The 144,179-nt window shown below is 44.0% G+C and overlaps 1 protein-coding gene across 2 annotated transcripts; it reads left to right on the top strand.

Annotated features, from left to right (window-relative positions):
* Positions 1–37,726: 37,726 nt before the first annotated feature.
* On the top strand, positions 37,727–133,717 carry SPMIP7 (sperm microtubule inner protein 7). Of its 2 annotated transcripts, XM_088445625.1 has the most exons (9): positions 37,727–38,443; positions 57,880–57,959; positions 59,036–59,106; positions 71,709–71,847; positions 79,619–79,686; positions 80,806–80,847; positions 112,196–112,303; positions 130,413–130,520; positions 133,210–133,717. In XM_088445625.1, the coding sequence occupies exons 1-9, from the start codon at positions 38,026–38,028 to the stop codon at positions 133,328–133,330; spliced, it is 1,155 nt and encodes a 384-aa protein (XP_088301751.1). In that variant the 5' UTR covers positions 37,727–38,025; the 3' UTR covers positions 133,331–133,717. The 2 variants fall into 2 exon arrangements, with proteins under 2 accessions (XP_088301751.1, XP_088301752.1); XM_088445626.1 differs by lacking the exon at positions 112,196–112,303.
* The last annotated feature ends 10,462 nt before the right edge of the window (positions 133,718–144,179 follow it).

The raw sequence follows: 144,179 nt of genomic DNA, 5'->3' as shown, positions 1-144,179 counted from the left end.
TGTAAACTTCACTGGTACAGGGAGCATATGTAACTGCTCAACCATCCCTATAAATTCTGTCCTTGTGCTGGACCAAATAATAAAAACATCATCAATGATATGCATATAGGTTACTAGTTTATCCCTATATTTACTGTAGATGTATTTCTCCTCATAGGCCACCATATACAAATTGGCATAGGAGGGTGCGATATTAGAACCCATAGCGGTTCCAGATACCTGGGCATAATAATCAGGGCCATACATGAAATAATTTTTCTCAAGAATCAACTGTATCAAAGACATCAAAATTTCAATCGGAGGCACTCTCTGCTTCGCTTGAACCAAAAATTCTCAAACCGTGTTTATACCACCTTTGTGCGGAATGATGGTATACAGTGATTGGACATCCATAGTGGCCAACCAAATATCAAAAGAGATGGGTAACACCATTCTCACTTTCTGAAGAAAATCAGAGGTGTCTTTACTATAGCTGGAAACCTTATTCACAAGAGGCTGGAGGAATTGGTCAACATAGACCACCAATGGTTGAAGTAATGAGCCCCTCGCCAAAATTATTGGATGGCCAGGAGGATCCTCCAACCTCTTGTGAATCTTCGGCAATGTATAAAGGACAGGAGTAATGGGACAGTCCACCTTTAAATTTTCTGCGGTCTTTTGATCTATCCAATCTGCCAAGAGACCCATATTGATGGTCTCATCAATCATTCGCTTAATGAAAACAGACAGGTTATAATCCAACTTAACATAAGTATCGAAATCTGCAAGTTGATGCTGTATCTCACTATCATACTATATCCAATCTTGTACCACCACTGCCCCGCCCTTGTCAGCGGGGTGAATGGTTATGGTCTCATTTTTTCTTAGTGCAGTCAAGCCCTTTCTCTGATCCAGGGTCATATTGAAATATCTTGGTTTACACTCGTATTCTCGCTGCATCTCCAACTCTGTCATTCTACCGAATGTTTTAATACTGTGATTATATGACACTGGATCAAATACACTCAGCCTGCTGTACTTGATAACTTCATCTAGCTGTGTGCGAGCATTTGCATAATATTCATAATAATCATAATTTCCTATTAAAACGATAATTCTCAACAACTCTATCAAATGAATTATGTGTGGTCATGGGTATAAATGATAAACCTAATGCCAACACTTATCTTTCCACTTCGTTCATATCATATGATGACAGGTTAAAAACTAGGTTTGATTCCACGACTGTCTGCCTCATTTTCTTGTTCCACCGACCCCGCCTCTGGTGATTCCTAACCCTCCACCTCTTTGGAAATGGGGATATGTAGGGGATCTTAGGTCTAAAAAATTGGATCAATCTCTTAATCCGTCAGTACCATCAGATGTCTCACCCTCTGATGAGGAAGGGGCGGTTGAGTGATCTATAGGGTAAGCTGGTTTATATCAGCGTGTTCTGAAAGGTCTTCGTCCACTGTACTAACACCAACCAATCATCTATACACCATATGCGTTATATAGTCAGAATTTACAGTTTCTCATTTTTTTCTCTTAATTTGTAACAATTCCTGTTGGTAAGACTCAACCTGACACAGAATCTTCTCTAACCATGGTTCAATTTTGTCATTTGTGAGTTTCTTCAAATTTAGCCCTTTAAAGGTCTCAATATCCAACCTCACAAAAGGGGAGCTAAAAACCACAAAATTGAAAAATCTGATATCTTCATGGTGTAATCAGAAATAGTAGACATTGGTCAGTCATAGTCACATTTTATAATCCAGTATTCATAACGATGGGTGCTGTAAAGAATTCAGGAGTTCAGAATCCAGACATAGAAACGACGTATATTACTGCACTCACATCCAGACATGGAAAATCCATGGGGTGCTCCACTAGGGAGATTTACAAAAACTCCAATTATATATCCAAGTTTAGACTATTCATAGTCACAAAGGGCACTCACCGCAATTGATGAAAAAGATAGATGCTTTAATAAGAATAATACATCTCACCAAATCAGTGTATTCTGTTGACGTTTCGACCCCACCGGGTCTTTATCAAGACAGGTCACCTTATATCATCCATCCAGCATGCTGACCACAAGCATACTAAACTGACTACCAGAGCTTCCTTATACATGGTCATCAATTAAACTTAACAGGTTAATCAACCAATCAACACTTACTATTACAGAGCTTCCAGGTCTGTTTACATGAATCCAGTTACCACGTAAGACACCTGGTCATGGGGAGGGAACTGAAGTGAAGTGTACACCAAATCAATAGAGTCACCCATATAATATAATGATGATCATTTCGAATGCTTCATATTGTTGATCTGTGGAACACGGTTTAGTTTCTTCTGGGTATTTTTGGGGGATATTTTTCTATATTTTTCTATTTTTTAAATGTCTTCTATTTTTTGATTTACCTTGTAATGTTTGTTATATATGGGGTCAATGTTGTTTTTCTACACTGGATATTTTATTAGGAGCCCTGCTGGTATTCTAAATGGGGTTTTCTGATTGATGTCTCATATTTATCTTTTTTATATATTTGGAATATGTGACAGAGCATACAGGCTGGATTGGCATCCATATTACCCCATATGTGTTTATCATGTGCGCTATGTCATGACATAACGTGGTTTCCATGGTAACTACATAAGCTTGCCTGACTTCCGGTTTGGTGACATGCAAGGGATGTGAAGGTGTTAATACACTACTGATCCGGTTACCGCTAGAGGAAGGATCCTTGTCTGGATCTGTGAGACCTATTCAGTGAGGTGCCTTGGTTGGCGTGTGCTGTATGGAGTATATGGATGACTATATTGATTTGGTGTACACTTCATCGCGCTTCCTGGATGGTGACACACATGGAAGTGCTTTGTTAATACTGAGTGTGGCGCCTTGATTGGTGTGCACTGATGATGGAAAGTGTCAGCGGTTGCTTTGGTCAGCGTGTATTTCATTGGACTTCCTGGTTGGTGACACGCATGGAAGTGCTGGTTGAATAGACGATGATGACTCATTACTAATAGCAGGCGATCACTGGTTGAGATGTGGGAGTTCCCTCCCCATGACCAGGTGTCTAACGTGGGTAATTGGATTCATGTAAACAGACATGGATGCTCAGTAATAGTAAGTGTTGATTGGTTGATTAATCTGTTAAGTTTAATTGATGACCATGTATAAGGAAGCTCTGGTAGTCAGTTTAGTATGCTTTTGGTCAGCATGCTGGATGGATGATATAAGGTGACCTGTCATGATAAAGACCCGGTGGGGTCGAAACGTCAACTGAATACACTGATTTGGTGAGATGTATTATTCTTATTAAAGCATCTATCTTTTTCATCAATTGCGGTGAGTGCCCTTTGTGACTATGAATAGTCTAAACTTGGATATATAATTGGAGTTTTGCTAAGTCTCACTAGTGGAGCACCCCGTGGATTTTCCATGTCTGGATGTGAGTGCGGTAATATACGTGGTTTCTATATATATATATATATATATATTTATATATATAGAAATCCAATGAGCCGGCACTCTGCAGGTAGCTGGAACCTGCCAATAACTTGCTTGGGTGCTCACCTGAGGCTAATCCACCTCTGATGCAATGTAGTAAATAAAGGTGGCACTTCAAGTCTTGTCTCATTTGGTGACATAATAATCAGGTGCTTTATTCAACATTTCAGGGTCCAGGCCCCTTCCTCAGGACACACACAAGTGACAATAAACAAAGCCTACTTAAATACCAAACTAATTAAGGACTCACCTGCCTCCTCTCCCGCTGGCCTCTTGCATGCAGCGCCCCACTTCTGGTCTCAGACACACCGTCACACCCGAAATGAAGACATCCCCACCTGACCAGCGGGGGAGGAAACACAGTCAGACAAACAAACTTCATGTGTACACATCTCCATGGTTACCGCTGTTACCAGCGGAATCTACATGAGGCATAACAAACAAGTCTAGAAAACATGGCACATCCACATGGTTACAATACAGTGTATAAAAGTATAAGCTGGAGTGACACACAACATAGTACATATGTAAGTGACAATTAAATATCAGTGTAATATATTTTTTTGACATAAAAAAAAGGACGACCCAAAAGGCTACTAAGTAACCCAAACAGGCCTCCATAGGCATAAAATTTATTCAAAATTCCTCTACAAATATTAAAAATGTATAAAACAATGGGGAAGCAATCGGGAAGCCGACTGCCTAAATACCGGCAGCCGGCTTCCCGACTGTCATATCCTGGCAAGGGTGAAATGCCGGGTGTCTAGATGTAGACACCCGCATATCCCCAATGCCGGGTGACCGGCGCCCAGCATCCCGATCGTAGTGATGCCGGGCGCCGCGAGCGGACAGCCGCGCGGGAGAGGGTTAGGTTTAGGGCTCCCATGGGGGACTTAGAGTTAGGCACCCCCCTGGGAGGGTTAGGGTTAGGCTAGGGGAGGGAGGCTTAGGGTTAAGCACCCCCGGGGGGACTTAGGGTTAGGCATCCCCCCAGGGGACTTAGGTTTAGGCAGTGGGGAAGGGGGTGGTTAGGGTTAGGCACTTAGAGGGGGGATTAGGGTTAGGCACTTGGGGGGGAAGGTAGGGTTAGGCACCCCTAAGGAGGGTTAGGGTTAGGGGGGTTAGGTTAGTAGATACTCACCTATCCACGATCGGGATTTCCAGCGCTGTCGGGCTTCCGCTGCTCGGAACTCTGCTGATGTCGGCCTGCCGCTGATGGGAATCGAACCGCCGGCCATGCGACCGGCGGTATTTCATACCCATTCCAAACAATGATACGTGAAAGCAAATATTTTGAAAAATCAATAACGTGTTACTGATATACAGCCAATAGGCAGATACGCCTGTCAACCACAGACAGTGGCAGCCCCCCAATATGTAGGTGGGGAATATATATATTTACACCAGTTACTCAATCTGAACATACATCAAATCGTCTAAATGCTAACCAAATCCATTCTAAGCTGTTAGACTCTCAAATTCTAAATAGATGCTAGCTCATGAACATCTCAACAATGATCTAAATGAATATTTATTATACCTTACAAGAAGCAACTCAAATTTAAGACTTCATTCAGGCCTCTTGGGCTCACTGTATCAAGACAAAAAATCCACCTACATTCTAACTGTAGGAGTTTGCGTGATCTATCTCCTCTGTGCAATGTGAGTGGTACATGATCAATAATGCGATAGCACAACATGGTCATATTATGTCTGCCTTCTGCAAAATGTCTGGCCACTGCTTGTTCACTTGTGCCAGACGCTAACGCAGCTCTAATGGCCACCCTATGCTGCGCCATTCTCTCCTTGAATTGTCTATCTGTCTTGCCCACGTAATGTAAACCACATGGGCAAGACAGCAGGTATACAACAAATTTGGTGGAACAAGTCAAAGAATGCTTTATAGAAAACAATTTGCCTGTGTAGGGATGGGCAAATCTGTCACCAGGTATCAAGTAGTTGCACGTAACACACCCCGTAAATCTAAAGCAACCACCCTTCTTCTTCTTCATAGCTGGGCTGACACTCCAATGAGTGATGTCCATTTTAACAACTAGATCCTTGATGTTAGGACCCCTGGTAAAACCAAAGTGTTGTTACAGGCCAAAAAGAAGGCCTTGGGACACAATCGGACAACACTCCTACAGGAGAGTAAGCACAAACATAAACAGACCAATAATGTGTTACCTTGGGTAAATAGATAAAGGAGCCACTTGACAAGCAAAAATGCCAAAAGTTGGTGGCCTGTAGTCAGAGCCGTAACTAGAGTTTTAGATGCCCTGTGCCAGAAAGAGCATTGGCGCCCCCCTCATTTTTCAAAGGGACATAATGCACCCGAAAAAGGGCCATGGCTTCATGGGAAAGGGCCAGGGAAGAGATATGAGAGGCCAGGAGATGCTGGGGATGAAATATGATGAAGCTACAAGGAAGAATGATGATAAACAGAAATATGACTGGCCCAAACATCGCCCCCTGACCTGTGGTGCCCTGTGCAATGGCACTGGCCGAACTACCCTAGCTACGGCCCTGTCTGTAGTTAATTCAGATCTAGAGCAGGCAGGTGAGTCCTTGAATTACTTTGGTATTTAAGTAGGTTTTGTTTATTGTCACTTGTTTGTGTCCTGAGGAAGGGGCCTGGACATCGAAACGTTGAATAAAGCACCTGTTTATTATTTCACCGATTGAAACAAGACTTGGAGTGCCACCTTTATTTACTTCATTATATATATATATATTTATATATATATATATATATATATATGAACAAAGACCGCACACTTAATCCTGGTGCAAGACTTCCAAGGGGTGCTCCAATAAAGACCATGGGTTCAAAAATATAAAGTTTCAAAAAAAGGGCACTCAACAATCTTCAAATTTTAATGCCATGGGGGTTTTAATCCACAGAGAAGCCAATACTTCTATTGATCTTGTCAACATTTCGGTCCATAGAGACCTTTCTCAAGACACATATCCTCTCAACAGACCCAAATCCTTCACCACACAGCTCAATACTGCACTGCAACAGGAGCCAGCTTATATACCCTGTAACATTAATTAAGAGCCCCGTCTCCCCCGCTGGGAACAGAAGGGTATCCACAGACCGGAGATGGCCTCAAACCCCTGGTAATCAGCAATAAGAGCACACAACTAATCTTGCCCAATGGTAGATCAAACAAGCAGGACATCACAGCAGAGGCGCTACATATATCTGTAGTGCACAACAAATAGCGGGCTGAAACACTTAATAATAGCCCCACCGGAACATCCATGCATTCCAACATGTGGAATTCACGAGTCACGGATGTAGTAGCAGTCCAGGTCATCTAGTGTTAAACTAGGACATCAGAGCACAACCATGCCAGATGTCCACTGCGTTCCAGTCACTGGAACGCATGGCTCATAGATGTTAAACTGAGTCTACCAATAGGGTATATAGGGAAAGAAGTCTAGGGGAAAGGCTCCTAAAGTGCAGAACTGCATGCAGTGTCTGCATCAATAACATCAGTAACACTATTCTGTGTCACTCTATAGATTGATCTCATTATTTGATTACTTAAAGTCTATTCTGTTTTCTGTGTTTGTGAAGTGCTTGTGTACTTAGTTGGTATGTCTCAGGAATTAGGATTTGTCCCTGATGAAGCTCCGTTTGACCTTGCCCAAAGTACCTTTGTATCTCTCACCGACGATGATGCCGACAAGGTCTTGTTTGACCATCAGGAGTTTGCTACGTTACCAGATGAATCAAGCTCTGATTTATATTTCAAGCTCACGCAGAGGTAACCCGCTATACACCACCTGAGAGTGCTGTATAGTAACAAAAGCAAAAATGACAGCTTTTCGGAATAGATGAACTCCTCTGGTAATTAGGTAGAACTCCATGTGAGTTCTAAACCTAATTACCTCCATCAATACATTAGTTATGATGAATAGGCCCTTTAAATACTTATTTTCTTTACACTTCTATTACTTTACTGATATTTGTTCCAATTTAAGTTATTTTCAGAGCAATATATAATTTTAATGATTATCAATAAAAGTTATGTTTTAATAGATTATTTACTTGAACAGTGCACCATGGTACTACCCTGTTTCCTTTTTTTGGTATTGTACATTACGGAAGTAGATAGCTCCACTATTACATCACACAATGACATTATAAGTCACATGCATGTACACGCCCATGATTATGAAACACCCTCTTTCTGCATCCACTTCAGGACACCTCCAAGTCTTAACCGTGAAATGCCCATGTATCACCAGTGCTGTCTCTAGTCATAGTGATGTCGTATATAACTGCATACACCATCACACGCCTACTATAGGTTTGCGCGTGTGCAATAAGGGTTTCCTAGACTTTTTGCACATGTGCAGTAGCTAAAAATCGCTCAACTGCACAAACATTGGCACTGCGTCCACCTCTGAGTAAGGCCCACTAACCCTGCAGTCAGGGCCGGCCCAAGCCTAAATTTTTTGGTAAGCGAATATAGATTTTGGCACCCCTTACATGATAATTGTGCGATTTAAATTTAGCTTAAATATTTGTCCCGTACTCCAGGCACACCTGATATTTATAATTGTATAGTTTGTAGTAATCTACTTCTATATGGAATAAAAATAGATGTATTTTTTTTCATTTTATGAAGATTTCCAATAAGGTCAGATGTAGCCTTTGCCATTATGGGTGACAGACAGGTAAAGCTGAGAAAATGTGAACATTTTACTTCATGTAAGGTGAGGATAAATGATGTGGGGTCTGGCACTACATTCACCCTAAACCTAACACCTCCTCCCCGGTGCCTAAACCTAGCCTCCTCCCCTAGTGCCTAAACCTAACCTCCCCCTCCCCGCACCCTAACACACCCTCCCCGGTGCCTAAGCCTAACCTCCTCCCCTAGTGACTATACCTAACCTCCCCCTCCCCACACACCCTAATCCTAGCCCTCCCTCTCCGGGGCCTAACCATAACCCTTCCCCTAGTGCCTAACCCTAACCCCTCTAGCTAACGCTACCCTACCACTGCACCTTTACTACACTACTTACCTTTGGGATGCCGATGGTCGGGATACTGGTGCCGGGATCCCAACCTGTCGGGAGTTCGGCGCCGGTATTAAGACCGTCGGCATCCCGCTTGCCAGGATGCCAACTACACACACACATATATATATATATATATATATATAAAACACACACATACTGTACATAGATAGAAATCAGGAGGCATTCAAGTCTTTTAAAATAAATTGATACACACACATACATATACACATGTAAATACACACACACACACATACAGTCAGGTCCATAAATATTGGGACATTGACAACATTTTCATATTTTGGCCTCTATTCACCACCACAATGGCTTTGAAATGAAACAAACAAGATGTGATTTAACTGCAGACTTTCAGATTTAATTTGAGGGTAATTACATCAAATCAGGTGAACGGTGTAGGAATTACAACGGTTTCAATATGTGCCTCCCACTTTTTAAGGGGCCAAAAGTAATGGGACAAACTAAACAATCCTAAATCTAACTTTCACTTTTTAATACTTTGTTGCAAATCCTTTGCAGGCAATTACAGCCTGAAGTCTGGAATGCATAGACATCACCAGACGCTGGGTTTCAGTGAAGCAAGCCATCATTAGGCTGAAAAAGTCAAAACAAACCCATCAGAGAGATAGCAAAAACATTAGGTGTGGCCAAATCAACTGTTTGGAACATTCTTAAAAAGAAAGAACGCACCGGAGAGCTAGGCAACACCAAAAGACCCGGAAGACCACGGAAAACAACTGTGGTGGATGACTGAAGAATTATTTCCCTGGTGAAGAAAAACCCCTTCACAACAGTTGGCCAAATCAAGAACACTCTCCAGGAGGTAGGTGTATATGTGTCAAAGTCAACAATTAAGAGAAGACTTCACAAGAGTGAATATAGAGGGTTCACCACAAGATGCAAACCATTGGTGAGCCACAAAAACAGGAAGACCAGATTAGAGTTTGCCAAACAAAATCTAAAAAAGCCATTACAGTTCTGGAACAACATCCTATGGACAGATGAGACAAAGATCAACTTGTACCAGGGTGATGGGAAGAGAAGAGTACGGAGAAGGAAAAGAACTGCTCATGATCCAAAACATACCACCTCATCAGTGAAGCATGGTGGTGGTAGTGTCATGGCGTGGGCGTGTATGGCTGCCAATGGAACTGCTTCTCTTGTATTTATTGATGATGTGACTGCTGACAAAAGCAGCAGAATGAATTCTGAAGCGTTTCGGGCAATATTATATTCTCATATTCAGTCAAATGCTTCAGAACTCATTGGATAGCGCTTCACAGTGCAGATGGACAATGACCCGAAGCATACTGCAAAAGCAACCAAAGAGTTTTTTAAGGCTAAAAAGTGGAATGCTATGCAATGGCCAAGTCAATCCCCTGACCTGAATTCGATTGAGCATGCATTTCACTAGATGAAGACAAAACTGAAGGGAAAATGCCCCAAGGACAAGCAGGAACTGAAGACATTTGCAGTAGAGGCCTGGCAGAGCATCACCAGGGATGAAACCCAGCGTCTGGTGATGTCTATGCATTCCAGACTTCAGGCTGTAATTGCCTGCAAAGGATTTGCAACAAAGTATTAAAAAGTGAAAGTTAGATTTAGGATTGTTTAGTTTGTCCCATTACTTTTGGCCCCTTAAAAAGTGGGAGGCACATATAGAAACCGTTGTAATTCCTACACCGTTCACCTGATTTGGATGTAATTACACTCAAATTAAATCTGAAAGTCTGCAGTTAAATCACATCTTGTTTGTTTCATTTCAAAGCCATTGTGGTGGTGAATAGAGGCCAAAATATGAAAATTCTGTCAATGTCCCAATATTTATGCACCTGACTGTACATACACACAAATACATACAGTGCATATACAATATATATATATATATATATATATATATATACATACATAAGTGCCAGACATTACACACCGACCTGTGGGAAGGTACTTTGGTTGTGCATGCTTTGGCTGGTGGCAGCAGCTCAGCCTCTGCACTCCACCCGCAGGGCTGTCTTTTCTCATCATGTATGTGCCCAAAACTCAGTTGCCGAGGGAGGCAGGTTGGGGCACTGGGGGATGATCCAGCGACCAAAGCTTCTGGGGAACACATGGCCCTGGGATGTTTTAGCACTACATGGGGGCTTCGGATTGCATGCAGAGACTATTTGGCTGGCCTGACTCCCAGTCCTTTCCAAGCGCAGACTGTGGCTCCCATACCAGCCTTCATAAAATGCACTTCCGCCCTAGTGCGATGTACCTACGATGTTTCCTCATCGGGATTCTAAAATGGTGGAGATGCTGGCATCGGGATTCTGACTGCTGGGAGCCCAAGCACCGGCATCCCGAACCCAACCCATCTGGAATATACTTGAATTTCTAGGTAAATTGTCACTAATTAATATCTGCAAAATCCAGAGTGACTTAAGGTCTGACTATATATTAACTCCTAGATACATGGTATGCTGTTTAGGCACTGTTTGTTTGTTTGCTTTAGAATTGAATTACCTGCATTTGGTGTGGGGTGGGGTGAAATCAGTTACTACAGATGTATGCTTCACTATACACTATATTTGGTAGGGAATAGGCTGCATGTTTTTATTTCAAAATAGTATTACATGTACAGCATAATTTAAAGAGTTAGTCTGGATGTAAACAGGAGGAACACAGGAGGATCACATTCAAAGAGAAATTTCTACAAGAGAAACAAGTTGAAATGATCTTCTGAGCTTCTGGACACCCTGAAATTCTGCCACCAACTTTCATTATAACCTGGTCACACCTTTAGCAACACCCTGCTTCAACATTGCAAGCAACTGCCACCTTGATTATTGCACTTTTTTGTATGTATGTATGTATGTATGTATGTATGTTTTTCTACTATGCACTGTTTAAATCATTCCTGTATCACTGTCAATTTATCTACCATTGTTTCACACCCATACGGTTTTATGGAAAATGTTATCTTAATTTTATAGTCCTGCAACTCTATCAGCTCTAAACACCATTTGTGTGCAATATACTATTGTAGTTGTTCTGTCACTGCTGCCGACACCTGAGACTCCTGGAAGAAGTCAGGCTTAGTGGGCACTGTAAACTGAGGTGGTTTTAGGAATGACCTTTTCATGAAATCTCAGTAACACGGAATAAAAGTAAATAGAATTTATTCGTAGGCAAAATATATAGCAACATTTCACATAAAGTCTCAACAACACAGAAGCTCAGATATGCAGTAGTCAATATAGCAGTAAACCCCCATATGTAAATAAAGTCTCTGATACTAATGCGGTAGGGAACCACGAGTCCAATATGAAGCTAAGACCTCAGGATGGCATAAAGGACGTTACTAGGGTTGAGCCCTGTAGTGTGATGAAAATCCGGAGGATTGAGCCCTGCAAGGTAGTGAAGGTCCGGAACAGGGTTGAGCCCTGAGACGTGGTGAAAATCCGAGACCGGGTTGAGCCCTGTGATGTGAAGCAGGGTTGAGCCCTGTGATGCAGTGAAGATCCGTGACAGGGTTGAGCCCTGCAATGCAGTGAAGATCAGGAGCAGGATTGTGGCCTGTGATGTAGAAAGATCCGGAGCAGGGTGGAGCCCTGTGATGTAGTGAAGATCCGGGACAGGGTTGAGCCCTGCGATGTGGTGAAGGTCCGGAGCAGGGTTGAGGCCTGCAGCGTGACGAGAATCCAGAACGAGGTTGAGCCCTGTGATATAGTGAGGGTACGAGCAGGGTTGAGCCCTGTGGTGTGACGGGGATCCGGAGCGGGGTTGAGCCCCGTGATGCACGAAGGGTCCGGCGACTAAACTGTAATGGTGCAGTTGACAACTGTAGTAAAGGTAAGTTCAATGTCCATGGAAGTAGAAGACAACAGGCAGAGTAAATAATCCAGCAGGGGATGCAACCACAGCAATGGAGCAGAATAACAATATTTAGGCAAAGGCAATGCTAAGCTCTGTAGTGCAGCTGGTATCAGAAGTTTAACCGGAACACGGGCAGAGATATAGCAAAGTCCACAGCAAACCACAGGCACAGCAGGGATCTGGCAAGAGTCCAAGAGAGATCTGAAAGTAACATTGCACAGACACTGAGACACAGTTAGTAACAGGCTTTATACTAGACAAGGGGTTCCCAACCACGGTCCTCAAGGCACACTAACCATACAGGTTTGAGGGATAGCCATACTAGAGCCCAAGTGACTTAAGTAGTACCTCAGTTATTTTGATTTAACCATCTGTGCACAATCACGGATATCACTAAAACCAGGACTGTTAGTGTGCCTTGAGGACTGAGGTTGGGTATCACTGTACTAGAGGTCTGTAATCCATAGGAAGTTCAGAACATGTGACCCAAATGGAATCAGGTTTGAAATAATAAGCAATCAGAAATCCCACAACCTGACAACACATTTGAGACAGATGATCATTTTAACTCTCTATCCCCTGTATGTGGAGAACACCGGCAACCAGGATAGCACCTCCAATGACCACAATGGAACTTTGGCAAATGTAGTTTATCTTTATGTACTGAAATAGTCACAGTCCTGACATGTTCCTTAACATTTACCAGCACTGTTGTTCCTCTTATCTGCATTTTAGATAATTTAACTGTACTGTTTCTATATCTCATGCTTGTCCCTAGTACTGCTTTTTTTCCTCACCACAAATCCCTAATCTATACCATATCCATCTTTTCTTTAACTCCCCCCCAATCAACAGCTACAAAAATGGATTTTCTACAACCAGTTCCCATACCTTTCCTCCCTCCATAGTCTCCTCTTCTTCTCCTCCCCCTCTCTCCCCTCCTCTGTATCCCTTCATCCCATCTAGTACTCTCCACTGCATCACCCATTACTCCATTATCAATCACTTCTCTTCCACCATGGTCCTTCTACAAAACCACTAAGAACTGAATTCACCCAGTAGCGCACGCAGGAGGGGTTTCCGAGTACCCAGAAACCCCCCCTGAACAAACCAATTTTTTTTTTCAGTGGGCCACCCTTGGAGCTGCCCAGCCGCTGCCTGGTATGCTGTCAGAGCTTCTGAATCAGGTGGCTTTCATACTCCCTGATGCGGAAGCGCTGAAAGCTGAACCTGCAGTTGCCGGGCAGTGCACAGTGATCACCAGGGCATGGACGGAGGCCATCAGGGACTGACTGGAGACCCAGACAGAGAGGGGGCCCACTCGCTCCGATGCTGCCGATCCCCACGCCCGCTATGCAAAGCATAAGCATCAGGTAAGTGTGGGGTTTGGGCTGGCTGTCTGGGGGTAGGCTGGCTATTGGGCTTGGGCTGGCTGTGTTGGGCAGGGGATGGCTATCTGGGGATGGCTGAGGCATGCTGGCTGGGGTGACAACTGTATCTGGTGCAGGGGCTGCCTGGCTGGGGATAGCTGGCTGGGCCTGGGACAGGCTGGCTGGGGTGGCTATCTGGTGCAGGGGCTGTCTGACTGGGGCAGGGTACTGTCTGGCTTGGGCAGGGTACTGTCTGGCTGGAACAGGGGCTGTCTGGGGCTGGTTGTTTGGGGCTGGGGCTGACCGGGATATATGGAACCCCCCCTAAAAATCCTGCATTTGCCCCTGCCACCCATCTCTCCAAACCACCTCTCCTTTTCTCCACCCACACAACACTAAACCACCATGTCCCCACATTCACCTCATCCCCCTTCTCTAAATCAATCTCACCTACATGCTAAAGCAACCCTAATAATCTCACTCTCATCTCTCCATTTAACTCAGCCCCTCTCACCTGTGCCCTCTGGAATGCCAGATCTGTCTATAATAAACAGGTCCCCATCCATGACCACTTCATCTCCAACTCCCTGAATCTCCTAGCCATCACCAATTCCTGCATTTCCCCCTCTGACAACACTTCTCTTGCAGCTATCTCCTTTGGGAGTCTCACTTTCTCTCATACACTCCTGCCCGAGGGTTACCATGGTCATGGTGTTGAGGTCCTTCTATCCTCTGGTCACTCCTACCAACACTTACCTTCTGAATGCAAAAAGTAGAAAACGGAACCCCTAATAATTGGCGCAAACCTGAACCTGCTCACAACAGAATCACCACTGAGGAACTTCACCAAATTCCAATAGTAATATGCAAATACAAACAAATAGTAGGATTCAGTGTCCCATGTGCTATGAAATAGATAAGTCCCTTATAGTAGAAATCAGAGGAGGACCAGCTGATTGTGATATATATCCTCCTTTCTATATTCTCCAGTTAATGTGTGGTATCATAAAAAAAGATAAAAACATACATGTGTAGAGCTGTTTCTCTTCAATTATTCACAATAGTCTAAATACACCCTTTGTGTACAATAGGCTGGAAGATGGTGGAGGCAAATGGATGTACCCTAACTCACACTAAATGGTGTGACTTAAACATGTAAAGGTATCTTTTTCACCATGTGTTGTTCAAACCAACATTTCGTATTTAGATGTAAGGCAGAAACTAGAGTATAGGCGTACCCCACTCACTGAGTGATTAGGCAGACAACAGGCACGTAAAGGTTTCTTTAAGTCTAGGCAGAAGCCGCGTACCCTACTCACGGTAAGTGTGGATTCATTGAAGCATATCTAGGTTTCTTTCAAAGCCTCAGCTGGTCATCGCCATTGCACTTTCAGTCATAAAAAAAGTGTTTTTTAGACTAAGGTGGGTATTCAATTTGGATGTGAAAAGTCGGAATCGGTGATAAATTATCGCCGATGATGTCATTTTTGCATGTTTCAATTATCCCCGTATTCAGTTTCAAAGACTTTTCGCAGGTTCGAAAAGTCTTTGAAAAAAATTGGGGATAACTTTTCACCATGTTTTACATGGTGAAAAAAAGTGCAGAATTGGGGTTTAGGGGTGCAGGCTTAAAAAAATAGCCTGCACCCCTGGGAATGTAATTTAAAAATAAACTGTGTCAAAAAAAAGTAAAAAAAAAAATTAGGGACACCCCAAAAAATGAATAAAAATTTTGGGGTGAAAAAAAAAGTGGAAACAGTGTTTAAAAATAGGGAAATAGGTTCAGGACTATTCTGCAAGTATGCGGCAGGTGTTTTCTAGAATAGGCTATTAGCGGCAGGTGCATTTTTTGCAGAATTTAAAAAAAAATGACTTTAGGGACTTAAAAATATGCTAGTACCCATTTTCATGTACCCCAAATTTGATGGGACCACTTAAAAAAATGAAAAAAATAACCTAAGTGCTCTTCTGCATCACTTCTTCAATGTCGAGAAAAAACACCAGCTGCGGCTATTTAAAAACCTGACTTTCTTTTGCAGGCAAAAAACGGGGGTACCCATAGTGATCCCCCATGTCTGGACATCTTTAGGGGGTCCTACAATTATTTCCCGAAAATTCACGTTTTTTTTGTAGATCCAAATTCCCCGGGTACCGTTTTTGCTGATTTTAAATTGAATACGGTGATAAAGCGGGCACGCGCCCGATACTTTATCCCAGGAAAAACTCTGATGTGGAGCGAAAAGTCCAGCACGGACTTTTCATTCCCTAATTGAATACGGCCTATGACCCAATACAATTGTATCTCCAAAAGAATTGGTTTATTAAAAAAAAGTGCCACACACAATTGAGACAATAAAAACATATACAGTTCAAAAATAGGCCCTTTTATATACAAGAATCCAGCGTAGCAGTATATATATTATATATACATATATAAATATATATATATATATAAAACATCCACGTGGCGGCACTCCGTGATAAAAAAAACTTCAAAGACCACTGCTAGAAATGCAACGTTTCAGCGCTTTAATGTGCGCTTTTATTAGAATTAGGATGGCTCAGCATCGTTCTGCAATACGGGCAGCCCTGATTGCAGGTACAAGCGAGCAACCAGTAGCAAGGCACTTTGCTTTGACTAAACATACTCTTGCCTCCCTTTGCTACAGAATTATTGATCACGTACCTCCACTCATTAGAGGAGGGGATCGTGCTTGTAAACTGTTGCAGTGTGAATCAGATTGGATTATGCGCTTAGACGCGCTGTCACCCCGCGGCCGTAATGAGTCGTTAGACTTGCATTGTTTCATTTAATGTATGTATGTTTTTCATCTCTTTTATTATGCATGATATATTGAAGTTAGCTAATTTGTGCCCGAGAGGGTTAATAGCTATATACCAATCAGCTGTTATGTTTTTTGTAGATTTATAGGATATTGAATATTAGATCCTTATGGGACTATTTTATATGATTATAGTTCTTCTTTATCAACAGGCGATTAATAGTGCATGCACTGATTAGTTTTTAATTCAAGCAGTATTTGGTCCGTTTGTTATATATTAAGTAAAGTTGTTTTTTTATGTGTTGGTAGGTTGCTATGGCAACCGATCACTTTGGTGGGGGAAATGATGTCACAACCTGGCTCTCGGACTTCTGCTTTCGGAACCAGGAAGTGATGTTGTCGGGGCACTTGCAGTCTAGTTGCTAAATAAATGTGGTAAGTGTTATTTATGCTTGTACCTTATGCTTGGCAAAAGTGCATATTAAAGCGCTAAAACGTTGCATTTCTAGCAATGGTCTTTGAAGTTTTTTTATCACGGAGTGCCGCCACATGGATGTTGTATTTGGTCCATCCTGAGCCCAGGGCTGACTGCGGAGGGCACCCGGCTATCTATGACATGTTCTCAGTGAGTGCCGGATTATGGATATACAGTCAGGTCCATAAATATTGGGACATTGACAGAATTTTCATATTTTGGCCTCTATTCACCACCACAATGGCTTTGAAATGAAACAAACAAGATGTGCTTTAACTGCAGACTTTCAGATTTAATTTGAGGGTAATTACATCAAATCAGGTGAACGGTGTAGGAATTACAACGGTTTCTATATGTGCCTCCCACTTTTTAAGGGGCCAAAAGTAATGGGACAAACTAAACAGTCCTAAATCTAACTTTCACTTTTTAATACTTTGTTGCAAAACTTTTGCAGGCAATCACAGCCTGAAGTCTGGAATGCATAGACATCACCAGACGCTGGGTTTCATCCCTGGTGATGCTCTGCCAGGCCTCTACTGCAAATGTCTTCAGTTCCTGCTTGTTCTTGGGGCATTTTCCCTTCACTTTTGTCTTCATCAAGTGAAATGCATGCTCAATTGGATTCAGGTCAGGGGATTGACTTGGCCATTGCATAACATTCCACTTTTTAGCCTTAAAAAACTCTTTGGTTGCTGTTGCAGTATGCTTCGGGTCATTGACCATCTGCACTGTGAAGCGCCTTCAAATGAGTTCTGAAGCATTTGACTGAATATGAGCATATAATATTGCCCGAAACACTTCAGAATTCATTCTGCTGCTTTTGTTAGCAGTCACATCATCAATAAATACAAGGGAACCAGTTCCATTGGCAGCCATACACGCCCACGCCATGACACTACCACCACCATGCTTCACTGATGAGGTGGTATGTTTTGGATCATGAGCAGTTCCTTTCCTTCTTCATACTCTTCTCTTCCCATCACTCTGGTACAAGTTGATCTTTGTCTCATCTGTCCTTAGGATGTTGTTCCAGAACTGTAATGGCTTTTTTAGATGTTGTTTGGCAAACTCTATTCTGGTTTTCCTGTTTTTGTGGCTCACCAATGGTTTACATCTTGTGGTGAGCCCTCTATATTCACTCTTATGATTGTTGACTTTGACACATATACACCTACCTCCTGGAGAATGTTCTTGATTTGGCCAACTGTTGTGAAGGGGTTTTTCTTCACCAGGGAAATAATTCTTCTGTCATCTACCACAGTTGTTTTCCATGGTCTTCCGGGTCTTTTGGTGTTGCTGAGCTCTCCGATGCGTTCTTTCTTTTTAAGAATGTTCCAAATAGTTTATTTGGCCACACCTAATGTTTGTGCTATCTCTCTGATGGGTTTGTTTTGATTTTTTAGCCTAATGATGGCTTGCTTCACTGATAGTGACAGCTCTTTGGATCTCATATTGAGAGTCGACAGCAAGTGATTCCAAATGCAAATGTCACACCTAGAATCAACTCCAGACCTTTTACCTGCTTAATTGATAATGAAATAACTAGGGAATAGCCCACACCTGTCCATAAAATAGCTTTTGAGTTGATCGTCCCATTACTTTTGGACCCTTAAAAAGTGGGAGGCACATATAGAAACTGTTGTAATTCCTACACCGTTCACCTGATTTGGATGTAATTACCCTCAAATTAAATCTGAAAGTCTGCAGTTAAAGCACATCTTGTTTGTTACATTTCAAAGCCATTGTGGTGGTGAATAGAGGCCAAAATATGAAAATTCTGTCAATGTCCCAATATTTATGGACCTGACTGTATATATATATATATATATATGTATATATGTGTGTGTGTAAATTCAAGAGTTATTTTTAGCAAAGGCATAAAATAGATCTCAAAAAAAGACAACGTATCATACCTAAAAGTTGAAGTTAAAACTCTGGCTGTTCACACTCTTAGCTGGTAAATGCGTTTCGGCCCTAAGTGGCTTTTATCAAGACTGTAAGCGCTCACGGGCAGGCCCTCTTCTCTTATGTGCTTCTCCTTATACTATTATTTACTGCTAACTCCCCACAACAGCAGCTAATGTAACACTTTGTTGCTGACGCCCTGCTGCTTATTCAAGTGTTATGCAGCAATGTGTATAAACCATGTCCTTGTCCTACATTGTTTGTACTGTAATGTAATAACTGTTTTTTTTTTCTTGGGTGCTCATTTGTTTATGTACTATGTAAGGCGCTGTGGAACCCTTGTGGTGCCATATAAATAAAGGATAATAATTATTATATTTTCTATTGTGCTCTTATGAAGGTGATAATGGGCCTAATTCAGAGTTGTACGCTATTTGCATCGCTGCTGTGTTTTTGTATACAGCAGCGATGCCGCAGGAGGCGTTGGAAGGCTAAATACGCCCACTACCGACATTGCAGATCCGAGTGCTGCATCCAAAGAGCATCAGATCACCATCGGGCTGCCATGGACTATCTGAGTAAGTTTGTGACTGTAGATAGCAGCAGTCTTATTACTATAGTATTGGCATATGTGGGATTCAGATGTATTCCACTATTCAGAAGCGCTGCTGATTAGTATCATATTCTGTTAGATTTTTGCTTCTGGGCTCAAATACCTACAAGTAATCTTCCTCCAAACAGAAGCATATGACTCCCTTATGGTAAGTATGGGATGCATTTTGTACTTCCATGCCCTACTGTAATTTGGCCAGGGTTTAAATTAGGGGTGTGCACCGGCCACTTTTCGAGTTTTGTGTTTTGGATCTGGATCTTTCTTCGTGTTTTGGATCTGGATTGGTTTTGCCAAAACCACCCTTCCGTGTTTTGGGTTCTGGGTTTTGTGTTTTGGATCTGTATTTTTTTGAAAAAAAACATAAAAACAGCTAAAATCACAGAATTTGTGTTTTTTTCTGCTCCTATGCTATTATTAACCTCAATAACATTAATTTCCACTCATTTCCAGTCTATTCTGAACACCTCACACCTCACAATAGTGTTTTTATGTCCAAAAGGTTGCACCGAGGTAGCTGGATGACTATGCTAAGAGACACGAGTGGGCGGCACAAACACGTGGCCCATCTAGGAGTGACACTGCAGTGGCAGACAGGATGGCAGTTTGAAAAACTAGGCCGCAAACAGTACATATAGCAAAGAAAAAAAAGAGGTGCAAGATGGAATTGTCCTTGGGTCCTCCCACCCACCCTTATGTTGTATAAACAGAACATGCACACTTTAACAAAAAAATAATTTCAGCGCCAGGGTCTGCCACATGACTGTGGCTGAAATGATTGGTTCATGTGGGCCCCCACAAAACAAGCTGGCAAGTCCCTGCACAAACTGGCTCTACTGAGGCAAGATGTCGTCCTCATCCTCCTCATTCACAGATTCCTCACCCTCTTCAGTGTTGTGTACATCCTCATCCTCACAGAGTATTAATTCGTCCCCGCTGGAATCCACCACCACAGGTCCCTCTGTACGTTATGGAGGCTGGTCTCCCTGGAAGAGTTGATAATTCATTTTTATGAACATCATCTTCTCCACATTTTGTGGAAGCAACCTCCTACGCCTTTCGCTGACAAGGTTCCCGGCTGCACTAAACACTCTTTCGGAGTACACACTGGAGGGGGGGCAACTCAGGTAAAATAGAGCCAGTTTGTACAGGGGCCTCCAAATTGCCTCTTTTTCCTGCCAGTACATGTACGGACTGTCTGACATGCCTACTTGGATGCTGTCATCGATGTAATCCTTTAACAGACAGACGCACGCTTGTCGCTGCTGCTTTGAGGATGCAGGTGTGGCTACAGCCCACACAATTCACAAAGACAGAAAAAAAAAGAAGAATTTTTTATTTTTTGTGGAGCGCACTTTAAGGGTTACACCACCCTTTAACAGACAGACGCACGCTTGTCGCTGCTGCTTTGAGGATGCAGGTGCGGCTACAGCCCACACAATTCACAAAGACAGAATAAAAAAGAAGAATTTTTTTATTGTTTGTGGAGCGCACTTTGAGGGTTACACCACCCTTTAACAGACAGGCGCACGCTTGTCATTGCTGCTTTGAGGATGCAGGTGTGGCTACAGCCCACACAATTCACAAAGACAGAAAAAAAAAGAAGAATTTTTTATTTTTTGTGGAGCGCACTTTAAGGGTTACACCACCCTTTAACAGACAGACGCACGCTTGTCGCTGCTGCTTTGAGGATGCAGGTGCGGCTACAGCCCACACAATTCACAAAGACAGAATAAAAAAGAAGAATTTTTTTATTGTTTGTGGAGCGCACTTTGAGGGTTACACCACCCTTTAACAGACAGGCGCACGCTTGTCATTGCTGCTTTGAGGATGCAGGTGCGGCTACAGCCCACACAATTCACAAAGACAGAAAAAAAAAGAAGAATTTTTTTATTGTTTGTGGAGCGCACTTTGAGGGTTACACCACCCTTTAACAGACAGATGCACGCTTGTCGCTGCTGCTTTGAGGTTGCAGGTGCGGCTACAGCCCACACAATTCACAATGACAGAATAAAAAAGAATAATTTTTTTATTGTTTGTGGAGCGCACTTTGAGGGTTACACCACCCTTTAACAGACAGACAAACGCTTGTCGCTGCTGCTTTGAGGACAGTATCATATGCAGTTACAGTAGACTTGTCAGAAATTGTTGGCACGTCTTTCAGTCCGGACCAGATGTCCAAACCGGCCCTTGACTTATGACACAGGCGCACACTTGGCTACAACGCACACAAGTCAAAAACACAGAATAAAAATTGTTTTTTATTCTTTGGAGCACTTTGGGGGTTACACCACCCTTTAACAGACTTATGGGACACAGGCGCATGCTTAGCGCTGCTGCTTTGTTGATGCACGTGCAGCTACAGTGCACACAATTCACAAAGACAGAAAAAAAAAGAATTTTTTATTTTTTGTGGAGCGCACTTTGAGGGTTACACCACCCTTTAACAGACAGACGCACGCTTGTCGCTGCTGCTTTGAGGATGCAGGTGCGGCTACTGCGCATACATTTCACACACAAACACAGAAATAAAGATTATTTTATTTTGGTTGGAGCGCACTTTGGGGGTTACACCACCCATTAACAGACGCACGCTTGTCGCTGCTGCTTTGAGGATCCAGGTGCGGCTACTGCGCATGCATTTCACACACAAACACAGAAAAAAAGAAGATTATTTTATTTTGGTTGGAGCGCACTTTGGTGGTTACACCACCCTTTAACAGACAGATGCACGCTTGTCGCTGCTGCTTTGAGGATGCAGGTGGAATCTAGATGGGATTTGGAACCGGGGACACACTACCTCCATCAATTGTCTAAATCCCACTGCACTAATGGCGGATACCGGACGCATGTCTAACACCAACATAGCAGTCAAGGCCTCAGTTATACATTTTGCTTCAGGATGACTGCTGTCGTACTTCATCCTCCTCGCTAAGGACTGTTGGAGGGTCAATTGTTTAGTAAAAGTAGTGGTGTTCCTACTTCCTCTCTGGGATGATGAACAACTCCCAGCAGCAGCAACAGTACTAGGAGGAAATGGTTCTTGATCTTTCCCTATTTTATTTTTATCAGAGAAAGTTTGGTCCACCATTTATGTTATATTGATATATACGTTTGGCTAAGGCGCACACAAACACAGAAAATTATTTTTTATTTTTGTTGAAGACTACTGCACTTTGTGGGTTACACCACCCTTTAAGAAATGAGCCAGCCGGCCCTTTACTTATGGGACACAGGGGCACTCTTGGCGCTGCTCCTTTGTTGATGCACGTGCAGCCACAGTGCACACAATTCACAAACAGAAAATATTTTTTTATTTTGTTTGGAGTGCCCTTTGGGGGTTACAGCACCCTTTAATGGACAAGCCAGCTGACCCTTTACTTATGGGACACAGGCACATGCTTGGCGCTGCTCCTTTGTTGATGCACGTGCAGCCACAGTGCACACAATTCACAAACACAAAAAATATTTTTTTATTTTGTTTGGAGTGCACTTTGGGGGTTACAGCACCCTTTAACGGTCAAGCCAGCCGGCCCTTTACCTATGACACAGGTGCACGCTTGGCGCTACTTTGTTGATGCACGTGCGGCTACTGTGCACACAATTCACAAACACAAAAAAATATATTTTTTTATTTTGCTTGGAGTGCCCTTTGGGGGTTACAGCACCCTTTAACGGTCAAGCCAGCCGGCCCTTTACTTATGACACAGGCGCACACTTGGCACTACTTTGTTGATGCACGTGCGGCTACTGCGCACACAATTCACAAACACAAAAAAAATATATATATATTTTTTTGTGCACTTTGGGGGTTACAGCAGTCTTTAATGGTCAAGCCAGCCGGTCCTTTACCTATGACACAGGCGCACGCTTGGCGCTACTTTGTTGATGCACGTGCGGCTACTGTGCACACAATTCACAAACACAAAAAAAAATATTGTTTTATTTTGTTTGGAGTGCCCTTTGGGGGTTACAGCACCCTTTCATGGACAAGCCAGCCGGCCCTTTACTTATGGGACACAGGCGCACGCTTGGCGCTGCTCCTTTGTTGATGCACGTGCAGCCACAGTGCACACAATTCACAAACACAGAAAATATTTTTTTATTTTGTTTGGAGTGCACTTTGGGGGTTACAGCACCCTTTAACGGTCAAGCCAGCCAGCCCTTTACCTATGACACAGGCGCATGCTTGGCGCTACTTTGTTGATGCACGTGCGGCTACTGCGCACACAATTCACAAACACAAAAAAATATATTTTTTTATTTTGTTTGGAGTGCCTTTTGGGGGTTACAGCACCCTTTAACGGACAAGCCAGCTGGCCTTTTACTTATGGGACACAGGCGCACGCTTGGCACTACTTTGTTGATGCACGTGCGGCTACTGCGCACACAATTCACAAACACAGAAATTTATTTTTTTTTGCACTTGGGGGGAGCACCCCTGATGGACAGAGCACCCCCTGGACAACACTATAGCACCACTTTAGGACTTGTACACTGCACAGGACTTTGGAGTGGACACAGCCCCTATGGACAACTGACTGCACAACACAGTCCAGCCAGCCCCTATGGACTTTGGAGGAGTGGACACAGCCCCTATGGACAACAGCAGCACAGCACAACACAGCCAGCCCCTATGGACTTTGGAGGAGTGGACACAGCCCTTATGGACAACAGCAGCACAGCACAACACAGCCAGCCCCTATGGACTTTGGAGGAGTGGACACAGCCCCTATGGACAACAGCAGCACAGCACAACACTACACAGCCCAGCCAGCTCTAACTCCCACCCTCCCTCTTCACTGTCCACAGCCGAGTGAGAAAATGGCGCCGACGCGGGTACCTTAAATAGAATCCAAAACCTGCGAGACCCGGAAGGCGGGATGATGGTGTTTTGCCTCGATTTCAGATCCGAGTCAGGTGGGAAAAGTCGAGCCTGACTCGGATCGTCATCGGATCGGGGGGGTTCGGATTTCAGAAATCCGAACCCGCTCACCCCTAGTTTAAATGCACCCTCCAAACCTGTGCCCCTTAGCACAAGAGGTTGTAAATACAACATTTGTCTTAATATGGAAATGGAAGAAAAAAAATTTTTGCGCAGTAAAATAAGAGTAGTTTGCTAGCAAAAAATATGCAAATTGCATGTGTTGAAGCCTACATGAACCTCACACTGGGCGCAAAAGTGCATCAATAGAGGACAATGAGAACTGCCCCAAATGCGAAACAGATGAAGGCTAACTAGGATGCGCCTTATATGCCACTTTTCTCACATTTCACTAAATAGCAAGAAAAGTGGCATAGCCTCACTATTTAGCTTGTGGATAATTGGTTTGGGTTAATTTGTGCTGCTGGAACATAGCCATAATTCCCATTATTTTGCAGTTGGGAACATTGGTTATAGGTATATCCATAGATATTTCAGGATTTATAGAGCTTTATAACTGGAGAACAAAATTTTCCATAGACCAACTTTTCATTAATATATCTTTCTTTGATTGTACATTAGAATAATGTATTTTTTTCCTCTGACTTTGCTGGCAGCTGGCATTTGTTAATAGAGCAATTGAGAATCATGGTGACATATGGAACTAGATCCACTTAATTAAAGTAATGTGAAGTAAAACTAATTTAATGTCACATTAATAGAAATTTAGAATTTATGGAGCCTACCAAAGTGACATTAATGCGGGTTGATATAAATGATCTAATAAGCAGCTATTTTCCAAGGTCATCTAACTTGAAGCAGAATAAAATAAACACATTTATTTATTTGTATTTGATAGTGAATCACCTGATATTTTGTCACCTAATCACTTTCCATCTGCAGACTTTATATGTCCATCAAATGTGGTGGTGCAAACACCACACAACATATAGAATTAAAGTGAAGGGGCGGGGGCTTAGACAGCACATCCTAATTTTAAACATAATAAGATGAAGAAAATATATGTGCACGCTCCGAGCACTAAGAATACAAATAGTCAGAACAGTTATGATAAACTCTGCAATTAACATGGAGTATAAATGAGGTTCTTAGCAGATGTTTGGCAAAAAAATAAATAATCATCCACCAAGTGAGATGGGTCCCTAACATTTCTAATACTAACACATTATATCAATTTATCAGGAATTACTATAGTAGTGTCCATTCTAATATGTAGACACCAATGCAGGAACCTCAGATGCCTGGGTACTAATTAGGGATGAGCGGGTTCGGATTTCTGAAATCCGGGCCCCCCCGATCCGAGCCGGGAACAAAGTCCGGCTCAGGTTTTCCCGCCTGTCTCGGAACTGAAATCAAGGCAAAATGTCATCATTCCGCCTTCCGGAACTCGTGGGTTTTTCTATTCTATAAAAGGTCTCCGCGTCAGCACCATTTCTCACTCCGGCTGTGGACAGTGAAGAGGGTTGGAGTTAGGGCTGGCTGGGCTGTGTTGTGTTGCTGTTGTCCATAGGAGCTGGCTGGGCTGTTTTGTGCTGCTGTTGTCCATAGGGGCTGGCTGGACTGTGTTGTGCTGCTGTTGTCCATAGGGGCTGGCTGGGCTGTGTTGTGCAGTCAGTTGTCCATAGGGGCTGTGTCCACTCCAAAAGTTTATAGGGGCTGGCTGGGCTGTGTTGTGCAGTGTCCCATAAAGGCTGTAGTCCTAAAGGGGTGCTGTAGTGTTGTCCAGGGGGTGATCTGTCCATCAGGGGTGCTCCACCCAAGTGCAAAAAAAAACATTTATTTCTGTGTTTGTGAATTGTGTGCACTGTAGCTGCACGTGCATCAACAAAGGAGCAGCACCAAGCGTGCGCCTGTGTCAGAAGTAAAGGGCCGGCTCATCTCTTAAAGGGTGTTGTAACCCCCAAAGTGCACTTAAAAAAAAAAAAAAAATCTTATTTTCTGTGTTGTGAATTGTGTGTGCTGTAGCCCCACGTGCATCAACAAAGGAGCAGTGCCAAGCATGCGTCTCTGTCATAAGTCTGTTAAAAGGTAGTGTAACCCCCAAAGTGCACTCCAAAAAAAATAAAATTTTCTTCTTTTCTGTGTTGTGAATTGTGTGCACTGTAGCTGCACGTGCATCAACAAAGGAGCAGCGCCAAGCATGCGCCTGTGTCATAAGTAAAGGGCCGGCTGGCTCGTCTGTTAAAGGGTGGTGTAACCCCAAAAGTGCGCTCCACAAAAAATAAACAATTATTTTTTTCTGTGTTTGTGTGAAATGTATGCGCAGTAGCCACACGTGCATCAACAAAGGAGCAGCACCAAGCGTGCGCCTGTGTCATAAGTCTGTTAAAGGGTGGTGTAACTCCAAAAGTGCGCTCCACAAAATTTTTTTAATTCTTCTTTTCTGTGTTTGTGTGCGGCTTAGCCGCACGTATATCAATATAACATAAATGGAGGACAAAACTTTGTCCGATAAAAATAAAATAGGGAAAGATCAAAAACCACTTCCTCCTAGTGCTGAAGCTGCTGCCACTAGTCATGACATAGACGATAAAATGCCATCAACGTCGTCTGCCAAGGTCGATGCCCAATGTCATAGTAGAGGGCATATAAAATCCCAAATGACAAAGTTCAGGAAAATGACCTTAAAAAAAACATTGAAATCATCTGAGGAGAAATGTAAACTTGCTAAAATGTCATTTACGACATGGAGTGGCAATGAACGGCTAAGGTCTTTCCCTATGTTCATGACTAGTGGTTCAGATTCACATGACGATGGAAGCCCTCCTCCCGCAACAAAAATCAAACGAGTTAAGCTGGCAAAAGCACAGCAAAGAACTGTGCGTTCCAAAAAGATATCACAAATCCTCAAGGAGAGTCCAAGTGTGGTGGCGGTTGCGATGCCTGACCTTCCCAACACTGGACAGGAAGAGGTGGCTCTTTCCACCATTTGCTTGCCCTCTGCAAGTGCTGGAAGGAGCACCCACAGTCCACTTGCTGATATGCAAATTGAAGATGTCACTGTTGAAGTACAACAGGATGAGGATACTGGTGTAGCTGGCGCTGAGGAGGAAGTTGGCGAAGAGGATTCTGATGGTGATGTGGTTTGTTTAAATCAGGCTCCGGGGGAGACAGTTGTTGTCCATGAGATGAAAAAGCCCATCACGGTCATGCCTGGGCAGAAGACCAAACATTCCACCTATTTGGTCTGGCAATATTTCTATCCAAATCCGGACAACAACTGTCTTGCCATATGTACCATATGTAAAAGTGAAATAAGTAGGGGTAGGGACGTTAACCACCTGGGAACATCCTCCCTTATACATCACCTGCAGCGCGTTCATAAAAAGTTACTGTCAAGTTCAGAAACTTTGGCTAAGACCATAAGCAGTCCAGGGACACCTAAATCCCTTTGTCCTGTTGTATCCAAGAGCCTGCAAACCACACCGTCAACTTCCTCCTCATCAATTTCCTCCTTAGTCAGGATCGGAAGTAGTCCTGCAGGCCATGTCACTGGCATGACTGACTCTCCTAATCGGGATTCCTCAGGAAGATCCTGCATTGCTACGCCTACTGCTGCCGCTGCTGCTGCTGGGAGTCGTTCATCATCCCACAGAGGAAGTAGGAACACAACTACTTTTACTAAACAATTGACCCTCCAACAGTCCTTAGCGAGGAGGATGAAGTACGACAGCAGTCATCCTGAAACAAAACGGATAACTGAGGCCTTGACTGCTATGTTGGTGTTAGACGTGCATCCGTTATCCGCCATTAGTGCAGTGGAATTTAGACAATTGATGGAGGTAGTGTGTCCCCGGTACCAAATCCCATCTAGATTCCACTTCACTAGGTAGTCGATACTGAGACTGTACAGAAACGTCAGAAAAAGTGTCCTCAGTGTCCTAAAAAATGCAGTTGTACCCAATGTCCACTTAACCACGAACATGTGGACAAGTGGAACAGGGCAGACTAAGGACTATATGACTGTGACAGCCCACTGGGTAGATGTATCACCTTACGCAGCAACAACAGCAGCATCACCAGTAGCAGCATCTCAGAAACGCCAGCTTGTTCCAAGGCAGGCTACGCTGTGTATCACCGGTTTCAGTAAGAGGCACACTGCCGACAACCTCTTAGAGAAACTGAGGGAAATTATCGCCCAGTGGCTTACCCCACTTAGACTCTTCTGGGGATTTGTGATATCTGACAACGCCACCAATATTGTGCGGGCATTACATCTGGGAAAATTCCAGCACGTCCCATGTTTTGCTCACACAATAAATTTGGTGGTGCAAAATTTTTCTGAAAAATGACAGGGGCATGCAGGAGACTCTTTGGGTGGCCCAAAAAATTTCTGCCCACTTTCGCCATTCAGCAACTGCGTGCTGAAGACTGGAGCACCAGCAAACACTCTTGAACCTGCCCCACCATCACCTGAAGCAAGAGGTGTGACACCGTGGAACTCAACCCTCCATATGCTTCAGAGGATGGAGGAGCAGCAAAAGGCCATTCAAGCTTATACATCCACCTATGACATAGGCAAAGGAGGGGGTATGCACCTGACTCAAGTGCAGTGGAGAATGATTTCTGTATTGTGCAAGGTTCTCCAGCCCTTCGAACTTGCCACATGTGAAGTCAGTTCAGACACTGCTAGCTTGAGTCAGGTCATTCCCCTTATCAGGCTTTTGCAGAAGCAGCTTGAGAAAGTGAAGGAGAAGCTAAGACGGAGCGATTCCGCTCGGAATGTGGGACTTGTGGATGAAGCCCTTCATTCGCTTTGCCAGGATTCCAGGGTGGTCAATCTGTTGAAATCAGACCACTACATTTTGGCCACCGTGATCGATCTTAGGTTTAAAGCCTATGTGGTGTCTCTCTTTCCGGCCAACACAAGCCTGCAGAGGTGCAAAGACCTGCTGGTGAAAACACTTTCAGCTGAAGCGGAACGTGACACGTCAACAGCTCCTTCTTCATTTTCTCCCACAACTGGGGCTGCCAGGAAACAACTTAGGTATTCTAAGCAACCCGCTGGCAGTAATGCAGGGCAGGCAGGACCAAGTTTGGACATCTGGTCCGGACTGAAGGTCCTGGCAACAATCTCTGACATGTTTACTGTCACTGCATATGATACTGTCACCATTGACAGAATGGTGGAGGATTACATCTGTGACAGCATCCAAGTAGGCATGTCAGACAGTCCGTACCTGTACTGGCAGGAAAAAGAGGCAATTTGGAGGCCCCTGTACAAACTGGCTCTATTTTACCTGAGTTGCTCCCCCTCCAGTGTGTACTCCGAAAGAGTGTTTCTTGCAGCCGGGAACCTTGTCAGCGAAAGGCGTAGGAGGTTGTTTCCACAAAATGTGGAAAAGATGATGTTCATCAAAATGAATTATCAACTCTTCCAGGGAGACCAGCCTCCAGAACATAAAGAGGGACCTCTGGTGGTGGATTCCAGTGGGGACGAATTAATACTCTGTGAGGATGAGGATGTACACAACACTGAAGAGGGTGAGGAATCGGTGGATGAGGATGACAACTTGCCTCCGTAGAGCCAGTTTGTGCAAGGACAGATTACTTGCCAGCTTGTTTTGTGGGGGCCCAAACGAACCAATCATTTCAGCCACAGTCGTGTGGCAGACCCTGGCGCTGAAATGATTGGTTTGTTAAAGTGTGCATGTCCTGTTTATACAGCATAAGGGTGGGTGGGAGGGCCCAAGGACAATTCCATCTTGCACCTCTTTTTTTTCTTTGCATTATGTACTGTTTGGGCCTAGTTTTTCAAACTGCCATCCTGTCTGCCACTGCAGTGTCACTCCTAGATGGGCCACGTGTTTGCATAGTCATCCAGCTACCTCGATGCAACCTTTTGGCCTAAAAACAATATTGTGAGGTGTGAGGTGTTCAGAATAGACTGGAAACTAGTGGAAATTAATGTTATTGAGGTTAATAATAGCATAGGAACAGAAAAACCCACAAATTCTGTGATTTTAGCTGTTTTTATGCTTTTTTCCAAAAAAATACAGATCCAAAACACAAAACCCAGAACCCAAAACACGGAAGGGTGGTTTTGGCAAAACCAATCCAGATCCAAAACACGAAGAAAGATCCAGATCCAAAACCAAAACACGAAAAGTGGCCGGTGCACACCCCTAGTACTAATACCAAGCAGTCTTTACCTTCAAGTCTACTTTATATACACAAATACAGAGGAAAGAGGGGGGTTTGGACTGCAGAACTTAATTCTAAACATAATAAAAGGTGTTACCATGCTGCGACTAAATGCAGGTGCACACTCTAAGCAGTATAGAAATGCCATGCCAAATTGGCAGCAAAACAAAAATTAGACCTGTTCCTTTGGACAAAGTTTGGTTTCCAGGGACTTATCCTTCAATTTATCCTGGTTTTCAATAATTTTTTTTCAGTCAGAGTGCTTAATAACAGTTCTACATTTATTTAATTTCCAGTATATAAGTATGAGACAGGTTACACGCTCCCCATTTAATTTAATTTTATCGTTGAAACCCCCTGGCTGAGAGCCCATTCTACAGGCTAATATGGCTGCTATTTCCCAAGCTTGGTATACCAAAGACCCACTCTTCATAGCAAACATGGTACTGTAGCCACATTTTATTGCAATGGTGATGACTATACAGTCCAGTTATCTAAGGCTGGGTACACACCTGGGCTACTTGTCTGCAGACCAAGGGATCTGCAGACAGTGCTGTCAATTGGTAAGACACTGCACACTTACAAATCTGATGCTCAATATGTCTGCGCTGACATCACAACTGGGCAGGCATTTAAACTTGCCCACCTATTTCAGATGTCATTGTCGCGGTCCCTGCAGCAAGTGTACAGGCCTGCTGATATATCTACAAGATATGCTGAGCCGATGTGATATGTCTGTGAACGATGTCATTACTGTGCCCACCAGGGCCAGATTATAGGTGGGCGGTTGCCCAGGGCCCACCACATTGCTGCAAACATTCAAAGCCACTCTGGACCCTCTCTGGCTGGCTTGCGGCAGCAGACAGACAGCAGTGACAGCACAGTCACTGATGGACCCCTTCCTGACATAATGCTGCGATTCGCGGGTGTATGGGTTGGGGACAGAGCCTAATGCCGTGAATTGCCCATCCCCATTAGAAGCCTGATGCCACAAAAGGTTGTGTGTGACTGTGTGTGCATTCTCTGTCCCTTCCTTCTCTCGCTTTCTGCCTTCCTTCCTATGCTCCATCCCTTCCTCTCTCTCTTCCCCTCCCTTTCTATCTCTCTCACTCCCTTTCTCTCCCCCCTCCCTTTCTATCTCTTTCTCTCCTCCCCCCTCACTCTCCCTCTCTGATCCCTCCTCTCTCCATCTCTCCTCCCTCTCTTTCTCGCTCTCTAATTTGCTCTCCCTCCCCCTCTCTCTTTGTCTCCTTATCTCTCTCTCTCACCCTTTCTCTAGCTCCTCCCTCCTTCTCTCTCTCTAACCCCCCACTCAAAATCTTGCTTGCCCCTGGCAGTGTGCCAGATTATGTCCACTCTGCTGGTGGGAGTCGGTTCCCAGCAGTGTTGTGGACATGAAGTAGTATGCTGCGACCTTGTTGGTCAGTGGAGAGTCCAGAGACAAGAGGCATAGTAGTTGCTGTGTGGGGGCATGGCAATTTTATTGGTAGGGCCCCCACAACTTAGTTGCCCTGGGACCACACAACAAGCCCTGGTGCCCACTACTGCAGGCCTTACCTATATAGCAATGCAGCCACAGTGGCACATTGGCTGCAGCAGTCTCCTCTCACTGACAATGTGTCGCTGTGGCTTCACTGCTATACAAGTGAGGCCAGAGATAATGGGCAGAGCAGTGGAAGGTGTAACAGGTGGGGTAGATCGCACTGATTGCCCCGTCCCCTGGTGCTGTGCCCACCAGATTGTTTTGGAAGGGTATTTGGCCCATCACAGCTTTCAATGGCCCTGCATGAAAGCATTGGCCACGCACAGACATACTGTATGGAAAAATCATGCAGAAATAAACATTACAAGCTGAGGGCCCCCAGCCTGGCTCAACTCAAGGTAATGACCCTGACAGTATACTTTTTCCAGCCTGTTCTCTGTGTCTTGATATATAAGGGGCAGAGGGTGACCTGCCTGCGACCCGTTATTACCCAGCTTATCATCCGCCCAAGAAGTCAACACAGAGGCAAAGTTTTGGGTCCAATTCCGGTCACAGCTTTATTTTACCTTATTAACATATTGCACGGCACCGAAAGTAGCAGCGGGCAAGTTCAACTCCATCGTCCCCACCCCTGGTTTCTCCAAGTCATTTTAAGGCGTGCCCCGCCTACCCAGTAGGCACTGCATCAATGCCCCCTAGGGACCCAGCCCCCTGGGGCATATCACACTTGCCTGGCACGCAGCCCACGGGCCCAACCGTCCAAAGCTGGAGCTGGGCGTGCGGCCATTCACAGAGGATGAATCTGCTAACCTCTGCCGGCTCCCCCCATTCACTATGCCTTGCGCACTGCTTATTTACCAATGCCCGCCAACTGTGACAAATGCAATACAATCATTTGAAGTTCAACATCTCTTCCCACACCAAATAAAACACCCCTCCACGCACTGAAAACAAACCCCCGGTTACAAGAAGCACTTTGACCCCTGCAAGAGAAACACAGCTCCATTTATTTATACATCAGTTTGCTCAACATGTTATTTATTTTTTTATATTATAAATTATATTTTTTATATATACGTATACCTGTCCCCCCTTCGCTCTCACGCTGACACTTAGGGTGGGTGGGAATCGCTTCCTGTGCTGCTCCACCTGCAAGTAACTGAGCCACCCCCTGCTTTAACCCTAACCAGCCTGCCCGGCCCCGGCCACTGCTGACTGGCCACCTCGTGACCCCAGGGGGTAAATTTACTAAGACTTGAGTCTGATCAAGTTTGTTTTTTTAAACTCGATTTGCATCTTTGAAACTCGGGTGATTTTCCCATTTTTAAACTTGCAAATTTACTAAGAAGTGAATTTAGCTGAAAGTGAGTTGGCCGATGGTGAAGCAGATCGATATTTTTCCCCCAAGTAGCAAGCTTAGATGAGATTACTCACTCGAAATTGCAGTGTTTTCTCTCTGCAAAACTCTCCCGAGCAAGCAGTCTACACATATCAGTGAGACATATGAAGGTTGCTTGTGTGGTCTACCTGTTAAACAAGGGATAAATATTTTAAAAAATTGACCTAGGGTCCCCCCTAAAAGCACAACCAGCCCCGGACTGCTCAACCAGTCCTGGTTTCTAAAATTACGGGGAACAAAAGTTGTAGGGTTCCCCCGTAACTTAGGTACTAGCACCTGGCTGTAGGGCAAGTGCTGGTTTTAAATATAGGGGGAAAAATGCATAGAGGTCCCCCTATATTTAAAACAAGCACCGGACCCAAACCGACCTGGGTGTAATGCCACAGCCAGAAGACCCTATTACCGGGTCTCCAGGGCCAAAGCATTAACACCCCAAGCCGGGGATCTCATGGGAGATGGGGACCCCCCTAAGAAGGGGTCCCCCCTCTCCCAAAACCCCGGGCTTAGGCTGAAGGGACTCTTCCCTGCACCCCTGGAGCGGTAAGTATGGGGGTAATAATGTGGTATATAGTTCAAAACTATTGTAATTTAGAATGGAACTACAGGTGCCAGCTTGCCTGCCCTCTGGCACTTGTGGAACTACAAGTGCTAGCAGGCGGCCGGCACCCGTACCCCCACTGTAAATTAAATAGTTAAAAAAATAGTATACACAATTGGTGTACTTGGAATAAAGTTCTGATACTCACCTCCATCCTCACGCTGCTCTCCATAGCATCCCCAGACTTGGCAAAATAACAAACCGACTGCCCCGAAGCCATACGGACAAGTATTGGTATGTGTTGTCACACATACCAATACATCGCGAATGCCAGCCGACGGGCCTCTTCGTGAAATCCCATGGCCTTCCAGACAATCAAAGGCCACTTTACATATAGCGGCCACTCATTGGCTGGTTACACGTGTGCCGCACCCCTCCCCCTTATCCTTCTCTGCCGCCATTTTCAAGCACCTCCGATCCTGATAGTGTAGGAGGAATAGATGAGTAATCGGAGGACATTTACTGTAGATTAAACAGTGGGACTGCCAGAAATGGGAAGCTCCGCTCCAGTCCTACTACAACTTCTCCTTCAGCAGAAGCCCAGGGATCAGTGAACCCAATGTACCTGCAGGTAGTCGGTACCTACCACATTGGTAGATGGTACAACAAGCCAAGTGACCGGGATCTACAAAACACAGGCCCCTGTTCCCTGGATTTGGAGAAGCCACTACTTGAGAAGCATTAAGTTGCTCAGCAGTCTCTCTCACAGCTGTACTTTCCCCAGTCCAAGCAGGTAAGGCTGACTCTGTAACTGATCACTAATTATATTACTGAAGGGGGCTCACTGTTTAGCGGGTGGAGGTGGATGACTTATAGTACTGGTATTTCTGTATGTATTGTATATAGTTTGTAGTTAATGTTTTTACATGACTGCAGTGTAAGCTGAGTAAAATAAAGTTATACAGTGCATCCGGAAAGTATTTACAGCGCTTCACTTTTTCCACATTTTGTTATGTTACAGCCTAATTCCAAAATGGAATAATTAAATTTTTGTCCTCAAAATTCTACACACAATACCCCATAATGACAACGTGTAAAAACTTTTTTTTTAAGATTTTTGCAAATTTAAAAAGAAAAACTAAGAAATAACATGTACATAAGTATTCACAGCCTTTGCTCTATACTTTGTTGATGCACCTTTGGCAGCAATTACAGCCTCAAGTCTTTTTGAATATGATGCCACAAGCTTGGCACACCTATTGTTTGGCAGTTTCACCCATTCCTCTTTGCAGCACCTCTCAAGCTCCATAAGGTTTGATGGGAAGCGTTGGTGCACAGCCTTTTTCAGATCTCTCCAGAGATGTTCAATTGGATTCAAGTCTTGGCTCTGGCTGGGCCACTCAAGAACATTCACAGAGTTGTCCTGAAGCCACTCCTTTGATATCTTAGCTGTGGCTTAGGGTCGTTGTCCTGCTGAAAGATGAACCGTCGCCCCAGTCTGAGGTCAAGAGCGCTCTGGAGCAGGTTTTCACCCAGGATGTCTCTGTACATTGCTGTATTCATCATTCCCTCTATCCTGACTAGTCTCCCAGTTCCTGCCACTGAAAAACATCCCTATAGCATGATGCTGCCGCCACCATGCTTCACTGTAGGGATGGTATTGGCCTGGTGATGAGCGATGCCTGGTTTCCTCCAAACATAACGCCTGGCATTCACGCCGAAGAGTTTAATCTTTGTCTCATCAGACCAGAGAATTTTGTTTCTCATGGTCTGAGAGTCCTTCAGGTGCATTTTGGCAAACTCCAGGCAGGCTGCCATGTGTTTCTTACTAAGCAGTGGCTTCCGTCTGGCCACTCTACCATATAGGCCTGAATGGTGGATTGCTGCAGAGATAGTTGTCCTTATGGAAAGTTCTCCTCTCTCCACAGAGGAATGCTGTAGTTCTGACAGAGTGACCATCGGATTCTTGGTCACCTCCCTGACTAGGGCCCTTCTCCCCTGATCGCTCAGTTTAGATGGCCGGCTAACTCTAGGAAGAGTCCTGGTGGTTCCGAACTTCTTCCATTTACGAATGATGGATGCCACTGTGCTCATTGGGACCTTCAAAGCAGCAGATATTTTTCTGTACCCTTCACAAGACTTGTACCTCAAGACAATCCTGTCTCGGAGGTCTACAGACAATTCCTTGGACTTCATGCTTGGTTTGTGCTCTGACATGCACTGTCAAGTGTGGTACCTTTAATAGACAGGAGTGTGCCTTTCAAAACCATGTCCAATCAACTGAATTTACCACAGGTGGACTCCAATTAAGCTGTAGGAACACCTTAAGGATGATCAGTGGAAACAGGATGCACCTGAGCTCAAGGCAAAGGCTGTGATTACTTATGTACATGCAATTTCTTAGTGTTTGTTTTTTTACATTAAATTTGCAAAAATCACAAAATTTTTTTTTACACGTTATTATTAAGGGTTATTGTGTGTAGAATTTTGAGGACAAAAAATCATTTATTCCATTTTGGAATAACGCTGTAACATAACAAAATGTGGAAAAAGTGAATCGCTGTGAATACTTTCTGGATGCACTGTTTCTATAGAGTCTGCGGCCCCTTGTTGTGTGCCAATAGAACTGATAGTATTGTTTAGAAAAAAAAAGAAAATCATAAGACTAATACCACTTTCACACAGAAAAATGCCAAAAAATGCCAAAATCATGGCTTTTACCCGGCATTTGATGCACGGGTTTCTTTGTCGGTCCCAGTCTGTACCCCCCTTCACACAGAAAAGCAAATTCCGGGTCAAGCATATGGACCCGTTAATTTGCAGATCAACCCGGGTATTTCTTCTGTGTGATGGGGTCAACCCGGGTCGAAATTCACGGGACTTCGACCCTGGTAAAAAAATATCCCGGGACTTTGACCCTGGTAAAAAAAATTCATGTGACTTTGACCTTGGTAAAAACCATGGTTGAAGTCCCGGAAATCTCGACCCGCAAATTTGGACCCTGGAATTTGCTTTTCTGTATGAAAGGGGTATAATACCGAGGTTTTGAAACTAGGTAAATTAGAAGAAAACATTGTATTATATGTAGATATGCTATTTTATCAGACAAATAATAAGCTATTTTAAGGGTCATCATCATGAAGTACTGTAACAGAAAAATGTGGAAGCTATTTTAAGTTTACAAGTTAATTGAGCAAAATCACTAAAGTTTCTTTTATATTTTCCTAAATTGTATTGCATATTAAATATTTACAGTATGTAAATGAACGTACAATGAATTTGCTTTTACTATAAGAACAGATCCTGTAATAAATGAATCCAGTGTACAGAACAAAAAAATAACAATTTACCCTATGAGATCGGTAACAGCATTAATATAAAGCACATAATACAAAATCAGCACCAATATAAGTACATTAGTGCAATACACAACATTCATTTTACAGATGATTTTGCGGTGCAGCCATGAACAACGTATAATGTAAATATACGCTCCTCCTGGGGATAATTGTAGACATGCAGTATGTACAGTAGCAACAGAACTAAATAGAGGTACTGTATGACATAGCTGTTTATACAGTACTGTAGATGGGCTAAGCAGCAAACCCCATTCCTGTATATTCCCAAGGACTGCCTCTGGGTGACGACGGCATACAGTGGGAGTTGCACGTTCTGCCACTGTTACAGGTTTCCTAGCAACCGGGACGCGCTGGCACTGACAGCGGGGAGGAGTGCCCACCGCGCGTATAATTATTATACCCCCGCCACGCGTTTCATTACAAAAGTTAGAGAAGTGGATCCGTAGCAATAGTGGGTGATCTGTGTAAAACCATCTGTATCTCATTCCACCAACTCCATTAAGCCTTGGAAGATCTCACACGCCGAAACGGAGTCACCCACCGATTTGTGCTGCCAATCACGAGTGGAGTAGAGAGCAGGCACCGTTTGCTCAGTTTCCAGAAACATGACTCAGACAGCCCTGAGACATCGCCCGGCAGTGTCGCCTTCTGCGCCTAGTTATTTGCACCCCCTGCGGGACGATGTGACAGTGGTAGATCCATGCTCAGGCTTTGTGAGCTCCGGGGCAGATGCGGATATGAGGCCGGGTACAGGGAAATCCATCCCGTGTCTGGTAGATGACAGTGAGGTGAGGCCACAGGAGACTGTACCTGCGCAGCGCAGGAGTCATCTTCTGCATAAACTGAGGTGTGTAACAGCGCCACCTGGCGGAGCCGTAATACGACAGGCCCAGTACAGGCCCAATGATGTGTCATTTAATGGGAACTACGAAGCTGCTGATCTCAGAGATCTTATCCATAAAACGGGCACACGGTGGAATTCTGTGGCAAGATCGGATGCTGCACTCAGAGCAACGCTGGGAGGTACAGTACATTCACATCAATGGCTCAACAAAATGTCAAGTGCTGTTATTTCATTTGTAATAGAGGTATCAACACTGTGTGAACATTTGAGTTGTCTGTGATTGCTGAGAGAGGAGATATTTGAGAGAACATCTTTTTGCTTCTCCAAGTGCCAGTTTTAAAGCATTGTGGGCACTATTTAGCAAGCAAAAACTAGTATCCACATGATTTAATTATGCCAGACATGTAGCAAAGGGCAGTGGCGTAACTAGGGTATTTGGAGCCCAGGGCAAATTTGAAAAGGGAGCACCCCACCCACCCCCGATATGTGCGCACTTAAAAATGGGGCGTGTCAACATGACACACCCCTTTATTTTCACGCTGAACATTCCTATCCATATGCACCTTAACCCCAGTAGTGCCCCTTATACAGTACCCCCAGTATGCAGTTGTGGTCCCTCTTATGCAGGCCTATAGTAGTGCCCCTTATACAGTATCCCCAGTAGTGGTCCCCCTTTTCCAGCCCCCAATTAGTTCCCCTTATTCTGTGCCCCCAGTAGTGGTCCCCCCAAATGCAGTGCCCCATGTAGTGTTCCCCCTTATGCAGTGCCCCCAGTAGCAGTCCCCACAATACAGTGAGCCCAGTAGTGGTATCCCCTTATGCAGTGCCCTTTATATAGTGCCCCCAGTAGTAGTCCCCCCCATGCAGTGCCCTTTATATAGTGCCCCCAGAAGTAGTCCCCCCATGCAGTTTTCCCAGTAGTGGTCCCCCTTATGCAGGCACCCAGTAGTGATCCCCCCTATCCAGTGCCCCCTGTAGTGGTCCCCCCAGTGCAGTGCCCCTAGCAGTAAGCCCCTTACATAGTGCCCCCAGCAGTAGTTCCCCCCCATGCAGTGCCCCCAGTAGTGGTCCCCCTGATGCAGGCCCCCAGTAGTGATCCCCCCTATCCAGTGCCCCCTGTAGTGGTCCTTCCTATTATTGCCCCAAGTAGTGGTCCCCCAGTGCAGTGCCCCTAGTAGTAGGCCCCTTTTATAATGCCCCCAGTAGTAGTAGTTCCCCCCCCAAGTAGTAGTCCTCAGTAGAGGTTCCCCCTCCCGATTAAGTACCCCCAATAGTAGCCCCCCCAGTAGAGGTCCTCATAGTAATGGTGCCCCCAGTAGTAGCCACCCCCAGTAGGGGTTCCCCCTAGTAGTAGCCACCCCCCTCCCCTGTTGTGCCCCCAGTAGTGAAGACAGGTTTAAAAAAAATATATGTACAAATATACTTAAATGAATTCACGCTGCTGCTGCTCCGGACCGCAACATCGCTCCCGCCGCCACCAACCACCAGTCCTCCCGGGCTGGCGCGCTCAGCATTATGGGAGAGACGTCATGATGTCATGACGTCTGTCCCATTACCCACTGCAGGAGCCCGACGGAAGCCCGGCTCTTGTAGTGGGTGCTGCAGCAGTCAATGAGAGTCTATCTGACTCTCACTGGCTGCTGTTTAACACACGCATCGCAGCCAGTGCTGGCGGCAATGCGTGTGTTTTAGGCACAGCCTGAGCCCGCCTCCTGGCGCTATTGGGCAAGCGCTCAGGGGGAGGGAACGGGCTCAGCTGTGCAGCACAGGACCGGCACTGGAAGCCTAGTGCCGGTCCTGTGTAAATGTGTAGCGCTGACCGCACTCACTGCAGTCGGCGCTACACTGGCTAACTAGGGCTGGCCGGTACCGTGGCCGGCGGCGCCCCCCCCGCGCAACCGGTACCGCGGCGCCCAGGGCACGCACCCTGCTCGCCCTGCCCTAATTACGCCACTGGCAAAGGGTCAACAGTAGTGTCGGTTGCTCAGCAGGGGCTGCAGCGTAGACCAAAAATAGCAGGGGGGGATAAAACATAACCCTATCTGTACCTTTAAACTTGCTTTTAATATTACCCGGTGTACGCCGGGAAGGTAAGAGCCGTGTATGGGCTATTTCACAAACACCGATTCTGACCAGTCGGCAAAAAAACGGCCATTTTATTGCTGTGTACTAATTTTAGTGAACTACGTAAATAGATGGGTCCTTTTAGATGGCACGGTCACGGGACAGTCGCCGTGTTACAGCCGGGAATATCCACTGACAAGGACGGCTGTCGTCCACGTTTCAGTGTTAAAGATTGGAAAAAAAAATCATACACAAGGCAAAACCATCACAAAACCGTTGAGTGTGAAAGGGACATGCCTGTTTTTTGCCGACCACTCAAAACCGGTGTGTGTGAAATAGTCCTATCATAGCCGCTACAGCCGGGACACAGCAATCAGCACCATGCTCCTATATCTTCAGACTCCCATTGGCTAGTTACTCAGGATTCTGGGGGGTAGGCAGATACAGGAGGGAGGCGTGATTGCTGTGTCCCGGCTGCAGCGGCTGTGATCACAGCCAAATTTAGACCTCATGGGGCCCTCGGCAAGGTACCAGTTTGGGGCCCTCCTTAAAACAATCTATAGCACGATATTTTCATTAAAACAAAATCACTGCAACTCATTATTTACCTTGAGTTATGCTGGTTATAAAGTGGGTACACACTGGAAGATGTGTAACGGGACGATATCATCCCCAGGGTACACATCAGAACGATGTAATGAACAATGGAACAATCATTAGTTCCATCCTTTATTAACATGAATGGGACCACATGCGATATCATCAGGTTTAATGTGCAGCACTTCAAACCTGACAACGTACCATGCGACCGCGGGAGCGCACATATGGTGCATTTACAGTGCACAATATGTCGTTACAATGTAGCCAAATCCCAGTGTATTCCGGGCATTACACTAGACCAACTTTCCTCCAACCATCCAACTGACCAACCATCCAACTTGTCTTTCTAACTAAAAGGGTGCCCTGCACACCTAACCACAGGGTGACAGTCGAGGAGTGTCAGGTACTAAGGGCCTTATTCAATTTCGGGCGAAAAGTCAGAGTTCGGACTTTTCGCCATCATCGCCGTTTTTTGCAGGGAGAAAGTATCGGGCGCGTGCCCGCTTATCCGCATATTCAATTAGGATCTGGTGAAAACGGGGCCCGGCGGAAGGGTAAGTATCGTAAAGTCCTGTCCCTTTTTAGGAAATCAGCCTGTCACCCCCCCAAAAGATGGTCTGACATGGGGGATCACGATGGGGTATCCCCGATTTGGTCTGCTGAAGGTTTTTTTTGGGGGGAAAAATAACTAGTCCCATCAAATTTGGGGTACATGAAAATGGGTGCAAGCATATTTTTAAGTCCCTAAAATAAACTTTTTTAATTCCTCAAAAATGCACCTGCCGCAACCACCCACATTCTAGAAAACACCTGCCGCATACATGGGTCCCCCCCCTGAGGCTAGTTCGCTAGTTTTTAAGTTTGTTCCCCAACATTTGTTTTTCGCCCCTAAAATGAAAGTACCTTTTTTGGGGTGTCCTGAGGAATTTTTTTGTAACACAGATTACATTAAGGGGACATTCCCAAGGCTTCAGGCTATTTATTTTTATTCTGCACCCCAAAACCCCAATTCTGCATTTTTTTTCGCCACCTAAATAGTGGTGAAAACTTATCCCCGTTTTTTTACAGACTTTTCTCACCTGCGAAAAGTCTTTGAAATTGAATATGGGGATAAGTCAAACTGGCGAAAATGACATCATCGGCGATAAATTATCGCAGATAACAGACTTTTCGCATCTAATTCAATATGGCCCTATATGGTGGATTGTCAAGGATTGCTAACTGTACTGAACAGACAAATCCTTGACTGTCATTCTGTAGCCATGCAAGTTTCTACTGCAAAAAAACCTAATCATCTGAAGAGCTGATTGAACTAGAGGAGTGGATTTTAGACAGCGCTGATGAGAACTTCAAATAGTAAACTAAAATGTTAGTGAAAAATAACCAAACCAGAATAGCTCATCTACAGCATATAACAATTTAATATTACTAATCAGAAAAAAAAACAGAAAAATTCAGTAATTGAATAAACAGCAATTATATAACCAATGAATGTCATTCAGAATTAAACAAAGTCTAAGATAAAATATAGTCCAGTTCAAGCTAAGGAACATGCAATTCCAGGCAGCAACAGATACAGTACTTCAGATAACAGCAGCAACTTTATATGCGGAGGTGGGGGGGAGGGATGGGGCAATCCCGGGAGGGTAGTGGGGGGAGGGCTGATCGCTGGGGAAGGGGGGGGGCAAATCTCATGGGGAGAGGCTGCCAGATAAGAAGTGAGGCACTGAGGAGAGACGCACGTTGAAGGGGATCTAGGGCTGATATAGTAGAAGCTGCACCAATCTCCTCCCACTCAGCTGCCTGGGCTGACAGGTACATAAAGAAGTGTGGGAGGGCGGGGCAGCACCGTGTGATGTCATGACGCTGCACGGTGCTCTTCTGGGACATGTTTCACATAGGCACAGGCAGTAACGGAGTCTTGGCCAAACGCCAGTATCAGCGATGTTACTGGCCTGGGCCCCATTATGGAGACTCTGTGAAACATTAAAATAAAATTAAAATAAGAAGCTTATGTGATAGTCAAGACCGGATTTCTGCCTGGCTCTAGGCGGGTGCATAGGTTGCCTATCGGTAAATCCGTCCCTGGCTGTGATACATGGCGCTGATCCATGGAAAGCTGCCCGGCAATATTGAAAACAAGTTTAGAGTTAGGGTTATGTTTTATCCGGCCCCCCCCTCTGCTATTTTTGGTCTACACTGCAGCCTCCACTGAACCACCGACACTGCCTAACAGAAAATCATCTAGTTATCTTCTCCAATAATGCCCGACTCCTACAACATTGCATTGTAGAGAACAAGACATTGTACAGCGTTTAACATTTTTGCTATTCAGGTAGCAGAGAAACGTTAGTAAAATCCTTATAGGCTTACCTTATATATCTTAGAATGGCGTTATATGAGGAAAATACTTAGCTAAAAACTGCAGGGGCAGATGGCTCTTGTCTAATGCCAATGTTCCCGGCATGTAATTACAAGTAGGGCCGTAACTAGGGATGTCCGACCAATGCCACTACACAGAGCGCAGGGCACTGTAGGTAGCACTGTCGCTGCCCCATGGCCCTTGCTTCTGGCTATCATGGTGCCTGGATTAGCACCCTGCAGCCAGTAACGCTGTGGCAGGACTGCCCGGAGCGTTGGACGCTTAATATTTGTTGCTGTTTAAACTACAGTATACTTCTGTAAAAATCCACAACTCACTAGTCTACGTAAAATAGAACATATACTTTGGTTTTCACTGCTGTTTAAACTGTGACAAAGTCAGGTACATTATGCTGATGGGCCATAAAAGTTGTGACAGCTGGTGATTATTTCTCAGTGCTTAATATATTATATGCAATGAAGTGCAGTAGGATGGGAAGAATAAGACAATATGTCAGGATGTGTTACCTCTAATTTATCACTATGTCTGCATTTGCCTATGCCTGTGGCTTATATACTGTATCCTGAGTTCCAGTTATAGTTATTCTGTGATACAATTCTATTTCTTTTCCCATAGTGTTTCCTTCTGTCTCCAGTCATCAAAAGATTTTCATTTTTATATGAGTGCTCCCAATCCCTTCCCCCAGGTACAAACATGTTCAATCTTAAATGATGACTAGTGTGACCTATCTATGCGGCCTTATTAGTAACAAAAAAAACTGCTTTGGTGTATACCCTTAAATATAGGTTATTAAACCAGTATTAGTCCATCAAAATACGCTTTTATTTTGTCGTATAGTAAACATATGCCATATAAAATTATCACAATACAAAAAATAGTAACTAAAACACCTACATATTCAATAACAATCAAATGACAAATTCCTTTAAAATAACAATGTAGCAGCAATTGAATTAGTTGTAGCCATAAACAGTATCAGATCAAGTACTATAAAACGTTACTTAGAAGCACAGTTCACGCAACAGCATGTACTGTAGCTGGGTAGCCCATGTCTCTTATAAATCTACAGACCACAAGAATTGGAAAGAAGAATTATACAGTACCTACATCAGGCTCCTGAGTTGATAGCTGCTGTTAATAATAACCAGATTTAAAAAAAAAAAAACAAAAGCAATGGTTAGCCGGGGTTTTCCTTGCATTCCTCAGGCTGGAAGCCAGCTGTGTGTAACCGGCAAATTGAAGATAAGCGCTGTGCAGCTTCCACCGGTTATTGGCTCCTTTACACGTATATATAAGCCAGTCGCCGTAGCAATGACTCCTGTGTCTGACCTCCATGTTTCCCGGCAGAGTAGCAGGTCAGGCGGCACTCTCACTCCTTATAAGGCAGGCCACATGTAGGAGAACACAGCGGGCAAAAAGCCAGCAATAGACAGCTGTTATGGATAGAGGTACCTCCACAAATTAGTCCCGCAACAGCCTTTATGGCTGGATAACTTGGCTAGCTGCAGCCGTGTAGCAGCCTTGAGGACTGGTAAATCTTGACAAGTTGTGGCCAGTGGGCCATAGAACAAGATACGGCCTTTGAGCTGTGCAGCAGCCTTGTGGGCTGGTAAACCTTGTCAAGTTGTGGCCTGTGAGCCGTAGAACAAGATGCGACCTTTGGGCCGTGAAGCAGCCTTGAGGGCTGGTGAGCCTTGGCTAGTTGTGGCCTGTGACCCTTTGAACAAGATGAGGCCTTTGGGCCGTGAAGCAGCCTTGAGGGCTGGTAAGCCTTGGCTAGTTGTGGCCTGTGGGCCATAGAACAAGATTCGGCCTTTGGGCCGTGAAACAGCCTTGAGGGCTGGTAAGCCTTGGCTAGTTTTGGCTGATATGTGGCTGGTGCCGATGGGTTGATACAAGCGGTGGTGTGCTGGATTGTGTACTCTGGGCACTGGTGTGCGGCCTGTGCCGCCGGGTTAACACAAGCGGCGGTATGCTGGACTGCGTACTCTGAACACTGGAGTGCGGACTGTGCTGCCGGGTTGACACAAGCAGCGGTACGCTGGATTCTGTACTCTGAACGCTGGAGTGCTGCCTGTGCCGCCGGGTTGACACAAGCAGCTGGTCGCTTGATTGCGCACTCTGGACACAGGAGTGCGGTCCGTGCTGCCTGGATGACACAACGGCAGGAAGTTAGTATGCGGACTGTGCCGCCTGGATGACACAAACGGCAGGATAACAAAGCTGACAGGAGAACTGGGTACTCGACTCAAACAGGAGACAAAGCCAGAACCGGAAACGCGTGAAACACTATCAATGGCACCAGAGCAGCCTTTGCACCCACAGGAAATAGCCATAGGAGCCAATCCAGATCGGACCAGGGATGATCGACAACTGGTAGGAGTGCAGCGAACGATTGCCCGGCGTTCGCGTCGCCCTGCATTCGCAGTGCGGCGGCTTGTGACAACAGCAGTGTAAGCCCAGCAGTAATTTCAAAGACAGCAGTCTCACTCCTTTCCGGGCAGGCTCTGTGAAGAGCACGGTAACCAAAAAACTGTCAGTGGGCGGCAGGCTGAACCCAGCAATTTTTCTAGATGGCAGCAACGCGTTTCGGCCACAGCTGTAGCCTTTTTCAAACTGATTGCCCTCATTCAAAGTTGCTTGTCTTAAATAGCTGGACACAGCCATTGGTTGATTTGTTCTTTTGGGTAACCCTTTTCAGACCTGTACGTTTTTAACAGGGCAAGCTGCATATGCAGAACCCTTATAATTTGCAGGTTACTTATCCTGGCCACAAATAAAATTAATTCGGACATTATAATCATATAAAAAGGAAATAATAGTTATAACCTTATAGTAATACTATTATATGTTTATATAGTTAATAGTTGCCAGATTAAACATTTGCTGTATACCATTAATATAAAAGACATCCTTATAAATACAAAAAAGCACAAGGGTATAAAAGAAAAAAAAAGTTATTTTTTTCAATAAATATAAATTAAAACTTGAAACATTGCAATTCTTATTGGCAAATATTAGATATTAGGGACATAGAATGCAGGCGCACACTCTAGATACTAAGAACAATGATAGACAAAAAAATCCTGGTAAACTCTACAATTAACATGGAGTATAAGTGAGGTTCTTAGTACATGTTTGGCCAAAAATGATTGCCCATCCACCACGTCAGGGTGAACCCCATAAGATGGGTCCCTAACATCCCTAATACTAATACATTACATTAAATTTAACCAGGACTTACCTGTAATTGTGCTTATTCTAATATGTAGACAGAAATGCAGGAACCTGGGCTGGTGATTAAAAACACCTGAGGGCAGATGGGTGGGGTGCAAATTCCAAATAGAAGGAGTCTCAACTTCCAAGTGTACAAAAAATCTGTTTAAAATTAGGGTGTGCAGTCCAAGCCCCCCCCCCCCTTCCCCTTTCTACTATATTTGTGTATTTTTTGTACACAATTGATGGGTCTCCTTAGTTTTTATTGTCTGGCGATCATCGGACAATGTTACGCTGCCCTACGGAAAACATGTGTATTCCGTATACAGGAGGAAGGCACTATGGCCCTCATTCAGAGGCACTCACAAGAAGCGAGCGCTTGTTCTGAATGAGGGCGGATGCTTCTATTTTTAAGTTTGGCCTCCTGGTCGCTAGCTAAGCTGTGCGTTACCACCCACAGCTTAGCGACCGACCAGGGTGATGGTCGCGATGGTCAAGACCTAAGGTTGAGTCTTGGCAGCCGCAAGCCCCAGGGAGCTTCCTGCTCTAATTGAGCAGGAAGCTCCCCACTGACATCACTGCTGATGTCAGTGCAGCCGCCAAGGAACGCCTCCATTTGTGAAACCACCCCCCCGCCCCGCCTACAAAACGGGCAGAGCTGTCGATCAACATCGACAGCCGGCCCTTTTGTAGTGAGCTCTGGAGTGGGAGAGTTTCTCTCTTGCTCTGGGGCTTGCGCACGCGCAGTGCGGCCACTGCGCGTGCGCAGGGCCTAACCATCGACCCGGTTGCGAGCGCTCAGTGCTTGCGACCAGGTCTGAATGAGACCCTATGTGCCCTCTCACCCCCATAATGACACCGCTACAACTACCCTTTTTGTGTAATCTGTTAAGTGGACTCCACTAACACAGCATGAATAGTGAGTACAACATCTGCACAGTTTCACGGAGAAACCAATTAATGTTATATCAGCAGAGGGAACTGGTCTGTGTTTTTTAATACTTTCAATTTCACTTGTTCCTAAGTATTGGGCCAAGTCTAGTAATCTGAGATATTTTACATTTTTACAATTTATTCCCAATACCAATGTGAATGCATTGATATTTGTCTGACCGTTAACAAGGTACTTGTCGGTAGGGTAAGGTAGTCGTTAATACGGATGGAAGAATCACCATAGTTCTCACTGAAGGGGCTATTAAACGCCTTACAGCGTTTGCATTTTATGTGTGTCATTTTTTCTGAATATATCCCTGCAGATCCTTTTTATTAATTTTATTTAGTTTATTTTAATATTTTTTTTTATTTATTTATGTATTCTATTTTATTTATTTATTTATTTTTCCTATCTTTATCTTATTTGACCCCATTATATTCATATAAAATTTATACACAGCGCTGTCTAATCTACTGTAATATATTGTACTGTTATTCTCATATTCATTATTACACTTTTTAAGAATAAAACTGGTATGTAGTCAAGATTTTTTTGCAGTATATGTTGGAACCCATATTTGAATGAAGGATTTCCACTTTTTCAAATAACATGACCCACTAGTACTGTTTATCTGATGCTCACCTGTGATCTGATTCAGAGGTGGATACAGTTTAGATTTTTATCGCAAATGGCTGATACTTTTTATACTGCATATGTGTCTGAACAGCACTGTGCATGTGCCGCGATGCACTTGCAATGATGGTTGTACTGTAGATTAGGATGCAGTGTGTGTGATAGACAGTGACTGTTTGGGGGATGTGTGTGGCGACTCACACTTTTTTTGGCTATTTGGGTTGAAAAAAAGTTTATGTATTAGAATGAGTAAAAAGACTAATGGTATTTTCTGAAAATACAGAGTCTTCTGAAAAAAAACAAGGAATAATTTGTGAGGGTACATGCATGTGGGCAGCGTCTGAAGCTGAGCCGAGCACTAGTGCCCAGCAGCGCTGCCCGGCCCAATAAGATACAATACTACTATACAAATCTTAATCCCGCGAATCCCGGTAATTTTGGCCTCAAATTGCCGATTCCGGAATTGGCTTCCCTAGTTTAATAAGTGGGTGCTGAAATCTGTAGAGCAGAAAATAATACACATGTAAACACTTAGGGGTCTATTCCTCAATACTAAAACATATTTTGTGATAATTATATTTTAACTCACATCGAGTTCAGCCTCAATATCAGAGGCATTCATCATGCCACCTCTACATAAGTATCTCTTCCGAAAAGCTGCTCTTTTTGTAGAGACAGCTTTTCGGAAGTACTAGATACTTCTCTGCTTTCTTTGCATCACGGTGGCCCTGGCTCCTGTGTTTCTCCATGTCTATGGGGGCCCAGGACTGTCACTTTTCCTCAGTGTCCCCGCACTCTACCCACAACCTATGCCTTCCTCAGTCTCCCCGCTCGACCACCCCAGTTGTGCAGAGATCTGTCCCCTGGCGGCAATTCCAGCTTCCCCCATCCTCCCATCCTCTGTCCCCATCATCGCACTGCCTCCTCCGGGTCTGCCCGGTTGTCATATAGAAGCTGCAGACACAGGACTACCCAGCTGGAAGCTAGCAACTGTGGGATCTGTCCCCCCGGTGGTGTGTTCAGCTCCCCCCCGCTGCCTGCTCCATCCAGGATCTGCCAGCGGTGGCTCCACCCCCCGCACCCTGTGTCACCGCACCAAGTGAACCCCCTTGGCCGCATTTGGCCGGCTTTCATATATATGCTACTGCCGGTGGTCTTCCCGGCTGGAGGGTAGCACAGTCAGGGGACCTTTTGCCCGTCGGCGGGTCTGGACCCCCTCCTCCACATCCTCTGTTCCCTCCTACCCCATTCTGTCTGGCTGTTGCAGCCGCTGGTCTGCCTGCCCCCCCACCGGGTCTGGTCAGCTGGGGGCATAGATTTTGTGGATGCGGCCGGCAGTGTCTGCACTGGCTGCGGCTCTGTGCTGTGTGCTAGGTGCAGTTTGGAGCTGGTTAGAGGGAACAGCAGATTCTGGCCACTGAGTTGGGGGCAGTGAAGAGACATCGGAATGGGATCCCTTTCCCGCACAAGCTGCAGTGTAAAAGCCCGCTTATAATGCATTTCGGGAACTGTACGCCATCTGTGGTTGGTGTACAGTTACACAGTTAATTTAAAAAATATATGATTTTCGGAAGTTGATGAATAGCATAATTTTTACATCTCTATACTAAAGTATGGGGCATGTGTAAATCATCGTGGCAGTACTGTAACCAAGAGATATCTGTGATATCTCCTACGTTACAAGATTGATTAATGAGGCTAACACTTAAAAATTACATATTTATGTAAAAATGGTGTTAAAATTGTTATTTATAGGATCATGAATGGACCCCTTAGTTACTTATAGTCACAATAACCTACACACTGGGAATTGTAGTACACAGTAGAAATAAAAGTTTGGCTTTCAGAGTAGAAAAGTAAATACAATGCACAACAGTCCCCGCTACTAGCAGTCCCCTACCCAGCACAGCCTCATGCACACAAATGCAGGCCTGTGTCCATCACATCAGTCTCATACATGCAGTATATGGTCACCGTATGCTACTTATGTCTTGTCTTCTTACTACAGTATTATGTCCACAAAATACTGTCCTGTGACCCTAATTCAGATTAAGGGGCCTATTCATCAACACTAAAATAATGTTTCTACTTCAGGGTCCATAGGGTATCCACAGGATACCTTGGGGTATAGGTGTGACGTCAGTCATCGGGCACCATAGAGTTAAGCTTTCAGCCTCCCAGGATGCACTAGGGTCCCCCTCCTATACCCCGCCCCCGAGCCAAGGCACCTCAGTTTAGTTTGATGCCCGGCCGGAGTCGGGTGCACCTGTTGGAGTGGGGGCTAAGAAGAGCCCCTGAAGTTTTCATCATGCAGCTGTGACTGCACATATGGATGTACAGCATGGACAGTCAGTCCTGACGTCCATGCTGTCTTCCCTACACCCCCGACGCCGGTACCGATCCGGGGATGCTGGTGAGCATCTGGGGTCACAGCTAGCGGTGACCCCAGATGTTCCGGACCATGGCCGGAATCAAGGGGGACAGCGAGGTAAGCAGCGGGGTCCCGCGGTGGGTCCCCGCTGTTACATGGTCCAGAGTCCCCAGGCAGGGGGCTCCCTGGGGACTGGCTGCAGCGTGGAGCCAGGTATATAACCTGCACTTCCACTACCCCCCTGGGACAGCGGACCGCAGCAGAGCGGTAGCGCTGCGGCCTCCCGGGGGTTAAATGCATGCCAGGGGAGCGCGCCTTCCCTGTCTCACAGCCGGCGCCTCCCCCGCTGCACACAGCCCTCTCTGCAACACGCCGACTGGCCCTGTGGCAGCGCTCCTCCCCCAGGCCAGCCTCCTCTCTGCTCCTCGGTCCTCGGCGGCCATCTTCGTGAACGCATGGTGAACGCTGCTGGAAGCCTGGACGGAGGCATCGTGGGCTGGGTCCCCCCGCATACCTCTCCTCCACTGTGTTCAGGTCTGTGTATGCAGCGCTGTGTCCAATTGGTGGTACCCCGCAGTCTCCCTATTTCCCCTCTCCCGGTTTCTCAGGAGCCGGCATGGGTTAACTCCCTGACGAGTTCTGTATAGCACTTGTCGGATATGTTGCAGGGGGAGGCTGTGATGCGGCCACATAAACGGCCGGTGGCGTCTCTGTCGGCTCCTTATGAGGATGACGAAGGGACGTCTGATGATGGGGAGAATCTGGATCCTTACGATCAGGAACCTCTCCATACTAAGGACGCAGATGCTAGGTCCAAGGTGTATATTCCTGGACTTATTCGGGCAGTCCGCACAGCCTTGGTGATTGAGGACGAAGTTCCCCCAGCGGCTAAATCCAAGTATGCCTTTTTTAAGGATGTGAAGGGTGACGCCACAGTCTTTCCTCTTTCGGGTCAGTTGGTGGACCATTTAGAGGAGGCGTGGAAACAGTCTGGCAAGCGATACCAGCCGCAGAGGCGCCTGGCGGTGGCTTATGCGTTCGCGGATAATTATTTTGCTAAGTGGGAATCCCCTCCACAGGTGGATTCTCATGTGACACGTCTTGTCCGTAGTGCCACATTACCAATGCCATCCATGTCCTCCCTTAAGGATGCTATGGACCGCAAGGTGGAGATCTGCCTGAAGTCCGCTTATTCCCTTGCGGGGGGGGGCAGCGCGGCCGGCTATGGCCATTTGCTGGGTTGCCAGAGCTATGGAGCGCTGGGTGGATTCGTTGGAGGCGTCCTTAGATTCCGACTGTCCGGCTGAACAGGCGGAGTTCATTGGTTATCTCCGTGATTTGGCCACTTATATCAACGAGGCGGCCTTAGACATTAGTACCCTGGTGTCTCGAATTTCTTCGGCAGCGGTGGCTGCTCGTCGCACCTTGTGGTTGCGATCCTGGAAGGCGGACGCTGATTCCAAAAAGGGTTTGGAGGCGTTGCCCTTTAACGGAGAAGTTCTCTTCGGTCCAGATCTGGACAAGATTGTGGCCACGCTGGCGGCAGCCAAATCGGCATGTCTCCCGTCGGCCGCTGTTCCTTCTGGTTCAGGACCATCGTCCTTTCGGTCTTATAGGGCCCAGGGCAGGCCCAAACCACAGTCTTTTCCCCGACAGGCTGGTCCCAAGAAATCGGCCAAGCCCCGGAAGCAGGCATGGAGTACCAGACGTCCGGCCCCTAAGCCAGATAACAAGCCTGCGGCCTGATGGTCCGGGCCTCCCTTTGGGGGATCCCAAAGTGGGAGGCCGCCTGCTGCAGTTCGCCCGGTGTTGGTCGGTCACCACGACAGACACTTGGGTTCTCGAGGTGGTCTCCCACGGGTACGCCCTCTCTTTCTGGCACAGACCCCCGGCTCGATTTTTCACCACGGGTCTACCATCAGACCGGAACAAGGCCACGGAGCTGCGGAAGGTCTTGCACACTATGCTCCAGGCTGGAGTTATAGTGCCTGTTCCATTCTCCTACAGAGGGGCCAGGGTTTCTATTCTAATCTCTTTTTGGTGCAGAAACCCAATGGGTCGTATCGTCCGATTCTCAACCTCAAAGCTCTCAACAAGTCTTTGCGGGTGCCGAAGTTTCGGATGGAGACCCTACGGTCCATCATTCTCGCGCTGGAACCTGGGGACTACATGGTGTCATTGGACATACAGGACGCTTACCTGCATGTCCCTATTCTTTTGCGCCATCAACAGTTCCTCAGGTTTGCAATCCGCAGTGACCACTTTCAGTTTCGGGCGTTGCCTTTTGGCCTGGCGACAGAACCGCGTGTGTTCATCAAGGTGATGGCGGTCATGGCGGCTTCTCTGCGGCTGCAGGGAGTCCGCATGTTGCCGTACTTGGACGACCTTTTATTAGTGGCAGGATCTCCGCAGCTCCTTCTGTGCCACTTGGACTTGACCATTGCGCTACTGCAACGGCACGGCTGGTTAATAAACTGGCAGAAGTCCACGCTAATCCCGTCTCGGAGGATTCTGCACCTCGGAGCCTTATTCGACTCGGGACAGCAAAGGATCTTTGTGACGGGGGAAAAGATCTCTGCTTTACAGTCTACACAGCTGCCGGGTGTCTCTACACTCGGCGATGAGGTTACTGGGCTCCATGGTGTCGGTGTTCGACATGGTGGAATATGCCCAGTTTCACTCCAGACCTCTGCAGCACCTGATCCTGTCCAAGTGGAACGGGCTGCCTCAGTCTCTAAAGTCCCAGACGATAGTGCTCACCCCCGGAGGTTCGCCTGTCTCTTGCCTGGTGGTTTCAGGCGACCCATCTCAGCAAGGGTACCAAATTGGGTCCTGTTGACAACGGACGCCAGTCTTCGGGGCTGGGGAGCAGTTTCAGGTCCACACTTGTTCCAGGGCAGGTGGACTCCGACAGAAGCGGAGCTTCCAATAAATTTCTTGGAACTCCGTGCGGTCTTCAATGCCCTCCAGCAGGCACATCGGGTTCTCCAGGGTCGCCCAGTGCAGGTCCAGTCGGACAACGCTACCACCGTGGCCTACATAAACTGGCAAGGAGGAACCCGAAGTCGGGCGGCTCTCGTAGAGGTGTCTCGGATCCTGGTATGGGCGGAGCGCAATCTTCCGGCCATATCAGCGGTCTTCATCCCGGGAGTGCTAAATTGGGAGGCGGACTTTCTCAGTCGCCAGGATGTTCATCCGGGGGAATGGTCCCTGCACCCGGACGTTTTTCAACTACTGGTGGACAAGTGGGGTCTTCCAGAGATCGACCTCATGGCATCCCGGCACAGCAACAAGTTGCCGGTGTACGGGTCTCGCACAAGAGACGAAGAGGCGTCTCTGGTGGATGCTCTGTCCGTCCGGTGGACGTTCCGGTTCGCTTACCTGTTTCCTCCGGTTTCCCTTCTTCCACGGGTAATCCGGAAATTCAAACAGGAAGGAGGGACGCTCCTGTTGATAGCTCCCGCGTGGCCCTGACGGCACTGGTTCTCAGACCTTCAGGGTCTGTCCGTGGACAGTCCTCTGCGGTTGCCGCTACGACCGGACCTTCTGTCGCAGGGTCCTTGTCTTCACCCGGATCTGACTCGGCTGTCTTTGACGGCGTGGCTGTTGAGACAGCCATGTTGAGGTCCAGGGGGTTTTCCTGCTCTGTAGTGCGTACCATGTTACGAGCTCGGAAACCGTCTTCCGCGAGGATATACCATCGCGTGTGGCATACGTTCTTCCAGTGGTGTCGACCGAGAGGTTATGCACCGCAGGAGTTTCGTCTGTCTCGGATACTCGCCTTCCTACAAGCGGGATTAGATCATGGGCTTTGCCTTGCTTCTTTGAAGGTACAGGTTTCGGTCCTGTTTGTCTGGTTTCACCATAGGATTGCTACAATCCCGGATGTGCGCACCTTTATGCAAGGTGTTCTCCGCATTCAGCCGCCCTTTGTTCCACCTATGGCGCCTTGGGATTTGGCTGTGGTCCTGAGGGCTCTCCAGGGACCGCCGTTTGAACCACTGGGCTCAGTGGATCTTAAATGGCTAACAGCTAAGACTGGTTTCCTTCTGGCCATTGCTTCGGCCAGACGTGTTTCTGATTTAGGGGCTCTTTCTTGTAGACCCCCTTTCTTGATTTTTCATGGGAACAGGGCAGTGCTCCGCACTCGGCCTGAATTTCTTCCCACAGTTGTTTCCCAGTTTCATGTTAACGAGGAAATAGTTGTTCCGGCCTTTAACTCACCTGGCCTTTCAGTGAGTGAGGCCACTTTGGATGTTGTGCGGGCCTTAAGGACTTATGTTGACCGCACTTCTTCGTTTAGGAAGTCGGACGCCTTGTTTGTCCTCTATGGCTTCCGTAAAAAGGGTTGGCCTGCTTCAAAGCAAACTTTGGCAGCCTGGATCCGTATGGCTATTTCTGAAGCTTATCTTCATGAAGGTCTGCCGGTTCCTCCTTCTTTGAAGGCTCATTCCACTAGGTCTGTGGGTCCTTCGTGGGCAGCTCGACGTGGTGCCTTTGCAGTCCAGATCTGCAAGGCTGCTACGTGGTCCTCTGTCCATACCTTCGTGAGGTATTACAGGTTTGACACCTTCGCCTCTCAGGATGCTTCCTTCGGGCGGCGGATTCTCCTTTCAGCACAGGAGCGTCCCCACCCTTAAAGGATACTGCTTTGGGACATCCCCAAGGTATCCTGTGGATACCCTATGGACCCTGAAGTAGAAAATATGAGATATGGTAAGAACTTACCTTTGTTATCTCTATTTCTACGAAGTCCATAGGGTTCCACAGGACTCCCGCCCTGTCGCACCTGTGCTGCAGATGGGCTTTGTTCTGGTCACCGGTTTTTCCGTCTCCCTCTGGTGAGAGTGTGATTCTTGTGTGTATCCAGATCTTCTTTCTCTCTCTTCCTTCTCCTCCTCCGGCCTATGGCTTGGTAACTAACTGAGGTGCCTTGGCTCGGGGGCGGGGTATAGGAGGGGGACCCTAGTGCATCCTGGGAGGCTGAAAGCTTAACTCTATGGTGCCCGATGACTGACGTCACACCTATACCCCAAGGTATCCTGTGGAACCCTATGGACTTCGTAGAAATAGAGATAACAAAGGTAAGTTCTTACCATATCTCATATTTTTTAAGGACATTTTCCTTAAATAACGTTATTTAAGTATTCATGATGACACTTAGCACAGGAGATATCACTGATATCTCCTTGCTAAGTCCCCCTGCGTTAATTGCCACACTCCCCATACATTAGTATGGGGATATGGAAATTATGGTATTCATCAAATTCCGAAAATTATGTATTTTCGGAATTTGATGGAGGTATTATCCGCCACTGTGAGGTGGCGAATAGCAGGTGAGACTTACCTGCAGTCAGCTGGACAGGTCCCCTGCAGCTCCCTCCGGCACTCTGGTCCCTCCTCTGGCTCCGGTGGTTGCTCGCAAACTGTGTTCTCCCAGCAGAACACAATAAAGTTTAGAGAAAAAAAAAACGCTTTTTTTTTTTTTCTATACTGTACTGTGGTGTGCTGGGAGACCACGTGTCAGACCAGCAGGACAAAGCCAGAGGCTGCTGCGCGGGCAGGTAAGTGCGGGACAGGGGGGAAGTGAGCGTAGGGGGAGGGGGGAGGGGGGTATGGGGGTGGGGTACACAAACTTACCGCCGCTGTAGGTAGTGCTGCGCATGTGCTGGGTTTACGAATGTAACAGCGCATGCGCAGCACAGTTTCTAGCTGCAGTAACTTAGAGTAGAGAGGGAAAAGTATCTATTTCCCGAAAAACTGTCATCGCAAATATGACAGCTTTTCGGAATAGATACTGATGAAGAGGAGGAATGATGAATTCCTTCGGTAATTAGGTAGAACTCCATGCGAGTTCTAAACCTAATTACCTCCATGAATTTTTAAGGTATGATGAATTGGCCCCTAAGTCATAATGTCAACACCACAATTTTGAGAGTTATGTAGTGTTAGTGCTAGGTCTGGCGCTGGGCAGGGTGTCAGACCATAAAAGGGCACTGTAGCGCATGCCCAAAAATGGGGCGTGGCAACGAGAAAAGGGGGTGTAGCCTTTTGTCACTCATGGGAGCATGCCCTGCAATTACGGACAAGCTGGGCTGCTCCCAAGCACTGCATCTATTCACTGGCAGTGACAACTGCACTGCAATATTTTCCCCATGCGGGACACTGCGCTTCATGGGTAGGGACGGCACACGGGAGACTGTTTCAACAGGGCGCCGGCAGGTAGGACTGGGTGCGTTTTGCCATTTTAAAATCAGACAGGGAGCGGTGACCTGCTAAAACAGCCTAGCGGGAAGACTAGTTACGATGTTGACATTGTTGAAATGTCCACAAATCTACACTATGTTGACATTAGGGTTAGGCTGCCGGAGAAGATGAATAGGGTTAGGTTCCATGAGGGAAGGTTAGAGTTAGGCTGCAAGAGGGAACATTAGGGTTAGTGATAGGGGTAGTGTACTCACTGCAGATAACTCTGCCGTAACTCCATGTCTGGTGACTGCTGGACCACAAGACACTGCCAGAGCCGGTGAAGCTGCCTTACCCCGGGACTATTTTGTTGACATTCTAATCATGCTGACATGTCGTCAGTGTCAATATTATGAATGGTCAATTTTGACATGCTACGCATTACATTATTGGCAGTGGTGTGTGATGGAGGTCACTCCACATGCTATATGACTTAACCAGGTCTTTGGTTTATTAACCAGGTAGAACAGGTTTGCAAGATGACCCAGGGTTAATGCAGCAGGTATGCACAATGAGCACACAGTGCACATATAATGGATATACCAGATCCCAGCCAGGAACGTACAGGGGAGCACAGGTGGTGTGCGGACAAACGGGAGCACACACCTGTGTGTATCCTTACTGTGGTGGCAGTAGATTATGCACACTGCCTCATATACAGTAGCATAGCGGTTGTGGTGCAACGCAGGGCTCTCTCTCCCAACAATTATGACCATGTCGACAAACCCAACCCACTGAGTTTACCTGTGAACTTACCAATTGGCTACAAGTATATTATACTCTTAACTCAAAATACAGACTTAAGTTATGTTTATATGCAGTGTGAAAATATTTTGTAAGTTGCATTATTAAATGGCACTGTGCTCAGCTGTAAATCAGGCCTTAAGTGTTCCCCCTATCCAATAAACACGCACAAAAGTATTCAAAATACTGTAGGTAGATTTTTTTGGGAGGGGGGTTGAATATAAGTAGGGTTATTTATATAAGAGGCCAAGACCTGTGGGTCAACCAGTTCTGTTGTCAATCCAGCCCAGTCATCATTGTTGTTATTATCAAAATGCCTGCTAACAATTAAATTGTAATAGTTGTCACCTTGCTCTATTAGTGCTTGACCTATGCTTTCTTTATGAACAGCAGGAGATATAAATATCATTGCTTATTTTAACAGGTTGGACAAGCAAAATAAAATCAGTTCCTCAAGTTACTCGTGGACCTGGTACATCATTAACACAGACATTTGTGCTACAGGTAGCCCTTGATGTGTATTGTTGTGTGGGGTCTATGATATACTGTGTTGAAAAGATAGAAATTCTCATTGATTACATAGTGTAATATGTGATTGTGTTTTTTAGTTGCAGAAATATACAGTATAAGACGGCAACAGCCTGACAACTCCTAGTACCAAAATTATTTAGGCTGAAAGTTTTAACTTTCACTAGTGTAGGAGCATATTTGTACATAGCAGTTTACATAAGTGGTCATTACTTCGCAGTGTTTTGGGTGTTTCCATAATTAAATGTTGTGAATATGAGCAGATGAATACTTATAGTTTGCCCCAGGTCTATAGGTGACAGCCCTCCACTGCTAATCCATAAGCAGAGCTGCTATAAATAACTGACAGAGGTGCCTGAACAAAATATACATTTATTTGCATACTCTCAAGCTTCTACATTGGTATATCTATACACAGTGCATCCAAACTGAGAGGTCCTTAGTGGCTCCTGTTTTCTCCCATTTCTAAGGCCACCGACTTCCTCGGTAGGAGTTCCATGACCTGTTATTGGTACATGTATTATAAATTAACTTAACCCTTGGCCAAATTTATTTAATGCAATCATATTTTAGACAATACTGTCATGATACAAGCGTATATTATTCTGATTTCTAAAGTTGATTCCACTTTATGTGCACTGAGCTGCACTTTAATGTAAGATACTGGAGCATTGGTCACATTAAAGACGGGTACACACTGGAGCGATATTTGGCCAAATCGGAATGACAAACATGGGATATCGTGCAGTGTGTTGCCCAATTTGCGCGCTCCCGTGGTGGGATGCAATTGCAATATCGTGTGATTGGCCACACAGCACGGCCAATCACACAATATTGCATGCAGCGCCATGCATATTAATGAAGGACCTCAATTAAAACACACTTAACACACATTAAATAGTTATTTTTCAGGTCTACTAGGTTCAGCTAAGATATGCAATCCTCTGCTTACTCTATTAGCGAGAGGGTGGTATCTGTTATTGCTTGTCTCTTCAGCATGAATGGTTTATTCTATGAAATATTAATAATTCCTGTATTTTTTTTTATGACAGCAGTCACATGATGCTTCGTGTTCCAGAGATGACATTGTCAGAAAATTCATGTATACATCATCTACACAAAGGTGAGGTAATAGTTTTGGATAGTATGGGGTATATTTACTAAAATGAGAGTTTTTAGGGATTGGAGATGTTGCCCATAGCAACCAATCAGATCTACTTAACATTTAACTAGCACCTTCTAGAAGATAATAGCTAGAATCTGTTTGGTTGCTATGGGAAATATCTTCTATGAGCATCTTTGAAGTTAAAATTCAGGAAAATAAACTGAAATAAATATCATGTCTCTCTTCAGTTTTGTGGCTTGCCACAGTTGCTAATTAGTAAAGATTACTCCTGGAGCAGGTGGGTCTGTTAGTGCATTTGGCATAGTACCACACACACAGGTTGGTAGCTGTCATCTGCTGACAGTGTGAACCAAAATGCTACAGAATCATCCATGATTTTTATTTGATTACTCTTTTTTGTTCTCATTTTTGCTTATGTCGAAGAGCTCTGAACCCAACTAAGACTTCTCTATGTTTAGATGTATCCATCTACTCTCAGCTCTAAGGAGTATCAAAGAATGATCACCTCCCCTCGTTGGAACCGTGATATGGTCAATTATGCGGTATTGCAATGTTGACAGGCTATGGGATGCTTCAATAAAATTCCTGGCCACTGGATGATCACTATGTCCCAATTGTGATGCTTCTCTAATTGTGGACCAGTGGACCACCATCGGTTCTTTGAATGCCTGTTCCAATTTGCCGACATAATGCCTGCCACTTGGGCAACTGATCAGGTAGATTCAACATACGATTCGACATACAGTATGCCGTCTGTAGAATCTTGAATCATTTGCCAGTATAGGGCTGTAAGAAAGAATCTCCTGCGATCATATATTGGTAAGTAATGCAATTAATGCATTTGAAGCAACCCTGCCGTAAGGTGCCCAAAAATTGTTTAGCTGAAGTGGGTCGCAGTGTCAGTGTTGAAATGCCATTCCTCATATGATTGACAGATTCACTTCCAGAAAACAGCTCCTAACCAAAGCTAAAGTGCTCAGCTCATCCAGTGACTCCTTATTGCAGCTCCACTGACAGAAAAAGTAGCGACAACAAATTTGTCTGGGTAAACTCAACGTGGTAAGTTCAACTATTAATTGAGTCTCCAAAACCCATTGGACGATTGTACAATCTGATCCGGCTTTGTCTTGTATGCATCATAAACAACAACTAATGGTTGCTTATCAACATGGCCGAAATATTAAGGATGATGTCCTCAAAATTGACATTTCAAGACATTTTTGGGCACCTCACATCAGTGTTGCTTCAAATGTATTAATTGCACTAAATGCCGCTATATGATCGCATGAGATTCATTCTCACATTCCTGTACTGGCAAACGATTCAAGATAGTCACCTGTATGTCGAAATATGTGATCTATCTGATCAGTTACCCATGTGGCCGGCGCTATGTCGGCAAAACAGAGCAGACATTCAAAGAATGGATGGTGGTCCACAATAAGAGCAGCATTACAATCGGGACATAGTGATCATCCAGTGGCTAGGCATACTTTAGCCTGTCAACATTGCGTTACCGCATAATTGACCAAATCCCGGTTCCCACGAGGGGAGGTGATCGCTCTTTGATGCTCCTTGAGCTGAGAGTAGATGGATACATCACTTGGAGACTTTGTCACCGAAAAGACTTAATTAAACTTTGTGTCTCTCTTGCTAACTATAGGAGTCTATATTTGTCATGTTCTGATACTTCCTCATGCTGTAGCTCCTTTTTTCTCTTTTTTTCATATTTTATTTTTATTTTTCCAGTGTTTCATATATTTTTTATTCTCTTTATTATTTAAATTGTTCTTGCCATACACATTATGCCTATAATCATGTAATTGAACTGCAGTAATTTTATTGCATTTTGCCAAAATGATTCTTCTTTAGGCTATGACCATACCCTGTACTGTCTCTCATTTCGCAATTGTTGTCAGCGCTAGTAATTGCATTATTGTATTTTATGGCATACCTGTGTATCAGAGGCTTCTGTGTGTGCTCATATATATATATATATATATATATCAGTACAAATGTCCACACTCGCGCAGTGGTGTCCTGTGAAATCCAGACTTTTTCTTCCTTTTCTCTTAAGATGTATTGCTGCTTAATCCCAGTCCTCCTTATGCTTGAGGAAGGTATACACAGACTAGGATGCAGTCACAGGGGGAAAGCGCAAACGTGAGAATGTTTAATAAAATCTGCTCACATACATCAAAGTTAGAAGTTTCACATGTGATCTGGTGGGTCTGTAAACTTAGCCGGACATCTTCCGTACTCAGCGACCAGCTGCACACCGCACTGCCTCTGGAAGTAGACAGATGACTCTTCCACAGTCTCACAATTCCTGGCCACGCCCAACTAGTTTCGTCAGAGACTTCATAATGTGAAACTTCTAACTTTGATGTATGTGAGCAGATTTTATTAAACATTGTGTTTTTTTACTATTCTCACGTTTGCGCTTTCCCTCTGTGATTGCATATATATATACAGTCAGGTCCATAAATATTGGGACATTGACAGAATTTTCATATTTTGGCCTCTATTCACCACCACAATGGTTTTGAAATGAAACAAACAAAATGTGCTTTAACTGCAGACTTTCAGATTTAATTTGAGGGTAATTACATCCAAATCGGGTGAACGGTGTAGGAATTACAATGGTTTCAATATGTGCCTCCCACTTTTTAAGGGGCCAAAAGTAATGGGACTATCAACTCAAAAGCTATTTCATGGACAGGTGTGGGCTATTCCCTCATTATTTCAATATCAATTAAGCAGGTAAAAGGTCTGGAGTTGATTCTAGGTGTGACATTTGCATTTGGAATCAATTGATGTCGACTCTCAATATGAGATCCAAAGAGCTGTCACTATCAGTGAAGCAAGCCATCATTAGGCTGAAAAATCTAAACAAACCCATCAGAGAGATAGCAAAAACATTAGGTGTGGCCAAATCAACTGTTTGGAACATTCTTAAAAAGAAAGAACGCACCGGAGAGCTCAGCAACACCAAAAGACCCGTAAGACCATGGAAAACAACTGTGGTGGATGACAGAAGAATTATTTCCCTGGTGAAGAAAAACCCCTTCACAACAGTTGGCCAAATCAAGAACACTCTCCAGGAGGTAGATGTATATGTGTCAAAGTCAACAATCAAGAGAAGACTTCACAAGAGTGAATATAGAGGGTTCACCACAAGATGCAAACCATTGGTGAGCCACAAAAACAGGAAGACCAGATTAGAGTTTGCCAAACAACATCTAAAAAAGCCATTACAGTTCTGGAACAACATCCTATGGACAGATGAGACAAAGATCAACTTGTACCAGAGTGATGGGAAGAGAAGAGTATGGAGAAGGAAAGGAACTGCTCATGATCCAAAACATACCACCTCATCAGTGAAGCATGGTGGTGGTAGTGTCATGGCATGGGCATTTATGGCTGCCAATGGAACTGGTTCCCTTGTATTTATTGATGATGTGACTGGTGACAAAAGCAGCAGAATGAATTCTGAAGTGTTTCGGGCAATATTATATGCTTATATTCAGTCAAATGCTTCAGAACTCATTGGACGGCGCTTCACAGTGCAGATGGACAATGACCCAAAGCATACTGCAAAAGCAACCAAAGAGTTTTTTAAGGCTAAAAGTGGAATGTTATGCAATGGCCAAGTCAATCCCCTCACCTGAATCCATTTGAGCATGCATTTCACTTGATGAAGGCAAAACTGAAGGGAAAATTCCCCAAGAACAAGCAGGAACTGAAGACATTTGCAGTAGAGGCCTGGCAGAGCATCACCAGGGATGAAACCCAGCGTCTGGTGATGTCTATGCGTTCCAGACTTCAGGCTGTAATTGCCTGCAAAGGATTTGCAACAAAGTATTCAAAAGTGAAAGTTAGATTTAGGATTGTTTAGTTTGTCCCATTACTTGTGGCCCCTTAAAAAGTGTGAGGCACATATAGAAACGGTTGTAATTCCTACACCGTTCACCTGATTTGGATGTAATTACCCTCAAATTAAATCTGAAAGTCTGCAGTTAAATCACATCTTGTTTGTTTCATTTCAAAGCCATTGTGGTGGTGAATAGAGGACAAAATATGAATATTCTGTCAATGTCCCAATATTTATGGACCTGACTGTATATATATATATATATATATATATATATATACATATTCATATGTACACTCAAGTGCCAAAAGACATGGATACCTAGTATCGTGTAGGACCCCCTCTGGCCCAGCAAAGTGCAGCAACTCGATTTGGCATTGATTCCACAAGTGGATAGAAGGCATTTGGAGCGATGTTGACCCATGCCGTCTGGATAGCTTTCCACAGCTCCCTGATATTTATAGGTGCAGGATCTTGGGTGCAAGTGGACCTCTCCACCATGCCCAATAAATGCTTTAATGGGTTCATGTCAGGCGCCCTCACCATTCGTTGGAACTCTCCAGAATGCTCCTGACCCAACCCATGCAACATGAACACACCCCACACCATTTTTGAACTACCACCAGCTTGCACGGTGCCTTTTTGTCAACTGGGGTCCATGGCATCATGGGCCTTCGTCACACCTGAACTCTGCCATCAGCCTGAAACAACTGGAACCATGACTCATTGGACCACGCCACATGTTGCCAGTCTCCAAGGGTCCAGTTAGCGAAGTCACAAGCCCAGGTGAGGCATTGTGTCCAGTGTCGTAGTGTTAACAGGGGCACTGTGGTGGATCTTCTGCTCCCATATCCCATGGAAGTTAAGAACGCTGCACTAACCTGCTGAATATGCATCTGGTTTCACCTGTCATTGAATGCGGATTTGATTTGAGGCATTGTTGCTTGTCTGTTACCACGGACAGTTCTGCCAAAAAGCCGCTGGTCATGATCATTAAGCATTCGTGGTTGGTCATTGCGCTGTCCATGGTGGGTGGTAATGCCTTCCATGAGATATTCCCGGTACACATGTGATACTATAGATCGAGGAATGTTGAATGTCCACACAACTTCGTGTCCCATCCATCTGACACTTACTATCATGCTTCGTTTGGACTTCACGGCCAAGTCGTGGATCACCAAGAGGAGCTGTTTGGCAAGACTGAGGCCTTGATTCAGAGCCGGATGCTCTGACCAGAGCGCTTGCTCTGAATCAGGGTCCTCCTCCATTAAAATGGAGCGTCCTTCTGGACGCTCGTATAGCTGTGGGTCACCACCCACAGCATATACGAGCGTCCAAAAAGATGGTCGCGATGCTCTTGACCATAGCGACCATCGGACTTGCGACGGAAACCCTGCGGTAGGGTTTCCCAGCCACAAGCCCTGGAGTGATTTTGGCTCTATCAGAGCCAAAATCACTCCCACTGACATCACTAGTGATGTCAGTGGGGCCGGTTTCAGACGGTAGGCGTTCCCAACGCTTCCATCTGGCAGGCACGCCCCCGGCACACCCACCAAAGGGGGCGTGCTGTCAGTCACCATCGACAGCACGCCCCCTTTGGTGCGAGACCCGGAGCGACAGCTTGGCTGTCGCAGTCCGGGTCTCGCGCATGCGCACGACGGAGCACCCTCCGTCGTGCGCATGCGCAGTGGGGAACATCGACCCACTTGTGAGCATACTGCCGCTTGCGAGTGGGTCTGAATGATCCCCTGAATCCACAGTGTTTAAGGACACATCTGTAGGAGCATCAAATTCCAGGCTGCAGTGCTGTGGTTTCAAAAAGCTAATGCTGAGCACCAGGTACAGCATATGTTATGCATATGCTGTATATGAAGTATTTTAATATTTTAAAGGTATAAAATATCAAATAAACTGTGTCTAGTTACCCTGGTCTAGGGGAGTCTGGGACACCATTCTGCTGCTTGTGGTGCTCCATCCCCTTTCAGGGGTGACCGGAGCTTTGTAGAACCTGCAGAGGAGTCCCCCATCCCTTATCCCTTGTATTCAAGTGTAGAGTTGCTCCTACAACCCTTGAATAATTCTGTGGATCTTGGCTACCATTAAATCCCTCCAGCCTGCAGACGTAAGAGAGCAGCTGCCGAAAGCTATGGTAATGGCACCTCCTTAATTTGAATGAACTCATAAGGGGCAGGATAGGCGGAAGTTACAGTCAGCTAATTGCAACACCAGAGATTGGATTGCTTCAGTAGTGATAACAGGGGAACTGCTGCCCCAGGGTTTGGTTGTCCATTGTCTGGAGCTCATTTTAAACCAGATGGTGCAGGTAGACTCTGGGGCAGATCCTTTGAGGGGATTTTTCTGCAGGAAATCTATAGATTAGATTCCCCACCAAGACTTGAAGATGCCAGGGAGCAAAATGGGGTTTAACCTCTTCTCCTTGGGATAGGTGGGACGAACACACAACACTGCCATTGGATACAATGTACCCAAGTGTGAAACCACTCTAGGTGGTTGCAATTGCACACTGCATGTATCTACATGGATTGGTTTAAGTAGACAGGGGCTGGATTACCTCTTGCACTGTTGTGTGTCTGTACTGGTTAAAAGAGGCTCTGCAAATCCATTTTATTACAGCTAATAAACATCCACTTGCTTCCAAGGGGATACAGTCAGTATACCGACGGACAGGAAGCTGTCCGTCGGAATCCAGACTAACTAAATCTTAAATTCAGACGCATATCTGTAGCCCGATGACGGAATCCTGACAGGACGGCTTCCTGAACGAAGGAAAGCGGGGACACTTAGTTGTTAGCCGCTGGGGGAGAGAGTTAGGTTTAGGCACCCCCGGGGGAACTTAGGGTTAGACACCCCCAGGGGAGGGTTAGGCATGGGGATGGGGTGGTTAGACTGCGGGGAGGTTAGGGTTAGGCACCCCCCCTGGGAGGGTTAGGTTTTGGGTGCAGAGGGAGGGTTAGGATTAGGCACCCCCGGGGGGGATTTAGGATTGGGCACCATCCCGGGAGTTTTAAGGTTATGCATCCCTAAGGGAGGGTTAGGGTTAGGGGGGGGGAGAAGGGTAGGGTTAGGGGACTTACCTCCTCCATCGGGATTATGAATGTTTGGGCTTCTGGCGTCGGATTTCATACCCAACCCCTTCCAAGACTGCATCTACTTCGTATCCTGTGACTACCAGATAAGGGCAAGCGCTTATTCATTCTCTGGCTGTTCTGAGTTTGATCCCATTATTCCCTACTGAATTTGTGTTCATTACCAAAGCAGCTCTGGGCCTGATTCAGCAGAGATCGCAATTGTGATCAAGCTGCGATTTTGCACGGAACACAGCTGCGAAAATCTGTTAATGTTTGCAACAGCTCGGCCGGCATAAAGACGCCCACTACTGCTTTCTCATATCCTTCCAATGTCGCTGTACTGCGTAAACATTGGTACCAGTGACACACATCGGGCAGCCACGCTGCATTTACAACATGTCTGACCAGCCACAAAGACTGCAAGTCTCCTCGCACGCAGAGAGCTCTCATGCTGCATATGCAATCGCAGTGGCTAATTTATGCACACCTAGGAAATGTACAGACATGCCTGCATTTTTCTGATCACCCCCTCGTAACCACCCCCATACAACCTGCCACTCACTTTGCGATGGATTGCTCTGTGCATTCGTAATCGCAATGCGATTACTGTGCACATGCTCGATGTGTGTCCAGAAAAAAAAATATATAGGGAGTGTTTGGGTGTTCAACAACCCCCCATCCCTCCGTGTCCATAGGCCTCCATTATAAAAAATAACTGCCCACCCACTATAGGCAATAGACCCCCCAGGGGCCATAAATTCTAATAATAATACCCCACACACCCCATTAATAGTAGAAAGAAAATACCAGTTTTCTAAACAAACCATCCCTCCCTGTAAAAAGACCCTTTTTATTTGCCCCCCCTCCTCCTCCTCCCCTGTTATCAGCCATATTAGTTTTTATTAGCCACCCTCACCCCCCCCACTGATGTTAGATCCCCCCAGCCCCCATGGGCATACACACCCCTATATGCAGTGCGCAGCTGAGCGTGTGTCATGGGGGACTGATGATCAGTCCCCCCTGCTGAAGCTGATCTCTGCGATTGCAGAGATCATCCAAAAAGTGCTTGGAGGGGAACTTAGGGCCTGATTCAGGTTGGTTCGCAAGGCTGCATTTTCATGCAGCCGGCCAATGTTTGCATTCTGCGCATGCGTATGCATTTCAGTGAGTATGTGTGCGAACCAATCGCTGCGATCGGGAATCCATCGCAGTAAGCACGTAGTCCCATTGCAAAGTGATTGACAGGAAATGACCATTTGGAGGTGGAGAAGGGGAGTGGTTGGGTGAACACAGGCGTGCCTGTGCGTTTGAACGCCGTTTCAGGGGTGTGCATAATTAAGCTCCTGTGATTGTATATGTAGCCAGAGAAATAGTTGGCGACAGGAAGTATAGCAGTTTGTGCGGTTGGTCATGGTCAACCACAGCTGTGCGTATGGGTTCGATGTTACTCGATGTTACCGATGTTTTCGCTGACTTGCGGATGCATGTCATGGGAAGTAGGCGGCTTCATACAGTGGTGGGCGTCTTGGTATAGTGCTGCGGTTGCCGTGTGATTGCATTCATTAGCATATTTTCGCAGCGAGCGGGTGTGTGCAAATGCAGCCTTGCGAACCAACCTGCATCAGGCCCTTAGTTCCCCTCCTCACACTGTGATCCCTGGCACATGCACTCCGGAGAGTCGTTCGCACGGAATTCTGTTGCGCAATTCCGGAAGTGATGTCGACGGTCATAGACCGCCCCATCACTTCCGGGGGATCCGTGGTGTCGGAGGCGATCTGTTCTGCACAAGTGCAGAATGGGTCTCCACTGCAAAATCCGGGGTAAGCAGCGTGGTTCCATGTGATGCGATGTTTCCAGCTGAAGCACTGCTGGCTGCGGTCACATCACATGCAACGCCGCCTGTTAAGTGGTTGATAGATTTATTTGATAAATTATTGGCAATTATTGTGAGTGTGCGTATGTGTATAATGACGATGAGAATGTGACTTTTCTTTAGTGAACAAAAAAAGTAGTAACATCATGCAATTTTTTGCGTATCTGTAGCCTCTCAACTCTGCACAAAACTGTTGTCCTCAAGTTCACCTTGAGGTTCAGATGTTGGCTAGGGAAAACATGCATCAATTGTATAAACACATTTTGTGTAATATTTAACCAGGAAAAGCTCAGTGATGAAGAACTTTCAGAAACCAATTTCACAGGTGATTAACAAAATGATTATCTTCCTCATGAAATTCTGTGAAGAAAAAAATGACTGTTTCATTGGTAACCCATACAAAAACATATTTATTTAAGTATGTCTGTTTGAATTATCATATAATTGATCAGTAAGCTTCAGAATTTTTCTCAAAATAAAAGTTTCAGAACTCTTCATTCTTTAATAGAAATGACTTCTCACAATGTATTTTTCAAATTAATTTCATATTGTTTAAAAAAATAAACATAAACTTACATTCTTTGTAAGAATAAGCTGGATAAGAAAAGCTCCTTAGTGAGAGTGGCCATGGGGGAATATTTTGCTAAGGGGAACCTCTACATCCTCAGGGATTATTGCATCTTGCTGGGTGATCAAGATGAAGTGTTTTGATAGTGTTGCTATAATTAGCTATAACCAGTGGGAAAAATCATTTAACCCCTTCACAGCTGAAGGTTTTCTCACCCCAGTGCTGAGTCCATTTCCACTTTTCCACTCATCACATTCCAACATCAATATCCCTAATTGTTGTGCCCGCTCAAGTTGTATCTTTTGCAATGTGTAGAAGTAATATCGTAGTCCAACAAGGTATGCAATTTTTTAAACTACAAAATCTATTGCATTAAATAAGGAAACGAGGGGACCCTGTTTTTATTTGCACCTGATTGAGGAGATCTGGTCATTAGATCTACAGAAAATTGTATTTTTGTGTTCTGTTTATTCATTGTCTGGTGATCACCAGGCAGTAATCAACGGTTTAGTTACCTTGAGTGAATGGGAAGCTGACTGAATCCAATCCTGGAAGGACAAGTGGGCGGAGGCAATATTTCAAATGGCACCCAAATGAAACCCTTGCTCCCCATCAATTCATATTGTACATGCGAGCAAGTGTTTGATATAGACCACCTTGACATTGCTCCATTTTGATTCCAATGAGCTGTGTCCCATGGGCTGCTAAGAACAATTGCAGTGCCGGCGAATCATGAGCTGATGTAGTGAGATGCAATCCAAGTAGCTTCTGTCAAATCTGGGAGTCAGAGAGAAGTTCTGTAGTTACAAATGTGTGGCTTGGTAATGCAGGAGATGGAGAGATGGGGGGTGGGGGGGTATATGGTTGAATCTTGTCTTAACTGAAGAGGGATCAAAGGGCCCGATTAAGGGATTTTTACGCAGTTGATTGATTATCAGTCGACTGCACATACATCACGGTCGCACTGTACACGTGCATGGTACCTTTACGATGCTGCTTGCAGAGCGTATTACTTCTCTTATACCTCTTTTCCACCAAAAACCTGGGTTCGACCTGGGTTTTCAGACATGGATCCATCCCAGGTCAGACACCGTGTACACAGCACCATCGATCTGGGTTATTCTCAGGTCAGCCCCATTCACACTGAAAGCAGGTCTTCCCTGCTAAACTTGTGAGGTCATAAAAAGTGGGAGGTGACTGATCCACAACCACTAATTAGCTCATTTTAGGCATGACCCAGGTCAGATAACCCAGGTTGCGCCATTTACACTGCACAATTACCCTAGTAGCTACCTGGGTTGGATTGCCGGGTCACTTGACCCAGGTTATTTTTCAGGGACCCTTTTAAACTGAGCTGTGACCGGAGTAGACCCAACAGAAACCCAGGTTTTTGCTCTGCTGTAAAAGGGGTATTAGTGATTGACAGTCAGAAAATGCAGGCGTATCCTGCCCATTTTTGGGGTGTGTCATTGCCTGCCTCTGAGATCCCGTACGCAGATAAAGTGGTTCCGACATTTCAGTTCAGGCAGCCATTCTGTGTGACCATAGGGCTACTCAGATGGCCACTTATCGAATGGTCTGCGATGACGACTGCGTATTTCTACATACTTGCTTGGATCTGCGAAACCGTCTCAGTATAATTCCAGCTGGATACAGCATTACTATGTTTTCGCACAGCAGGTGCATGTGGGATCGCCGCTTCAAATGCATTAGCGTACATCTCTAACTCAGGCCCAAAGATCCAGGAAAGTTTTCTTTGGTCCATGTTAAATATGGGTTGCTTGAATACTCCAGATGATATGAAGTTACAAGGGAGCCGAGTACATGTTTCAAGTTCCACCTTTATATAATAAACAAGTGCCAGTCTGACTTTTAATTTAAAATGAAAATGCTTAAATTGACTGTTTCAGTACATGTAACAAAACAAAGATCTAGGGGAGATGTATCAAGCCTTGGAGAGAAATAAAATACCAACCAATCAGCTCCAATCTCTAATTTTTCAAACACAGCCTGTAAAATCTCTCTCCAAGCTTTGATAAATCACCCCCTCCCCCCCAAACACTCTGGAGCAGCACTTTCAGTGAGAGAGTTGGTCATACCCGGAGATAAGGTGCCCATACACCTGCACGATTTCAGGCCGATTGCCCAATTTTCGATAGTTCATAAGATGGATCTTGTGAAAATCGTATATTTTTTTAGTAAGGTACGATCCGATGCGCGCTCCCGCAGTTCCTATAACCGGATCTTATGATGAGATGTGCAGCACATCTTGTCCATCGTATCGTGTGCAGGTCGTGATGTTTATTTTGTTCATGCGATCCATCATGTGGAAATTCAAGTCATTTCAGTGACTGTTTCCCTTATGAGCCTGTGAGACACAGGATCGAACTTACGACAGATCCTGTGCTAATGCTGCTCATACACCTACGCGACCAGCATAAGATCCGATTCATCATACGATTCCCCGGAGCTCCCTGGCAGTCCTGGCAGCATGTTTGTTGTTTTTCTTTAGCACAGGATCTGTCATAAGATCGATTCTGTGTCTCACAGGCTCATTAGGGAAACAGTCATTGAAATGACTTGAATTGCTGCACGATGGATCGCATGAACAAAATAAACGGCACGATCTGCACACGATACGATGGACAAGATGTGCTGTACATCTGATCATACGATCCGATTATAGGAGCTGCAGGAGCGCACATCGGATGTCATCTTACTAAAATAATACACGATTTTCACAAGATCCATCTTATGACTCATTGAAAATCGTGCAGGTTTATGGGCACCTTAATAAGAAAAACAACAAACATGCTGCCGGGACTGCCAGGGAGCTCCGGGGAGTCGGAGGGAAATCGTATGATGAATCGGATCTAATGCTGGTCGTGTAGGTGTATGGCCAGCATTACAGCTCAACATCAAGTTATAAAGTGGTTGTGCCTGCTCTAAATAAACTCCAGCAGGTTATAGTATACTCTGTAGTATAAACGTGACAGATATGTTCTCTCTTGATTAAATATGTGTACACTACTTAATTCAAGAAGATTTTCTTTGCCATGTTTAATCAGAAATATTTTGGGGAGAATGGAAAACACTTATGCAGATGTGATTATTTAATTTGAGAATGTAATTATTGTGATCTAAAGGGTGTTTCAAACTTTCACCACAATCTCACTGTTGCTAAATTTGGCTACACAGAGCATATGAAGAAGTTCCTTGGGACATTAAGCTACCTGCAAAGCTACAACCGCCTGAGTCAGTACAAGAGAAATTGCCTCTTCCCATCTCAAAGAACTTTACTTTGAAAAGATATGAGCTTCAGCCTGAAATCTCACAAGTATGTAGCCTCTGCAATGCTTCTTAATGATAGGTATTTACTGTTTCTGGGCCTGATTCACTACCGTTCGCAACTGCGATTACGCACACAATCAGGCGATTGTTTCGTTCTGCGTATGCATCGCAGTGCGCGAACCGGCCGCTGCGATGGGGACTGCAATAGCACTGACTACGCAGATCCATTGCAGAGTGAGAGACAGGAAGTGCCGTTTGTGGGAGGTGTTTCTGTATCTGGATACATATTGCTTCAAAAAAGCACCTTAAAAAAGACATGTCAGCTATACAATGGTAGCATATGCAACAGTTTTTAGGCTAGAAGAAAACAGTAGTACATGTGTCAATGTCACACCATGGCGCAGTAGCACTGTTGGTGGCCATCTTGACTGATGCTTCACTAAAAGAACATAGGAGCACACTCCATGAGCGCATACAGAAAATAAAATAGGCTAAAGAATGGCTCACAAAGTTTCAGAACATTACATTTTTAGTAATTTCAGGAATGATCCTATGCGGGAGCTAATCTTTAAAGTACTTTTTCAGGTGTGATAATTGAGAATTCTCCAGTTCACTTGAGCCATGTTTCATGGGCATACCAGCTTCATCATCAGAAGTGTACAATAAACGTTGATTTTTAGTGTGCGGCAATCCTCTTCTGTCAGCTTGCAAATGTGTCCAGGGAGTGAGTTCCCATAAAGTAAAACCATTGTTACTTTATGGCAGCTCGTTTCCTGGACTCGTTTGCAAGCTGACACCAGGGATCGCCCCTCACTAATCAACAGTTATTTCTGATGAAGCGGGCAAGTATGCTCGTGAAACGCATATCAAGCAAACTAGAGAACTTGCAATTATCACACCTGAAAAAGTACTTTAAGGATTAATTACTAAAAATATATACTGCAACATTTCAAGCCATTATTTAGACTTTTGTATTTGCTGTATCACAAGCTTTTTTTTTAAATAAATGGAAGTTTAACTACCACAATCAAGAGACATTTCCTTCAACATTCCACCGTAATTGATAATGGAATAAACCATAACTCACCAAGACTAGGCGAGTCAATTTTCAAATATTTTTAGTCTCCATATCTTTACAGTGTACACTATATTTAAATTTTTAATTTCTCCAACATGCGCCAAATAGATCCTCCTTCCATGTGTAGCTTCTGAAGGGTATTTAAAACCCCTTCAGCATCGTAATAAGCTGCAATTTGGCAAGAGTTTCTTCTGATAGTGGAGCGGCATAGTCTTGTCTACTTGCAAGTACTTTAATAAAGTATCATTTACATAGAAAAGACCACCTGTGTCTGGACAGTGACAGTGTTATTAATAAATAAAGTTGCATTTATTACAATTACATACAGAATTATTCAAATACAAAATAAAAGTGCACATTAAGTTCAGTGAAATACAAACATCAATTTTCTCCTTCTTTAAGAAGTTAAATGGGAATCTGCTTTCTTGTAGTGAAAGGAATGCAAACCTCGAATATATAAAAAGGGGAATAGAACACAGCAGCCACACTAATAATAGTAATGGTATCAGTTGGAGTACTCAAGCAATCTGAAGGTGCTGTCGATCAGCATCAATATTTGTGACTATTTTGCACCAAGCTTTGAGCACACAAGTTTTATATATATATATATATATATATATATATATATATATTAGGGGTGAGCGGGTTCGGATTTCTGAAATCCGAACCCCCCCGAGCCCCCCCGATCCGAGTCCGATCCGAGTCAGGCTCGACTTTTCCCGCCTGACTCGGATCTGAAATCGAGGCAAAACGTCATCATCCCGCCTTCCGAGTCTCGCGGGTTTTGGATCCTATATAAGGTACCCGCGTCAGCGCCATTTTCTCACTCGGCTGTGGACAGTGAAGAGGGAGGGTGGGAGTTAGGGCTGTGTAGTGTAGTGTAGTGTAGTGCTGCTGTTGTCCACTACTTCAAAGTCCATAGGGGCTGGCTGTGTTGTGCTGTGCTGCTGTTGTTAATAGGGGCTGTGTCCACTACTTCAAAGTCCATAGGGGCTGGCTGGACTGTGTTGTGCAGTCAGTTCTCCATAGGGGCTGTGTCCACTCCAAAGTCCTGTGCAGTGTCCCAGTCCTAAAGGGGTGCTGTAGTGTTGTCCAGGGGGTGCACTGTCCATCAGGGGTGCTCCCCCCAAGTGCTAAAAAAATAATATATTTTCTGTGTTTGTGAATTGTGTGCGCAGTAGCCGCACGTGCATCAACAAAGTAGTGCCAAGCGTGCGCCTGTGTCATAAGTAAAGGGCCGGCTGGCTTGACCGTTAAAGGGTGCTGTAACCCCCAAAGTACACTCCAGTCCAAACCAAAAAAATAATTATTTTCTGTGTTTGTGAATTGTGTGCGCAGTAGCCGCACGTGCATCAACAAAGTAGTGACAAGCGTGCGCCTGTGTCATAAGTAAAGGGCCGGCTGGCTTGACCGTTAAAGGGTGCTGTAACCCCCAAAGTACACTCCAGTCCAAACCAAAAAAATAATTATTTTCTGTGTTTGTGAATTGTGTGCGCAGTAGCCGCACGTGCATCAACCAAGTAGTGCCAAGCGTGCGCCTGTGTCATAAGTAAAGGGCCGGCTGGCTTGACCGTTAAAGGGTGCTGTAACCCCCGAAAGTACACTCCAGTCCAAACCAAAAAAAAAAATATTTTCTGTGTTTGTGAATTGTGTGCGCAGTAGCCGCACGTGCATCAACAAAGTAGTGCCAAGCGTGCGCCTGTGTCATAAGTAAAGGGCCGGCTGGCTTGACCGCTAAGGGTGCTGTAACCCCCGAAAGTACACTCCAGTCCAAACCAAAAAAAAAAATTATTTTCTGTGTTTGTGAATTGTGTGCGCAGTAGCCGCACGTGCATCAACAAAGTAGTGCCAAGCGTGCGCCTGTGTCATAAGTAAAGGGCCGGCTGGCTTGACCGTTAAAGGGTGCTGTAACCCCCAAAGTACACTCCAGTCCAAACCAAAAAAAAAATAATTTTCTGTGTTTGTGAATTGTGTGCGCAATAGCCGCACGTGCATCAACAAAGTAGTGCCAAGCATGCGCCTGTGTCATAAGTAAAGGGCCGGCTGGCTTGACCATTAAAGGGTGCTGTAACCCCCAAAGTACACTCCAGTCCAAACCAAAAAAAAAATTATTTTCTGTGTTTGTGAATTGTGTGCGCAATAGCCGCACGTGCATCAACAAAGTAGTGCCAAGCGTGCGCCTGTGCCATAAGTAAAGGGCCGGCTGGCTTGACCGTTAAAGGGTGCTGTAACCCCCAAAGTACACTCCAGTCCAAACCAAAAAAAAAATTATTTTCTGTGTTTGTGAATTGTGTGCGCAGTAGCCGCACGTGCATCAACAAAGTAGTGCCAAGCGTGCGCCTGTGTCATAAGTAAAGGGCCGGCTGGCTTGACCGTTAAGGGTGCTGTAACCCCCGAAAGTACACTCCAGACCAAACCAAAAAAAAAATATTTTTCTGTGTTTGTGAATTGTGTGCGCAGTAGCCGCACGTGCATCAACAAAGTAGTGCCAAGCGTGCGCCTGTGTCATAAGTAAAGGGCCGGCTGGCTTGACCGTTAAGGGTGCTGTAACCCCCGAAAGTACACTCCAGTCCAAACCAAAAAAATAATTATTTTCTGTGTTTAGCCGCACGTATATATCAAATTGATATAACATAAATTGAGGACCAAACTTTCTCCGATAAAAATAAAATAGAGAAAGATCAAGAACCACTTCCTCCTAGTGCTGAAGCTGCTGCCACTAGTCATGACATAGACAATAACATGCCATCAACGTCGTCTGCCAAGGCCGATGCCCAATGTCATAGTAGAGGGCACATACAATCCCAAATGGCAAAGTTCAGGAAAATGACCTTGAAAAAGTCATTTAAATCAGCTGAAGAGAAACGTAAACTTGCCAATATGCCATTTACGACACGGAGTGGCAAGGAACGGCTAAGGTCAATCCCTAGTATGTTCATGACTAGTGGTTCAGCTTCACATGACGATGGAAGCCCTCCTTCCACTAAAAAAATCAAAAGAGTTAAGCTGGCAAAAGCACAGCGAAGAACTGTGCTTTCTAAGAAGATATCACAAATCCCCAAGGAGAGTCCAAGTGTGGTGGTGGTTGCGATGCCTGACCTTCCCAGCACTGGACGGGAAGAGGTGGCTCTTTCCACCATTTGCACGCCCCCTGCAAGTGCTGAAAGGAGCACCCACAGTCCACTTGCTGATATGCAAATTGAAGATGTCACTGTTGAAGTACAACAGGATGAGGATACTGGTGTAGCTGGCGCTGAGGAGGAAGTTGGCGAGGAGGATTCTGATGGTGATGTGGTTTGTTTAAATCAGGCTCCGGGGGAGACAGTTGTTGTCCGTGGGATGAAAAAGCCCATCACGGTCATGCCTGGGCAGAAGACCAAACATTCCACCTCTTTGGTCTGGCAATATTTCTATCCAAATCCGGACAACAACTGTCTTGCCATATGTACCATATGTAAAGGTGAAATAAGTAGGGGTAGGGACGTCAACCACCTAGGAACATCCTCCCTTATACGGCACCTGCAGCGCGTTCATAAAAAGTTACTGTCAAGTTCAGAAACTTTGGCTAAGACCATAAGCAGTCCAGGGACACCTAAGTCCCGTTGTCCTGTTGTATCCAAGCGCCTGCAAACCACACCGTCAACTCCCTCCTCGTCAATTTCCTCCTTAGTCAGGATCGGAAGTAGTCCTGCAGGCCATGTCACTGGCATGACTGACTCTCCTATCCGGGATTCCTCCGGAGGATCCTGCATTGCTACGCCTACTGCTGCCGCTGCTGCTGTTGCTGCTGCTGGGAGTCGTTCATCATCCCAGAGAGGAAGTAGGAACACCACTACTTTTACTAAACAATTGACCCTCCAACAGTCCTTAGCGAGGAGGATGAAGTACGACAGCAGTCATCCTGAAACAAAACGGATAACTGAGGCCTTGACTGCTATGTTGGTGTTAGACGTGCGTCCGGTATCCGCCATTAGTGCAGTGGGATTTAGACAATTGATGGAGGTAGTGTGTCCCCGGTTCCAAATCCCGTCTAGATTCCACTTCACTAGGCAGGCGATACCGAGACTGTACAGAAACGTCAGAAAAAGTGTCCTCAGTGTCCTGAAAAATGCCGTTGTACACAATGTCCACTTAACCACGGACATGTGGACAAGTGGAACAGGGCAGACTAAGGACTATATGACTGTGACAGCCCACTGGGTAGATGAATCACCTTACGCAGCAACAGCAGCAGCGTCACCAGTAGCAGCATCTCAGAAACGCCAGCTCGTTACAAGTCAGGCTACGCTGTGTATCACCGGTTTCAGTAAGAGGCACACCGCCGACAACCTCTTAGAGAAACTGAGGGAAATCATCGCCCAGTGGCTTACCCCACTTAGACTCTCCTGGGGATTTGTGATATCTGACAACGCCACCAATATTGTGCGGGCATTACATCTGGGCAAATTCCAGCACGTCCCATGTTTTGCTCACACAATAAACTTGGTGGTGCAGAATTTTCTGAAAAGCGACAGAGGCGTGCAGGAGATGCTTTGGGTGGCCCGAAAAATTTCTGGCCACTTTCGCCATTCAGCGACTGTGTGCCGAAGACTGGAGCGCCAGCAAACACTCTTGAACCTGCCCCGCCATCACCTGAAGCAAGAGGTTGTGACGCGGTGAAACTCAACCCTCTATATGCTTCAGAGGATGGAGGAGCAGCAAAAGGCCATACAAGCCTATACATCCACCTATGACATAGGCAAAGGATGGGGTATGCACCTGACTCAAGCGCAGTGGAGAATGATTTCCGTGTTGTGCAAGGTTCTCCAGCCCTTCGAACTTGCCACACGTGAAGTCAGTTCAGACACTGCCAGCTTGAGTCAGGTCATTCCCCTCATCAGGCTTTTGCAGAAGCAGCTGGAGAAAGTGAAGGAGGAGCTAAGACGGAGCGATTCCGCTCGGCATGTGGGACTTGTGGATGAAGCCCTTCATTCGCTTTGCCAGGATTCCAGGGTGGTCAATCTGTTGAAATCAGACCACTATATTTTGGCCACCGTGCTCGATCCTAGGTTTAAAGCCTATGTGGTGTCTCTCTTTCCGGCCGACACAAGCCTGCAGAGGTGCAAAGACCTGCTGGTGAACACACTGTCAGCTGAAGCGGAACGTGACACGTCAACGGCTCCTTCTTCATTTTCTCCCGCAACTGGGGCTGCCAGGAAAAAACTTAGGTATCCTAAGCAACCCGCTGGCGGTGATGCAGGGCAGGCAGGACCAAGTTTGGACATCTGGTCCGGACTGAAGGACCTGGCAACAATTTCTGACATGTCTACTGTCACTGCATATGATACTGTCACCATTGACAGAATGGTGGAGGATTACATCGGTGACAGCATCCAAGTAGGCATGTCAGACAGTCCATACCTGTACTGGCAGGAAAAAGAGGCAATTTGGAGGCCCCTGTACAAACTGGCTCTATTTTACCTGAGTTGCCCCCCCCTCCAGTGTGTACTCCGAAAGAGTGTTTAGTGCAGCCGGGAACCTTGTCAGCGAAAGGCGTAGGAGGTTGCTTCCACAGAATGTGGAGAAGATGATGTTCATCAAAATGAATTATCAGCTCTTCCAGGGAGACCAGCCTCCAGAAGGTACAGAGGGACCTGTGGTGGTGGATTCAAGTGGGGACGAGTTAATACTTTGTGAGGATGAGGATGTACACACTGAAGAGGGTGAGGAATCGGTGGATGAGGAGGATGAGGATGACATCTTGCCTCCGTAGAGCCAGTTTGTGCAGGGACACATTAATTGCCAGCTTGTTTTGTGGGGGCCCAAACGAACCAATCATTTCAGCCACAGTTGTGTGGCAGACCCTGGCGCTGAAATGATTGATTTGTTAAAGTGTGCATGTCCTGTTTATACAACATAAGGGTGGGTGGGAGGGCCCAAGGTCAATTCCATCTTGCACCTCTTTTTTTTCTTTGCATTATGTACAGTTTGGGGCCTAGTTTTTCAAACTGCCATCCTGTCTGCCACTGCAGTGTCACTCCTAGATGGGTCACGTGTTTGTGCCGCCCACTCGTGTCGCTTAGCATAGTCATCCAGCTACCTCGGTGCAACCTTTTGGACATAAAAACACTATTGTGAGGTGTTCAGAATAGACTGGAAATGAGTGGAAATTAAGGTTATTGAGGTTAATAATAGCATAGGAGCAGAAAAACTTACAAATTCTGTGATTTTAGCTGTTTTTATGCTTTTTTTCAAAAAAATACAGATCCAAAACACAAAACCCAGAACCCAAAACACGGAAGGGTGGTTTTGGCAAAACCAATCCAGATCCAAAACACGAAGAAAGATCCAGATCCAAAACCAAAACACAAAACACGAAAAGTGGCCGGTGCACACCCCTAATATATATATATATATATATATACATATATAGTCTTCCCGACAGTCTCATATGTTCCTTTCTGCATGAGCTGCATTTATGTGATCGTGCCCCTACTGTAGTAGGCCAACACTTACTCGCCCCATCACACCCTTGTTTCGACTCTGAGGAGTTACAGCATAAGCGTAATAATCAACCAAATCTAAGTATGGATGAATGTGGAAACGTGGATATACAGTGTAGGCAGTGCAAAAATGCTCAATTTGCTTAAAAAAAATGATGCTTATGTCCAATTCTACATCAACTCATTCATGTATTTTTTAGTAGATTTGTGATTTTATGAATTTACTCTTTAAATCTTATTGTTTCATTATTTTCCAGGACACTGGTGAGATGTGGGCTAGATTCCAAAAACGGATGTTTCATGTACATAAAAAACCTCTTACATTGTAAGTTTCATTATTAATAGTCAGCCACCCTGTATTGTTATTCGTTTTTCCTACCGTATTCCCATATACAGGATGTGATAAACTGTCATACAGTCCTCCGGTGATAAGTTATTCATACTAACCATGCTTATTCTCTGCATCTACTCATCAATCTCCACAACAATTATTTATTTACATCTGTACAGTTAATTCATAATCAATTTTATTATGCCATATCCAAGCAGTTCTGTAATATTTCATCCAGGGGCATCTAATAGTGTAAATTTTATATTAGTATGTGAAATAACAAGAGTACCTTACAAATAATGCCAAATTATACAGCATTATACATCTTTAGCACATGATTGGTATGAAGTGTCATTTCTCAATCGGGTGTGTTTTGGGGGTTGGGGGTGCAGGACCAGGGTGCACAGGTGCCATACTATGGCACTAATACAACCAAAAGTCCTGTTGAAGATACACCTTGTCCAAGTTTTGAAACAAAATCTTTTATGACTGTACATCATTAATCTTACTTCATGATCTATTCTATACAAAACATGCTTTTTCCAAAAATCACAGCTAATTAAAATAATATGAGTATTTATGTAAGATTGGAAAGCATTATAGTAGTTTTATCATTACAATTGTAACAAATAGAGAAAAGTAGGGGGTTGTTAGAATCGGGTTGGGTATCCAAGTCGGTCAGAATCCAGACGCCAGCATCCCGACAGGGTTAGGATACCGACACTTGTCGGTCGGTATCCTAGCCCTCCCCTTCTTTCTACCCCTAACCCTCCCTCCCCACACCCTAAACTTATCCCTCCCACCTTAGTGCCAAACTCTAATTCTCCCTCTAGTGCCTAACCCTCCCCTAACGCAGTACTTGCCATTGGGTTGCCAGCGGTCGGGATGCCAGTGCCGGGATTCCGACTCCAGCATTCTAAGCGCCAGAATCCAGACTGTTGGGATATTGACCAGATCCCTTTAGAATCAGCATATATTCTTTATTAAATATTCCTGCATTTTTTTAAATTTTTTAGTTTCTGTTTAAATATGTATGCTCAAATTTGTGTATATTAAAAAAAATATATTGTTTGGTATCCTGCACATATATAGTAACTTTCTTGTCTAATCCAGCATATCGCCATATCCTCACATGGACCACATTCCAGGTTACTGGTAAGCTTTTATTTACATTAACTTGTTTTCTAACATAACATATATTATTATTATTATACACAGTGTTCACAGCACCGTACAAGGGGTAAATAGTATATACAGTATATCCTGCTAACATGGGAAGATGGCTTGCTTTTACACCATAACACTTTGAGAAGTACTCCATACAGTTATGCTGTCTCTTGATATTGCTCATTTATGTTGTCAAGTCTCCCCATGTTACGCAATTGGATATACAGTACATTTTTGTATATGTTAGAATGTGAAAATTGACTTTTCTTACTATGCTTGATAAATAAGCTTCTTTTTCAATGGATGTGCTGGCTCTCTTTATTTCTACAATGCCATTTTATGTGCAGAGCACTCCTATTCATATGTGATTCTGGTGTGTGCTAGTTGTCAAAAGCTCAACCTCTCTCTCTATATATATATAATAAAAATCTGTCTGTCTGTCTGTCTATCTATCTGTATGCTGGGCATACACTATACAATTTTCTGTCAGATATCTGTCCAATCTGGCTGGTTGGAATGAAAACCTGGTAATGTATTGGAGCAGTGACAATGACAGTCGATCATATGGTCTTAAACACTGGAAAACGGATGAAAAACAATTGTTCAAATTGGTTACATTTCTGTGTTTTAATCAATTTGTCTGAACGACCATTTTTGTCTGTTTTCCAGTGTTTGTGAGCAAATCGTCGATTGTCATTTGCTCGCATACATTACCAGGTTTTAATTTCAACCAGCCAGATTGGACAGATACGGAGCCTGATGCTGAGCGCTCGCACGCGGGTCGATGGTGCCCTTGTGCGCATGCGCACGACGGAGGGAGCTCCGTATTGCGCATGCACGAGACCTGAATAGCGACGGCCAAGCCTTCGCTATGGGTCTCGCACCAAAGGGGGCGTGCTGTCGATGTTGAATGACAGCACGCCCCCTTTGGTGGGCGTGCCGGGGGCGTTGCTGCCCAGACAGAGTCGTTCCCATGGGAACGCCTACCGTCTGGGGCCGGCCCCACTGACATCTCTAGTGATGTCAGTGGGAGTGCTTTTGGCTATGATAGAGACAAAAGCACTCCAGGGCTTGCGGCAGTGAGACCCTACCGCAGGGTCTCGTCGCAAGCCCGATGGTCGCGATGGTCTTGACCATCTTTTGGACGCTCGCATAAGCTGTGGGTGGTCACCCACAGCTATGCGAGCGGTCAGGAGGCCACTCCAAAATTAGGTATGAGGGCCCTGATTCAGAGCGAGAGCTCTTGTCAGAGCGTCCGGCTCTGAATCAGACCCACAGTCAGGTGCATAAATATTGGGACATTGACAGAATTTTCAGATTTTCGCCTCTATTCACCACCACAATGGCTTTCAAATGAAACAAACAAGATGTGCTTTAACTGCAGACTTTCAGATTTAATTTGAGGGTAATTACATCGGTTTCTATATGTGCCTCCCACTTTTTAAGGGGCCACAAGTAATGGGACTATCAACTCAAAAGCTATTTCATGGACAGGTGTGGGCTATTCCCTCGTTATTTCATTATCAATTAAGCAGGTAAAAGGTCTGGAGTTGATTCTAGGTGTGACATTTGCATTTGGAATCAGTTGCTGTCGACTCTCAATATGAGATCCGAAGAGCTATAACTATCAGTGAAGCAAGCCATCATTAGGCTGAAAAATCTAAACAAACCCATCAGAGAGATAGCAAAAACATTAGGTGTGGCCAAATCAACTGTTTGGAACATTCTTAAAAAGAAAGAACACACTGGAGAGCTCAGCAACACCAAAAGACCCAGAAGACCATGGAAAACAACTGTGGTGGATGACAGAAGAATTATTTCCCTGGTGAAGAAAAACCCCTTCACAACAGTTGGCCAAATCCAGAACACTCTCCAGGAGGTAGGTGTATATGTGTCAAAGTCAACAATCAAGAGAAGACTTCACAAGAGTGAATATAGAGGGTTCACCACAAGATGTAAACCATTGGTGAGCCTCAAAAACAGGAAGACCAGATTAGAGTTTGCCAAACAACATCCAAAAAAGCCATTACAGTTCTGGAACAACATCCTATGGACAGATGAGACAAAGATCAACTTGTACCAGAGTGATGGGAAGAGAAGAGTATGGAGAAGGAAAGGAACTGCTCATGATCCAAAACATACCACCTCATCAGTGAAGCATGGTGGTGGTAGTGTCATGGCGTGGGCATGTATGGCTGCCAATGGAACTGGTTCCCTTGTATTTATTGATGTTGTGTCTGCTGAAAAAAGCAGCAGAATGAATTCTGAAGTGTTTCGGGCAATATTATATGCTCATATTCAGTCAAATGCTTCAGAACTCATTGGACGGTGCTTCACAGTGCAGATGGACAATGATCCGAAGCATACTGCAAAAGCAACCAAAGACTTTTTTAAGGCTAAAAAGTGGAATGTTATGTAATGGCCAAGTCAATCCCCTGACCTGAATCCGAATGAGCATGCATTTCACTTGATGAAGACAAAACTGAAGGGAAAATGTCCCAAGAACAAGCAGGAACTGAAGACATTTGCAGTAGAGGCCTGGCAGAGCATCACCAGGGATGAAACCCAGCATCTGGTGATGTCTATGCGTTCCAGACTTCAGGCTGTAATTGCCTGCAAAGGATTTGCAACAAAGTATTAAAAAGTGAAAGTTAGATTTAGGATTGTTTAGTTTGTCCCATTACTTTTGGCCCCTTAAAAAGTGTGAGGCACATATAGAAACCGTTGTAATTCCTACACCGTTCACCTGATTTGGATGTAATTACCCTCAAATTAAATCTGAAAGTCTGCAGTTAAATCACATCTTGTTTGTTTCATTTCAAAGCCATTGTGGTGGTGAATAGAGGCCAAATATGAAAATTCTGTCAATGTCCCAATAATTATGCACCTGACTGTATCTGACAGATAATTGTATAGTGTATGCCAAGCATAAGCTGTTGCCCACAGCTGAAATCACTTTTGCCAACATTTTTTTTGTAGGTGTTCTAGTCAGGGCCGGATTTACAATGGGGTGGGTGGAGCTGTAGCTCCAGGCCCTCCCATTAAAATAGGCCCACAACATCTCACAGCATATGCTGTGCTGCTGTAGACAGGAAAAAAAAATCCTGCTACCGCACAGCTTGTGAGGCCGGCCAGCGGCCGATCGCGGCTCCTCCCTCCCGACCCTGTTGGGCCATCAAACTTCCCCTCTCCCTTGCAGCCCGCACTGCAGCGCAGCCCGCAGTTGACACAGTGACTGGTCACACATGACGGCTGATTGGAAAGACCTTAATACTGTGCCGCACAGTACCGTGGCGCCTCCTCTGTCTATGCCACATGATGTCATCACTGCTGATGCGGAAAAAGCATCAAGCGCAAGCAGTCAAGCCTAAGCTCGGCTCCGTGAAGGCAGCATAGCCAGGTGACATACTGGAGCTGTGGTACCAGTGAGTAGTGCAATGCTGGCTGCTGATGGGAGTATTATGCCTGTGCTGCTGGCTTTAGTCACTGATTAGTGTGTCCTGCTTCAGCCTGAGCCTACGTTAGTTCCTCTGTAAAGGGTGTGCACAAGGCAATAATAGAAGATTTTAACAATTCTATCTATTAACCCAACTTAATCAGTTTTATACATATGTGGTTACTGTGATATCTATCTATGTATATATATATATATATATATATATATATATATATATATATATATTACATATATCTCAAGCAAAGAGGCACTCAGTGGCTTATTGACCAATGTTTAAATTTATTGTATACATTTTCCTTTGTTTTCCTTTCACACACACAATTCTGGATTTTTCAAGTACAGATTTGTATAAGTGATAATGCACCAGATAGGTGTGTATGTATTGCTTTTCTAGAGGGCATATTGGAAATGGAGAACCTTTAGTGTTAATGTCAAGGCAGATGAATAGATAGAATAGGACCAAAGTGTGAGGCTTTACACACATAATTGATGTGTTGGAAATATGTTAGGGCATTTAAGTGCTGAGCTTTTCCTATTTTTTGCACACACACATACCTATTCTAATTCTAAGGGGACTGTTCATCAAGGCAGTTTTTCATAGCATTATATAGAAACAGCAGTTTCTGCATAATTTTATGTATCAACGCTATGCACCAACAGCCTGATGCAGAAGCTTTTTGGAGTATGGTCCCTTTGCTTTACGCCATCCTCAGATGGCGTAAGGCGCTTTATGCCTATGTACACATACAATATTCACAGATGAGGTATCTACCGATCCCTCTCCTGCAGTCTCCGGCCAGCTCTGGAAACTGACACTGTGCACATGCACATTGTCAGATTCCCCCAGAGGAGTCTTTCATAAATGTCCTCCAATGTGCCGAAGATGTAATTCCCAGGGACTGTAGTTATCAGTAGATACACCATAGAATTTCGCTGGTGGGCCACACATGCCCCAGTCTGACAAAGTTCATAACCATAGCTAAATAGAATTCCGCTCGTTCTTTTAAATAAAACCATTGCAGCCAGGCTGCATGGGATTGGATGTGTCGCTGCACACTACATCGATCTGCTTAGCTTCAAAAGTTCTAAACTGACCATTAACATGGCAATTATTGTTCAATAATATAAAAGGTGGTGCATGCTTCAAGCAAATAGGGGAGGGAGATTGAGGCAGGTTGAAGGTAGGCGGTAGCTATGCCCTGCATGGTGCTAGCCTCACCCATGACACAGACCTCACCCACTGCGCAGACCACAACACCCCATTTCAGTAGTCACACCCTTGCTGTGCTAGTCAAACCACCTAAAGCAGCACCCAATAGGCCCTTCATAAATTTCAACTCCAGGCCCATGTGGACCTTAATCTGGCACTGGTTCTAGTTGTATTGCTTTGCATAACGGTTCTGTCACGGGAGTAACCCACATGGTCAGCAGTGCTATTCAGACTGGTGTCAACACTGCCTTCACCCACCACTCACACCAATGTCACTGTGTGTGCTGTGCACAGACTGCTATATAGCTTATCCTATTCAAGTGAACGCAGGCCTAAAGCACTTGTCCTCCCAACCTACCGTCCAAGCACATGGTGCCAAACGTATATCTTGCATTGATGATGTCAATTAATTTTGCTTTTGTTATTGCTCAGCTTTAACTTGATGGATCGAGTTAAAACATAGTGCAGGTTATTTCTAGTTTCTAGTTTACATTACAAAATGATGCAATTTTCATGTATATCGTAAAGTTTTTGCACCAACTTGGAAAATTATTATATTAGTGTATAGAGAGAGAGAGAGAGAGAGAGAGAGAGAGAGAGATTGTAGGTCCACACTCACGTCATTAAATGTAACACTGCTGGGGTAGCAACCATTCTGAGCACAATGGCTCCAATTGCATATCTTGGAATAAGGTACACCCACAAGGCTTGCAGTGTGATAAAACAGGATTTCTTCATTCACAGGAAAGCCGTCAAATCAGATCAACGTATCAGTCTTCACTGGGACTTTTGTCAAGATATCTTGACAAAAGTTCCAGTGAAGACTGATATGTCGATCTGATGTGAAGGCTTTCCTCTGAATAAAGAAATCCTGTTGTATCACACTGCAAGTCTGGTGGGTGCACCTTGTTCAAAGATATACATTTGGAGCCATTGTGCTCAGAATGGTTGCTACCCTATTCCTATTGAAATGCTGTTTACTATGCATTGAAACGTTGACTGTTATAGCCTAGCCGCTGAGTCCAGTGTCTTTCTTGTATACTTAGAGTGCCGCACATTGGAGGATTGGTATGATTATTACTTTGTGGGGGCAACTTCTATTTTGGAGGAGTGCCGGACCTTTTGGATTGTGGTATATATACTGGTTATATATATATATATATATATATATATATATATATACATGAAGGCGGCACTCACGACGGCTTGAAATATGACAAGAACCCTGTTGTGTAAATCTACGTTTCAGGGTCTTTAATGGCCCTTTCGTCAGGATTTAAAAGAGAAGTTACAAAACATCTTACCTTAAAAGTGCAAACCGGCGAGTGAGCAGACGCCGGGAGCCCGTCGCAGACGCGGCATACCTCTGACGTCATCAAGAACATGTGATCAAACCATCACCATAGTGACAATACAAACAGACAATCCACGGATGCCTGGAAGGTACATGTCAAAAATATAAGCAGAGTATTACAATCAGCAGACCGGCATAAAAGCAGATGAAATACATTAATGCAGATAATGTATTTGATCTTGCTATTTAGACTTGTTATTATATTTTAGTGTTACCTTCTACTTCATTCTGGATTATTTAATGTGGAAGGCTTTTTAAGCCTCTGATTATTGCAATGTATATTTATAGTTAACATATATCTCAACAGGCATTTGAGTGGTTTTTATGCCGGTCTGCTGATTGTCATACTCTGCTTATATTTTTGACATGTACCTTCCAGGTTTCCGTGGTTTTGTCTGTTTGTATTGTCACTTTGGTGATGGTTTGATCACATGTTCTTGATGACGTCAGAGGTATGCCGCCTTTGTGACGGGCTCCCGGCGTCTACTCACTCGTGGGTTTGCACATTTAAGGTAAGATGTTTTGTAACTTCTCTTTTAAATCCTGACGAAAGGGCCATTAAAGACCCTGAAACGTTGATTCACACAACAGGGTTCTTGTCATATATGAAGCCGTCGTGAGTGCCACCTTCATGGATATATATATGTCCTCACCTGCATAGGAGAGGTAACACGGAGGGCACCGGGCGCAATTTACTGTATTGCAGCTTGGGAGTGCCGGCTATTTGCTCTCTCTCTCTCTCTCTCTCTCTCTCTCTCTCTCTCTTTATATATATATAAATATATATATGTGTATATATATATATATATATATATATATACATATATATATATATTGTGATAGGATCACTGGTAAAGTGGTCAGTGAAAGATAAGTTTGCCCTAGGTTTCTGACCTATGTGTTTTAAAACCCCCAGGAGAAAGTTTGCAGTGACGCAAGCTTGAGTTTCGGCTTTTTGAAAAGCCGGTTTGGGACCTGGGGGTGTGGGTGTGAGGACAGGGTGGGCTCCACCCACGGCCACTCCAGGTTTTGGGCCTTTCAGCCTGGTAACAGGCTCATTAGAGCTTCCAGCTGAGAGTGGCCAAGATATGCTTGGTTTGTGTCTCACCTGGGAGAGCAGGCAGGGAGTTTGCTCAGAGACACTTGGAAACCTAGCAGTGAGGACTGTGCTGTGCTTTTGTTGCTGGTAAGGGTATTAGGCCCTGCCAGGTTCTTGTAGGGAGGGAAATCACTTGTAAAGTTAGAGCCCAGACAGGAATAGGATTTATGTTTATGTTTTCTTTATGTAATTTCTGATATTGTACAAAAGACTGGCGCCGACCAGCTTGTACTCGCATCCAGACTGGTGTACTGTTTCCCGGCTGCTGTGTGTGTAAGGAAGGAGTCCATCTACCCCAGGAGAGGGACCCCTAACCCGACTGAACGTCACATATGGTGGAGAATACGGGCAACTTCACACTGAATGGTACAGCAAGAAAAAATTTTACGTTTAAAATTTAAAGGGACAGACACCAGTATCTCAGTGTGGATAAAAACTGTGGGCCTGATTCAGAGCCGCTCGTAAGCGGCCGCTTGTTTGCTCCGCGCGATGTTCGCACAACTGCGTATGGGTTGTAATGCGCATGCGCCAACCAGTCATTGCGGTCGGAAATCGAGCGCTCGCAAAATAGCGAGTGCCTGCTAATTTGAGTGACAGGATGAGGCGTTTGTGGGTGGTAACAGGGGAAGGTGCTTGAAAATGGGGAGTGGTGATCCGAACGCAGGCATGCCAAACGGTCAAAACGGGCGTTTTAAGGGTGTGCATAATTAACAAAGAAGTGTCATCGACCACGTCACTTGGTTGTTTCTTAGCCTGAACTGTTCGCATGATTGTGGTAGGATAAACCTACCACAAGCACTGCGAGCAGTTCAGATGCCTTTCGATGTACTCGATTAATCAAATAAATAGCGGAGATGACGTAGGATGCGAGCGGCCAGGGGGCGTCTTTACAAAATAGCGAGTGCAAGTTTCGTTCGCTCGCTCTGACATAGAGGCGTCAACAGACCGCAAAGAGCGAGCGCTCAATTTAAATAGCCGGCCCCTTTTTCTGACTGAACGAGCGCAAATGGCGTCCGGCTCTGAATCAGGGCCCGTGTCCTTTGAGGTCCATAGAGGTGTTGTCGGCAGATGCTGAGAGAAGCCAGGTTTTGCTACAAACCTACACCTAAGGACAGCATGGAGGACATAGGTAAGGCCTTGCTCCAGTCTAACAAAACTCTGCAAGAAGCTATCAAAGCTCAGCAGGAAACAAACAGGACTCAACAAGTCGCCATAGAGGAAACCCGCCAGGCCTTAAAAGACGTGGTACAACAGTTAGTAGTCTGGTCTTGAGATGCATCCGCTGACCCTCCAACCAACACTCACTCCATACGCGCCAGTCACTTTCTGCAAAAGATGACCGAGAGTGATGATGTGGAAGCGTATCTTGCGGCCTTTGAGAGAACCGCAGAAAGGGAGAGTTGGCCCAAGGAACAGTGGGCAAGTCTTGTGGCACCCTTCCTGTCTGGAGAACCACAAAAGGCTTATTATGATTTATGCCTGGCCGATGCCAAGGATTATGCAAAGCTAAAACGGGAGATCCTGACTCGCTTGGGAAGTCACCTCATTTGCTTGGGCCCAACGACCCACCGCTGGGAGTTCCAAATGGAAAAACCTCCACGCTCACAGATGCATGACCTCGTCCATCTGACCACAAAATGGCTATAGCCCGAGACGCTGACGGGACCGCAGATCATGGAAAGAGTTGTGATGGACCGGTATCTGCGATCGCTACCTGCATCTCTGCGCAAGTGGGTGAGCCATGCAGACCCTAAATCCGCAGACCAGTTGGTCGAGCTGATGGAGAGGTATGTGGCGGCTGAGGAACTGTTGAGTTTGTCCCACCGAGCCCCGATTCCGCAACGGCGATCTCCCGTGACTACTGGTAAGACTGTTCCTGGGGAGAAGGGTGCTGGGCGGTGGAATGTACCTAAGACTGAGGGTGTCGAACCTGGAGACAGGCCTGCCAGGCCAGGAAGGTTCTTACCCCGTAAGCGACTAGACTTTAAGATGACTCAGTGTTTCTGATGTGGTGGCTTCAGCCATATTGCCACTAATTGTTCCCTTACCTCTGAGCCTATGCAATGTGATACTGCTCATGTCCACCGCACGGTGTCTTTCTTTGCACAGCGAGCCTGTACTGCTGATCGGCAGGCTGAGACAGATAAGCACATGTGTGTACTCAGTGTAGAAGGCAGCCGAGTTGAGGCACTGTTAGATTCTGGTAGCCTGATGACACTTATGAAAGCTGAGCTGGTGGACCCCTTGAAGCGTAAGGGGAAAACTGTTGGAGTGACCAGCATACATGGTGATACTCGGTATTATGTTACTGCCAAAGTGAATGTCAAAACTTCATGTGGTTCTGCGATAGTCTCTGTGGGTTTGGTGCACGGTCTAATGTATGATGCCATATTGGGGAGAGACTTTGCTCACTTCTGGAAGTTGTGGGAAAGCCGGTTTGTTCCAGAAGTGAACAACCCCGACCCATTTGAGAAGGTTATTGATGCAGTGGAAGGGGAAGTTTCTTCTGAATCTGTGATTCTCTAGCATGGTTGGCGAACCTGAGAGTGATGGTGGCTCACCAGACAGTGTGCCTCCCACTGAGGTGGGAAGTGTTGTTGAGCCAGTTGATTGTCTGCCTGATTTAGAGGTCAGAAGGGAGGTCTTTGCCATGGAGCAGTTAAATGACCCTACTCTGGTTAGAGCCAGGGAGAATGTCAAGGTGATTAATGGTAAACCCATAGACCCCGATAGTCCTTTGTCCTATCCTCACATGGCAGTATGTCAGGATTTGTTATATCAGGTGTCTAAAAAGGGGGAAGATATTGTGGAACAACTAATAGTGCCCAAAACTTACAGAAGAACAGTGTTGGATCTGGCCCATGGTCATATAACGGCAGGCCATCTAGGGGTAGAAAAAAACACGGAGCGAATTATGCAGAGGTTTTTCTGGCCCGGGCTCCATAAAGAGGTATCTGACTTTTGCGCATCCTGCCCTGAATGTCAGTATCATGCTCCCAGACCACATTTCAAAAGTCCTCTAGTCCCACTACAAATTATAGAGGTACCATTTGAAAGAATAGCTATGGACTTGGTGGGGCCCTTGTTGAAGTCTGCACGGGGACATCAATATGTTCTAGCAATTCTGGACTACGCTACCAGATACCCAGAAGCGATACCGCTAAGCAATACATCTACCAAGTCCATTGCTAGGGAGCTGATCCATGTTTTTAGCAGGTTGGGAATACCTAAAGAGATACTAACTGATCAGGGTACCCCGTTCATGTCAAAAGTTATGAAGGAGTTGTGCCGCCTGTTTAAGATTAACCAGTTAAGGGCCTCAGTTTATCACCCCCAAACCGGTGGGCTGGTCGAGAGGTTTAACAAGACCTTAAAACATATGTTAAGGAAAGTAGTCGACAAAGATGGCAAAGATTGGGATTATTTGTTGCCTTATCTGCTGTTGGCCATAAGAGAGGTTCCCCAATCCTCCACCGGGTTTTCACCTTTCGACTTGTTATATGGGAGACATCCAAGAGGCTTACTAGACATTGGCAAGGAGACGTGGAAGGGGCAGTCCAGTCCTTATAAAACAGTGATTGAACATGTTTCCCAGATGCAAGAGAGAATTGTGGCTGTAGTGCCGATAGTTAAAGAGCACTTGGAACAGGCCCAACTAGCACAGCATAGGGCATATAACCGCAATGCACAGTTAAGAAGCTTTGCTCCTGGGGACAGAGTGTAGGTGTTGGTTCCCACAGTAGAAAGTAAGCTGTTGGCTAAGTGTCAAGGGCCCTTTGAGATCTTAGAAAAAGTAGGACAGGTCAACTATAAAGTTTACCAGCCGGGGAAAAGAAAACCCGAACAAATATATCATGTGAACCTGATAAAACCCAGGAGGGATAGAGCAGCACTGTCAGCCGTCCAAGCCCCTCCAGTAAAAACTGGTTCCCTGGTACCCGAAGTGACCATGGCAAAAACCCTGTCATCCAGTCAGCAGCAGGAGGTCAAGGAATTATTTATCCGAAATAGGGTACTGCTTTCTGACCTGCCAGGAAAAACCACGGTCATCAAACATGACATAGTCACTGACCCTGGGGTTAAGGTTAACCTAAAGCCCTATAGGTTGCCTGAAGCCCAAAGGGAATCTGTGTCGAAGGAAATTAAAAAAATGTTAGAATTGGGGGTAATTGAAGAATCACACAGTGAGTGGTCCAGTCCCATTGTCTTTATTCCAAAGCCCGATGGAGTGTGCGTTTTTGTAATGACTTCCGTAAACTGAACAGTGTTTCAAAATTTGATGCCTACCCGATGCCGAGGGTGGACGAGCTAATTGAACGGCTGGGGAGAGCAAGGTATTTAACCACTCTGGACCTAACCAAGGGGTATTGGCAAGTGCCATTAACCGAAAACGCCAAAGAAAAAACAGCTTTTTCTGCACCGGAAGGGCTATTTCATTATAAGATGTTACCCTTTGGGCTACATGGGGTGCCTGCTACCTTCCAAAGAATGATGCAGTCCAGTCAGGGCCTTCAAGGGGTCGCGGGTGTCAGCGATGTTGATTTGGTGCTGGCACTGGCAGGCAGTCATGGAGAGACTGTGCCACCGGTCACGATGCAATCAGAGCTCGCAGACTGGCACCAATCAGCAGTGGCGGCTCTTGATTGGCTGCCGGTCCATGAGCTCCAATATGCTCGCAATCAGTGCCTGATTCAAATTGCGCCAGCGCTGTCTGTCCATGTCTGCCACTGCCTGCTGGTGAGCCAGCTGTAATTAGCTGGTGACCTGGCCTAAAATCCACACCTGCTGTCTGCTAATGGCACACAGGAGGAGGCAAAAGGCTGCTGGAGGGACATGGGGAGATGATTGCTGGGGGGGGCATAATGTGTAAGGGGCACTACTATTGTGTGGAATAATGTGTTATATGGGGCATTACTACTGTGTGGCATAATTTGTAAAGCGTATAATGTGGTATTATGTTTTAGGGGCATTACTGTGTGGCATAATGTATAAGGGGCTCTACTACTGCGGGGCACATGTGTATAAAGAATACTTCTGTGTGGCATAACCTGGAGGGGCTCTGTGTGGCATAATTTGAATGGGGTTTGTGTGCCATAACATTAATGGGCTCTGTGTGGGGGCAAATTACTCTGGGGGGCCCTTTTAAGATCTTGCTGTGTGGCCCACAAAGTTCTAGTTACTCCCTTCCATGCAATCACAGAGGCTCTGGATATAATATGAACTTGCCTGAGTCATCATGTCTGCTTAGACTGACGGTAAAATTATTCTTTTGTATCTTTCTCACAGGTTTTTGGCAGACTTGGAATCTGTGTAATTTAAGAGTGTCCCCATGTTTAGGTTTTCGTCTGAGTATGTGTGGCCCTACCGAAGTTCAAACCCAGGCAAATTTGGTGGAGCTCGGTTCAAAACTTGTGCCATGCATAAAGGACAAACAGACGGACAGACATGCTTTCTCGCTTATTATATACATACAGTCAGGTGCATAAACATTGGGACATTGACAGAATTTTCATATTTTGGCCTCTATTCACCATTTGGGCCCCTTAAAAGGTGGGAGGCACATATAGAAAACGTTGTAATTCCTACACCGTTCACCTGATTTGGATGTCATTACCCTCAAATTAAATCTGAAAGTCTGCAGTTAAAGCACATCTTGTTTGTTTCATTTCAAAGCCATTGTGGTGGTGAATAGAGGCCAAAATATGAAAATTCTGTCAATGTCCCAATACTTATGCACCTGACTGTGTGTATATATATATATATATATATAAACACCATAGATCCGGCTCTCCCTGGTATCAGGTAACTTGGCCCGGTGCCCGCGAAGAGGAGGTAGGTATTGAACATGAAACCGCGGCACTCAGGGTACTTGAAGAAGGCAAGTTTAATGCGACATCATAAAAGCAGCAACGTTTCTGTGCCCACAACCGGCACTGTCCTCAGGCTATAAAATACAAGACAAAGTCTTACCTTAAATAGCACCCGTGAAACATGCAGACACCCAAGCCGGAAGCGGGACCATACACCCGTGCCGGCGGCGCAAGAGAGTGACGTAATCAATCTCAGCATCATATACCCACCACCAAGGTAACGCAACACAACAAAACAAAACAACACAAAGCGCTGCTACACCACACTACGCAATAGATAGATAAATAGCAATATAGATACAAAAGGCGGTCGGCCGCTGCTGGGGCGGAATGCCTAGTCATTAATCTGTCTGATTACGAATTATCACCTATAGAAACCCGTATATTGTCAAGAGGTTTGTCTTTTGTGCCTACTAATGAACCAGATAAATTTGAGTGGCAAATTGATAAGTTTCGTCTTAACAGGCAACTCAAACTTAGAGAATTTTTCTCTAAAAATGCGACTAATACTAATTCCAACACTGATATTCCACTCTCTTTGTTGAAGCTGCAACCTAGATCCAACTTTGATCCCCCGTCAAGTAATGCTACCATCAAAACCTCCATTCGATTGTTAGATCAACAAACTGCCCCCTGTTTCAAGAAGAAATTTTCCAGAAGTAATCTCACTGGCACTGAATGGTGTGCCTTGAATAGTTTGTCTAAAAATCCTGATTTGGTGTTTAGACCGGCTGACAAGGGTGGCGCCTTGGTTGTCCTCAACACGACAGACTATATCACTGAAATTCAAAGACACCTCAGCGATACTGTGACATATAAACAACTCAATGGTGATCCTACTAATATATTTAAGAAACAGTTACACGAAAGGCTACAAAGGGCATTGAATGAAGGTTTGATCTCCTCTGAATTAATGTCTGCGCTGATCCCTGCATACCCCATTGCACCCTTATTATATGTTATCCCTAAAATACACAAGACTCTTGTAAAACCACCCGGACGTCCTATTATTGCAGCTACCAGATCTCTCTATCAACCATTGGCTACTTATCTTGATACCTTATGTCAACCTTGTATCCAGCAAAACCAGCATTATCTTCTGGACACGATGTCTCTACTCAACTCTCTTAATGAACTGCCAGTTTTTACTGAAGATATTTTACTTTGCAGTATTGACGTCACCAGTCTATATACAGTGATACCACATGACCAAGGTCTTATAGCCATGAGACACTTACTAACTGATAATCCTTTGTATTGTGGGCCTAATATCGATTTGATTATCGATTTGTTGTCTTTGGTTTTGCACAATAATTTTTTTATTTTTGATGGCATTTTCCATTTGCAATGTGTCGGTTGTGCGATGGGGTCCAGTGTGGCCCCATCGTACGCAAACACATATAGGTTTGATGTTGAAAATCAAGTTTTTTTCTCTGATAGCAATATCTCTGATAATATCGCCTTTTACAGACGATATATCGATGATTTGCTGATTTTTTGGCGTGGCAGTGTGTCCGCCTTTAAATCGCTTATGGATAATCACAATGCTCTGAATCATCCAGTAAAATTTACGTATACCATTAGTTCCACAACGGTTAACTTTCTCGATGTACAGATCACCCTAGAACGAGAGAGGATTGAAACTTCGTTGTATACTAAACCCACGGATCGAAACAACTTGCTCCATATGTCCAGTTTCCATCCTTACCCGCTCAAGAGAGGGTTACCATTCTCTCAACTCTTGTGCATTAGGCGCATTACTTCTGACCCCAATCTTGCTGATGTACAGATGGAATCTATGATCCGTAAATTTTTGGATAGGGGATATGATGAGAAGCTTCTCTATGAGACCAAGACTAAAGTTCTTGGTATGAATAGAGAAGATTTACTAAAGAAACATGATAAACGTTCTAATACCAATATCTTACCATGGGTTACTAAATATAACACCGCTAGTTCCCTTATTAATCGGACATCTAGATGTCTATGGCCCATCATTCAATCTGATACAGATCTTAAATTAGCTGATACTAGACTAATGGCTAGCTATAAAAGAGGGCGTAATCTCAGAGATTTTCTGGTTAAACCTGTTATCCATACGTCTTTGTCTCACAGACCCAGTCACTTTTTGGTAGGCAAGAAAGGCTGTATTAAATGCACGTGTACCACCTGTGGTTTTCTTATTCCTGGTGACACTTTTTGTCACCCACATTCCGGTAAAAAATTTTCTATTAATTTTAGACACGTGTAATTCTAAGTTTACTGTGTATCAGATCATTTGCCCGTGTGGGCTCTCGTATATCGGTAAAACCGAACGTTCCTTTAAGGAATGTATGGCTGCCCATAGATCTGCCATCCGAGCAGCTCTGTTGAGCGGCACTAGTGAGCAACCGGTGGCACGCCATTTTGGTCAGGTTCCCCATCCACTTTCCACTCTACGTTATCGTATGATCGATCACGTCCCTCTATCGTTGTGGGGCGGTGATCGTGGTTTGAAACTTCTCCAATTGGAAAGTCGTTGGATTTTCCGGTTGGGGACTCTTGCTCCCAAGGGACTTAACGAGCACCTTGGCTTACAACATTTTATTTGAGTATTGATCGTGACTGTGATACCTATATTGAGTTTACATGTCTCTTGCCATGTTATGTCTGTATCTGCCCTTATTGTGTTGATGCTTTTTATTCAAGCTATATTCACTTGGTCAGCTATCAGTGTTTATTTAGCCTCCTATTTGTAATGCATTTTCTTACATTTAGATTTATGTGCTCGTGTGGTTAGTCTTGTCCTGTTACATGTAATATATATTGTTATGATCTTTTGTATCTATATTGCTATTTATCTATCTATTGCGTAGTGTGGTGTAGCAGCGCTTTGTGTTCTGTTTTGTTTTGTTGTGTTGCGTTACCTTGGTGATGGGTATATGATGCTGAGATTGATTACGTCACTCTCTTGCGCCGCCGGCACGGGTGTATGGTCCCGCTTCCGGCTTGGGCGTCTGCATGTTTCACGGGTGCTATTTAAGGTAAGACTTTGTCTTGTATTTTATAGCCTGAGGACAGTGCCGGTTGTGGGCACAGAAACGTTGCTGCTTTTATGATGTCGCATTAAATTTGCCTTCTTCAAGTACCCTGAGTGCTGCGGTTTCATGTTCAATACCTACCTCCTCTTCGCGGGCACCGGGCCAAGTTACCTGATACCAGGGAGAGCCGGATCTATGGTGTTTGTATCGTGGGGTATGCAGTGGACATCCTTCATGCCCTTTATTCGTCAAGGCTCCCCGGAAGCTGCTTAAGTATTCATGCTGTTTTTTCATTGCCCTCTAGCTGTTTTTTTCACTATTGTTTTTTTCACTATTGCGTCTTTTGCACGATGTGTACTTTTTAACTTTTTTGAATGCTGCTGCTGCCCTATGCTGGTTTCATTCTTTTTGGACATACTACATAAGCTGACTTTTTGCATACTACAAGTATATGCTGTGGATGTATAAATTCTCTCTCAAGAGCAACAATTTGCCTTGGTCAATTGGTGGCGCTATTGTGCAGGATACATTTTCATTATGGCTACTCCTAGTCAATTACCTGTGATTAGTGGATTCTCTGAAACAATGTATGAAATTGGTGACTCTTTTGGTTTCTCTGAACCTGAAGCAGATAATATTCTTCACAAACAGAGTATGGCTGAGCAAAGTGAAACTTTTAGTTGTGAAGATGTTTACCATGACCTATTAAGGCTATATAAAAAAGAAATCGATTTTCATTTTCATTGTATTTCGTTAAGCGACTATTACAGAGATAAGAAAATTCCCCGTGGCTTGAGAGTTAGAAACTGCCCTACTATAGGGCGTAACGACCCCAATTTTTGCAAAAAATGGGTCGGAATACTTAACAAATGTTCTATGGATTTGATCCTTTTGATTATTGAGCAGAGTACCAAGGAAATGAATGCAATGAGAGATAGAATTAATGCTCTTGAATTGATCCATAAGCCTATTCTGGATAATGATACATCGGTTAAGTGGTTTGATAAACTACATAATCAGCTACAAGTTTATAAGAGAGATCTGATTAAATTTAAAAAAGATAAAAGACTTAAGGTTGATGCAGATTATGACAACTATCGGGTGTATAAATGGACTGATAGAGCCCGCCATCAGGACATTAGACAACCATTCTTTCGCAGAAGACCACAGAGAGCTAGAGATCCTGAGTCTTCATACGAATTTTCCTCTTCAGTAAGTGACTTAGAAACCCTCAACAGTCAAAAAACTTGTCAGGTACAGGTGGTGTGGTGACGAGAGCAAAATTTACAGGAGGAGGTGTCGCAGATTCACGCGATGTGGGCAGCAATGGAAAAGGCAGAGGAAGAGTGAAAGGCGGTCGGCCGCCGCGGGGGCGGAATGCCTAGTCATTAATTTGTCTGATTACGAATTATCACCTATAGAAACCCGTATATTGTCAAGAGGTTTGTCTTTTGTGCCTACTAATGAACCAGATAAATTTGAGTGGCAAATTGATAAGTTTTGTCTTAACAGGCAACTCAAACTTAGAGAATTTTTCTCTAAAAATGCGACTAATACTAATTCCAACACTGATATTCCACTCTCTTTGTTGAAGCTGCAACCTAGATCCAACTTTGATCCCCCGTCAAGTAATGCTACCATCAAAACCTCCATTCGATTGTTAGATCAACAAACTGCCCCCTGTTTCGAGAAGAAATTTTCCAGAAGTAATCTCACTGGCACTGAATGGTGTGCCTTGAATAGTTTGTCTAAAAATCCTGATTTGGTGTTTAGACCGGCTGACAAGGGTGGCGCCTTGGTTGTCCTCAACACGACAGACTATATCACTGAAATTCAAAGACACCTCAGCGATACTGTGACATATAAGCAACTCAACGGTGATCCTACTAATTTATTTAAGAAACAGTTACACGAAAGGCTACAAAGCGCATTGAATGAAGGTTTGATCTCCTCTGAATTAATGTCTGCGCTGATCCCTGCATACCCCATTGCACCCTTATTATATGTTATCCCTAAAATACACAAGACTCTTGTAAAATCACCCGGACGTCCTATTATTGCAGCTACCAGATCTCTCTATCAACCATTGGCTACTTATCTTGATACCTTATGTCAACCTTGTATCCAGCAAAACCAGCATTATCTTCTGGACACGATGTCTCTACTCAACTCTCTTAATGAACTGCCAGTTTTTTACTGAAGATATTTTACTTTGCAGTATTGACGTCACCAGTCTATATACAGTGATACCACATGACCAAGGTCTTATAGCCATGAGACACTTACTAACTGATAATCCTTTGTATTGTGGGCCTAATATCGATTTGATTATCGATTTGTTGTCTTTGGTTTTGAACAATAATTTTTTTATTTTTGATGGCATTTTCTATTTGCAATGTGTCGGTTGTGCGATGGGGTCCAGTGTGGCCCCATCGTACGCAAACACATATATGTTTGATGTTGAAAATCAAGTTTTTTTCTCTGATAGCAATATCTCTGATAATATCGTCTTTTACAGACGATATATCGATGATTTGCTGATTTTTTGGCGTGGCAGTGTGTCCGCCTTTAAATCGCTTATGGATAATCACAATGCTCTGAATCATCCAGTAAAATGTACGTATACCATTAGTTCCACAACGGTTAACTTTCTCAATGTACAGATCACCCTAGAACGAGGGAGGATTGAAACTTTGTTGTATACTAAACCCACGGATCGAAACAACTTGCTCCATATGTCCAGTTTCCATCCTTACCCGCTCAAGAGAGGGTTACCATTCTCTCAACTCTTGCGCATTAGGCGCATTACTTCTGACCCCAATCTTGCTGATGTACAGATGGAATCTATGATCCGTAAATTTTTGGATAGGGGATATGATGAGAAGCTTCTCTATGAGACCAAGACTAAAGTTCTTGGTATGAATAGAGAAGATTTACTAAAGAAACATGATAAACGTTCTAATACCAATATCTTACCATGGGTTACTAAATATAACACCGCTAGTTCCCTTATTAATCGGACATCTAGATGTCTATGGCCCATCATTCAATCTGATACAGATCTTAAATTAGCTGATACTAGACTAATGGCTAGCTATAAAAGAGGGCGTAATCTCAGAGATTTTCTGGTTAAACCTGTTATCCATACGTCTTTGTCTCACAGACCCAGTCACTTTTTGGTAGGCAAGAAAGGCTGTATTAAATGCACGTGTACCACCTGTGGTTTTCTTATTCCTGGTGACACTTTTTGTCACCCACATTCCGGTAAAAAATTTTCTATTAATTTTAGACACGTGTAATTCTAAGTTTACTGTGTATCAGATCATTTGCCCGTGTGGGCTCTCGTATATCGGTAAAACCGAACGTTCCTTTAAGGAATGTATGGCTGCCCATAGATCTGCCATCCGAGCAGCTCTGTTGAGCGGCACTAGTGAGCAACCGGTGGCACGCCATTTTGGTCAGGTTCCCCATCCACTTTCCACTCTATGTTATCGTATGATCGATCACGTCCCTCTATCGTTGCGGGGCGGTGATCGTGGTTTGAAACTTCTCCAATTGGAAAGTCGTTGGATTTTCCGGTTGGGGACTCTTGCTCCCAAGGGACTTAACGAGCACCTTGGCTTACAACATTTTATTTGAGTATTGATCGTGACTGTGATACCTATATTGAGTTTACATGTCTCTTGCCATGTTATGTCTGTATCTGCCCTTATTGTGTTGATGCTTTTTATTCAAGCTATATTCACTTGGTCAGCTATCAGTGTTTATTTAGCCTCCTATTAGTAATGCATTTTCTTACATTTATATTTATGTGCTCATGTGGTTAGTCTTGTCCTGTTACATGTAATATATATTGTTATGATCTTTTGTATCTATACTGCTATTTATCTATCAATTGCGTAGTGTGGTGTAGCAGCGCTTTGTGTTCTGTTTTGTTTTGTTGTGTTGCGTTACCTTGGTGATGGGTATATGATGCTGAGATTGATTACGTCACTCTCTTGCGCCGCCGGCACGGGTGTATGGTCCCGCTTCCGGCTTGGGCGTCTGCATGTTTCACGGGTGCTATTTAAGGTAAGACTTTGTCTTGTATTTTATAGCCTGAGGACAGTGCCGGTTGTGGGCACAGAAACGTTGCTGCTTTTATGATGTTGCATTAAATTTGCCTTCTTCAAGTACCCTGAGTGCCGCGGTTTCATGTTCAATATATATATATTTATATATATATATATATATATATACACAATCTCCATAGTTCTGCCGGCACTCTGAACTACACAATCACAGCTTGGTCCTGTGCCAGAATCCAATTCCTTATACCACCAAAACAAAAACGGCACTAGGACACTGGTATAAAGTCAAAAAGCTTGTATTGCAGAAAGATCAAAAGTTTCGGAGCTGCCGCCCCATCGTCAGGACCATCCAAACATAAAAATAACAACATTGACCCATATATACATACCCTCACCAAACACCTCCTCCCCGTGCACAGCTGTAGCCTCAAAATGACTTCCGGAGGAGGCGACCATCACGTCACCTCCTACATCCGTATCCAGCGTTGCCCAGGACACCACCAAGCTTGTGGTTTTCCCAACACACATCCGGCAACACATGCGGATGTTGCTAGGCAACCCCAAGCGGGTGTCACAGACTGCGCCGCCGATCATAAGCCTCACTCACCCACAGCAGGCAGAATGTGCTCCTATACACATCAACCTGTGCTCAAATGCACAAGCACCCATCTATATGGTTCAACTTTCAGATGGTTCAGTGTACAAAAAATTCCAAGGAGATCCTACCTTGGAATATCAGAAAGCGCTGATTACTGGAGTCGGCCCAGGAGGAAAAGCAGATACCTGAAAAGGTTGTCTTGGCAATGAAGGTTGCCCAGCCTGTGGTTCCAGTGCTGTATACACTTTCTAAACTGCACAAGAACAGCTCTAGACCACCTGGCAGGCCTATTATAGCATGCAATGAAATTGTTCTTAGAGTCTAATTTATCTGTATTTGCTGTATTTGATCATCAGTTATTATTATTATTACATTTTATTTATAGGGCGCCACAAGAGGTCCGCAGCGCCGTACATACAGTAAAGGGTACACAGAACTTTACATTAGAATACAGTAACCAACTTATAAACAGAACACAAGTAACAATTAGCAACACAATTCTCCATACACAATACAGCTGGGAAGGTGAAGGCTGCCATAGAAGTGCTAGAGAAGAAGGCTGGGAGACAGTGGGGAGGAGGACCCTGCTCCTAGGAGCTTACTATCTAGGGGAGAGGGGAGATGGACAGATGACATGAGGCATGAGTGTGTAGAGGGGGACGTAAGTGCAGGAGGGACAGTAAGGAATCAGTTATTCCTTACTTAAAATTGACATTGTGCCGTAATTCTTTTCTGCATGATGGACAATTCTGTTTGCAGCTACGAGGGTGTGCCAGGGCTCATACATGGCCTCCTCATATGCGAATATTTTTATGTTCGAGCAAGAGGCAGAATTGTTTTTTGAAGACCCTAAGATTAGGGAAAGCATATTGATGTATACAAGATACATTGATGATGTTTTTTTGGTGTGGACAGGGGACATTGAAGCTTTTGATCATCTGATGTTACAGATTAACTCTATGTCATCACCCATTAAGTTCACTTATACATGTACTCTTAGTGAGGCATGTTTTTTGGATGTCAAAATTTTGGTGAACGAAGTTTTGATTGAAACAGAGGTGCTTAGTAAAACAAGATATTGTAATATCTTTTTGATGTCCTCTAGTCACCATCTGGAGCCCCTTTAAAAGGGGACTTCCGCTTTCCCAAATTATGCAAATTGCTTTTATAACTAGCGATCGCTCCAAAGTTTCTAATCAGTTGGATATTTTGATTGAAATATTTTGATTAATAGAGTATGACCCTAAAATATCACAAATGCAGAAACTAAAAGTACTGGGCATGCATAGAGAGGATCTACTTGAACCCTCCAGAAGAGATCAAGTGAACCTCATACCATGGGTGAGTGATTTTACTATGGCTAGCCCGGTGATCCGTAGGGCTACGCAAGCTCTGTGGCCCATAGTTTCAACTGACTCTGACCTTCCAATATTTAAACATGCAAAACCTATGGCAGCATTTAGAAGGGGCATGGAATTTACGAGACTGTTTGTTCTGAACGGATATTACAGGTATGGGCTTGCCGAAAACTCCCAATGTATATTATAAACCCCCGGGGTGCTACAGATGTGGGTGTTGTACAACATGTCGCTACACTATTGTATGTAAAAATTTTAAACATCCTCACTCTGATAAGATGTTTGATATTCGTTTTGTACTTACTTGCAGTTCAACCCATGTAGTGTATGTGATAGTATGTCCTTGCAGTCTGTACTATGTGGGACAGACCTCACGCAAATTTAATGAAAGGATGTCGGCTCATAGGTCTGCTATTCACTTAACCCTGGCTGGGAGGGACGTTGATCAGCCGGTGGCACAGCGTTTTAAAGCTTTGGGCTATTCTTTGGAATCTTTGAAATATTTTGCCATAGAGCATGTCCCTGTATCCCTTAGGGGTGGTGATAGCATTAAGTCCCTTTTGAATAAAGAAACAAGGTGGATTTTGAGCTAGGAACCATTCATCCAGGAGGGCTGAATGATAAAATGAACTTGGTGTATCTTTGATATAGTTGGGTGATTGTGCGTTTGAGCACAGGTTGATGTGTATAGGAGAACATTCTGCCTGCTGTGGGTGAGTGGGGCTTATGATTGGCGGTGCTGTCAGTGACACCCACTTGGGGTTGCCTAGCAACATCTGCATGTGTTGCTGGATGTGTACTGGGTAGACCGCAAGCTTGGTGGTGTCCTGGGCAACGCTGGATATGGACGTAGGAGGTGACATGATGGTTGCTTCCTCCGGAAGTCGTTTTGAAACTACAGCTGTGCACGGGGAGGAGGTGTTTGGTGAGGGTATATTTATGGGTCAATGTTGTTATTTTTATGTTTGTATGGTCCTGACGACGGGGCGGCAGCTCCAAAACTGTTGATCTTTCTGCAATACAAGCTTTTTGACTTTATACCAGTGTCCTAGTGTTGTGTTTGTCTTGGAGGTATATATATATATAATAATAAACAAATAGTCCGGCACTCCACCTCAGGGAAAACGAGACCCGGGTGCCCTCCGTATAGAAGGGTAATGTAGCGGAAAAAAAACAGCGGCACTCCGGGAATTGCAGTAATTAGAAAAATCTGTTTATAAACATCCAACGTTTCGGGGCTGTGGCGCCCCTTTGTCAATGTATGTACATGTATCTGTTTATAAACAGATTTTTGTAATTACTGCAATTCCCGGAGTGCCGCTGTTTTTTTCCGCTATATATATATATATATATATATATATATATTGTGACACAGTCCGGTTAGTGGGTCCCTCTCCTGGGTAGAGAACTCCTTCCTTACACACACAGCAGCTGGGAAACAGTACGCCAGACTGGATTCGAGTACAAGCTGGTCGGCGCCAGTCTTTATTGTACAATGTCAGAAATAATCATAAAGAAAACAAACATAAATCCTAGCCCTGTCGGGGCACTAACTTCACAAGTGACTTCGCTCACTACAAGAACCTGGCAGGGCCTAATGCCCTCGCCAGCAACAAAAGCACAGCACAGCACTTACAAATGGGTTTTCAAGTGTCTCTGAGCAAACTCCCTGCCTGCTCTCCCAGGTGAGACACTCAGCCCTAAACACACTAGGCTTATATTGGCCACTCTCAGGTGGAAACCTTAACAAGCCTGTTACCAGGTTGCAAGGCCCAAAACCTGGAGTGGCCGTGGGTGGAGCCCTCCCTCTCCTCTCACCCACAACCCCCAGGTCCCAAACCGGCTTTTCAAAAAGCCGAGACTCAAGCCTGCTACACTGCAGACTTTCTCCTGGGGGTTTAAAACACATAAGACAGTAATCTGGGACAAATGTACCTGCCACAGAGCACTTTACCAGTGATCCTATCACATATCCCCCCCCTTTGTTTCGACCTGTGGGGCGGAACAACTGAAGCCCCCAAACAATGAATTCATGACAATGTATCAGCATTGGCCAGCTGGCTTCCAGGCCTGTGTTCCACTGAAAACTTAAAAGTTTGTAACGCCAAGAACCATCTCGTAATTCTCGCATTAATGTACTTATTTTCGGACATCCACTTCAAAGGGGCATGATCAGTGATCAATTTGAACTTTCTTCCATCCAAGTAGTACCTGAGAGCCTCTAATGCCCACTTTATGGCCAACGCCTCCTTCTCCACTGTGGCATAGTTTCTCTCATGCACATTCAACTTTCTACTTAGACAGAAAATAGGGTGTTCCTCACCCTCCTTGTTCTGGGACAGGACCGCTCCTATACCTACTTCTGATGCATCGGTTTGTACTATGAATTCCCTGTCAAAATTAGGAGTCATCAGGACTGGAACACAACGCTACTTTCAACTCCTGAAAAGCTTTTTCTGCCTCAGGACTCCATTCTACCATGACTTTTTGTTTGCCTTTGGTCAGGTCAGTCAGTGGGACTGCCATGGTGGCAAAGTTGGGTATAAACCTCCTGTAGTACCCCGTAATTCCCAAGAAGGCTCTCACCTGCTTCTTATTCAGAGGCCGTGGCCAGTTTTGTATGGCATCAACCTTATTGAGCTGAGGCTTTATCAGGCCTCTGCCAATGGTGTATCCCAGATATTTTACTTCCTCCATGCCTAGACAACACTTTTTTGGGTTGGCTGTCAAACCTGCCTTATAGATGGAGTCCAACACTGCCTGTACCCTGGGTAAGTGAGACTGCCAATCAGGACTATGAATGACCACGTCATCCAGATAAGCAGCCGCATACCATCTATGGGGCCTTAGAATCCTGTCCATCATTCTTTGGAAGGTAGCAGGTGCCCCATGTAGCCCGAAGGGCAACATCTTGTACTGAAACAAGCCCTCTGGCGCTGAAAAAGCTGTCTTTTGTTTGGCGCTCTCGGTTAACGGTACTTGCCAATACCCTTTGGTTAGGTCAAGAGTGGTTAAATACCTTGCCGTCCCTAGTCTCTCAATCAGTTCATCCACTCTTGGCATCGGTAGGCATCGAATTTTGAAACACTGTTCAACTTTCGGAAGTCATTGCAGAAACGCACACTCCCGTCGGGCTTTGGAATCAACACAATGGGACTTGACCATTCACTATGTGATTCTTCAATAACCCCTAACTCTAGCATATTTTTAATTTCTTTCGACACCGATTCTCTTTGTGCTTCTGGTAACCTATAGGGCTTTAGATTAACTTTAACCCCTGGGTCAGTGATGATGTCATGTTTAATGACCGAGGTTTTCCCAGGTACGTCAGAGAACAGCACCCTATTTCTGATCAGAAACTCCTTGACCTCTTGTTGTTGAATCGCCGACAGGGTTTTTGCCACTGTCACTTCGGGAACTAAGGGCCCTGGATTTACTGGAGGGGCTCGGACGGCCGACAGTACCGTTCTATCTTTCCAGGGCTTTAACAGATTTATATGGTATATCTGTTCCGGCTTTCTTTTCCCCGGCTGGTAAACTTTGTAATTGACCTGTCCCACTCTTTCTAAGATTTCAAAGGGCCCTTGCCATTTAGCCAAAAGTTTATTTTCCACAGTGGGAACCAACACTAACACTCTGTCCCCAGGAGCAAAGCTGCGTAACCGAGCATTGCGGTTGTATACCCTCTGCTGTGCCTGTTGAGCCTGCTCTCTCACTATCGGCACTACCGCAGCAATTCTCTCCTGCATTTGAGAAACATACTCAATCACCGTTTTGTAAGGACTAGACTGCCCCTCCCATGTCTCTTTGGCAATGTCTAGTAACCCCCTTGGGTGTTTCCCATACAACAAGTCGAAGGGTGAAAACCCGGTGGAGGACTGGGGAACTTCCCTTATGGCCAACAATAAATACGGCAATAAGTAATCCCAATCCCTACCATCCTTGTCGACCACTTTCCTAAGCATGTGTTTTAACGTCTTGTTAAACCTCTCGACCAGCCCATCGGTTTGGGGGTGATAAACCGAAGTTCTTAACTGTTCAATTTTGAACAGGCGACATAACTCTTTCATGACTTTTGACATAAACGGTGTACCCTGGTCAGTTAGTATCTCCTTAGGTATACCCAGCCTGCTAAAGACATGAACTAGCTCTCTGGCAATGGTCTTGGTTGACGTATTGCGCAACGGGATCGCTTCCGGGTACCTGGTAGTGTAATCCATTATGACCAGAATATACTGGTGTCCCCTGGCAGACTTCATCAAGGGTCCAACCAAATCCATCGCTATTCTTTCAAACGGCACCTCTATAATAGGCAATGGAACTAGTGGACCCTTAAAATGTGGCCTGGGAGCATGATACTGACACTCAGGGCAGGATGCGCAAAAGTCAGACACCTCTTTATGAAGCCCGGGCCAGAAAAACCTCTGCATTATTCGCTCAGTGGTTTTCTCTACCCCTAGATGGCCTGCCATTATATAACCATGGACCAGATCCAACACTGTTCTTCAGTAGGCTTTGGGAACTATTAGTTGTTCCACAATATCTTCCCCCTTCTTAGTCACCTGATATAACAAATCCTGACACATTGCCATGTGGGGATAGGACAAAGGACTATCAGGGTCTACGGGTTTACCATCAACTACTTTTACATTCTCCCTGGCTTTTACCAAAGTAGGGTCATTCAACTGCTCCACGGCAAAGACCTCTCTTCTGACCTCTAAATCAGGCAGACGATCACCTGGCCCAACAACACTTCCCACCTCAATGGGAGGTACATCAGTTGGCGGGCCACCGTCACGCTCCGCATTCTCTAGTTCGCCAATCATAGTAGAAAAAGGGAATAACTCTGACTCAGAAGAAACTCCCTCCTCCACTACATCGACAACCTTCTCAAATGGATCGGGGTTGTTCACTTCTGGAACAAAACGACTTTCCCACAACTTCCAGAAGTGAGCAAAGTCTCTCCCCAATATTGCATCGTACATCAGACCATGCACCAAACCCACAGAAACTATAGCAGAACCACATGGTGTCTCGATGTTCACCTCGGCAGTAACATAATATCGAGTATCCCCATGTATGCAGGTCACACCAACAGTTTTCCCCTCACACCGCAAGGGGTTCACCAGCTCAGCTTTTATAAGTGTCACCAAGCTACCAGAGTCTAACAGTGCCTCTACTCGGTTGCCCATCTACAGTGAGTACACACATGTGCTTATCAGTCTCAGCCTGTCGGTCAGCCGTACAGGCTGTCTGTGCAAAGAAAGACCCCCTGCGGTAGACATGAGCAGTATCACATTGCATAGGTTCAGTTGTAAGTGAACAATTAGCGGCAATATGGCCGAAGCCACCACATCGGAAACACTGAGTCATATTAATGTCTAATCGTTTATGGGGCAAGAACCTTCCTGGCCTGGCAGGCCTGTCTCCAGGTTCTACACCCTCAGTCTTAGGTACATTCCACCGCCCAGCACCCTTCTCCCCTGGAACAGTCTTACCAGTGTCTGTGGGAGTTCGCCGGTGCGCCATCGGGGCTCGGTGGGGCATACTCATCAGCTCCTCAGCCGCCACGTACCTCTCCACCAGCTCGACCAACTGGTCCACGGACTTAGGGTCTGCATGGCTCACCCACTTGCGCAGAGTCACAGGTAATGATCGCAGGTACCGGTCCATCACGACCCTTTCCACGATCTGTGGTCCCATCAGCGTCTCGGGCTGTAGCCATTTTGAGGACAGATGGACGAGGTCATGCATCTGTGAACGTGGAGGCTTGTCCATATGGAACTCCCAGCGGTGGACCCGTTGGGCACGAACAAAGGTGGTGACTCCCAAGCGAGTTAGGATCTCCTGTTTTAGTTTTTTATAGTCCTTGGCATCAGCCAGGCATAAGTCGAAATAGGCCTTTTGTGGCTCCCCAGACAGAAAAGGTACCACCAGACTTGCCCACTGCTCCTTGGGCCAACTCTCCCTTTCGGCCGTTCTTTCGAATGCGGTGAGGTAGGCCTCCACATCATCGCCCGAAGTCATCTTTTGGAGGAAGTGACTGGCTCGTATAGAGTGAGTGGTGGTGGGAGGACCAGTAGTAACATCTCTGGGCTGGGCGACCAGGTGCTGTACCACCTCTTTTATGGCCCGGCTGTTTTCCGCTAAGGCCTTGCTGTTTTCCGCTAAGGCCTGGCGGGTTTCCTCGACGGCGACCTGTTGTTGCCTCTGGGCTGTCTCCAAGGCCAACAGTTGCACCCTGGTGGATTCCTGCTGAGCCCAGGTAGCTTCCTGCTGAAGTTTGTTTGTCTCCTGCTGAGCTGCTGTAGCTTGGAGCAAGGCTTTAATAATGTCCTCCATTTTGTCCTGGGGTGTAGGTTGGAAGCTGAACCTTGCCTCTCTGAGCATTGGCTGACGCCTCCTCTATGGGACTCCAAGGACACAGTGTTATTTCCACACTCACCAATTGGGTGTCTGTCCCTTTAATTTTTAAACGGAAAGTTTTCCTCTCGCTGCAACTTCAGTGTGTGTGGGTGCCCGCATTCTCCACCATATTGTGACACAGTCCGGTTAGGGGGTCCCTCTCCTGGGTAGAGGACTCCTTCCTTACACACACAGCAGCTGGGAAACAGTACGCCAGACTGGATTCGAGTACAAGCTGGTCGGCGCCAGTCTTTATTGTACAATGTCAGAAATAATCATAAAGAAAACAAACATAAATCCTAGCCCTGTCGGGGCACTAACTTCACAAGTGACTTCCCTCACTACAAGAACCTGGCAGGGCCTAATGTCCTCGCCAGCAACAAAAGCACAGCACAGCACAGCACTTACAAATGGGTTTTCAAGTGTCTCTGAGCAAACTCCCTGCCTGCTCTCCCAGGTGAGACACTCAGCCCTAAACACACTAGGCTTATATTGACCACTCTCAGGTGGAAACCTTAACAAGCCTGTTACCAGGTTGCAAGGCCCAAAACCTGGAGTGGCCGTGGGTGGAGCCCTCCCTCTCCTCTCACCCACAACCCCCAGGTCCCAAACCGGCTTTTCAAAAAGCCGAGATTCAAGCTTGCTACACTGCAGACTTTCTCCTGGGGGTTTAAAACACATAAGACAGGAATCTGGGACAAATGTACCTGCCACAGACCACTTTACCAGTGATCCTATCACAATATATATATATATATATATATATATAATAGAAAGATAACGATGGCACTATCCATATATTTCAAGCACAAAAAAAGTGTTTTACTTGATCATCACATTGTCACCAGTGAGAAAGAATATATTGTAGTCACATCACCATGAAAAAATGTTTCAGCAATTCAGATCATGAACATTGGCTACTACTGTTAGTTATTTATCATGTCAGTCAACTCCCATTCCGGACCACTGGAGGTAGCCAAAGTTGACTGACATGAATCAGCAGAATCATCCTATTCACATCACTTTGCAAATAAGCTGCATTTTAATTGGAAAAGTCGCACGAAAAGAAGCTCGGCGCTACTAAGTCACATGGCGCTTACTCGTTATGTGTAATGCGACTTGTAGCGCACAGAGGAGAGATGTATGGGATACTTCTGTTCGACATGGAAGATACACATGATAGACATGGACATAACAGTTATGCATAACAGGTGGTGAAAGGAACATAGTAGTGCATAGGGGCTGGGGTGGTTTCGCTGAGCTGTGTGGAGAAGAGAGCTTGCCCTGATGGATAGTATCTTCTCCTTCTTTCCTTCTGTGATGTCCAGGTGTAGGGACGTGCTGTTGCTAGTCAGAGTTCTGATGTGGCCTAGTATGCAATGGTCCATTTGGCTTGGCCAAGATGGAAGCCTCAGTTATATTGAGGCAGGGGAGCTGTGGGAGGTCCACGGTTTTAGGTCCTCAAATGCTTAGCACCTGGAAGAGACCCGTAATTCTTCTAGGTCCAATGTCTAGTGGCCCCAAATGAGGACTCCAACCCTTATGGAATAGGACAGGCAATATGGCAATATATCTGCAGGGATTGGGAGACCTGCTCTCTCCATTTGGTCTTCCTGTCAAAGAAGCTCTTTACTAACTAGAAATCAGACCTCCATTGCAAGGCATTACAAATAAATGGTTCCATGGTTAAATCAATTTAAAAGTCATTGTAAATATTAATCCAAATCCAGTTTTCTTTAAAATTGTCACTTCTAAAAATAGATGTTCTCTATTTGACATTCTAGTGACTTAAAAAAATGTATCTCTCTATAATTTATAGGTAATATTCCAGGGTGGTAATATTAATTTGGCGCGAAATGCCTGGCGCGAATGAGATGCTCTAAGAGGAGTATCATGCTGGATTTTTCTCTAAATATTGCATCTTAGTTTCATCACAGATGCAGAGAAAAGCCGCTCACAGTGTACTAGAGACGCTGGGTTGAGACTTTAATAGCAAAGAAATTAGTTTGTACAAAGTCACAAATGGAGAACAATAGAACTCGTCATGAGGAAAAGTCACAGCCGCTCACATCGGATAACTTTTTACACAGATTCAGACTTGGGAGATGATTCAGTATTGGATAGGATTGCAAAACTGCACGCAAGCAGCTTAGCAATTCTATTCTTGCAAATGCAGCAAGAGGTGGCTGACACCCCCTGCTGCAATTGCAATCCCAGCATTGCAATTGAGGTTGCAGGCTGGGATAACCACCGCAACTATCAGTCATGATGATGGACTCCTGCTGTCCCCGCCCCTTGCACTGCCCCTTAAATGCCTCTGTCTGTTAGTCAGGCAGAGGCATAGCAGGACCTGCATGCAATCACACAGGTCCTTTTCTGCACATGAGCGCGCAGATTCCTGATATGTGCAATGCTGCATCAGGCCCTCAGTCGCACACAGATGTACAAATGTCACACATCAAATTAATTTCTACAAGCTAGCAATATAGTTTTGTCGCTCACAGTTGTCTTATATATGCAAATAAAACCTACATTTTGAGCGAGAAAGATACTTGGCTTGACCGAGTCGCACAGGACCTAGCACGCCGAGAGGGGCTATGTGGCGTTACTGAAACAACAGTAAGGATACATCATATTATTTTTGCAAATTTTACCTATTTTATTGTGTAGAAAAAGGTATAGATATAGATAATTCTACAAAAGAAACAGTCCAGTATATGTCCTTAAAAAAAAAATAATAATAATAATAAAAAATGTGGCTTTTGCATAATTTCAGGAGTACAAAGGTTGTACCCAGCAAAACTAGTATAGAAGAATTACTGATGTACTTACTGTGCAAAGCCACTAGTGGTAATGAATAAATTCTGATCATTTCATTTTCTTGTATCCAAATAGCGGCTTTACTGGATCTGTGAATTCAGAAGATGTGGATAATCCCAATACATCCTTCACACCCTTCACTAAAGTTCGAACTGTACAGCCTCGCTTCTCAAACACAGCTCAGTATGTATTTTTTAGTATTCTCTATAATATGTTATTGATAGTGATTCCATGAAGGTCTGTCAAGGCAGCAAGAACGTGTGGATAAACATGACAACACCCCATATTCTTGTTTTATAAAATTCTACTACGGTCCAACAAAAAAAAAAACTAGCGGCAGCTCAGTGTTTACTGTTATTAAATGGAACGAAAGTGATCATGACATGACACTCTGGATGTTAGAAGTTGAGCATCAATTTATGGTCTGGATCAAATGAGGTGGATTGTACACACAGCTTTAAATGTAGTGTCTGGCATAAAAATGTGGCTGGCATCACTATCAACTCAGAATGTTGTACCAGGACTATGAAATGCATATCTTAGAGATACGTGTACGTCAACATTGAGTGCATCTCTAAGGGAAGTGATTGACTTAAATTCTCTATCTATGTGCCTACCATATTGAACATACATATAATAACACCAGATGAATGAATGCAAGTGGATGTAAGTATAAGATATGCTCAATGCAAAACACAGGTGCAAGTTGTACTCATGTGCAGTGCACCATATTCTTATGCAAGTCACATTTTTATATGGTGCACATCCAACACCAAATCAGGCACTTTGTCATAAAGTTATAGGAAAACAGATGAACAGTAAAATAGCTGTGTAAGAGACTCTGGGCCCAATTTAGAGTTGCACAAAAGTGTTTGGACGAATGTGAACGTGTCTTGTAATTATTCGCTGTGCATCTGTCCAAGCCGAGCATACATAACTTTGCCACTATATGTGATTCAGAGTCCTATGCATCTTAACTGCATCTCTGCATCTCTGCAGTTGAATGGGTGTAACTGGGTAGCAACTGGATAATTAAATGTAGGCTTATTACTGAGGGCATTTGGGGTTATATAGAGTTGTGCATATGCAGAGATCCATCTAATTCAGACAGATCCCTTGCACCAGGTATAGGGCTGCTGCAAAAATGTGCTGATAGTGATGACAACTACATTCAGAAGTGGGTAGATAGGGGCAGTATAGCTGTGTAGGTGCAAACATCTCTGCATTCAGGCAAAGATAAGAATTTGTTTCTGAACCTGCGGCCACTCTTGCAGCCAAATTGCAGACAGATACACGGATGCTTGTCTACGTGTTCTAGGTTTTACATCTTTCTATCACTATGGTTCTGTCACACAGTGTTTAAGAGCATCTTTATTTTACCTAATTGTAAGTTAGTAAAGAACGCTACACTATGTGGTATAAAAATGTTGATAGGATGATGTAGTGTGGTGGGATGACTGAGGACTGTGGGTACGATGTGGTTGTACAGTGAGTAAAAGTATTAATTGATGTGTGTCTATTCAGCAATTTGCTGGTTGTATTATGTATATTTGTAAGTTTGTTTACTGTCTGGATCTGTCTATACCATTTAGTATATACTCATTTTGTATGTTTGCATATATATCATGCTTCGGAACTCTTGTAGTGCCTTAGAAATAAAATATAATATTAATAATGTATTGTGATCAAGCTAAAAATAAATGAGACAAACTCCAATACGACGCAGCAACTCTATAATCACATCTTGCTTACTTTTTCAGTTAACTCACCAATCTACATCATCCTATTAACATTTTCACAACCCCCGATTAACAAACAGGGCGTAACACTCTTTAATAATTTTTACAATTGTCTATAAGAGGTTATACAACTCTGTATGAAAGCAGCTCCCCACCTAAACCTACCTACACTTACAGCACCGATTTCACATTTACTTTATTTTATATTAAATTACAGAAGAGGCCTTCACCTATACTAGTCACTGGGGAGATGTATTATAGCTGCACCAATTGTGCCGCCCTAACTCTTCCTGCTTCACATATTTACAGAGACGAAGCAGGAAGCACTACCAATGAGATGTATAAACATCTTGGCTACTGGAGTAGGGGAGTGAAAACTCCCCCCCCCCTCTGGGGATCCCTAATAGAGCCCACAGCGCAACAGCCTAGTGCTCTGTGTCTCTCCTCCTGGCCGGCTCCATTGGGAATGGGCAAGATCTTGCAAGCATCGCGAGATCTCATGTGCAGTCTGAAGCCAGAAGCGGCCGCAGCCAGGGACAGTGCTGTCCCTGATGTGATGATAGGGGAACGACAGCTGTAGCTTTCGAAATCTAACCGTTCATACATGGGGTGGCACATCTGCATGCTATCTTATAGATAGCTGCGCCGATAATGACAGGGGCGCATAGTGCCCCTATCATTTACCACCCAACCCTACAATAATACATGGGGGAGAAGCAGTATCATCGCACATAATGTGTGCTGATACCATAACTCCCCATAACGCCAGATAAGACATCTCCCCCTTTTTCCCATGGAGCAATATATTTTCACTGGCACTTGGTTGTCCCTAGGAATTAAACTCAGAGTTGTGATAATTTATCAGGTGCAGTTTCACAGGAGATGCAAGACTAAATGATAGAAAATCTAACAAGTAGTATTGGGAGGTATCAGAAGGGAGATGCAGTACCAAGGGCTACTAGCAAACACAACAAGGCCACTGCATCCAAGCAATGTGAGTAAATACAGAATGTAATACTCAAAGGTAACCAGTAGGGGTGTGCACCGACCACTTTTCGTGTTTTGTGTTTTGGTTAAAATCACAGAATTTTTTTCTTTTTTTTTGTTCCTACGCTATTATTAACCTCAATAACATTCATTCCCACTCATTTCCAGTCTATTCTGAACACCTCACCTCACAATATTGTTTTTAGGCCAAAAGGTTGCACCGAGGTAGCTGGACACAAGTGGGCGGCACAAACACGTGGCCCATTTAGGAGTGGCACTGCAGTGGCAGACAGAATGGCAGTTTGTAAAATTAGGCCCAAAAGAGTACATACTGTAAAGAACAAAAAGAGGTGCAAAAAGAGGTGCAAGATAGAATTGTACTACAGTGTCAGGAGACTACTAGTCAGGAGAGGCCTCAGAGAACATGAAAAAAGATGCTCTAGGTGCTGAACTTCAAGGGATTTCTCCATCATGTTCTGTAGTGTGGAAAGGTTTCATTCACATGTTTTCTTTAAAGCAGTTCAAAGTTACAGCCTTCAAAGTGTCTGACTATAACACCCACCTTTGCCAGGAATTACCAAAGATTATCACAAGCAAAGTATTCATCTGTCCGGAATCTGTCTGGGAATTCATGGATTGTATCTGGCCTGAATGCACTAAGACATCCAGAGATTTTGTGTTCTGTAGCCGACTTTATTACTACCTGAGTCGCAAACTGAAATACGGAATAGTGAGCACAGACAACATGGAGGCCTTTGTTATTCTGCTGCCTGCATGCCAACCAATACCTCCCATACACCCACTGGGGGACCAGGGCTTGATAATGACCATCCCCATCTGTTGCTAGGCCTTCTTCTTCCAAACCATCAATCCTGGACTTCCTGTCCAAAAAGGGTGAGCAGGGTACAGAAAGAGGAGCTAGATGTCCCCGATGACATATTTTTTTCATCTATAATAAATAATGTGGAGAGAGAAGAGCTTCAGATGTTGGAACAGGGGCTCCCACCTATTTGGCTTCCCTCCAGAGAGCAGAGGTCTGTTCCTCAGGAAGTGTCTATGCCTGAGCTGATAGGTAGTCTCTGTCTATTGGTAAACACCCTTGGCAACCCAAAATAACAACAACTATAATAATGTGTCCACTGATAACCAGCCTAATCCCTTAACAGCAACATACCCCATATGGCCAACTCATAACATGACACCCAGTTTGCAGCCTCCTCTTCCTTATGACACTAATCCAGTCACCATGGTTGATCAATCAGCCATGTGTGGTCCACCCAATTCTGGCCCTCTACATTCTAACATCATAATAACACACTATAACACACTAGACTTATAATCTTTTCTTTTGTTTATGTTTTGAATAGAACAATTTTAGAATTTAGGATGTCCACTCTATATAGGTTTGTAAATAAATATAGGCTTTAGTTTTTTAGAACATATAACTTTATAAGCTGCTAAGATAACATTTCTGCTATGTTTAAGATTAAAAAAAAAAACTTAAAAAAAAAGTTTTCATTGCAAAATTCATGTTTTTGTTTTTTTTTAAACAAAAGAGATTTTTTTATTAATGGTTTTGTTTACAAAATGCAATAAAAATATTTATCAAAATGAACAAAAATAAATTTAAAAAATTGTTTTTATTTTTTCACTGATGGTGTGCACAAAGAAAAAATTGTTTGTTTTTTTAACACTGGGGGTGAACCCCTGAAAGAGACAGTAGCCCCTTGACAGACAGCAGCACAGCACCCCTGTGCAGCTACGCCGATGACAGTGACAGGTGTTTTTTTTTTCTGCGCAGCTACGCCGATGACAGTGACAGCGACAGCTATGACAGTGACAGCTACGCCGGTGACAGTGACAGCTACGCCGTTGACAGTGACAGGTGTTTTTTTTATATATATTTGACTCCCTGACAGACAGCAGCACAGGACCCCTGCACAGCTACACCGATGACAGTGACAGCTGTGTTTTTAAAAAAAAAATTGGGGGGAAGCAGCCTTTGACAGACAGCAGCACAGCACTGTACAACAGTAGCCAGCCAGTCCCTATGGTCAGCATCAGCAGTATGTATATGAACAACAGTAGCCAGCCAGCGTCAGCAACAGCTCCCAGCTCCCTCCCTCTTCACAGTAGCCAGCCAGCCCAGTTTTGTAATGTGTATATAACTATATAAGTATTAGTGTACTACTAAGTTTATTATTTGTATTTATTATCACAACAGTACAGTAGCCAACAGCTTCCAGCTCCCTCCCTCTTCCAGCCCCTATGGACAGGACAACAGCCAGCCCCTATATGGACAACAGTAGCCAGCCAGCCCAGTATGTAATGTATCACATAACACTAGCCAACAGTTCCCTCCCTCTGCATGCACGCTCCACAGCCAGAATGAAGAATGACGGCAATCGCGGGACCTTTTATAGAATCCAAAACCTTCGAGAATCCGACAGCGGGATGAAGTTTTGCCTCGATTTCAGTTCCGAGCCAGGCGGGAAAGCCCGAGCCGGACTCTGATTGGGGGGGATTCGGATTTCGGAAATCCAAACCCGCTCATCCCTAGTAACCAGCAACACAGTTTAGCAGTAGAAAGCAAAGGGCCTAATTCATCTATAGATGCAGCAGCAATGCTAACATATGCTAATGCCGCTGAAGGCATCTTGTGTAAACAGACATCTCCAGCCAGTTTCTGTGATCGGCGTCTGAGGACGCAGCAACGGATCATCATGGGGCAGCCATCGCTTAAACTAAACTTTGTTCTAACTGTCAGGCGGGCACTGCTGAACACATTAGTGAATTAACCCCAAAAAAGAGCCCCCACTCATTCGTCGGTTGCATTCCCCCAGGTGTCATCTTGCCTACAACCTCAATCATGATAATGTAAAAACATTGCTATGATCTTAACTGCTAGGCAGGCTTACCTTTCATAGGTGTCATTACAGCAAAGACCTCTGCCTTCAACTAAGATGGCTGATACACACTTTCCTTGAAGCCATTTTCTTCCTGTCTGAGCTTTTAGAAAGCTGGACGTGTGTGGCCTATGAACTGCCCAATTGTATAGAGCCCATTTTGTGGTCACTGATTTTCTACAGTATTCAATGAAATTTGATTTGGCTACAATTATTTTTGGAGCATTAATTCTGACCTAACAGCTATGTATGCCTATTTGCAACCCACGTTCTTGAGTCTTGCAACTGAGAGAACTTCAGCTATGGCATCCTGACAAAAGAATCTCAGCTCCACTATCCTGACAGTAAGTATTTGTGTTAGTGAAGGGGTTAGGGTTAGGCACTAGGGGGAGGGCTAGGGTTAGTCTGCGGAAGGGGAGGGTTAGGGTTAGGCTGTGGGGGAGGGGGTTAGGTTTAGGCTGCGAATGGATGGTTAGGTTTAGGGGTAGGGCTAGGGGTAGGGTTAGAGTACTTATCTACAGGTGTCATTATTTCAAACCAGTCGGGGTTCCGGCATCAAGATTCTGAGCGCCAGTATTGTGTGCGCTGGGATCCGGTATCCAACCCATGTATCCAACCCATTACAACTAAAGTGTATAATAAACAATGTTTGCTATAGTGTGCATGCTTAGTATGCACCTCTCTGCTACTTGTTGTTTTCACAGAGCCATAGATGTTCCGGAATTCATTTAATGGTCTATTTCTTTATTCCTAGCTCTTGCATTTTAATAGCAAAATACAAAGTGTTGCACTTAAAGGCACAATAATAATACGATTTATGTGCACCAGTCTCCTTTCCAGATGTTGGGAGACATTAATTTTCTTATCAGAATTTTTTTTTTGAGGTACGGAAAGTGGGAGAAAGAGGGGGAGGGAGGGGCAGACGAGGCCTCTAAGGAGGGGCAGACGAGGCCTCTAAGGAGGGGCAGACGAGGCCTCTAAGGAGGGGCAGACGAGGCCTCTAAGGAGGGGCAGACGAGGCCTCTAAGGACAGAAGCTGAAGTTAATGTACTTTTATGTAGACTTTATCACTTTTTACACTATTACACTAAATATATTTGTCTTCATATTTTTAATTACTGTAGAAATTTTGCTTAAACATCATGTAATAAAATACTGTTTAATCAGCTTAACAGCCACCTTAAAAAGGAAGTGTGCTATCGTCTTATTTCTTATTTGTCTAAATATTTGCCTAAATATATTATTGCTGAATGGAGAATTGACTTGTAAACAGTAATCCTTTTTAGCTATAATGAATTTGTATTTTAGTTGTAGTAACCAATACTGCAGCCCATATTACACACCAGTATCCCTTTCAGTAAATGGAAAAAAAATAGGAATCAGAAAAAATAAATACATATAAACGCTTTTACACTGTTTTGCCACAAGATGGCTCTGTGTTGACATGCAGTAACAACAAATCTATGGCCCAATTATAAGAATTTACTAGTCTTCACCAAGCTACGCAAATCCTTAAGTTTATGACAGGAGAAAGTATATGGCGCCCAGTACATAATATTTCCTTTGACATACAGTACAGCATTGATGATTTCCTATAAGTGTGTTACTTGCAACATTAATCTTATGTGTCACATACTGATGTTATTAAGCATAAATATTTGCATATATAACTTTCCATAATTTGACTGTCTTATATTTTTAAGCATTAGTTTTCAATTAATAGAAATAGTTTGTATTTCAGTTTTTTATATCTACTCTTTTTCATAAATATATTTGTTAGCAGGGTCATATTATAGGTGGGCTAAGTGGGTTCTTGACAGTTAGAACACACTTTGCCAACCTGGGCCTGCACAGGCTGAATTGGGGCACAGATGCTATGCATGCTCAGGAACCTGTACTACAGCCAGGCATCGCTATGTTGTCTTCAATGAATTTCCCTCTCCATGTATAAGGATTTAGCCCTGTATGAATAGTACAAACGGTTCAGTTGCTAAGATGGGTTCTGGCAAAAAACCTGAAATTTAATTTACCAAATACATGTTAACATGGCAATTATTATGTCACGCTGCTGCGATATGGTGCAACAGTACTTCACATTTAGCAACTTCATGTTGCATAAAAGGCTTATTTGTATATGTACATAATTCACCTCTCCCCAGGTACAGACAACATATTAGGAGATGTGTCCATGGTAAAACTATGCACCTGTAAAGTTCCCTCAGTTCCATCACTTCTTATAATGGCTGATGTCTTGTTTTGTTTTGTTTTTCACTTTAACATTAGTGACATGAGCAATAGCCGCTTGTTATTGAATTTCCCACCTCCTAACATAATGAATGGACTTTGTTTTGTGTGCAAGAATGCACTTTCTATGTGCAGGCATTGGAATGAGTCTCCACGAAAGTATGTCTGTCCTCATAATTGTGTCCTCATAATTGTGCACCAAGCATGTCTATTTATTTGTATGTATATAAAAGGGGTGTGGTAGGTTAGGTACTCATTTATAATTCTTAGCATGTCAACACTGACCATGTCGACATTTATCATGTCGACATTATAGAATGTCGACCAAAGATCCCTGTTGGCCCTGCTGTCACTTATATGATTCCTGCAGCTCCAGCATCTTTTTCTAGATACCAGCGGTAACGCGTGCACCAGTTCCAGCACAGATGTCTGACGAGTGGTGGTTCTATTAAATATTATTGCCCTAATCCTAATCCCTACCCCTAAACCACCCCCTAGTGACAAACCCTAACTTCCCCCTCCCTGCAGCCTAACTCTAACTTCCCCCTCCCTGCAGCCTAACCCTAACTTCCCCCTCCCTGCAGCCTAACCCTAACTATCCCCTCCCTGCAGCCTAACCCTAACTTCCCCCTCCCTGCAGCCTAACCCTAACTATCCCCTCCCTGCAGCCTAACCCTAACTTCCCCCTCCCTGCAGCCTAACCCTAACTTCCCACTCCCTGCCGCCGAACCCTAACTTCCCCCTCCCTGCAGCCTAACCCTAACTTCCCACTCCCTGCCGCCAAACCCTAACTTCCCCCTCCCTGCAGCCTAACCCTAACTTCCCCCTCCCTGCAGCCTAACCCTAACTTCCTCCTCCCTGCAGCCTAACCCTAACTTCCTCCTCCCTGCAGCCTAACCCTAACTTCCCCCTCCCTGCAGCCTAACCCTAACTTCACCCTCCCTGCAGTCTAACCCTAGCTTCCCCCGACCTGCAGCCTAACTGTAACTTTCCCGCGCAGTCTAACCCTAAAGACAAGGATACATAACTTAAAAAGGTTCGTTATTTATAAAAAAAAAAACATCAGTTAAAGAGAAAAATCTGTATTGTGGCATAGAAACGATGGGCAGGAATCAATACAAGAACTCAAACAACAACACATTGCATTGTGGATGGGAATTGACCATGGGTGCCTTCAACACAATTTAGGGATATTCAACTGTACATTAAAACCTAACAAACTGTCCCGGGAGGGTGACGGTGCTGCCCTCGGCAGGTGAGTGCATTCAATCAAACTAACAGCATCTGGGTTTATGATCTGCTGTTCTTTTCCACCAAAGCAAGGCTCTGATTACAGAACCGCTGCACCGCCGCCATACAACAGCATAAACTATCTGAAACAAACACCTAAAAAGATCCTTAATGAATAAACAAAGGCTATCCTTCAATAAATAAACTTCAGCAGGGTGGTACAAATGATCATACCCATACCATATCAAAGGATGCATAACCACGACTCCAGCATTAGCCAGTAAAAACTTATAAATGGCCCAGTTGACATTTTTCAGAGCCTAAAACCACTGTGCTAATACAGTCTAGCACTATGAATTACCAAACAATTGTATAAGAACGCCATGGGCTCATAATGATACATAGGTCTGCAACAATAATCAGCCTCAATTCCAAAGATGACCATACCCCAAGTTTATTACCACCTAAATTCATAAACAACACTATGAACAGGCCAAAACCATCCACAGCCACCAACAATTTGTTTTTGAGGGTAGGGAAATGCCTTCAAGACCCTTACTGTGGAAATTGGCAAGTAGCAGAGCCCCAAGAAGGAAAAGACAGGAGAGACAAACTAAGAAGAAACAGAACCAACTTTAACAGGTACAACCGCAAAACAACAAAAAAACAGTGAACTACCAAAATTGGGCTGAATAATAAACTGAACAGAATCATTTGTGGAGCAGAAAACAACAGCAGATGCTGCAAAAGTGGCCACACCAATCCAAAATGATTTTGTCCCAAAGTCCTGTGGTGAGAGCCGAATGAAAGCCACACATCACTTAAAGAACAAGCCAAATTAATGTTTAGTTAGTGGCGTGTCATCCTCATGAATCCACCACACTCCACCAACAGCCGATCTAGAAGTCAAATAAGTTTTAGCTAGTAATTTCAAGCAGATCCAAGCATTCCCGGAGGTCGCTAGTTAAACCCAATGTCCCTTTCTCAGCTGGTCTGTCTTACAGTGATGAAGTCTGCACAACACTGAGCTCTCACCAGCACAGAGCTCCGAAAGGAGCATGATTGCCGCCACTGTCTTAGATGGTGCCACCAACTCCAAAATCTAAAAGGCACCATGAAAAGCCATGGTGAATTCCAAATCAAACAACAGAACTTCAAACAATATTAGAAACCACCACCACCACCTCATTGTACTACAGGTTGAGTCTCCCATATCCAAATATTCCGAAATACTGAATATTCCAAAATACAGATTTTTTTTTAGCATGACTGAGATAGTGAAACCTTTGCTTTTTGATGGTTCAATGTACACAAACTTTGTTTAAGACAAAATTATTAAAAACATTGTATAAAATTACCTTCAGGCTCTGTGTCTACGATATATCTTAAACATAAATGCATTTTGTGGTTAGATTTGGGTCCCATTCCCAAGATATCTCATTATGGTATGCAAATATTCCAAAATACGGAATATTCCAATATCCGAACTACTCCTAGTCCCAAGCATTTTGGATATGGGAGACTCAACCGTACACACTCTTCTCATTGTGTTACACACTCTACACATTGTACTACACACTCTTCTTATTTTACTACACACTCTTCACATTGTATTACATACTCTTCTCATTGTACTACACACTCCACATTGTGCTACACACTCTTCTCATTCTACTACACACACTTCACATTTTACTGCACACTCTTCTCATTGTACTACACACTCTTCACATTGGATTACATACTCTTCTCATTGTACTACACACTCTTCATATTTTGCTACATACTCTTCTCATTCTACTACATATACTTCACATTGTACTACACACTCTTTTAATTGTACTACACACTCTTCACATTGTATTACATACTCTTCTCATTGTACTACACACTCTTCACATTGTGCTACACACTCTTCACATTGCACTACACACTCTCATTGTACAACACACTCTTCACATTGTACTACACACTTCTCATTGTACAACACACTCTTCACATTGTACTGCACACTCTTCACGTTGTACTACACACTCTTCTCATAGTAGTACACACTCTTCACATTGTACTACACACTCATCTCTTTGTATTACACACTCTTCTCGTGTTTCAGTTTTTGAGGCTATGCATGTATTGCATGTCATGGATGTGTGTAGCATTTGGTATTTCAGCACTAGGCTCCAAAAAGTAGTATGACAATATTGTAAGATGTGTAATGGAAAGTAGTTTTCCCTGCTGAGAGCAGCTATCCAGAAACACATTCAGTGTGTTTGTATGAAAACAAATTAATTTGTTCAAATTGGAATTCATTTGATCCAATTACAGCACTTGAGCAGTAAAAAGTTGGAGGTATGCCCACATCTTAACAGATTGAAAGTGAAAGAGATATCTTAGTGCGTAAACAAAACCATGCCAAATCAAAATAAAATACTTTTTATGATCATAAAAAATATCATTATATTTATACCATATGCTAAGAAATAAATATGGAACCAATACACACTTATGAAAAGCACTGTACCAATGTAAACAACCACATTACATTGACATTCAATGAAATAATGTGATTGTTTTCCTGTGGGTTTATTTTTTTCCACAAATCTTTCAATGATACATGCAGTATGGGCACTATAAACAGGACATATAAAGGAATTAATATACTTTACTGCACTTTTGTGCATAAAAAGCTCACTGGTGTAAGTGTATAAATGGTAAATTCAGGAGCTTTTTGATAACTTATTTAATACACATACATAATAATTGTATACTGTTAATGCCTACAACAAGAAAATTATCTAATTTTCAACCAAAATAGCTGAGGGGCATAGCTGAGTGGTAAGCTGTTAAATTCGGTGAGGCCATGTTGAAGGAACCTCAAGTTATGTGCATGGGCATGATTACGCCTATTTTCAGATGTATCTTTTGCACTAAGGATAGTTCACACTGATAATGAGAAAATGATGAAGCCAAGCATATGGTTGGGGGAGGTTTACCCACAGAGATTCTGCATAAGTGCAAATATCTGAATTTAGTTCTATGCTGGAAGAGTTTCGTTCAAATTGTGAGTGCACAAAAGTGCTCAAAAGATATGGAATGACAGTGTTAAGGATAATTGTAACAAAATAGTATTATTTTTACTATTATCAGACTTTTTTCATAGGGGGATATATTCAGCAGTACTATACACACATATCAAACCATAGAGATTACATGTTTCTGTTGGCAATTTGCATTGGGAATCTACCAACAGTATAGGAAGAGAAACAGAAGCACATAACTTAGCATTGGTCATTTCATTGTACTATCTACAAAAAAATGGTTAAAATGTATCAGATTGCACAAAGCAAACAGTTAAAAACTTGTACAGAAAAGAGTCTTTCAATGTTATCAAAATATTTTCATCACGTTTTGATAACATTACAACATAGACTAATGAAGTGTATCACTCATGAAACAATGGGTAAATTATGAGATCTGGTGGACTTTGAAGCTGCATTGGTGAATTCTTCAAGGGCTGCTGTTGTTAAAGCGTAAACAGAGTGGACCTGCAGACAAAAAAATGAGGTTTAAGTGCAAGGCCTGTGGTCTTAAACAGCTACTGGAACGAAGAGGGTCTAGACTTGATCAGTCTGACAAGTAGGCAGCAGTGCATCAAATTATGCATAATCTGAATCAGGGACCATTTCTGGTGGTCTCTCAGCGAACAGTATACTTCATATTACATTGTATGATAAACTACAGATGCAGAAGGTATGTCCATACATCATGTCGAAGCTGGATTATTGGCTGAGACAAGATCAGTTTAAAATTGAATCGCAGCGACACCATCTTGCGACTGGCCGCAAGACGCCATCTTGGAAATGAGATCGCAAGACGCCATTTTGCGAATGGCCGCCTAAGCGCCATTTTAGATAAACTCACACTTTAGTAGATGTGGCGATATTACTATTAGCATCATGCGATTGCATCTGTGACCATCGCCATAAGTTACGGCGATTCATCAAAAGCCCATTTCATGACTTTACGTAGTTTGGGTGCTTTGGATAAAGTGTATATTATTATAATTCCCCTAAAGGATATATTTCAGAAATGGCTGTACAGTATGTCAAAATTGGATTGCAAATGGCCACGTGACAACTAGCCTGTGTAGACAAGCTTCCTGGACATAATGTCTGCTCTCACTCCAGGTGGCCCTGCTCGAATACAGCAAGAGGGTCATTTGTAGCACCTTACATTAGCAGGCTTCCTACAATTAAATACCTTCAAAGCCAAGAGTGTTGTCTGAGGTTTGGGTCTTGTAGCTGTGCTAATTTGCATCCACACAGGCCCTGGGAGAACAAAGACCACTATTTTGGAGCCTGAAAAGGGTGGGGGCTGCTGGGGCATGAGCAAGTCATGGAACTATAAGGCTCAGCATTCCACACTGCTAGGTGTTCACTTAGTTTAAATGAGATTTAAGTGCACCATTTCTCATACACACATTAATACGCACAATTGCGCTGTTAACTAATCGCATATTAGCGAATGCATAAGATCCTGTATGAAAACGCTGTTTATTAGCTTCATGCGCATGCATCTGCCCCAAGTTAACTAGCGTCTTTACATCACACCCCGCATACTTACACATTACATATTCACATAAAAGGTTTAATAAGCTTTAAAGTATAAGATTTAAGTTTGTTCATTCTGTGATAAAGATTATTTGGTAACTAAGGTTTTATACATGATAACTAAGCCGTGATTGGTATTGTACTGATGCGTACTCTTTTATCAGTATTCCGGTACCATCGGTGTGGAGATCGCATCATGCATTCTCAATTTATGGACCGCAGAGACTTCAAGCAACAAAATGTACATTATATGAACAACTGTTAGGATGTTGCATGAGGCAGGAAACCAGAGACCCCCAGTTGTTAGAGGCTGGGTTGTGTCTATTTGAATCAACCTGTTAAATGCCTTGTAACATATGCCCTCTCCTTTAGGACCAATGGTATTAGCAACAAACTTCTCTATTGTGTTGTTTATTTCTGGGGGTATAAATATGTGTGCTCTGACCCTGGGTTCCTAGTCTTTGTGCTGAATGCTGATTGACGAGGGGTTTCTTGCTGATGCCTAACATCTGGACCAGAGAGCGCTGCATATGTATAATTGTTCTTGGGTCTGTATAATCTCTTTGCGCTAAGATTATATGAGGATCATAGCGTGTAACTGCTGTACTTTTACTTGAATAATACTTTGTGCTTTGGAACCACATGTTCTAGGTCTGGAGTCTTTATTTACTGGATGACTGCATACGCAAATTAGTGTCATCCTTAGAGGTTTATAGGAAGGATATTAGAAGGTATAGGCAGGGGTATATAGAGGTTCAAAGGCAGTATTCTTAATCATTGCAATCCGCTGCAAACGGTGATACAACACGTTTTCTCAGGAACATTAGAATTGGAAAAGAAATGATTGGAAACAGGTCAGTCTGACGAATCATGTTTTTATTTGAACCATGAAGATGGTAGAGAGAGGATGTTGAAACAACAGCACAAAAGCATGGATCCTTCTTGCATCATCCCAACTCTTGAGGCTGGCGAAGGCAACATTATGGAGATGCAGTTTTTAACTTAACTAAGGGCAAAATACGGGCTTGATTCACTACGGATCGCTATTGTGCTCACAGCTGTGATTATGCATGGAGGTCTGCTGCGAAAATATGCTAATGACTGCAATTTCAAAGCTGTTGCACAGCCAGCATAGAGGCGCCCACCTCCGCTATCTCTCATCCGTAATACCTTGCAATAATGTATATACATTGGTAACATCGAGTAACATCGGCCCCACATGCAGAATTACAGCAGGTCTGAACAGACTGAGAAATTGATAACCTCACAGTGAGTACACAAGCTGCGTATGCCGTCTCAGTGGCTAATTTATGCATGGCCATGCAACAGCGTTCAAACAGACAGGCACACCTCGTTTCTCCGCCATCACCACCCCCAAACGCTGACCTCCCGTTACTCACTCTGCGATGGCTTTGTATCTGCGTGAGTGATCACAGAGCAATCGCAATGCTAACTCACACACACTTACTGCGATGGATATGAATGCGCAGTACGCACCATCGACCGATCTGCATACACTGTTGCGATCCATGATGAATCAGGCCCTAAGTACTAACCTGGCAGAAACAGACATGCACACTTTTGAATTGTAAACAACTGCTGAGAAATCCATTATTGCAACTCTGGGCTCTGCAAAGCATATTTGCAAACTGTCTTGATTTAGTTAGGATATTCACAATTTGCAGTAACTATTTTGTTGTATCAATAGTTGGCACATTTGTCCCAACTGCCAGGAATCTGCCAATCACCATGTCACTGGTGTATACAGCAATTTACTGTACATGTTTTTCAGGAATGTGGAGGTGAGGTTTGGTGTTGTATAACATTTTGTAAGCGCTAAGCCATGCATACCACCAGGAGAACGTGAAATATTCCTATATGAGTTAGTCACACCCCAATATTACGTATACCTTGTCCCGCTTTTCTGCTGATTAATGGAAGATACAGTTTTGTAAAGATTTGCATTTTTGAAATGTGTTTTAATAAAGTAATTATTTCCTGCATTTACTAATAATAAAAATGTGTAAAGACACACTCCATTTGATTAAGTCAGTAATGCATGATGTATGAGCATTTGTTCCTGTGTTTTTTATTCTTGAAGTGCAATTTTTAAAATATACTGTAGCATACATGCTTTTGTATCAGTAAGGATTCAGGCACACATACACTTTTTCAATTAGTTTTTGCCCCATGTTTTACTCATTAAAAACTAGCTGGGATACCCAGTATTGTCCCGGTTGAAGAATGGACCTTGAAGTACATCTGCAGCCTTCATTTTTTACATTTCAGATCAACATTTGAAAAATGTGAAAATGTGCTTGGAAGAAATTAGTAACTGTCAGTGCAGGTGCAGTGTGACAGTTGATCCCCTGACTCACTGCTCTTCCGTTGGAGCTCTGCCTGCCCACCACTGGTCCATATCAGCCTTTGCCTTCAGATCAGTCCAGTTTTAGGCACTGGAAGACATCCTGAACGAACTTGCTTAAACCAAAATTTCAAATCAGAGATTCCAGGCCTACTTGGTGGGCATCATGTAGACCTCCATGGCCTTGACGAACTTCAAACATAGCCAAAAACCTACACCTCATTAAACTACACCACCATGCCAAATTTGGTGAAGCTAGGTACAAAACATACATAAAGGACAAACAAACAGACACACACTTTTTCGCTTATTACAGTATATAGATGCTGGTACTGTTGGAAGGAGTGTGCTCCTGCACTGCCTCCCTCCAACATCCTGTTAGTTGCACTGTGCCGGCGGTCACTAGGACCCTCCGGAGCTCAGTCAGAAGGGGCCTGACCACTGACATGCGCTGCTGTGCATGCGCAGCATCTCTGCTCGTCTACTCCATTGCGTCCATGAGAACAGGATGGACTTTGAGACTCTCCCCACAGCCAGAGCCATTTCAGTGTCGAAACATATCCACAAGTACCTTATACCACCGTCGATATATTGTAGAATACCAGGGCTACCATACGCTGATGCATTTGCCTAGCTCACATATGGTGCACTACAATGCTCAGCATTACCCTAAACTCCATACTGCTATATTCCACACTAATTGCATACCTCTGTTACACCTGTGATATCCTTGTGTCATTTGTTACTTGATGTTCTACCGAATTACAATAAATCTAAGAACTGGTTAAGCATATTGTGGACTAACCGCCACCAGCACCAACACCTGCGTTACACACACAGTACCATCAGGCCCTTGGCCAATGCATATGTACTTGGGTGTATATTCTTATCTGGAGAACTACTGCACTTAGCACATTTCGCTATGCATATCTGTGACAGCTTTACTCTGCTAATACTATCTGCTGTCACTATACTACTCTGCTAACAGGTACAATCATTGATCAGGGGTATTTTTCTCTTAGAGACAGGTGTTTTTTGCTAGAAGACAGTTATGTGCAATCTTTTTTTTTTAAACTGCACTTTAATAAAACACTATAATGCTGGACAGACTTTCATTATTTCCAATGGAAAGCCAGAAAATGGAGCAATGAGTTTTGGGGGTTTTCTTTTTTTTTTATTGTGCATTTTTCGTAAATTTTCAACAATGATTTTTTTGTTGGAATTTACGGATTTGATTCAATCACATTGCTGTCCGGGTTATAGGGGTAATTTTACTAAAGGCCGACTTTGGTAAATTTTGCATTTTTGAGTGATTTTCCATCTAGATTGCAAATCTGAGACTTAAGCCAGAACCAACGAAACATCTAACTTTAGAACAGTTTATAACATCGGACAAAGCATTTCTACTTTCACAGTAGAAACCAATGGTCAGTTTTAAAACATTCCAAAACCAACCGCAAAAGGATGACAAACCCATCCAAACAATAGACCTGTCTGTGGTAGGCGAGTTTGGCAGAAGCACTGCACAGATCAGTTTGACCTATGCAGGCTTCATTTGGTTAAAAAAATGTTAACTAAAGCACTGTGCAGTGCTATTGTTCAGGGGGCTTTGCTGTCAGTTTTGAACTGAAAGATAAAAACTGACAGTATTTAGATCTGCAAAAACTAACATTGACATCGGGTTTAAGTTTATGCTGAAACCCGACAGATAAGAAATACTTTTTTCTAAAACGTCAATGATGTTGATGACCGTTGAGCTTGATCAATTTTAAAATTCTTTAGTAAATTTACCCCATAGTCTGTATTACATGTAGACATGTTGTGATTCCTATTTTTCTCCAGTAATGTCTTCATGTTTAGTTTAGGGATACAATCATGTATTTGTCTTGGCATCTTCTACGGGAACTGAACTAGGCAGTTTTTCTTGTCATTCCTACAGTATATCACAGTTGATCATATATTCAGTAAGCCTGTATCTTCAAAACAAAACTGAGATGTTGCTTTTAAACAAAAACACCATCTTTTTAAATTATAATCTTGCAATGTCCCAAGAATAAAGTAATTGTAGATTTATGTTGTTACTGATGCATTTTATTTGATGAAAAATTATGGGAAAAATATGAGCAAAATTAATCTGTGGTATAACCTTGAAGGTGATTGTATCTCATTGTCTTCGGCATTACTAATGTTATTTACTTTTCTTTTTTTCAGCACTCCAAACATCCCTGGATACACTGGCAGGGTTCATTGGATGGCTATCCACCCAGCAAATTCTAATCTTCCATCTCCCTTTTTATCTGCAGACACAAAAATGAATGGGTACGTGTGAGTTGCATTTCTGAAAGAGTTTTCATATGCTTCAGTGTTAACCCTCTGGAGTGCTGCAAAATGTGAACTGGCTGCAGTTTATAAAGAGCTTCTGAACTGTTAATGACCATTTTTTTATGTACATAAAGAACAATCACAGGACACTGACACTGGATATGAATTTAATCAGTAATAACAATTACACATTAGTAATTTCAATTAGAATTAATGATCTGGAAGCAACATGATCTCAAACCAGTTTGAAATAATAGGGTGTGGATTAACAGATAGACAGTAAAAAGGTAGACAATGTCTAGATAGACACCAGATGTTAGACAGTCAATAGGTCGACAGGGACAAAAGGTCGACATGTAAGAAGGTCAACAGGGACAAATGGTCAATAGGGTCAAAAGGTCGACATGAAAATGGTCAACACATGAGTATTTTCGTTTTTTAGCCCTAATCTTCACCCTAACCCTCCCTTTGGTGCCTAGCTCTCCCTCCTGGTGCCTAACCCTAACCGATGGGGTGGTGCCTGACCCTAACCGTCCCTTCTAGTGCCTAACCCTCCCTCCTGGTGCCTAACTGTAACCGTCGGGGTAAGTGCCTAACCGTCGGGGTAAGTGCCTAACCGTCGGGGTAAGTGCCTAACACTAACCATCAGGGTAAGTGCCTAACCCTATTCCAAAAAAAAAGTAATCACGTGTGAACCATTTTTGTGTTGATCATTTTCATGTCGACCTTTTGACCCTGTCGACCTTCTTACATGTTGACCTTTAGTGTTTCAACCTTTTATCCCTGTCGACCTTTTGTCCCATCTATTGACTGTCTAACATCTGGTGTCTATCTAGAAATTTTTACTGTCTATCTATAGTCCAGAACCCGAAGCAATAAAACCCTACAATTTATACAGTCTGACCAATTAGTCAATATACACAGAGAGAGTTGCTATTAAATTAGTGCCATGTTTAGAATGGCTCAGGAAATTTGCCATTTAGATAACATGTCCTTAACCCTTACTGACATTCATTCTTTTATCTCCTGACACATACCCATTCTACCAACAACACTCCAGAGTCCAGTTATTGAGCAGCACCAGCAGGTCATGATCACAATGACTGGTCAGCTAGTAATAACAATATTTTACCCTACTCTGCCACCTGAGGCCATTGCAACACTGCCCAAGCCCCCGTTCCAGACCCCGTTCCTTGGCCCTGCACTGAACTGATATGCAGCCTGTTACCATGCAGTGAAAGTAGGCTCAGGGCCAGGAGTAATATGACCAAATGGTACAGTCGTTGATCATGGTACATGCAGTGTGGATAGAGAAACCAGGTTGGTATTGCCTTAAAACTAATTGCCACTTTATATTTAGTGGCTGTTTAAACCTAATATAGCACAAATGCCTGCAAATTGCAGTCTGGGTCTAAGAGGGAGATTTAGTAAAGCTTGGAGAGAGATAAAATTGGAGATAAGTAACACTAACCAATCAGCTCTGAACTGTCACTTTACAGGCTGTGTTTGAAAAATGACAGTTAGGAGCTGATTGGTTGGTACGATTTATCTCCAATTTTATCTCTCTCCAAGCTTTACTAACTCTCCCCCTAAATGTTTATTAATTTGAAATATCAGGTCTGCTTATCCATTTGATTGATTTTCTAAACTTCTACTTTTTCAGAGGTGTTTCTTTATACCCAGAGCCCAGCTTCTTTTCCAAGTTGTGGGAGACTGACACTCTTCTAAAAACAACAGCTATTATTAGGTTTTATTTTTTAGCACCAATAGAGGTTTCTCAGTCAATACCCTGCTCAATGCATGTTCCATTTGGTCACATTACAGTACCTCTGCGGGATATTACAATTGGGCCTTAATCTGAGTGTTTTGATATAGACATGATAATATAGTCATAATGATAACTTATTAAAAAACGGCATACGAAATATGTTTAAAAACAAATGAAATGATCTATACTAAACCACATTTGCATGAGGACGTCTGAATCTTGTTGATAAGTGAGTTACAATTTATGGTTTGGAGTTGCAATCAACCCCAGTATAATGTTCACTAGATAGGGATGCGTTGAGCTGGGGTCCTTTTATTGCAATATATAGGTACACTGAGTGGCCAAATCATTATGACCACCAGGTGACTGTATGCAAAGTAGTTATTCCCCAGATAATTCTGAAGTAAGATGTTTGAAACTGTATAAGAACAGAAAGGTGAAGGTACAGTATGCAGAGACTAATGAAGTGAGATACTGGGTGAACAACGCTTTCTGACGGACTTTGAATGTGGAAGGATTGCTGGCACTCATAGTAGCGGTTCGATCATTGGCAAAATGGCTGGGCTAGGAAATTGTTTGTGGTCGTCAGTTGTTAAAGTGTACACAGAGTGGACCAGCAGACAAAAAACTTGGCCTATTCTTAAACGGCTACTGGATGCTCGAGCGGAGCAGAGAATGGGCAGACTTGTTCAGTCCCAAGGCCTGGCAACAATGTCTCAAATTACAGATAATCTGAATCAAAGACCAATTCAGGTGGCCCTCAACTAACTGTACAGATCGTGTAATTTACCCATTCATGAGTGATACATATCATAAATATATTATGAAAATGTATTTGAATATGAAACTATTCTATTTTTTCAGTGACATATACAATTGAAATTATATTATAATATGTTCATTTTATTTTATATTCAGATCTCTTTTTGGAAGTAGGACTGGAACTTCATTTGAACACCAAGGACCTCTTTCAAAAATGGTTACCACTGTTTCACCAAACAATCCTTTCAACAAGGTGGAAAAACAAATTATTAAATAGAATACCAGATAATTCATGTTAGCAGAAAATAAAATTGGAAACAAAATAAAGAAACATGATGTCTTCAGTTGTACTGGGAATGGCCTGAGGTTCATAAGAAGTAGTCACTTCCAAAAATATGTTTTTCTATCCAAATTGTTAAGGTTATTAATTTCTTATTTTTAACTTATATGAAGCTCAGTGTATCATTTTTATTTTACTACAACCAGTGGTGCAATTTAAAAAAAAACATTGCCTATGGAATATGCACCATGGAATATTATGGTATTCTAGATGGTTCCCACAATTTATTTTTCAGTCAGTCTATGTACTGTAGATTTGCTGCACATTTTTCCATATTCGTCATTCACATTAAATAAAATGTAAAGGCTCCAGATCCTAAAAATATTGCAGTGTGGTTTTATATATGGTTTTATATATATATTTCAAAATCATATTCTATTGTCATCTTTCAATGAATTCTACACTGCTCCTGAATAGTCTTGTTAATCACATAAAGGTTTTTCATACTCAGAAGCTATACAAATTCCAGTCATTTGACTTAAAACCACCACAAAGTTGTTTTTTCTATAAAAGTTAGGGTATCAAGGCATTATAAAACTTATATTTACAAAGCAGATATATATTTATATGAAAAAGTATATTTATGCAATGTTAAAAAATATCTTTAATAACATAATATTACACACCAAATATGTAGTAGTTTTCTGTGTGATTCCATCCCAAATGACTTTATAATTCCCATATTAGCTGCAGTAATAATAATGATAATTATGATAATAGTAATATAATTATTTTAATATTATTTAGATTTTATATAAATAGACACTTTTCTTCCAAGTGCTTTACATTTGCAAGATGCAAAATAAACTTAGCAGAAAAGAGAAATAAGCACTTGGGTTGTATTTTATTTTAAATAGAGGCACATTAGTGAAATCCTTGAGTAAACAGATAAGTCTTGAGTCAGTTTTTGAAGGTTTCTATAGCTGAGGCCCCTCAAACTGTGCGTGGAAGCAATTTTCACAGAGTCGAGGTCGCAAAGCTAAAGGCTCAACCCACAAATTAATTAAGGGAGATTCTTGGTATTGCTAATAGTAAGGAATCAGAAGTTGTTTCAGCTACCTTGGACCCTGCTTATGTAGGGCTTTGAAAGTCAGTAAGCCAATCTTGAAATAGATTTGCCATCTTGCAGGCAGCCATTGAAGGGAATAGAGAATGGGTGAAATGTTGCAGAAATATGACTGGTTAGCTAACACCCTGGCAGCTATGTTTTGTACCAATTGGAAGTGGTGAAATTGTTTTGCTGTGAGGTCCAAGTAGAGTGCAGTAGGAAAATGATCCATATGCATGTATGACTGGAGGCAGATCTTCTGAGGGATTTAGTTGCTTGATTCTGGCTATGTTCCTCAGATGAAAGAATGAAGATTTCACTGTGGCTAATAACTGATGATTAAGTGTCAGGCCACTACCCATGACAGTACCAAGATTCTGCACATGTTCAGTGTTTTGCAATTCTGAACCCTCACTTGTAAGTACAATTGGTTAGCTTAGCTGTAGTCTTGTTCTTTGACAGTAAGCTCCTATCATAAGGACCTCTGTTTTATAAGGATTAATTTGCAGCCAACTAGCACTCATCCACTCCTGGAGCTCAGTTAGACAACCATTTTGGTTTGTTATTGGGTTCTCAGTACCCGGAACAAAATACAGGTACAGTTGTGTATCATTTGTATAGCAGTGGTAGGTGAGGCCATGACGTTTGATTTCACCCAGTGGTAGTACAGTATGTATACAGGTTGAGTCTCCCATATCCAAATATTCCGAAATATGGAATATTCCGAAATACGGAATATTCCGAAATACAGAATTTTTTTGGCATGGCTGAGATAATGAAACCTTTGATTGTTGTTGACTCAATGTACACAAACTTTGTCTTAGGCACAATTATTAAAAATAATGTATAAAATGGCCTACAGCCTGTGTGTTTAGGGTGTATATGAAACATAAATTAATTTAATTTCTGTACACAAACTTAGTTTGAGCCACAAAATTATTGAAAATATTGTATAAAATTACCTGCAGGCTGTGTGTATAAGGTGTATATAACACATAAATGCATTCTGTTTAGATTTGGGTCCCATCCCCAAAATATTTCATTATTACATGCAAATATTCCAAAATACGGAATATTCCATTATCCAAAATACCCCTGGTCCCAAGCATTTTGGATATGAGAGACAACCTGTACTGAAAAATACATGAGAGATAGGATAGAACCTTGTGGAAGACCGCATGGCAGTGGCACTGGTGATGAGTATACACCATAAGACCTGCGGTGACGAATGATTTGAACCAGCTATGAACTGTGCCATCCAGTGCATCTTTTTGGTGCTCAATTAGAATTCCATTACAATCCCACTGTACACAGTATCAAATGCTGCATGTGCAGACAGCACTCCTCCTTCACCAGAATCAAATAATACACAAGAATCACTTAAACTAGCAGTGGTCAATCAAGTGGAAACAGAAATATAAACAATATTATTACACTAAATTCTGTATAATGTGTAGTGACAGCACACACCTTTCACAATAAGTGGTAAGTGTTTAAGGGAGCAATAAAACACATGGAAGGATCAATAAGAAAGAAACGAAGGGGCAATTATATACAGTCGGGTGCATAAATATTGGGACATTGACAGAATTTTCTTATTTTGGTCTCTATTCACCACCACAATGGCTTTGAAATGAAACAAGCAAGATGTGCTGTAACTGCAGACTTTCAGATTTAATTTGAGGGTAATTACATCCAAATCAGGTGAGTGGTGTAGGAATTACAACGGTTTCTATTTGTGCCTATCACTTTTTAAGGGGCCAACAGTAATGGGACAAACTAAACAATCCTAAATCTAACTTTCACTTTTTAATACTTTGTTGCAAATCCTTTGCAGGCAATTACAGCCTGAAGTCTGGAACGCATAGACATCACCAGACGCTGGGTTTCATCCCTGGTGATGCTCTGCCAGGCCTCTACTGCAAATGTCTTCAGTTCCTGCTTGTTCTTGGGGCATTTTCCCTTCAGTTTTGTCTTCATCAAGTGAAATGCATGCTCAATCTGATTCAGGTCAGGGGATTGACTTGGCCATTGCATAACATTCCACTTTTTAGCCTTAAAAAACTCTTTGGTTGCTTTTGCAGTATGCTTCAGGTCATTGTCCATCTGCACTGTGAAGCGCCGTCCAATGAGTTCTGAAGCATTTGACTGAATATGAGCATATAATATTGCCTGAAACACTTCAGAATTCATTCTGCTGCTTTTGTCAGCAGTCACATCATCAATAAATACAAGGGAACCAGTTCCATTGGCAGCCATACATGCCCACGCCATGACACTACCACCACCATGCTTCACTGATGAGGTGGTATGTTTTGGATCATGAACAGTTCCTTTCCTTCTCCATACTCTTCTCTTCCCATCACTCTGGTACAAGTTGATCTTTGTCTCATCTGTCCATAGGATGTTGTTCCAGAACTGTAATGGCTTTTTTAGATGTTGTTTGGCAAACTCTAATCTGGTCTTCCTGTTTTTGAGGCTCACCAATGGTGTACATCTTGTGGTGAACCCTCTATATTCACTCTTGTGAAGTCTTCTCTTGATTGTTGACTTTGACACATATACACTTACCTCCTGGAGAGTGTTCTTGATTTGGCCAACAGTTGTTTTCCGTGGTCTTCTGGGTCTTTTGGTGTTGCTGAGCTCTACGGTGCGTTCTTTCTTTTTTAGAATGTTCCAAACGGTTGATTTGGCCACACCTAATGTTTTTGCTATCTCTCTGATGGGTTTGTTTTGATTTTTCAGCCTAATGATGGCTTGCTTCACTGAAAGTGACAGCTCTTTGGATCTCATATTGAGAGTCGACAGCAACTGATTCCAAATGCAAATGTCACAACTAGAATCAACTCCAGACCTTTTACCTGCTTAATTGATAATGAAATAACAAAGGAATAGCCCACACCTGTCCATGAAATAGCTTTTGAGTTGATAGTCCCATTACTTTTCACCCCTTAAAAAGTGGGAGGCACATATAGAAACCGTTGTAATTCCTACACCGTTCACCTGATTTGAATGTAATTACCCTCAAATTAAATCTGAAAGTCTGCAGTTAAAGCATATCTTGTTTGTTTCATTTCAAAGCCATTGTGGTGGTGAATAGATGCCAAAATATGAAAATTCTGTGAATGTCCCAATATTTATGCACCTGACTATATGTATGCCACAGTATGTATCACGATATCTGTATGCCACAGTATGCCTCATAATCTGTTCTGTGAGTGTTTTTTCCCGTTGGGGACAATGTGTGTGTTTTTTCTCTTTGTGGCCAATGCGTGTGTGTTTTTTTTTTTCTTGTGGGGGACTGATAGTGTGCCTTAGCAATGTTAAAATCTTGTTCGGTGTGCCACAATTTGAAAAAGGTTGAAAATCATTGGTGTATACAAATACAGATCCCTGTTCATTTGACCACTGATCCCAATAACAAGTGTGTTCCTAACCCATGGTCTCCACCTGTCAGGAATGTTATCTCTCTTTGAAAGCTGCCCATACAGCAGAGGTATCACCAGGTCTGGTGACACCCGGTGCCCACTTTAAATAACAATTTTATCACTTCGGGGGCGTGCCCAGCATACTGGGCTGCCCCTGGAGACTAGTGTCACCTGGCTCCTGTCACTGAGGAGGAGTCAACATTTCGGTGTCACCCCCTCTGAAGGTGACACCCGGGTGTGGCCCGCATCCCCATGTTGATGACACTGTATATGGTATGTAGACAAGATGTTGTAAAAAGTGCTTATGTAAACTAGAACTTTCTAATTTGATTTTAAATAGGGAAAAACTACATCTCATTGAGAATCAGACAGATGGTCTGTATCAGAGGTGGACGTAGAAGCACACGCAGCAGCGAATGCTGCTACATACTCTGCAAATTTATGCAAATGCTGCAACATACTCATTCCCTTCTATACATCTGTGTGGCCAAATGTGCAAAGGCAGAGACGCTGACTGTCTGTGCTGATGGGTGTGTCCTTGGATCCCACCATTAGATGCACCATAGAAACTTGCACTAGCACTATGACAGATTCAGATTCTTCATCTGACCTTGTCCTCCTATGTCTGTCCATCTCAATCGCAACAGCGCCTTAGTGTGCACACTCTGTGTAATGCATGAGCCATACAGGTTTTTTAGAAATGTTCGCACTTGCAAAAAATTGCTCAACTACATGAACATCGACATTGGGTGCGGATTGCATAAAGCTCTGAATCAGGCCCTGACTACCATAAATACTGAGGGGCCAATGTTAAGATGGACACATTTTGCCCCAAATATGGAGCATAAAATGTTCCAGAAGAAAATATGTGTTTCTTTTGCAGTTTGCAGAACTGGGTGTATCTAAGACTGCGTCCGTCTCTGTAACGGCATATGCACCAGTTGTATGGATTGAGAACAGTAGTATACAGTATGTGCCAGGTTGAAGCTAGGAGAAAACACTAGTACAGTATACAGTATTTGCCTGGTTTATTGCAGAACCATCCACTAGGGCAGTGATAGCCAACATGACACACTTTGGGGGACACATTGGGAGGCCCTCTAACCTTTATAAGGGCCACACACGGGGTTACTGTGATAAAGATGATGCTATGTCCTGCTAGTATGAGGTGGGTCAATGATAAATGTGAAACTGGCCTTGTTTGAAAGGTTAATTTTTTAAATTAAATACTATACTATGGCGCTCCTATAATGGCTGCCCACTCCTCGCAGGTTGGATGGCCACAGCCCTCCCAGCAACTGGCACCACCCCTTAGAGGGCCTCTGTGACTGCATTTCCCTGATGGGTCCTTCATGTCCCTGTCCGACACTGGCAATATACAAGATATAGGAACAATGAAGTATACAGTATGTGACATTAAATAAAACATATGATTGAAACAGACTTATAACTTTCTTTGTATACTACTTAAAATTACATGCATTACAAGCATACAACATTCCAGACTGGACAAATTAAACTACATCCCTGAAACACCTAAATATCGCCCTGAGTATACTCATATACCTATTAGGCCCTTTACAAATAGGCCACATCATTTAGAAATATGAAGAGAAGGACTGTTGGGAGATATGAAATAATCTTAAAGTAAGTTACACCAAATAGAAGTGCATTACTTAAGGTGGGTACACACCTGACAGATATATCTGCAGATGATGGTCATTCATACACACTGAACGGTCACCATCTGCGGGTCCCGGCGACCTGGGGGTGTGGGCAGGGGGGCGGTCCCATCCTGCACCTCGCGGCTGCCGCTCTGTGTGTACGGGCGGTGTGCAGACCACCAGTACACACCTGCCGATGGACAGATATGTCTGCAGACATACAGTATCTGTCCATCGGCTGTGCAGCACAGACAATGCGATATGTCTGTGAACGCCGACGTTCACCGACATATCGCGGGTGTACAATTGATCGGCTAATGTATCTGTCAGTGTGTACCCAGCTTAAGCCTCTTCGGTATATTCTTGGACATCATAACATCTCTCTTTGCATGCAGGTATATTGCTATCTTTCACATTATAAAGCTTATTTCATGACTTCATGAATCTTAGGTAAATAAAAGTTAGAAATTTATGTTAAGTACACTTGCTTGATCACATCAAATTGTTAAACAAAAAGCTGTTTAAAGATGTTTAATAATAAGTAATCATGTTATATAGCACTATTTAATTTCTGAAAAAAATGAAATCCTGATATCCTTTGGAATGCATTGTGCCGTGGGATGTCTGAGTAAATTAAATTCTCCTTTGCACACTAAAGCATCAATTTCCTTATGGTAATTATCTGCAAGATTGGATCTGTCAGTCGCATGGAAGCAAAGCCTGACACTATACCCTCTTTACAGAAAATGATTACAAAAAATTAAGACGAATGAGTAAAATTAAGGATGCGTCTGCTAAGCTAATATAACGCTCTCATAGATCACTTTATGGAGATTCAGTTCTAGTGGATACAAGACTTTTAATGACTGGTTGCATAATGAGGTGAAGTCCATTAGATCGCTCAGAAGCAACTGATTGCAAAGGTAAGGGGGTATTATAAAATGATTTATTTAGCCAACAAGTATTAATTTATCATATGAGAATATGAAGTGTTAAATAAAATGTCTAAAAAATTAAATAAAGTATAACATAATCCATTTCAATGAGATGAAACTTATTCAATGCTCCCTGATGGATCACATTCATAATATTGGGAAAACTTTTCAGAGACATTGAGGGTTATTCAATATGAAACGTAACCTTCACGTCTATGCGTGTCGAAGTTTTTGCCGCACATCGGAGCTTTTGCCGGCGAAAAAGTATCGGGCGCGCCCCCGATTATACCCGTATTCAATATGAAATCGTCAAAAACGGCACCCGGCGAATGGGAAATCAGCGAAAACTTCTCTGATTTTTGGGGAAATGACCCTAACACCCCCAAAAAGATGCTCTGACATGGGGGATCACTCTGGATACCCCCGATTAGCCCTGCTGAAGGTTTTTGGGGTCTTTTAACGGGCTCAATAGGTGCTATTTTGGGGATTTGGGAAAGTGGTGAAGAATAGTATTTAGAAGGTTTTTTTTGCAGAAAATAAGCAGTCCCAGCAAATTTTGGGTACCGGTACTTGAAAATGGGGGTGAGCATATTTAAAAGTTGCTAAAGTGTAGTTTTAAAAAACGTGAAAAATCCACCTGCCGCAAACACCTGCAATGAAAAAAACAACTGGGGCATACTTGGGGACCCCCCTATTTTTTTTTTCGCCACCAAAATGAAAGTGCATTTTTTGGGGTCTTCTGAGGTCTTTTAAAAAAAAAAATTACACAGTTTACCTTTGGGGGAAGGTTGCAGGGTCATTTCCGAAATGCTGCACCCCAAAACCCCAATTCTGCACTTTTTTTCGCCACCCATGATACTTTTTCGCAAGGTCGAATGCAATATACTTTTCGCACCGGCGAAAATACGGTGTAAAAGTAAAAGCGGCGAAAGTTACGTCATCCGAGTGAAAACATTGCAGAAACGGCGTTTTCGCTCCATATTGAATACCCCTAATTGTATGGTAACAGTACCATTTATTAGTGCCCTGTGATACACTAAAGTCACCTGGTCATAGTAATACAGAAATCTACTTCCCGCATCTGACAATATGGAGCACATATCAAGGCTCGGTGTTCATCTTACTCCTCACTCATATTAATTTTCAGCTTTTTATTTCATTTGCCAAGGACAATATGAATAATGTAATGGAAAATCACCTGTATATTGGATCAAAAATCGACATAACCGTTATTACCTAAATCTCTCTCACTTAATTTCATCAGAGTTATTGACAAAATATTTTGGAACATAAAGGGGCTCACTTAGGGGTAAATTTACTAAGATGGGAGGTCTATTTAAGAAGTGATGTTGCCCTTAGCAACCAATCAGATTCTACTTCTCATTTATCTAGCACCTTCTAGAATATAATACCTGGAATCTGATTGGTTGCTATGGACAACATCACTTCTTAATAGAACTCCCATCTTAGTAAATTTACCACTTAGAGTTAGAAGTACACCTGTTGTTTTTATTGGCATTAGAATTGTTTCCATTACATTGCTATGCATGTGCACTAAAAAGGCATATGCCTACATCTGTATATAATCTTCTGCACATAATTGACTCAGGGGCAGACAAGTGTAGGCCAAGTAGAGTAAGTATATGTTCATGTGACTGCAAAACAACGCATTTAGGGCCTGATTGAGACCCACTCGCGAGCGGCTGTCCGCTCGCAAGTGGGTCGATGTTATGCACTGAGCATGCGCACGACAGAGGGAGCTCCGTCTTGCGCATGCGCCAGACGCGACGAGCGAAGGAAAGTCCTTCGCTCGTTGTGTCCGATCAAAGGGGGCGTGCTGTCAATGTTGATTGACAGCACGCCCCCTTTTGTGGGCATGCCGGGGGCGTGCCTCCCTGACGGGGGCGTTCCCACGGGAACGCCTCCCGTCAGAAGCCGGCCCACTGACATCACTAGTGATGTCAGTGGGAGTGATTTTGGCTCTGATAGAGCCAAAATCACTCCGGAGCTTGCGGTTGAAAACCTCAACCGCAGGCTCCGGCTCGCAATTTCGATGGTCGCGATGGTCTCGACCATCGCGGCCATCAAAAAGCACGCTCGTATAGCCTGTGGGTGGTGACCCACAGCTATACGAGCGTCCAGGAGGACGCTCCATGAAAATGGAGCCCGGCCCTCATTCAGAGCGTGCGCTCTGCTCAGAGCGTACGGCTCTGAATGAGGGCCTTAGGCTTTTAGAAGGTGTATACATCCTACAGGTGGAGGAGGGCTGGTGCAATGAGGATGATGACTAGCCGCAATGCTGACTAGCCACTTCTGATGGTGCACCTCTCCAGCTGGTAGTTCAATCATTAACGTCATGGCTGTATTATATGAGGTTCTGGTGTTCTATTCAACTACTTAATTTACATTTATATGTGGTATACTGCAGGAAAGAACATTCTTATTTATTGATTTATACAGAGGAAAATAACCATTGTTTGTATTAACTTAGGTAGAAATAGTATGCATTACATTTTGATTGTAAAGTTCAATGGAATATGTAGGTGCTGTATACATAGATGTTAACAGTGGCGTAACTAGGGGGGGTCGAGCGGGGCATGTGCCCTGGGCGGCGTGGTAGGCCCAGCAGAGGGGGGCGCCCGCACCAGCCAGGGCATTGTTACCCGCACCACCCGCTCTCCGCTTCCCCCCCCCGCACCGCCCGCTCTCCGCTTCCCCCCCACACCGCCCGCTCTCCGCTCCCCCCCCCGCACCGCCCGCTCTCTCCGCTCAACCCCGCACCGCCCGCTCTCCGCTCCCACCCCCGCACCGCCCGCTGTACGCTTCCCCTCCTCCGCAACGCCCGCTCTCCGCATCCCCTCCCCCACACCACCCGCTCTCCGCTTCCCCTGACAAAATCTACTACTGTACACTACAGTGTAGTGAGTGCCTGCAAGCTGCTGGTGCTGACTGTAGGGGGGGCTGCAGCAGAGACGCGCAGCCCCTCCAAGGCAGTCCTCCTGGCACTCCGCAGCATGCTGATCCTGAGAGGCTGAGAGCTGCTGCCGGCGCCGGGTGACACGTTTATAGTGAAGGTTCTCCATCCCCAGCACTCTGCAGCTTCACCACTGGTAAGTATTGGGGGGGGGGGTGTATATATGTGTCAGCGTGTATATCTGTTTCAGCATGTGCATGTGTGTATCTGTGTCAGCATGTGTGTATCTGTGTCAGCATGTGTGTATCTGTGTCAGCATGTATGTATGTGTCAGCATGTGTGTATCTGTGTTACTGTCAGCATGTATGTACCTGTGTAAGCATGTGTGTATCTGTGTTACTGTCAGCATGTATGTATCTGTGTCAGCATGTATGTATCTGTCAGCATGTGTGTGCATGTGTCAGCATGTGTGTAACTGTGTCAGCATGTATGTATATGTGTCAGCATGTATGTATATATGTGTCAGCATGTATGTATCTTTGTCAGCATGTATGTGTATGTGTCAGCATGTGTGTATATATGTGTCAGCATGTATGTATCTGTGTCAGCACGTGTGTACCTGTGTTACTGTCAGCATGTATGTATCTGTGTAAGCATGTTTGTATCTGTGTCAGCATGTGTGTGCATGTATCAGCATGTGTGTATCTGTCAGCATGTATGTATCTGTGTCAGCATGTATGTATATGTGTCAGCATGTGTGTATATATGTGTCAGCATGTATGTATCTGTGTCAGCAT

This window comes from Taudactylus pleione, unplaced genomic scaffold (genome assembly GCF_031769625.1).
Source record: "Taudactylus pleione unplaced genomic scaffold, aTauple2 ptg000386l, whole genome shotgun sequence".
Classification (NCBI taxonomy): Eukaryota; Metazoa; Chordata; class Amphibia; order Anura; family Myobatrachidae; genus Taudactylus; species Taudactylus pleione.
This window is presented reverse-complemented; position numbering and strand designations above follow the sequence as displayed.

Coding starts and splice junctions, on each gene's coding strand:
- SPMIP7 (XM_088445625.1), top strand. CDS start 38,026: ATGACTCAGACAGCCCTGAGACATCGCCCGGCAGTGTCGCCTTCTGCG. Junction 57,960..59,035: donor CACAGACATTTGTGCTACAG/GTAGCCCTTGAT, acceptor TTTTTATGACAG/CAGTCACATGATGCTTCGTG. Junction 112,304..130,412: donor CGCTTCTCAAACACAGCTCA/GTATGTATTTTT, acceptor TCTTTTTTTCAG/CACTCCAAACATCCCTGGAT.